Source organism: Phyllobates terribilis, unplaced genomic scaffold (assembly GCF_046119375.1).
Source record: "Phyllobates terribilis strain yellow unplaced genomic scaffold, ASM4611937v1 Scaffold_29__1_contigs__length_15306474, whole genome shotgun sequence".
Classification (NCBI taxonomy): domain Eukaryota; kingdom Metazoa; phylum Chordata; class Amphibia; order Anura; family Dendrobatidae; genus Phyllobates; species Phyllobates terribilis.
The window spans coordinates 6,494,014-6,638,192 of NW_027362789.1; positions in this window are offsets into that span (position 1 = coordinate 6,494,014).

The following is a 144,179-nucleotide window of genomic DNA, read 5'->3' on the forward strand; positions in this document are numbered from 1 at the left end:
GGAAGGAACGGCAGTGTCCATAATAGATTTGTCAATTTTTGTTTCAAGAAAATTAGGTGGCATGTCGTGGTATTTTCCATGAATATTATGAATATTATTGTCTCCAGGTCCAGATGAATTACACCCCAGAGTACTGAAGGAGATCGTAGAAGAAATTTTAGAGCCACTCTCCATAATCTTTGAAAATTCTTGGAGAACAGGAGAAGTCCCAGAAGACTGGAGAAGAGCAAATGTTGTTCCTATCTTCAAAAAGGGGAAGAAGATGGACCCAGGGAACTATAGGCCGGTGAGTCTGACTTCTATACCAGGAAAGATCTTTGAACAAATTATTAAACAACATGTATGTAAGTACATGGATAAGAATGAAGTGATTAACCAGAGTCAGCATGGGTTTGTAACTAACAAGTCATGTCAGACTAACTTAATTTCCTTCTATGACAGAATCACTGACTGGGTGGATCAGGGAAATGCTGTAGATATAGTATATCTTGACTTCAGCAAAGCATTTGACAAAGTATCTCACACCATCCTTATTGAAAAAATGACCAAGTATGCAATGGACCAGGCAACTGTTAGGTGGATTCATAACTGGCTTAGTGATCGGACTCAAAGGGTGGTTGTAAATGGCTTCACATCCAGCTGGATGAATGTCTCAAGTGGGGTACCACAGGGCTCCGTCCTGGGACCTGTATTGTTCAACATCTTTATCAATGATTTAGATGAAGGAATTGAGGGTAAACTGATTAAATTTGCTGATGACACAAAGCTAGGAGGAATAGCTAATACTAGAGAAGAGAGAGAGAGGATTCAAAAAGACCTAAATAAACTGGAGCAGTGGGCAGCAACCAACAGAATGGTTTTTAACAGGGAAAAATGCAAAGTACTACATCTGGGCAATAAAAATGAAAAAAGCATATACAGAATGGGAGGAATAGAGCTAAGCAACAGTACATGTGAAAAAGACTTAGGTATACTAATAGATCATAGACTGAACATGAGTCAACAGTGTGATGCAGCAGCAAAAAAGGCAAATACAATTCTGGGATGTATTAACAGAAGCATACAGTCTAGATCACGTGAAGTCATTATCGGTCTTTACTCCTCTTTGGTCAGACCTCATCTGGAATACTGTGTACAGTTTTGGGCACCACATTTTAAAAAAGACATAGACAAACTGGAGCAAGTTCAGAGAAGAGCGACCAGAATGGTGACTGGTCTGCAAACCATGTCCTATGAGGAACGGTTGCAGGATTTGGGAATGTTTAGCTTGCAAAAAAGAAGACTGAGAGGAGACTTAATAGCTGTCTACAAATATGTCAAGGGCTGTCACATTGTAGAAGGATCATCTTTATTCTCATTTGCACAAGGAAAGACTAGAAGCAATGGGATGAAACTAAATGGGAGGAGACACAGATTAGATATTAGAAAAAACTTTTTGACAGTTAGGGTGATTAATGAGTGGAACAGGCTGCCACGAGAGGTGGTGAGTTCCCCTTCAATGGATGTCTTCAAACAGAGGCTGGACAGACATCTGTCTGAGATGATCTAGTGAATCCTGCTTTGAGCAGGGGGTTGGACCAGATGACCCAGGAGGTCCCTTCCAACTCTACCATTCTATGATTCTATGAAGTGAGCTATAACAGCAATGAAATGCGTCAGCTATGTCGGTGGGGTTATGAATTTATAGCAGTGGGGCTCCTTTTGTTTTGGATACATACAGCTCTGGCAAAAATGAAGAGACCACTGCAAAATTTTCAGTTTCTCTGATTTTTCTCTTTATAGGTATATTATAGAGTAAAATGTACATTGTTGTTTTAGTCTATAAACTACTGACAACACGTCTCCGAAATTCAAAGCTAAAAATTTGTATTTATTTGCAGCAAATGATAAAGCGTCAAAATACTAAAAAATAAACAAGTGTTTTCAGACCTCAAATTACTCATGTTTTAAGTGTGAAATCAATATTTGGTGGACTAACCATGATTTTTAATCACAGCTTTCATTCCTCTTGCCATGCTTTCCACCAGTCTTTCCAATAGAAAACTGTTCAGTGGTCTCTTAATCTTTGCCGGAGCTGTATGTCCTTTGCATCCGTGGATGTAACTTCCTTGTCAATGAGTGACCACATTTATCTGTGAATTCATACGAGTACCTTCACATGTGATCTTGATATTTTGTATACGTTTGATCTAGTAAAGACCTTCCCTCCTTTCTTTTTCTCAATCAGATTATTTTTATTTAACAAAACAAAGAATTACCAATATTTTGGTGTTTTTTTAAATAAACTTTGTTACAAAAAAAAAATAAAAAGAAAGAAAAACCAGTAAACGATACAAGAACCGGTTTACAATGATATAAATCCCAATATCGCTCTATAGTACAATGGTTTGGAATAGTAATTATACATCTGTACATAAATATCTGAATACTTCCTGACGGCTTTTTTTTCCCTATTGGGACATCAAAAGAAAAAGAATATCTCTAAGAAGGGGCAATTGTGTGGACTGAGACAATTATTATTTGCTGACACCTTAGGTTTAAGGATTAGTGTTGATCGAGCACTAAAATGCTCTGGTGCTTGAAGCTCTGGCCGAGCTCACTGTGATACTCGGGTGCAGGGTCGGTCTGGCCTGGCGGGAAATCGGGAAATTTCCCGGTGGGCCCCGATATGAGAGTGAGAAAATTGGTGGCGGGGGCCCTTTAAAAGTGTGAGTCCTTTAAAAGCGCGGCTGAATCAAATGTAGCGTCGCGCGCACGGCACATTCATTGGTGACAGCGGGCTGGCAGTGACGTGCATGCAGCATACTTACCACGTGAGTCTCTGACACTGAGAGGACGGATTCTTTCTGGGCGGTGACACGCACTGCGCTCTGCTTTCCCGCTGGCTGGCAGACTGTGGTGACGCTGACGCCGCTCTCTCCTGGCCTCTGATACGCCGCGGCCGTGCTCTGCAGTGCTCTCTCTGCTCCGGGGCCGTCGTATGAAACGCCGGCGCCACCGAAGCTGATGTCTCGCTCTGCTCTCTCTGCTCCCGGGCTTCTCATACGGTCCCATCCCGGCTCCATATCTGCTCTGGCCTGCTCCCCTGTAGTAATACTGGCTCCCGGGTGGTGGCACCGCCCCCTTCTCTCCTGCTCTGACTCTGGGCTTTTTAATACCGGCTCCGGGGCTGGATATGTGGAATGTGGCCTGGCCTGGAATTGGAAACAAGGCTGCAGTCCTACAGCTGTCACTGCTTCAATTTCATGTCAAGAGCACCGTGCCAAATAGTCAATAACGTTTTTATGGGTGAGTTATATGGCTGTGTGTGTGTGTGTGTGTGTGTACAGTGTGTGTATATGCCTGTGTGTGTGTGTGTGTGTGTATATATGTGTGTGTGTGTATATGCCTGCATGTGTGTGTGTGTGTATATGCCTGCATGTGTGTGTGTATATGCGTGTGTGTGTGTGTGTATATATGTGTGTGTGTGTGTATATGCCTGCGTGTGTGTGTGTGTGTGTGTATATGCCTGCATGTGTGTGTGTGTGTATATGCCTGCATGTGTGTGTGTGTATATGGCTGTGTGTGTGTATATGCCTGCCTGCATGTGTGTGTGTGTGTGTGTGTATATGGCTGTGTGTGTGTATGTATATGCCTGTGTGTATATGCCTGCATGTGTGTGTGTGTGTGTATATGGCTGTGTGTGTGTATGTATATGCCTGTGTGTATATGCCTGCATGTGTGTGTGTGTGTGTATATGCCTGCATGTTTGTGTGTGTGTATATGCCTGCATGTGTGTGTGTGTGTATATGCCTGCATGTGTGTATATATGCCTGCCTGTGTGTATATATGCCTGCCTGTGTGTGTGTGTATATGCCTGTGTGTGTATATGCCTGTGTGTGTACAGTGTGTGTGTATATGCCTGCTTGCGTGTGTGTACTGTATATGCCTGCATGTGTTTGTGTGTATGTATTTGAGTGCCTGCATGTCTACGTGTGTATATATGTGTCTTCACACGTGTGTGCGTACTTCCCTGCGTGTCTGCATTTTTGTGTGCGATTGTCTGAGTGTGTCTGTGCATGACTGTGTGTGCATTTCTGTGTGTGCTTGCCTGCGTGTGTACGTGTCCCCATTTCTGTGAGTATGTGTATTTGTGTGTGCATATTAGGGCTCTTTCACATGTCCTGATATTTACGGGACTGGAGATATCCGTGTCCACGTGTGTCATCCGTGTGACACGTACCGGCGCTTGGGAATCAGTGTACAGTTAGCGCTGTTCCCAAGAGCTGGGTGCTGAGCGCTGCCCTCATCATAGATCCCTGCCGGTGCTGCGATCAGCAGCAGCAGGGTCAATGATGAGAGTAGTAGTCTACTCCCTCTGTGTCCAACTGTAAAAATAGGAATAAAATAAAAGAATCCTTATACTCACCTCTCCTAAGCGTCACCCGCTGTGATCCGTGTGAGCGCTCATGCCGAGGAGAATGACTCCTGCAGCGAGCAGGCCCCGGAGCTGCGCTCAGTGATTGACAGTGCACCCCTTGTTGAGCGCAGCTCCGGGGCCCACTCGCTGCAGGAGTCGTTCTCCTCGGCGTGAGCACTTGCACGGATTACAGCGGGTGACGCTTAGGAGAGGTGAGTATAAGGATTTTTTTTATTTTATTCCTATTTTTACAGTTCTACACGGCGGGAGTAGACTACTACTCTCATCATTGACTCTGCTGCTGCTGATCGTAGCGCCGGCAGGGATCTATGATGAGAGCAGCGTTCAGCACCTGGTGCTTAGGAAGAGCGCTGTCATCAGTGTGCGGGATGTTTTGTGGGAGGTGCAGCAGGTAAAAACATTCATTTGAATGGGTCTACGTGTACCAATGTCTCTGGTACGTGTGGAAACTGTCACCGCATGTACTGATGTGTGAAAGAGCCCTTAGTATGTGTCTGTGTGCGCTTGTTTTCGTGTGTGTAAGCGCGTTTCTGCATGTCTGTGTGGTCTTCCGAAGATTTATTATATTTGGGGAGAGATGGGAGAGAAATTTTAGGAGACAGAATGGGGAGATGTGTGAAGAAACAGTATGGTGAACCAGAGGAGGGGTGGGAATGAGTGCAGGAACAGAATGGGGAAGGGGGATGTATGAGGAAACAGTATGGAGAGTGGGGGAATAGTGTGAGGAGACAGTATGGAGGGAGAAAAGTGTGAGGTGACAGCACAGAGACTAGGTAGTGTTGGGGAAGGTATAGAGATGCGGCAGTATGGGGGAAACAGTGTGAGGGCACAGAAAGGGGGGAACAGTATGCTGAGGAGGGGGAGTGTGATGAAGGGGCACAGTATAGAGACTGGACAGTATAGGGGGGACACAGTGTGAGAGGACAATGTGAACAGGGGGCCCAGTATGGTAAGTAGAGGACAGTGTGGAGAGGGGGCCCAGTATGGAAAGGAGAGGACAGTGTGGAGAGGGGGCCCAGTATGGAAAGGAGAGGACAGTGTGGAGAGCAGGTACCATAAGAGGGGTACAGTGTATGTCATGTTTTGTGCAGGGAGCATTGTAAGAGTTAGGTTTATTCAGGGGCTCAGTGTAGATATTTTTATTCAGGAGCATTATAATGACTCTGCTATCTTTAAGGGCATCGTGTGGGGATGTGCTGCAGAAGACCGGAGAAGATGGAAGTCTGCAGAGATGAGCTGTGGATGAGAAAAGTCATCATGGAGTCTGGACAAGATGGAGAAAAGAAAGAGAACAACTCTAATCAGAGAAGCCGTCTCAGGTAAGATACCTGGATGTAAATGTTCATTTGTGATCCTGCCTGTGTCTCATCAGTAATGTGGTTCCTGTATGGTCTGCAGTCTGATGACGACTGATAACAACTCCCAGTATCTCTATTGTTAATTACATACTGGGAGTTGTAGGTTTATGCGATACAAAGATATATGGGGCTGACCTGACATTACAAATGATGGTGGTTCAGATGATGCTTTCATGTACTGATGTGTTTGTTCGCGTCTGCGTGTTTGTGCGTGTCGACGTATCTGGAATAATATGTATTTTTGTAAGATGCGTGTATGTAACTGTGCATTGTGGTGTGTAATAACATTCATATGCTTGGGGCACCTTTACTAAATCTATTAGGTCTCTTTCACATGTGTTAAGGAATTCCATTTGTCTTTCCACATTTAGGAACAGACAAATGAAATTTGCTAACCTTGTCATAACTGTCACCATTGGGATGTGCTTGTATGGAGCGGGTTCAGGAGCTGAGCCTGCTCCATACCGGGCAGATGTCGGCTGTGTTACATAGCCGGCGTCTGCCTGTAACAGCAGTGATCAGAGCTCGCCTTGATTGCTGCTGTTTTGAGTATTTAAGTGCACTTGTCAATCACTGACAGCGGCATTTAGATAGCACAATGGCCGGTGCATGCAGTCACCTGCTCCCTTCAGCCCCCTGTGACGCAGTTGCAGGTTGCTGATGGGTTGCCAGTAGTGCTGAGTGAGCGTGGTCGGATAAGAGACATAACAGTCACCGCGAACTACAAAGTGAGCGTGCTGCAATAACGTCCGGCACCTTGATTGTGACACTTCCATGGAGCCCAACCTCAGGCTGAGCTTCATTGAATGACTAACATGGCAGCAGCACCTGGCAACTAGTGCTGAGCGAGCGTGGTCGGATAAGGTGTGATCCCAGCATGCTCGGGTGTTATCCGAGTATCTTGTAGTGCTCTGCTAATATGCTCTAGTCCCTGTGGTAACATGTTTTGCGGCGGTAGACAGAAGCAACACATGCAGGGATTACCTAACAAACAGGCAATTCCTGCATGTGTTGCGTCTGTCTACCGCCCCAAAACATGCTACCCTGGGGATTCGAGAATAGTAGCAGAGCACTACAAGATACTCAGATAACACCCGAGCATGCTGGGATCACACCTTATCCGACCACGCTAGCTCAGCACTAGTTGCCAGGTGCTGCTGCCATGTTAGTCATTCAATGAAGCTCAGCCTGAGGTTGGGCTCCATGGAAGATGTCACAATCAAGGTGCCGGACGTTATTGCAGCACCCTCACTTTGTAGTTCGCGGTGACTGTAATGTCTCCCTCCTTGCACCGATCCTATGACAGGAAGCGAGTGGCGGCAGGGAGAATAAAATGTAATTTTCTCCGTGTAGCCAACGCTTTTCCAATAAGCCGTCTAACCAGGCTTTAAACCCTATTTACCTGCAGATTAACCCCATATCTGCAGATAAATAGCGTTTTTCAAGGTGACAAGTTACCATTAAAGGGACTCTGGCAGTACGGAATGACTGTCCGAAGAAAGTCCTGCCGCTCAGTGCTTCACAGCGCGGCCAATCATGTAACTATAGTGCATTATAGAAAAGCATAACAAGTAATAAAACCGTTTATGGTGGGCTGTAGTGTGGGCCCCTAGCGTCAGTTCTCCTGGTGGGCCCTAGGCACCCCAGTCCGACCCTGAGTGAGAATGTAGTTTAGGGTCACAGTGCGGAGACATTCTGTTGGCTGCTGCAAAGTGATACCAAGAGGTAAACAGTGTAAAACTGTAAAGGGCAGGTAGGATCCAGCATTAATTAAAAGCCTTAGGCACCTTCATAAATTCATATAAAACCGTTACTGGAAAAACACCATCTATAATATAACACTGCAAGCGTGTCTCTGTCTGAAGCCTAGATAGACTGCGCATGCGCGACGCGCAGTCTGGCTCCAGACAGAATCACCCATCCAGCCTTTACAGGTAAGAGGAGTGTATGGCGCCGGAGATCGCGGTATGCGTAGGCACTGAACGCATACCGCGATCTCCGACGCCATACTTACATACTTACCTGACCGGGAGAAGCGTTGCCGCAGCACCTCTCTTCGCCGGAGACCGGGGCAGGAGTGGGGTGCCGGATCGGCGCATACACATAGCGCTATCTTGCGCCATTTTACTGAAGACACATTTGCAGTGTGTCTTCAGCAAAATGGCGCCGAACAGCGCGGTGCTCCGTCGCCACACTCCTCCCCCGGCCTCCAACAGAACAGGACGCAGCAGCGCTGGAGCACAGAGAAGAAAGGTGAGTATAACTGTTTATTTTTTTGTATGTGTGTACAGTGTGAAAGGGATGAGGGGGCCACACATACCAGAATTGTGGGGTGAGGGGACCATGCATTCCAGGATTGTGGGGTGAGGGGATCAAGCATACCAGGATGAGGGGTACCACGCATACCAGGATTGGGGGGTGAGGAGACCATGCATACCAGGATTGGGGGTTGAGGGGTACCACACATAACAGGATTGGAGGGTGAGGGGTACCACACATGCCAGGATTGGGGGGTGAGGGGACCATGCATACCAGGATTGGGGGGTGAGGGGACCATGCATACCAGGATGAGGGGCACCACACATACCATTATTGGGGGGTGAGGGGACCACGCATACCAGGATTGGGGGTTGAGGGGACCATGTATACCAGCATTGGGGGAATGAGGAGACCATGCATATCAGGACTGGGGGTGAGGGGATGATGCATACCAGGATTAGGGGGTGGGGGGACCATGCATACCAGGGTTAAGGGGTGAGGGGACCATGCATACTAGGATTGGGGGGTGAGGGGACCGTGCATACCAGGATTGGGGGGTGAGGGGACCATGCATACCAGGATTGGGGGGTGAGGGGACCATGCATACCAGGATTGGGGGGTGAGGGGACCATGCATACCAGGATTGGGGGGTGAGGGGACCATGCATACCAAGATTGGGGTGTGAGGGGTGCCATGTATAACAGAATAGGGATGTGAGGGGTGCCATGCATACCAGAATAGGGATGAGGGGTACCATACATACCAGGATAGGAATGCGGGGTACCATGCATACCAGGATGAGGGGTACCATACATACCATGATAGGGATGAGGGGTACCATGTATGCCAGGATTGGGGATGAGGGGTACTATGTATACCAGGATTGGGGATGAGGGACCCATGCATACCAGGATAGGGATGAGGAGTGCCATGCATACCAGGATGGGGATGAGGGGTGCCATGCATACCAGGATGAGGGTGAGCGGCCCATGCATACCAGGATCTGGGATACCATACATACCAGGATAGGGATGAGGGATGGGGTACCACACATACCAGGATTGGGGGTGAGGGGTGCCATGCATACCAAGATTGGGGGTGAGGGGTGCTATGCATACCAGGATTGGGGGTGAGGGGTGCCATGCATACCAGGATTGGGGGTGAGGGGTGCCATGCATACCAGGATTGGGGGTGAGGGGTGCCTTGTATACCAGGATTGGGGGTGAGAGGTGCCATGCATACCAGGATGGGATGGTGGGGACAGGATGGGGGCAGCACAAATACCAGGAGGGGGGCAGCACATACCAGCATGGGAGACCATATACCAATAAAAATGCTTGCCACCTGGGCGTAGAACGGGTTGAATAGCTAGTAGGTTATAATGGGCACGTGTGGTATCCATGAAAAAAACGGATGCCACACGTAACGCAGACACGTACATGTGAAGGGGGCCTTAGGCTGATCAGAGGAGTGCACAGTCAGAAAAGGAGGCTGTCACAACCTCCAAAAGTGAACTATAAAAAAAACTTGACCAGCTCCTCCGAACAGAATAAAGCAAGTGTGAACAGGTGCAAGCTGCCTTAAGCTACAAGACTGCAGTCACTTTATGTGACTGCAGACTTGTGAATCCTCACATTGCACGCCCTGCTCGCTGTGAGGATTTTCAGGTGTCGGGTGTGTGACCACAAGCATGTGATACGCATACTTCTACTTCTGGCCACATTCTGACTAGACTGTGTTCGGCTGCACTCAATTCACATCGGGCACCGACACCTGAGAATCCTCACAGCGCGCACAGAGAAATTGCAGGCTTGTAGCCTAAAGCTGGACAACCCCTTTAAGGTTGTTTTTCTTTTTCTTAAAACAAACCCTGTCCCCTGTAAAATTTTCAAGAAGGTTGGAAATTCTCTTTAAAGGAATTTTCCTTTAAATGTATGTTATTTACATACTTGCAGTCATGTGCGGACGAGACTCATCTTGCTCCACTCAATATAAGAGAATTGAAAGAATCTGGATAAGACTAGTCGGCATGTGACTGCAAGTATGTAAATTGCATACATGAGGTCAAGTGACCGCCCTCCCGCATTAAAATACAGGAAAATCGAGACAGTGTGCGCAAATCGTGACAGTGTGATAATTCAGCTGTCTGCAGTCAGAGTAACTGCAGACTTTTCTCTTGTGACCAGAAAACAACTATAAGAGAGTAAAGGATATTTCCGGGCATATGGGATTGATGACCTCTCTACATATACAGGATAGGTCATGAAAAGCAGATAGGTGGGGTCTGACAGCTGGTGCCCCCATCGGTCAGCTGTTACAAGCTCCGGAGCAAGTGCAGCTCTATCCAGAGTGTAGTGGCCTCTGCCAGTCGCTGCTGGTACTGTAGTCACTACTATTCAAATGAACAGGAGCTGAGCTGCAGAACCAGCAGCAGCCGCTCAGTAATGCCGCCTGAGCAAACAGCTGCTCTTGGGGGCGCCAGGTGTCGGACCCCCACTGATCTGCTATTGATGACCTATCCTGTAGATGTAGATAGGTCATCAATACTGTATGCCCGGACATCCCTTTATATCTTATAGGGTTTTCTGCTTGCAAAAGAAAAGTCTGCAGTCTCTCTCTGTGACAGCTGAATTATGACGCAGTGCGATATGGCAATACTGTATGCCCAGACATCCCTTTATATTTTGTCAAACTCAAATACCCGGAGGGCCAAAATGAAAAGCTTGGACAAAGTTGCAAGACAACCGTGATATTTATTTAAAAAATGTCTACAATTGAGGAAGTTTTCCCTTATCAAATATAACATTGAATAGTCCTCCATACAGTATAATGGCCCCGCATAGTCCTTCATACAGTATAATAGCCCCGCATAGTCCTCCATGCAGAATAATGGCCCACATAGTCATCCATACAGTATAATGGCCCCACATAGTCCTCCATACAGTATAATGTGTCCCACATAGACCTCCATGCAGAATAATGGCCCCACATAGTACTCCATACAGTATAATGGGTCCCACATAGTCCTCCATGCAGAATAATGGCCCCACATAGTCCTCCATGCATAACAATGGCCCCACATAGTCCTCCTTGCAGAATAATGGCCCCACATAGTCCTCCATACAATATAATGGGTCCAACATAGTCCTCCATGCAGAATAATGGCCCCACATAGTCCTCCATGCAGAATAATGGCCCCACATAGTCCTCCATACAGTATAATGGCCCCACATAGTCCTCCATACAGAATAATGGCCCCACATAGTCCTCCATACTGAATAATGGGCCCCACATAGCCCTCCATATCAGAATAATGGGTCCCACATAGTTCTCCATACAGTATAATGGGCCCCACATAGTGTTCCACACAGCATAGTGGGCCCCACATAGTGCTCCATACAGTATAATGGGCCCCACATAGTGCTCCATACAGTATACTGGCCCCACATAGTGCTCCTTCAGTATAATGGCCCCACATAATCCTCCATACAGTATAATGGGCCCCACACAGTGCTCCATACAGTATAATTGGCCCCACACAGTGCTCCATACAGTATAATGTGGCGCCCCTGAGGGTTCAGTCGCCACAGGGGTACTGCTCCTCAGACCGAGGTGTGGTATCTCCTCTCCAAGGTAAGGATGGAGTACTACACAGGACCCCTGCCACAGACTCAACACTACACCACTCCAGTTCAGGACGGGGATCTAAAGCCCTGGGTCTGAATGGAGGCATTCGGGGGAACCAAAGTAAGGGGGAACCAAGTAGTGAGTGAGGGTGGAGGAAGCACTTTATAACACACCTTAATAGAATCATATATAAACAGAGGCCATCTTTAGTACCGGGTCTTTGGTCGCAGTTCCCTGAAGTGGTTAGTCAGTACAAGCTGCAGCTGTTCTAGGATTCTGTGATTCCCGGTCTCAGGCCTCGAGACTGGGGATTGGGGCAGAGTTGAGTTATAGCCAGCTCTGTTCCTGGTCTTAGTCCACACAAGAAGGCAAAAGAGGGGAGCAGAGGAGATAGGCTCCACAGGCGAAAGGATCTCAGAGGGTGCGGACGGAGCGGAGTCGCCACCTGCATGCCTCATTCTGGCTTAGTCAGAGAGACCCTGCCGCAAGAGGGGGTACCGGTCCCCGATTATCTGACCTTGCACTTCACGTCTCTGTCAGAAAAGTCCGGAGGTTTATGTGGATCCCAGGGGGATACGGACGGAGCGGAGTCGCCACCTGTATCCTCTTATCTGCGTTTTTCCAGAGGGATCTGGCCTTACGCCAAGTTCTCCGCCACCTCCATCCCCGGGCGCTACCGTTTGGGAGCAGCTACTAATCCCGGACCGTGAGGCCCAAGCTGTCGCAGCCTCCGGAAGCCTGCTGCCTCTCACACTCCAGGAGCAGTCACCACCTGCCCTCGCCTGGGTGTACTCACACACCAACCCGGACTGGTCCGCCAAGATGGAGGACCAACAGCGGCCCCCGCTAACACCGTTACCAGCACCCCCGGTTACAAGCCCAAAGGGAAAGGAGTTTAGATGGGACAACCGAGGGGGGGATCTAATGAGGTTTCCCCGGGAGACCCAAGCTGAGGCTCAACAGCGGGAGGAGTATTGCCGGCATGAGCTCCTCCAGCTAGAGCGATAACGGCATGCACGGAGGGTCCGCTGCGAGCAGCTGGAGGTGCGGTCAAAAGCCGCTAAGGCCCAAGCCCACCAGGTGCAGGCCTCCCGCTTCAGCCCCCGGGAGGAAGGACTCATAGTCAGATTCCACCAGGAGGCGGGATGGGACTTTATCCGCAGCCCCCAGGTCGTTCAAGACGTGTTTGTAAATAGGCGGGACGTGGAGCCCCATCTGGAGGAAGGAGACCCTGACCGCAACCTATACCCGGGAGACTTGGTCTCCTACACCCGCCACCACGGGGTGCGCGGGTGGTACGCCCTGGAGGTACGCCGGGTGTTTAAGGAAGACGCCTCTCCGCGCGTTCCCACAAGTAACCGGTCAAGATCAGTGGGAAAGCATGAGCCGTACCCCCGGTGGGGATACCACCTGTAATGCGGCCCCTGCGGCTGAACTTCCTTGTTATTGTTTTTTTTTTTGTTCTCCTTGTTGCCGTTCATTTTGAAAAGACGTTATGCCAGCGGACGGTGAGCAGTCAACAGACTGGATTGTAAATAGTTTGCACCTATTCAGGTGCTCCCTATTGGTTTTATATGTGCAACAACAGACCTCAGAACAAAAACCTGTCTGGGTGGCACCATTGGAGGTCCAACTCAGGATCGCCATGCCCTGCGGCCACTCCAGGCCCTACGTGGAGGGTTTTCTTTGGACAGGTCCCTCATGCTGCTGAGCCTGCACTTGCACAAGAATTTCTACTGTTTTTCTATATTTATATAAGGTCTTAATATATATTTAATCAGAAACGTTTAAGAAAAATGCCTCCCATAATGGGAAGATTGTTTCTGTTGTTTACAAAAGCATTTAAAAATTTTTGAAGTCTGAAATATACCATGTATTTACTCTATTGCAGCCCGCGGACATGCTGTCTTTCACCGGAGGGGAATTTGGCGCCCCTGAGGGTTCAGTCGCCACAGGGGTACTGCACCTCAGACCGAGGTGTGGTATCTCCTCTCCAAGGTAAGGATGGAGTACTACACAGGACCCCTGCCACGCACTCAACACTACACCACTCCAGTTCAGGACGGGGATCTAAAGCACCATAGTGCAACCCTGGGTCTGAATGGAGGAGCTGGGGGGAACCAAAGTAAGGGGGAACCAAGTAGTGAGTGAGGGTGGAGGAAGCACTTTATAACACACCTTAATAGAATCATATATAAACAGATGCCATCTTTCATAACGGGTTTTTGTTTGCAGTTCCCTGGAGTGGTTAGTCAGTATAAGTGGCAGCTGTTCTAGGATTCTGTCTCAGGCTTCGAGACTGGGGATTGGGGCAGAGTTGAGTTATAGCCAGCTCTGTTCCCAGTCTTAGTCCACACAAGAAGGCCCAGGAGGGGAACAGAGGAGATAGGCTCCACAGGCGACAGGATCTCAGGGGGTCGCCACCTGCATGCCTCATTCTGGCCTAGTCAGAGAGACCCTGCCACAAGAGGGGGTACCGGTCCCCGATTATCTGACCTTGCACTTCACGTCTCTGTCAGAAAAGTCCGGAGGTTTATGTGGATCCCAGGGGGATACGGACGGAGCGGAGTCGCCACCTGTATCCTCTTATCTGCGTTTTTCCAGAGGGACCTGGCCTTACGCCAAGTTCTCACCACCAGTCACCAATAAGGGCACCCAGTCGGTCCGGGGGCTACACGAAACCCGTAAAGGACATCGCAGTACCCGTACGGAACTCAGTGGGGAACACAAGGAGGGAGAAGGAGAAGTAAGAGAAGAGAGGAACACACTAGAGCTTGGGGTCCTGTCAAGTGCACCTGAAGTACTTGGAGTGTGCTGAACCCCATCCTGGTGGCCGCAACACGCCGTGTGACAGCAGAGAGAAGCTCTGAGCTGAACCACTACACCTGTGAGTAAAGACTTGGATGACTTCAACCTTTGTCTCTGTCTGTTCCTTACTCTGCAGCTCTGAACGCGCCAACTCTCTATTCCACGCTCTCTCTCTCTCTCTATGCTGCCCTGAGGCCTTGCTCTACCTGTGGGGAGCCGTACCATCCGAGCTGTCTGAACACCGGCCTCAGAGGACTGCTGCAGTGCTGGTGACCCTCACCAAAAAACGCAGGTGGCGTAGTCGAACAACCACTCATCCAGAAGCCCATAATTTTTTATGTGACAGCCCTGGGCACGGACCGGGCCAAGGCCACGATGACATCCCCCACAACTACAGGCCCGCCGTCCGAGTTCACCTTCCCAGGGAGGGCTAGAGCGTCCCAATAACAGGGCCCTACATTGCTTATTATATACAGTATAATGGCCACACAGTGCTCCATACAGAATAATGAGCCCCACATAGTGCTCCATACAGTAAAATGGGCCCCACATAATCCTCCATACAGTATAATGGCCCCACATAATCCTCCATACAGTATAATGGGTCCCACATAATCCTCCATACAGTATAATGCCCCCACATAGTCCTCCATGCAGAATAATGGCCCCACATAGTCCTCCATACAGTATAATGGCCCCGCATATTCCTCCATACAGTATAATGGCCCCACACAGTCCTCCATACAGTATAGTGGCCCCACATAGTCCTCCATACAGTATAATGGCCCCACATAGTCCTACATACAGTATAATGGCCCCATATAATCCTCCATACAGTGTAATGGTCTCACATAGCCCTCCATACAGAATAATGGGCCCCACATAGTACTCCATACAGGATAATGGCCTTGCATAGTCCTCCATACCGTATAATGGCCCCACATAATCCTCCATACAGTATAATGGCTCCACACAGTGCTCCATAGAGTATAACAGGGCCCTACATTGCTTTCCATACAGTATAATGGCCCCACATAATGCTCCATACAGTATAATGGGCCCCACATAGTGCTCCATACAGTACAATGGGCCCCACATAGTGCTCCATACAGTATAATGGGCCCCACATAGTGCTCCATATAGTATACTGGCCCCACATAGTGCTCCATACAGTATAATGGCCCCACACAGTGCTCCATACAGTATAATGGGCCCCACACAGTGCTCCATACAGTATAACAGGGCCCTACATTGCTTTCCATACAGTATAATGGCCACACAGTGCTCCATACAGAATAATGAGCCCCACATAGTTCTCCATATAGTATAATGGGCCCCACATAATCCTCCATACAGTATATCGGGGCCCTACATTGCTTTTGTGGCGCCCCTGAGGGTTCAGTCGCCACAGGGGTACTCCACCTCAGAATGAGGTGTGGTATCTCCTCTCTTAGGTAAGGATGGAGTACTGCACAGGTCCCCAACCACACACTCAACACTACACCACTCCAGTTCTGAAGGGGGCCTAATGCACCATAGTGCTGCCCCGGGCCTGAATGGAGGAGTTGGGGGGAACCAAAGATTAGGGGGAACCAAGTAGTGAGTGAGGTTGGAGGAAGCATTAATCTACAGCACTTAACTAGAATCATATATAATCAGAGGCCATTTTAGCAACAAGGTCTTTGATCGTGGGTCTTTCGGTCGGCAAGTCAGCACAAGGCTGCGGCAGGCTGAGGGTCCACGGTTCCCAGTCTCAGGCCTCGAGACGGGGGGTCAGGGCAGAGTTATAACTGGCTCTGTCCCCGGTCAGGGTCCAACTAAGAAGGCCTAGGAGGGGAGCAGAGGAGACAAGCTCCACAGGCGAAAGGATCTAAGGGGGTGCGGACGGAGCGGAGTCGCCACCTGCATACCTCATTCTGGCCCAGCCAGAGAGACCCTGCCGCAAGAGGGGGTACCGGTCCCCGATTATCTGACTTTGCACTTCACGTCTCTGTCGGAAAAGTCTGGAGGCTTATGTGGATCCCAGGGGGATACGGACGGAGTCGCCACCTGTATTCCCTAATCTGAGTTTATCCAGAGGGACCCAGCCTTACACCACGTTCTCACCACAAGTCACCAAAAAGGGCACCCAGTCGGTCCGGGAGCTTCAAGTTACCCAAAAAGGACATTGCAGTACCCGTACGGGACTCAGTGGGGAGAAGGAGAGAGAAGGTGAAGTAGGAGAAGAGAGGGACACACTAGAGCGGGGGTCCTGTCAAGTGCTCCTGAACTACCTGGAGTGTGCTGAGCCCCACCCTGGCGGCCGCAGCTCGCCGTGTGACAGCAGAGAGAAGCTCTGAGCTGAACGATCAAATCTGTGAGTAAAAACTTGGATGACTGCAACTACTGTCTCTGTCTGCTCTTTCCTCCGCGGCCCTGCACCCGCCAACGCTTTACTTCACTCTCTCTTCTCTACGCTGCCCTGAGGCCCTGCTCCACCTGTGGGGAGCCGCACCAGCTAAGCTGCCTGAACACCGGCCTCAGAGGACTGCCGGAGGGCAGGTGATCCTCACCAGAAACTACAGGTGGCGTCACGAACATTCCCCTTTTTCCCACACAAACCCCCCCCCCCCTTCTTTTTCCCTTTTTAAAGAGTGACCCCAGGGTACGGGCCCGGGAGCCGACCACCACGACACCCCCCCCCCCAAGGTCAGGCAAACAACAACTAAGGCCCGCGCGCCGAGTCGTCCCTCCCCCAATCCCTTGGGCGCGTCATCTCCCATACAGTATAATGGCCCCACATAGTCCTCCATACAGTATAATGGCCCCACATAGTCCTCCATACAGTTTAATGGGCCCCGCATAGTCCTCCATACAGTATAATGGCCTCGCATAGTCCTCCATACAGTATAATGGCCTCGCATAGTCCTCCATACGGTATAATGGACCACACATAGTGCTCCATACAGTATAATGGTCTCACATAGTGCTCCATACTGTATAATGGGCCTCACATAGTCCTCCATACAGTATAATGGGCTCTGCATACTCCTCCATACAGTATAATGGCCCCACATAGTCCTCCATACAGTATAATGGCCCCATATAGTCCTCCATACAGTATAATGGTCTCACATAGTCCTCCATACAGTATAATGGGCCTCAGATAGTCCTCCATACAGTATAATGGGCCCCACATAGTCCTCCATACAGTATAATGGTCCCACATAGTCCTCCATACAGTATAATGGCCCCACATAGTCCTCCATACAGTATAATGGGCCCCGCATAGTCCTCCATACAGTATAATGGCCTCGCATAGTCCTCCATACAGTATAATGGCCTTGCATAGTGCTCCATACTGTATAATGGACCACACATAGTGCTCCATACGGAATAATGGTCTCGCATAGTGCTCCATACTGTATAATGGGCCTCACATAGTGCTCCATACTGTATAATGGCACAACACAGTGCTCCATTACAGACCTCCCTTGAAATCCTGACTATAGCCGTGCTTAAAAGGAGACCGTGATTTTCACTAACTGCAGCAATACTGTGGCATCGCTGTATATAGCATAAGCTATAAGTTATAAGCTATTTTAAAAAGTTTTAAAAGATATTTAAAAAAAAAAACATAAAAGTTCCAATCGCCCCCATTTTCCTGCATTAAAAATAAAGATATTAAAAAATTTAAAAAATACACATATGAGATATCGCTGCATTCAGAAAAGTCTGAGCTATCAAAATAAAACCACAAGCAACACGATTCGTAAACACCATAAAACAGAAAAATATTCAAAAACGCCAAAATGACATTATTTTCTGCAAAACCCCTAAAAATGCTGTAACAAGTGATCAAAATGTCATATCCATTCCAAAATGGTATCAATAAAAATATAGAAACATTACGGGTCTCGGAAAATGGCGACAACCCAAAAATGGTTTTATTTCAAACTTCTGATTTATTTTCACCGGTAAAATAATGAAAGAACTGGACTTGTTTGGTGTCGCTGTAATCGTACCGATGAGCAGAATCAGACTGCAAGGTCATTTTTACCACAAAATGTACACTGTAAAAATAATTTCCAAGAAACTATGTCAGATTGCGTGTATTTCTCAATTTCACCGAACTTGGAATTTTTGTTTCCTGTTTTCCAGTACAAAGTGGTAAAATCAATGGTGTCAATCAAAATTACAATTCGTCCCCCAAAAAACAGCCCTCATATGTCTATGTGGACAGAAAAGTACAAAAGTTATGGCTGTGGGAAGAAGGGGAGGAAAAAACTAAAGTTCAAAAACAGAAATTGGCCCTGTCAGGAATCATAGAATCATAGAATCATAGAATGGTAGAGTTGGAAGGGACCTCCTGGGTCATCTGGTCCAACCCCCTGCTCAAAGCAGGATTCACTAGATCATCTCAGACAGATGTCTGTCCAGCCTCTGTTTGAAGACGTCCATTGAAGGGGAACTCACCACCTCTCGTGGCAGCCTGTTCCACTCATTAATCACCCTAACTGTCAAAAAGTTTTTTCTAATATCTAATCTGTGTCTCCTCCCATTTAGTTTCATCCCATTGCTTCTAGTCTTTCCTTGTGCAAATGAGAATAAAGATGATCCTTCTACAATGTGACAGCCCTTGACATATTTGTAGACAGCTATTAAGTCTCCTCTCAGTCTTCTTTTTTGCAAGCTAAACATTCCCAAATCCTGCAACCGTTCCTCATAGGACATGGTTTGCAGACCAGTCACCATTCTGGTCGCTCTTCTCTGAACTTGCTCCAGTTTGTCTATGTCTTTTTTAAAATGTGGTGCCCAAAACTGTACACAGTATTCCAGATGAGGTCTGACCAAAGAGGAGTAAAGACCGATAATGACTTCACGTGATCTAGACTGTATGCTTCTGTTAATACATCCCAGAATTGTATTTGCCTTTTTTGCTGCTGCATCACACTGTTGACTCATGTTCAGTCTATGATCTATTAGTATACCTAAGTCTTTTTCACATGTACTGTTGCTTAGCTCTTTTCCTCCCATTCTGTATATGCTTTTTTCATTTTTATTGCCCAGATGTAGTACTTTGCATTTTTCCCTGTTAAAAACCATTCTGTTGGTTGCTGCCCACTGCTCCAGTTTATTTAGGTCTTTTTGAATCCTCTCTCTCTCTTCTCTAGTATTAGCTATCCCTCCTAGCTTTGTGTCATCAGCAAATTTAATCAGTTTACCCTCAATTCCTTCATCTAAATCATTGATAAAGATGTTGAACAATACAGGTCCCAGGACGGAGCCCTGTGGTACCCCACTTGAGACATTCATCCAGCTGGATGTGAAGCCATTTACAACCACCCTTTGAGTCCGATCACTAAGCCAGTTATGAATCCACCTAACAGTTGCCTGGTCCATTGCATACTTGGTCATTTTTTCAATAAGGATGGTGTGAGATACTTTGTCAAATGCTTTGCTGAAGTCAAGATATACTATATCTACAGCATTTCTCTGATCCACCCAGTCAGTGATTCTGTCATAGAAGGAAATTAAGTTAGTCTGACATGACTTGTTAGTTACAAACCCATGCTGACTCTGGTTAATCACTTCATTCTTATCCATGTACTTACATACATGTTGTTTAATAATTTGTTCAAAGATCTTTCCTGGTATAGAAGTCAGACTCACCGGCCTATAGTTCCCTGGGTCCACCTTCTTCCCCTTTTTGAAGATAGGAACAACATTTGCTCTTCTCCAGTCTTCTGGGACTTCTCCTGTTCTCCAAGAATTTTCAAAGATTATGGAGAGTGGTTCTAAAATTTCTTCTACGATCTCCTTCAGTACTCTGGGGTGTAATTCATCTGGACCTGGAGACTTGAACTCATTTATGTTAGCTAAATATTCCCTCACAATCTTTCTGTTTACAGATAACTTGGATTCCTCTATTCCTTTAAAAGGACAGTGAAGATCAGTTGATGTTACATTTTCTTTCTGAGAGAAAACAGATGCAAAATAGGAATTAAAAAGTTTGGCCTTCTCAACATCCTCTCTTACCATTTCTCCATTTTCATCCTGTAAAAATCCTATAGCATCTTTGACTTTTCTTTTACTTTTGACATACCCCCAAAATCCTTTTTTATTGCTTTTGACATCTCTTGCAAGCCTTAATTCATTGTCAGCTTTAGCTACCCTGATACGTGCCCTGCAGGAACTGCAGACTGCATTATAATCTTCTTTAGATATGCCTCCATCTTTCCATTTAATAAACATTTCTTTCTTTCTTTTTAGCATGTGTTTAAGTTCTGTGTTCATCCATCCTGGTTTCCTTAAATGCTTCCCATTCTTCCTACTTTTCGGGATTGTTAACGATTGTGCTTTGAGAATCTCATTTTTAAAAATTTCCCATCCTTCCTGGACATTTTTGTCCTTAAGGACATCCAGCCATTGGATCCCTCCTATTCTCTTTCTGAGTCTCTTAAAATCTGCCTTTCTAAAATCTAACCTTGAAGTTTGAGTCTTCACATGTCTTCCTCCTCTAGTTATCCAAAATTCTATAATAGCATGATCGCTGCCTCCTAGGGTCCCAGCCACCTTTACCTCCTCAACCATTTCCTCCCTGTTTATAAGGATTAGATCCAAAGTAGCAGATCCCCTTGTTTTCTCCCCTACCTTTTGGAAGATAAAGTTGTCAGCAAGAGAGGATAAGAATTTGCTTGACCTGTTAGTTTTACTTGAGAGAGATTCCCAACAAATGTCTGGATAGTTGAAATCTCCCATGACCACTACGTCATATTTTTTTGAGAACTTGGTCATTTGATACATAAAGAGTTCATCCATATCTTCAGCTTGCCCAGGTGGCCTGTAGTAAATGCCTACAATGGTGTCCTTTCCGTTGTTCTCTCCTTGTATTCTTACCCAAACAGTTTCCACAGAACTCCCAGTCTCTGAAGCTTCAATCTCTGTGCAGATATACGCTTTTCTAACATACAATGCGACACCTCCTCCTCGTTTATCAAGTCTGTTTCTTGCAAATAAGTTGTATCCTTTTAGCCTTTTATTCCAATCATGTGTATCGTCCCACCAAGTTTCAGTGATTCCAATGGGGTTAACTGCTTCTGCACTCTGGAGCCCGAGAGATTAGAGCTTTGGGTTTGGGCATATTTAAGTATTTGTTGCAGCATTTCCTTGTACCAACAAAGTGAATGAGATTCCTGAGGCCTCGTGCACACGCTGCTTCTTTTTTCCTTGCAGATTAGAAGCAGTTTTATATTTGCAGCCTGTCAATCCATTCAGCGATTTTCATCAGATGCATGGGGGGGGGGGAAATGCAAGTAAAAAATACGGTAAAAGTGTGCGAATTTATGTTATGTTGTGTTTTTCCTGCCACAAGACGCTTTTGGTGCAGAAATGTCTGCAGAAAGTACTTAACGTGTGCACATACAGTACAGACCAAAAGTTTGGACACACCTTCTCATTTAAAGATTTTTCTGTATTTTCATGACTATGAAAATTGTACATTCACACTGAAGGCATCAAAACTATGAATTACCACATGTGGAATTATATACTTAACAAAAAAGTGTGAAACAACTGAAAATATGTGAAATCGAAGAAGGAAAATTATATTATCCAAAAGATAATAGTCCTCTTAATATAGATGAGCCTGAACAATGTACGGCCATAGTCAAATTAGACATCCTTACAAAGGGTTTTACTCTAAACATGGGAGATGTCTCAGGTAAGGGTCATGAATGTGAATGTTTATGGTGTTATCAAAAGAATGGACCACTGGAAGGCGATGTGAAATATATCCATAAAATACACCCAGAATGTGCAAAGTATGGTGACAGATGGTAGAAAAGGTTTGGATTTGATGATAAACTTAGTTTGATGAAATGTGAAAATTTGGTGGAAGAAATAGGAAAGTGCAGTGAGAAATTCAAAAAGTCTGGACTTACAAGTGCAAATATATGGTTGTGTGAAGCCTGAAAGAGAGAAAATGGCAGACATGCAGAAAAATATTCTAAAGACAAAAAGAAGGATAAAAAGGGACTGGTGTTAGTAATACAGGATGGGTGTGATATTGTCCTCACACAGAAAGACTTGAATGAAGAACAGGGTTACAGAGGTAGGGGAGAGGTAGAGGAAGAGGTAGGGGAGTGGGCGACAAAACATCTTGTTGGCATTGCAGGAAGATTGGGCATTTTCTTCGAGAATGCCCTGACAGACAAAAAATAACCCAGATGGCACAAATGCCACAGAATATGCAGTAGTAACTCAGGATAAAGTCCTGATGGCCAAAGCACTCCGAAACACCTATCAGCACAAGCAGCCACCGCAACATACTGATGTGGCACCCCAGGGGTCTGGTTACCACAGTAATAGAAATATTATGTCTGAGAGAAAGTGGGAGGTTTCTCTGGTCAGGAGCCCTAAGCATGCAACACGGTCCACCCAGACCTGGAGGGGAGGAATCTGCCCTTATAAACTGGGTCTGGGGCGGGATTAGTTGAGACAGAGCCTGCAGAACAAGCAGAGCAGTCAGAGCCTGGAGTGTAGTTCCAGACACAGGGAGAGTGACAACAGGAGCTCTGTAGGAGCAGGAGCGAGTGCCAGAGGCTGGAAGCTAGAAAGCTCGCCTTGGCTGAAGACACTAAACCCGGACACGGAGTCCGAGGCTGTGGGGACATCCAGGTCCAGCAGCAGAATCCAACCGGAAGGGCATTCCATGTCATCTGGCCTTAGAAGCCCGGAGGCACGGTCACAAGCAAGGGACCAGCACCGCCATCGTGAAGCAGAGGCTAACGGAAGGCCCCAAGTCACCGGCCATACGGGTGAGCACCACACGGTATACTCAGGGACGTGGGCTACTTCTACCCGCATAGAGCAAGGTAGCCAGGAAAGAGTGCAGATAGTCGGGGAGGCCTACAACTCCACCTGGCCAGGGGAGATCCTACTTGCTTACAGACTGACCAGGCCCCTACTGCTAACCAGTACTCCTGGGAGGGTCTGTGTTATACCATCAGTAAAAACCCTGAACTGCACCACACGTCTCTGTGTTTCATCGCCGCACCAGCACCATTACTTCTGGGACGCTCACACCATCACTCCCATCATTCACTCTAGCTGCCCTGAGGCAATACTTCTCCCGTGGGGAGTTATCCCATACTCGGCTGCGCAAACAACATCAGCCTCAGCGGTCTGCAGCGCAGCGGCAGTCCCCACTGACCGCAATCCACGGGTGGCGTAGTCGGACAATTACAATACCAATAGACTGCCACTGGTTTGACCACCCTAGGCACGGAGCGGGTCGCCGCCACACGGAGACTACAACCCCCAGCATCTTACAGAAGGCCCGGCTCCGGGTATCCCCCTGCACAGCACAGGCCCAGGGGGCGCGTCAACTTTGGCGTAGTCGGCAGGATTTCGTGCCCGCAACCACCAGGTACTGCATGCCTGAAAAAGAGACTTTTATACTTACCTGTGGTGAAGTTTCCCGCTGTCCGGAGCCGTTTCCCGCCATCGGACGCCATCTTGGACCGTTTCCCGCCGTCTTCTGCCGTCTTCCCGCCATCCGCAGCTGCTTCCCGCCTTCGGACGCCATCTTCGGGACGCCGCGCGGGAAGAAGAGGGGCGTGGACGCCGAAAGCGCGCGAGATCCGAAGCTCCGCCCCACGCTCCGACGCTGCGTAAGGTCCTGGAAGGGAGGAAGAGCGACGCTGACGTCATCGGAGCGCGACGCCAGGTCCTCAACCCCGACGATCGACTGCGGAGCCGCGGCCTACGGAAGAAGAGCATCGCAAGGTAGGCCACGGTCCACTAGGGGGGAAGAAGGATGTCGGACACCGAGGGGAGCTCCACTGCCACAGCCACCGCCATCGCAACCGCTGCTGCGGTCATGCCATTCTCAATGCCCTATATCCCGGGGGCAACCTGGCTACGCCAGTACTCAGGGGAGTCACATACCCTGAGTGACTTTAGGGAAAGACTTGATAGCCTCTTCCAGGTATACCCCCTCACGGAAGAGCAAAAAGTGAGCATCCTGGTGGCCCAGCTAATCGGGGCAGCCCAAAGGGAGGTAAAGTCCTGGTCACCTGGGAAGAAGAGGACTGTCAGAGAGATACTAGCCCGGCTGAAAGACACATTTGATACCCGCACCTCAGCCGAAATAAAGCTCAGATTTTATGGGTGCAAACAACGGGCACATGAAAGTATAAGAGACTATGCTCTAAACCTACAAGAGGCCCTGAGAGCCATTAAACAGGCAGACCCTGACAGCGTGGGAAATGAAGACAAGCTGTTGACCGAACAATTTATTGAGGGTCTACTGTGCAATGCCCACCGAACCCAGTTGCGAGCAATGGCCTTACAGGACCCTGACCTGGACTTTGCACAGTTCAAGGACAGAGGCATCCGGGTGCTCCGAGAACCGGCACCAGGTGGCGCTGTGACCCACAGGCGCCCTGCTGTCACTTATCACCAGGACGCGGCGCCCTTGTCTGCAGGGCCTGTGGGAGCTGATGCGCAGGCTTTGAACGATAACCCGGCTACAGACCTGCACCATTAGGTCCAAGAGCTGTCTAAGAGCGTTGCCGCGCTAACCAGAACTGTGCAGTCTTTACAGGTCTCTTCTCCAGGAAAGATCCAGCTGGCATCCGGACCGGAGGACGTCCCGTGGCGCCGACTGAGGAGGACCCCACCGGCCAGAGGAAGACCCAGCGACAGATACAACGAGGACGGACGACCCATCTGCCGCCGCTGCAATCAACCCGGACATATGGCAAGGTACTGTCATTTAAACGGGCACAACCTGGGGTAGAGGGCCAACCCACAGGCATAAGATCATCAGGCCCATCGAACTGGCGTGACAAATACGTAGGGGGACATCCGGTCTTGCCTGTGGTACTGGACGGCATTCCTATGAGTGCCCTACTAGACACCGGGTCACAGGTCACCACCATCCCGTACGTGCTCTTCAAGCGGTACTGGAATGACTCAGACATAACCCGCTACCCAGATGATGACCTGAGGATTATCGCCAGCAATGGTCAGCCCGTGCCACAGATAGGATTTAAAGAGGTGACCATCAAGGTCGGTAAAGTTGAACTGCCGGCACAAGGACTGATCTTTGTGGACATTGACCGTCGCGAGAGTCACCCAAAAATAACCCTAGGTACTAATGTAATCGAAAACTGTCTTGCAGAGGTGATTCATATTTTGCAACAGGTTGCCAAGAACGCCAGTTCCAGCCAGCAGCGTGTCCTCCAAAAAGAGATCCGGGCACTGATGAAACGGCAACAGGTGGAACTATCTGGTGGTGAGATAGGTAGCGTGAGAATGTGTGACCCGTTCCCTATTGCCATGCCCCCGAAAAGTGAGATGATGATTTGGTGCCGGGCAGCTATTGGTCTAAGAGGTAGAGACTACCAAGCAATGGTAGAACCCGTCTACTCAGACAGTAGGCCCACCATTTTAACAGCACGGGGGGTGGTCGATGTACGCCATGGGAGGGTGCCCGTCCGCATCATAAATATCGGGGAGAGAGAAGTATACCTGCCCCGGTATGCCACGCTAGCCAAATTGTTCACCATCAACCAGAACTCTGTACAGGCCGTGGAACCCTTGCCTCCATCTCAACCAGAGGAAGGTAACGGCTCTAAGAAACCAATGGAGGACTGGTGTCAGCAACTGCATTTGGGTACTGACTCCACTCCCTCACACCAAAAACAGGGAGTCTATCGGGTGGTTCAAGAGTACGAGAGAGTGTTTAGCAAACACCCGCTAGACTTTGGGCGAGTAAAGGGGGTAGAACATCACATCCCCATGGGAGACCATCCTCCCATAAAGGAGAGATACCGACCCGTACCCCCTGCACACTATCAACACGCCAAGGGGATGTTAAAAGACATGAAGGAGGCTGGGGTAATTAGGGACAGCTGTAGCCCCTGGGCAGCTCTACTAGTCTTAGTGAAAAAGAAAGACAACACCATGAGAATGTGTGTAGACTACAGGAAGGTCAACCGTATCACACACAAAGATGCATACCCGTTACCAAGGATAGAAGAGTCCTTAGCTGCATTAAAATCTGCTAACTTCTTCTCTACTTTGGATCTCACTAGCGGGTACTGGCAGGTTCCTGAAGCAGAGGCGGACCGTGAGAAGACCGCATTCACCACCCCGATGGGACTCAGCGAATTTAACTGTATGCCGTTCGGACTCTGCAATGCACCAAGAACCTTTCAACGGTTGATGGAATGCTGTCTGGGACACAGGAACTTTGAGACGGTCCTATTATACCTGGACGACGTCATCGTCTATTCCAAGACCTATGAAGACCATCTGGAACACCTGGCAGAAGTGTTTGAAGCCCTGGCAAACTATGGCCTAAAGGTAAAACCCTCAAAGTGTCATCTACTGAAGCCAAAGGTACAGTACCTGGGACACGTGGTGAGTAGAGATGAGCGTTGTTCTACTCGAACTGTTCGCCAATCTCAAATTCGAGCTGTTTTGGGCGGTGTTCGAGCCGGTCGGCGAACACGAACAATTTGAGAAAAATTCGGCTGTTCGAGGTTATGTTCGATAACTGTTCGTGCACCAAAATCATAACTGGATTTTTTCTCAGTAATGATGAAAATTAATGTTAATACGCAGTTTGAGTGTACAGCGGGGCGGGGGGAGGGGCAGGGGATGGATCTCTGCAGGAACAATGAAGATCTCCATTTTTTTTTCTCTTTCCCGCATTTGCAGTGGGGAGGTGCAATCTGTCAGCCTATCAGCAGCGCACACACGGAGCGAAGTGCTTTTTTTCACACAAGCAAGGGCATGTGTGATTGGCAGTGTATGTCACATGTCCTTGCCCTATAAGACCAAGCCATTTTCCCCGTCGCCACCATTTTCTCACTGCTGCAGCTGCGTGTTAGACGGCACCGCTGTTGCTGTGTGCGCTATACCTTGTTAATTTCAAGCCAATTTTCGCACAAATATACAGATAGCTTGGGAGTAGGGAATAGTTGTGATTGCAGTCCTTTTAAGGACTAGGTTACAGCATTTCCTACGACTTTTATCAGGCAGGTTTGTGCTCTTAAATAGATAGATTGTGGGAGTAAAGACTAATTGTAATTGGAGTCCTTTTCAGGACTAGGTTACATCAGTTCCTATCAGTTTTTGCCAGGCAGGTCTGTGCCAGTGCTGTGCAAGTTTTTTTCACAGCATTTGGCTGAATCTAGCAAAGCTAATCCTTTTTGGCCTATTGCAGAGTGTGTTAGTCAGTGGAGTAGCCTATCTGTGTTGCAAGATATACCACCTGTGTATAGAATACCAATTTTTTTACTGCACCTAGTGAAGTAAAATCTTTTGGGCATAGCATCATTCTATTAGTCCATCTATACTGACCTCCATCAGGTTGCAAAATGAATATAATTTTTTTCTGCATCTAGCTCTGAAAAAATATTTGGGCTTCTAGCAGTGTGTGGGACTTGGTCTATTAGTCCATCTATACTGACCTCCATCAGGTTGCAAATTAAAAATAATTTTTTTCTTCATTTAGCTCTGAAAAAATATTTGGGCTTCTAGCAGTGTATGGGACTTGTTCTATTAGTCCTTCTATACTGACCTCCAGCAGGTTGCAAATTGAATATAATTTTTTTCTGCATCTAGCTCTGAAAAAATATTTGGGCTTCTAGCGGTGTGTGGGACTTGGTCTATTAGTCCATCTATACTGACCTCCATCAGGTTGCAAATTAAAAATAATTTTTTTCTGCATCTAGCTCTGAAAAAATATTTGGGCTTCTAGCAGTGTGTGGGACTTGGTCTATTAGTCCATCTATACTGACCTCCATCAGGTTGCAAATTAAAAATAATTTTTTTCTTCATTTATCTCTTGAAAAATATTTGGGCTTCTAGCAGCGTGTGGGACTTGTTCTATTAGTCCATCTATACTGACCTCCATCAGGTTGCAAATTAAAAATAATTTTTTTCTGCATCTAGCTCTGAAAAAATATTTGGGCTTCTAGCAGTGTGTGGGACTTGGTCTATTAGTCCATCTATACTGACCTCCATCAGGTTGCAAATTAAAAATAATTTTTTTCTGCATCTAGCTCTGAAAAAATATTTGGGCTTCTAGCAGTGTGTGGGACTTGGTCTATTAGTCCATCTATACTGACCTCCATCAGGTTGCAAATTGAATAAAAAAAAATTCTGCATCTAGCTCTGAAAAAATATTTGGGCTTCTAGCGGTGTGTGGGACTTGGTCTATTAGTCCATCTATACTGACCTCCATCAGGTTGCAAATTAAAAATATTTTTTTTCTGCATCTAACCCAGCCAATAGTTTTGGCCTAATACCACAGTTTGGCCACTCAGCTCTGCTCGGTTACCATCCATTGTTTTTTTGTGCAAACAACTCCAGAGTTGTGAATTAGTTAACCACCAAAATGAGTGGAAAAAGGCCTGCTGCTGGTGGAAAGGGGAATAGGCGTGTTGGGAAGGGGAAAAAAGGTTGTGTCCGTGGGGTAGGTGCAGAAGAAAGACCATCTTCCAGCCAAACTAAAATGTCTACTTCTTTTAGCGGACAATGTGATAAGATCCCTTTCTTACGGCCACGCCAATCGCTACAAATTCCAGATGAGGCACAAAAACAGCAGGTGCTTCAACGGATATCAAGTGCTCCTTTAAGTGGGCTCTCCTCCACATCAACTTCAACATCACAAATACTCCAGTCCTCAAAGGTGTCACCCAAATCGCACTTGCTTCCTCACAGCTCCCAAATCTCCAGCTGCCCGTCTGAGTATGAGGTAGAACAGATGGTTGAGTCTGCAGAGCTGTTTACTCATACTATAGCCTGGGAATCAGAGGTCGACTCCAGCGCTTCTGTGAATCCAGACGAGGAAATGATCTGCACTGATGCCCAGAATCTTTATGAGTCGGATCCAGGACCAGACGCAGAAGGTTCTGACCATAATGTAGACCCTCATTCCCAAACTGTAACTCCTGTTGGTGGAGACAATGAGGAAGACGATGATAAGACTCAAATACCTGATTGGAGCGGCAACTTTAGTTTTTTGTCAGGGCAGGAACAGGTTGGCTCTGAGGACGACGGGTGTGATAACGCACAGGGTGATGATGATGAGGTCGGAGATCCCACTTACTGTCAACCCACAGTCAGCCAAGAGATGAGGTCAGCAGGGGAGGTGGAGGAAGATGCTAGTGACGACGAGGTCAGGTTGCGCCTTCCTGGACAGAGACGTAGTACTGGAAGCACGTCAACAACTGCATCCTCAAACACAACTCTGCCTCTCACCACAAGTCGTGGTGGCTCTTCAGGTCGCATGGGTGCTAAGCCTTGCATAGCCTGGGCATTTTTTCAGATCGATAAAGATGACCCAACTCGTGTTATCTGTAACATTTGTCAGCAAAAGCTAAGTAGAGGCCAAAAAATACATAGTTTGAGTACTTCATGCATGAACCGGCACATGGACATGAAGCATAAGTTGCAGTGGGAAGCTCAGTGTGCTACAATGCGGTCTAGCCGGCCGGGCCAACCACCGTCTGCCATATCTTGTGCATCCGCGGCCTCTTCATCCTCTGTGACTGGGGGGACAGCAGTCACACCTGTTTTGGGGCGCAGACCTGCCACCTCTTTACCCGCAACAGCCAGCGTGATTGGCAGGTCATCATTTTCTTTGGAGGTGGTAACACCAGCTGGTCTTGAGCGCTGTCCGACATCGATAGCACCACCTTTGGATCAAGGCAACCTAACATGTCCGCCTGCATCTTCCTCACAGACCGGCAGTTTGCCGGGGACACCCTTATCAACCCCGTCTAAGCACAATAGCCAGCCCTCGGTCCCTCAGATGTGGACAAGTAAAAGACCATTTCCTCCTAGCCATGAGAAAGCTAAGAGGTTGAATTTCACCATCTGCAAGCTCTTGGCTACAGAAATGCTGCCTTTCCGCCTGGTGGACACAGAGGATTTTCGAGACCTTATGTCCGTCGCAGTGCCCCAGTACCAGATGCCCAGTCGGCACTACTTCTCAAAGAAAGGTGTGCCTGCGCTCCACCAGCATGTCGCACACAACATCACCGCTTCTTTGAGAAACTCTGTGTGTGACAGGGTGCATTTCACCACAGACACTTGGACGAGTAGGCATGGACAGGGGCGTTACATGTCGCTGACTGGGCACTGGGTAACTATGGTGACAGCAGGACAAGGGGCTGCTGTCCAAGTCTTGCCGTCCCCACGAGTTGTGCGTCAATCCTCTTTATGTCATTTTTCCTCCACTGCTTCTGCCTCCTCAACCTCCTCTCGGTCTTCCACCTGCACCCAAAGCCTGTCTGGTCATGCCACAAGCTTTCTAACTGCGCAGAAGGGATCCTGCACACCTCCTTACTATGCTGGCAGTAGGGCTCAACGTAATCAGGCGGTTTTTACATTGAAATGTCTGGGAAATGTGAGTCACACAGCTGAGGAGTTGTGGTCAGCTCTGGAGAACCAATTTCATGAATGGTTGTCTCCACTGGACCTGAAACCAGGGAAGGCCGTGTGCGACAATGCTGCAAACCTGGGTGCGGCCCTTCGCCGGGGCAATGTCACACACGTGCCTTGTATGGCTCACGTGTTGAACCTGGTTGTCCAGCAATTTTTAGCCCACTATCCCAGACTAGATGGCCTTCTGCAGAGGGCACGGTCGCTGTGTGCTCACTTCCGCCGTTCGCATCCCGCAGCTCAGCGACTTACATCTCTACAGAAGTCGTTGGGCCTGCCACTTCACCGGCTAAAATGCGATGTGCCTACCCGGTGGAATTCAACTCTGCACATGTTGCAGCGACTGTGGCAGCACCGACAAGCCCTGGTGCAATACGTTCTGACGTATAGCCTGGGCCAACGAGATTCAGAGGTGGGGCAAATCACGCTGGAGGAGTGGTCTCAGATCAGGGACCTATGCACCCTTCTGCACAGTTTTGAAATGGCGACGAAGATGTTTAGTGCTGACGATGCCATTATCAGCATGACTATTCCGGTGATTTACATGCTGGAGCACATGTTAAACAGAATTCGGAGTCAGGTGGTGGCACAAGAGGAGGTGGAGGAAGTAGAGGAGGAGGAGTTGTATGCGGAAGGGCTAACATCTGCAAGGTCCAGACGGTCGGCAGCACCAGGGCGGCAGGCATGTGAGGGTGGGGGAGATGATTTTACCAGGGCGCATGGTAGCAGCCAAACTAGTGAGGAAGGTGCAGGAGCCCAGGAAGAAGTGGAGGACGAACTGATGGAAGACTCATCAGATGAGGGAGACCTTGATCACATTTCTGTTGTGCGAGGTTGGGGGGAGAGGACAGAGGAAGGAAGCATGATTGTTACCTCGCCACCAACACAACAGGGACTTGGTGCTCCTGGATGCGCAACACACATGAGTGCCTTCTTGCTGCACTACCTGCAACATGACCCTCGAATTGTGAGAATTAGAAATAATCCTGACTACTGGGTTGCCACACTGTTAGATCCCCGGTACAAAAGTAAATTTGCAGAAATTATTCCTGCCATAGAAAGGGATGCACGCATGCAGGAGTATCAGCAGAGACTGTTGCAGAATCTTACATGTGCTTTTCCACAAAATACCAGTGGTGCACGTAGTGAATCTCACAGTTCCAACTTGCCAACCGTGGTCTGTATGGAATTGTTCAATAAAGGGCCCAAAATTAAGATAACATAGATGGGAGAGGTCTCTATGAATAGGAATTCCTAAGTATTTGATACCCTGTGAGGGCCAGGCAAAGGGAAAGTTGGACTGGATGGAATCCTATATGGATTTGGGGAGGGAGACATCGAGGGCCTCAGACTTCGCTGCATTGATTTTAAAATTTTACCATGTAACAAAGTGATCTATTTCAGCCATAACAGCAGGGATGGATATATGTGATTGAGTGATATATACTAGGACATCATCAGCAAATAGAGAGCACTTGTACTCGGTGCCTCCCACCTCAATCCACCTAATATTGGGGTTATGGCGAATTGATGAGAGCAGGTGCTCCGTCACTAGGATGTATAAGAGAGGGGACAGAGGACAGCCCTGCCTTGTCCCATTGGTGATTGTGAAAGGTGATGAAAATGTTCTGACGCACCCCCTGGGCCTTGGGACACCCGGAGCCGGACCCTTTTTGGTGGATGCTGGTGGTTGTAGTCTTTGTGGCGGCGATCCGGTTCCGTGGCTCAGGGCGGTCAAACCAGTGGCGGAACTATTTATGTGGTTTTGATGTTTAAATGTCCGACTACGCCACCCGTGGATTGCGGTCAGAGTGAACCGCCGCTACAGGGCAGACCGCTAAGGCTGGTGTTGTGGGTGCAGCAGAGCGTAGCATAACTCCCCACGGGAGGAGTATAGCCTCAGGGCAGTGTATGCGGAGGATGGGGGTGATGGTGCAGGGCAGCAGCAGTAACGACACGGAGTCAGTGATGCAGTTCAGGGCCTTTACTCACAGTTCTTATTATCCAGACCACGTCTGCAGGTAACGGCTGCCCACGTCGTACTGTGCTCACCAGGTGAGGGGCTCAGACAACTCCCAGATAACTTTGGAGCGCTTCACAGGACCCCCTTTGTGTGTCCTTTGTCTGGCCTTTCTTACCAACACTTCTGTCCGGCTGCCTCGGGCCTCCTCTTGGTAAACTTGGCGCCAGTTTCCCTGACCCTATGTGGTGCCTTCCTAGCGGGTGGAGCAAGGGGCTGCGCCACATAAAATGTCAGAGCCTTCGGTTTCTAGCTGAGGGTCGTTTCCTGCCTCCACTAGTTCGGGGACCGGTCTCCCCCTTTGGCCTAACCCCTCCACGCAGGTGGATTCGGGCGTGCGGTGGCGACTCGCCCGTCCGCACCCCTGGGATCCCTTCATTCCTCGTTCCTGGAGCCTTCTCCGCTCCTCTTCCTTCCTTCTCCCTCTTGCAGGCCTGGGCCTCTGTTACTAGGCCCGCTTCTGGAGCAGAGCTCATGCAGAGCCCCTGCTCCCTGCCACTTCTGCTCAGACTTCTCTGCACTGAACTAAGATGGTGCCCACCTTTTATACTCCCTTCTCAATGCACCCAGGAACTGCTTCCTCCCTGCTCCTGCACTGCAGGGTTCCCCTTCCTCAGTGTTCCCTCCCCCCACTCCAGCCAGGGACAGGGACTGTCGTGCCCATCTCAGGGGCATATTGGTCGCCCTGCCCCACGGCAATGTGGTGTAATGCATGCAGGTGTCGGGTCCTGATCCACACTCCATCCTTATCTGAGAGTGAGATATCACACCTCTGGGTGAGGTGCAATACGTCTGTAGCAACCGAGCCCTCGGTGCTACAGTTCCATTTATCTTCAGCCTAGGTGACGTATTGTGATACAGGGCCGTGATTTTGGCTATAAAAGGGTCCCCTAGACCCCTACCCCAAGCTTTTTAAGAGAATCATATATGGCGTGCCAGGAGACTCTATGGAATGCTTTCTCAGCATCCAACGAGAGTATCTACTTACAAATTTTTAACTGCATCTAGCCCAGGAAATACTTTGTGCCTAGTAGCAGTGTCTGCTAGTCAGCGGATTATCCCGGCTGTTAAGCAAGCTACACCACCTGTAGTTTGGACACTTAATTTTTTCAAAGGAAATGCTTCGGGACCACGGGATACTTAGTGAAGAGCATCAGGAGGCACCCCAAGGCATAGGGGCTGGGACTGGCACTAGGATGCCTTGCGGTGGACAGCCGAGCTCGATCCTTATAAAAGCTTTTTAACTGCAGCAGCTTTAGTGGACGCTACTGGAGCTGGAATTACGCAGCTGCTGGCATGAGACTTGCCCTCCAATAGATCCTTGTAAATGGATTTAAAGTGTATTCATTCAAATTAGAGGGACAATTTAAATTAAAAAGCTTAGAGCTGCCTCCACCACAGGGGGGCTCTCTCGACCCACCAGCGGACAGGCACCAGTATTGGGAGAGGGGGGCTGGCCGTCAGGGTTCACCGCGGCTCTGGCACAAACCCGGCGACACGGAGGTGGCACGGGCAGGAGCGGACTGGCCGTCTCGGCTTCTCACTTTTTGGATTTTAGAAGGGCATGACATGCCTATATCTGTGTCTCCCCCTCCTTTTACTCCTCCACCTCTTTTCTTTTCGCATGACTATATGTACTTGTCACTTTTCCATGTGTTAGTTGTGTCTTCTGAGCAGTTTGTCAGCTTTTGGACACCTTTGAAGGTGTTTTCTATGTGTTTCTATGTGTTTTTGTTTGCCTGCCATTGGTTTTAACGGTGTTCGAAGGTGTTCGACGAACAGTTCGACGAACAGTTCGGCGAACACACGGGTGTTCGACGAACCGAACCGAACTCGAACACTACGGGGGTGGCTCAACACTAGTGGTGAGTGCTGACGGAGTAGCCCCCGACCCTGACAAGATCACCGTGATTAAGCACTGGCCAAGACCATCCAGCATAAAGGAAGTGCGGCAGTTCCTCGGGTTGGTAGGCTACTACCGAAGATTCATTTCCGGTTTTACCAAGAAGGCAGCTCCTATGCAGGACCTCCTGATAGGCCAGTCCAGGAAGGCCAAAAACTAGAAGCCACCCTTCAAATGGGAAAAGCTGGAAGAGGAGTCCTTCCGCCAGCTGAAGATGGCCCTCACGGGGGATGAAATCCTGGCGTACCCTGATTACAGTCAGCCCTTTATCCTCCACACGGACGCAAGCAACATCGGGCTAGGAGCCGTACTGTCCCAGATCCAGCAGGGGAGAGAACGGGTAATTGCTTACGCCAGCCGAAAACTGCGACCCACGGAAAGAAACCCTGAGAATTACAGCTCGTTCAAGCTAGAGTTCCTGGCAGTGGTGTGGGCAGTAACCGAACGTTTCAAGCATTACCTTGCCTCTTCCAGGTTCACCGTGTACACGGACAACAACCCGTTGACACACCTGGACACTGCAAGACTGGGTGCCCTGGATCAGAGATGGATGGCCCGCCTGTCCAATTATGAGTTCACGATCAAATACCGGGCACGACGCTCCAATACCAATGCGGACGCCCTGTCCAGGATGCCAAACCTACCGGACGAAGGGGAGGATCCAGAAGAATTGGAAGAGGTCGAACTCCCTGCGTTTCACCGTCATGGGATTACCCAGTATTCCCACCGTGTGAGGGGCCAGCGATCCGCTACGTTCAACCCCTTACCCCATTACAACTGGGCGGAGACGCAAGACAGTGAACCCGCAGTCCGTCTGGTGAAGGAGATGCTGACCCAGGCTGACGCACGCCTGGACCCAGACGCTCCGGAAGAGACCAAGCAACTGTGGACGGAGAAAAGCAGACTGTTTCTCTACAAGGAGAAGTTGTGCCGCAGAATGGTCAATTCCCGGACGCATGAGCTGATCTGGCAGGTGCTGGTACCGAGACGGGACGCAGCTATGGTGCTGGAGGCCTACCACAATGGGGCAGGGCGCTTCGGATGGAAGAAGCTGGAGTTCCTGCTGCGTGAACGGTTCTACTGGATAGGCATGAGAGGATCCATTGAGAGGTGGTGTAGAGACTGTGGCCCGTGCAATCTAAGAAGAAGGGACCGTGCCAGCCAGAGGACTCCCCTGCAGCCCATCATCACCAGGCAGCCGCTGGAACTGGTCGCTCTGGACCATGTTAAACTGGCTCCAGGCAGAAGCGGGTATGTCTACGCCCTAACCATCGTGGATCACTACTCCCGGTTCCTGGTGGTGGTCCCTGTCAAAGACCTGACGGCTCAGACAGCAGCCAGAGCCTTCCACCTGCACTTCTGCTGCCCACACGGGTACCCGGACCAAGTGCTGACGGACCAAGGACCAGCCTTCGAAGCGGAGGTCTTCCAGGAGTTCTGCAACCTGTATGGCTGCAAGAAGATAAGAACAACGCCCTATCACCCCCAAACCAATGGACTCTGCGAGAAGATGAACCAGGTGGTGATAGATCTGCTAAAAACATTGCCCCTGGAAGAACGCAGTCTGTGGCCTGAGAAACTGCCCGATCTGGTGGACCTGTATAACCACATCCCGGTAGGTTCCACCAACTGTACCCCGGCTTACCTAATGCGAGCAAGACCTGGTAAGCTGCCCGTTGACCTGGATATGGGAGTCCTGACACCCGAGGACACCTCAGCAGAGGCAGACTGGGATACAGAACGGCAGCAGCAGTACCGGAAAGTACAGGAGAGCGTCGAGCGAAGTCTCTGTCAATCAAGAGAAAGGCAGGAGAGGGCTTATAACCAACATGCTCCCACTGTTCCCCTGGTACCTGGAGAGCAGGTCTTGAAAAGAAAAAGGCGGCTCCATAAGTTGGACGACCAGTGGGAAAAGGACCCGTACACCGTACTGCCCTCAAGCCACAATAATCCAAAGGTGTACGTCATCAGCAAGGATGAAGGAGAGACCACAGCCACTGTCTCCAGAGACCACCTGAAAAAGTGCCCCGAGAAGTTGCAAAGCACGGATGAAGATCAGGAAGACCCTCAACCCGTAGAGGAAAAGGAGGAAATGATCAGCACCGTACTCGGAGACTTTCCCCGGTCCTGGACACAAGTAAACAATGCTATCGTGGTGCCTGTCCTCACCTTTCTCCAGCCAGCCCCTCAAGTGCCTACAGAAGACCAGGTAGAGCTGGAAGAGCAGCCGCCCAGGAGGCAGAAGAATCCACACCAGCAGCGCAGGAGGGTCAACCCTCTGCTAGTAGTGAGCCTGCCGTGCCCCTAGTGAGCCAAAGAGTGCGCAGACAGCTGCCCAGCTTACCCATAACACCTCCTACACCCTGTAGTGCAGGACCAGTTAGTGAGCTCCGTAGGTCCACTAGAGTCACTAGAGGTCAGATGGCCGCTCGCTGGAAAATCTAGACTAATGCACTGTGAATTTATCTGTTTAACTGTTTATGGTTTATGTTTGTTGCCTGTTATTAATTATGTTTCTCAGTTACCCTGCAGATTTATTTGGACTAACAGGTTATGGACACTGGATAACCGGAACAATTCTTGTAGATAGTTGCACCTTGGTACCTCTTGTGAAGACGGCCGCGGAAGAGAAAACCTGTCTGGCGTGGCCTCCTTGCGGCCCAAAGTAGTTAGCTTCAGCCTTGCAGCCACGCTCAAGGCCAATGCAAGGGGTTTGCTTTGGACAGGTCCCCTACTTCGCTTAAAGCTTCACCTTGGGTGACATGGACGCCCTCTTGTTTCACAAACTTCACCTTGGGTGATATGGGCACCCGGTTGCGGACACGCCGTGACCTTTAAAGAACTAAAGATTCTTGTAAATATGTTATTGTGTTATTGTTATACCCTTGTATTTATGTTTCTTTAAAAATGTGTTTAGTCCCGGAGTACTAAAATTTACTAGGGGGGAATGTGGCACCCCTGAGGTCTGGTTGCCACAGTAATAGAAATATTATGTCTGAGAGCAAGTGGGAGGTTTCTCTGGTCAGGAGCCCTAAGCATGCAACACGGCCCACCCAGACCTGGGAGGGGAGGAATCTGCCCTTATAAACTGGGTCTGGGGCGGGATTAGTAGAGACAGAGCTTGCAGAACAAGCAGAGCAGTCAGAGTCAGAGTGAAGTCCCAGACAGAAACGCAGTCAGGTCTGGAGGACAACAAACAGAGGGAAAGATACAACAGGAGCTCTGAAGGAGCAGAAGCGAGTGCCAGAGGCTGGAAGCTAGAAAGCTCGCCTTGGCTGAAAACTCTAAACCCGGACACGGAGTCCGAGGCTGTGGGGACATCCAGGTCCAGCAGCAGAATCCAACCGGCAGGGGATTCCATGTCCTCTGGCCATAGAAGCCCGGAGGCACGGTCACAAGCAAAGGACCAGCACCGCCATCGTGAAGCGGAGGCTAACGGAAGGCCCCAAGTCACCGGCCATACGGGTGAGCACCACACGGTATACTCAGGGACGTGGGCTACTTCAACCCGCATAGAGCAAGGTAGCCAGGAAAGAGTGCAGATAGTCGGGGAGGCCTACAACTCCACCTGGCCAGGGGAGATCCTACTTGCTTACAGACTGACCAGGCCCCTACTGCTAACCAGTACTCCCGGGAGGGTCTGCGTTATACCATCAGTAAAGACCCTGAACTGCACCACACGTCTCTGTGTTTTATCGCCGCACCAGCACCATCAGTATTGGGACGCTCACACCATCACTCCCATCATCCACACTAGCTGCCCTGAGGCAATACTTCTCCCGTGGGGAGTTATCCCATACTCGGCTGCGCAAACAACATCAGCCTCAGCGGTCTGCAGCGCAGCGGCGGTCCCCACTGACCGCAATCCACGGGTGGCGTAGTCGGACATTGTTATTACCTAAGACTGCCACTGGTTTGACCGCCCTGGGCACGGACCGGGTCACCGCCACGGAAGACTACACCCCCCAGCGATCCGGCTCCGGGTACTCCCGCACACGTGCATCCACAACGCAGGCCCAGGGGGCGCGTCAGTAGCATCACCAATGCCCTTGATGGACTGACTGCCCTATCTAATAAACTGGCTGAGAATTCTGGATATGTTGACAATTTTTCTTCCTGGATTGAAGGATGGTTTGGGAAATGGTCTGGCCAGGTCACTTCCGCGCTGATATCTCTGGCCATTGTGGCCAGTGTACTCCCTGTTTGTGGCTGTTGTGCTATACTGTGCATTAGAGGACTCGCACAAAGACTTATTGACTCTGCCATAACAAAGACTATGTATCGAGGAATGGAGACTATGGAACCTGATGATAATGATTCTGAACATTATACCTTCCCCGAAAATAAACAAGACTCTGAAATCCGATGGGTCCTGTGAAAACCGTAATAAGAAAACAAAAGCCCTGATGTCTACAGAGATGTGATATTGAAATTTACAAAAGGGGGGAATGTTATAATCATTTTTGTAATAACTATATAATGTGTGTATATATATGTGTGTATATATACAGTACAGACCAAAAGTTTGGACACACCTTCTCATTTAAAGATTTTTCTGTATTTTCATGACTATGAAAATTGTACATTCACACTGAAGGCATCAAAACTATGAATTACCACATGTGGAATTATATACTTAACAAAAAAGTGTGAAACAACTGAAAATATGTCTTATATTCTAGGTTCTTCAAAGTAGCCACCTTTTGCTTTGATGACTGCTTTGCATACTCTTGGCATTCTCTTGATGAGCTTCAAGAGGTAGTCACCGGAAATGGTCTTCCAACAATCTTGAAGGAGTTCCCAGAGATGCTTAGCACTTGTTGGTCCTTTTGGCTTCACTCTGCGGTCCAGCTCACCCCAAACCATCTCGATTGGGTTCAGGTCTGGTGACTGTGGAGGTCAGGTCATCTGGCGTAGCCCCCCATCACTCTCCTTCTTGGTCAAATAGCCCTTACACAGCCTGGAGGTGTTTGGGGTCATTGTACTGTTGAAAAATAAATGATGGTCCAACTAAACGCAAACCGGATGGAATAGCATGCCGCTGCAAGATGCTGTGGTAGCCATGCTGGTTTAGTATGCCTTCAATTTTGAATAAATCCCCAACAGTGTCACCAGCAAAGCACCCCCACACCATCACACCTCCTCCTTCATGCTTCACGGTGGGAACCAGGCATGTAGAGTCCATCCGTTCACCTTTTCTGCATCGCACAAAGACACGGTGGTTGGAACCAAAGATCTCAAATTTGGACTCATGAGAGCAAAGCACAGATTTCCACTGGTCTAATGTCCATTCCTTGTGTTCTTTAGCCCAAACAAGTCTCTTCTGCTTGTTGCCTGTCCTTAGCAGAGGTTTCCTAGAAGCTATTTTACCATGAAGGCCTGCTGCACAAAGTCTCCTCTTAACAGTTGTTGTAGAGATGTGTCTGCTGCTAGAACTCTGTGTGGCATTGACCTGGTCTCTAATCTGAGCTGCTGTTAACCTGCGATTTCTGAGGCTGGTGACTCGGATAAACTTATCCTCAGATGCAGAGGTGACTCTTGGTCTTCCTTTCCTGGGGCGGTCCTCGTGATAGCCAGTTTCTTTGTAGCGCTGGATGGTTTTTGCAACTGCACTTGGGGACACTTTCAAAGTTTTCCCAATTTTTCAGACTGACAGACCTTCATTTCTTAAAGTAATGATGGCCACTCGTTTTTCTTTACTTAGCTGCTTTTTTCTTGCCATAATACAAATTCTAACAGTCTATTCAGTAGCACTATCAGCTGTGTATCCACCAGACTTCTGCACAACACAACTGATGGTCCCAACCCCATTTATAAGGCAAGAAATCCCACTTATTAAACCTGACAGGGCACACCTGTGAAGTGAAAACCATTTCCGGTGACTACCTCTTGAAGCTCATCAAGAGAATGCCAAGAGTGTGCAAAGCAGTCATCAAAGCAAAAGGTGGCTACTGTGAAGAACCTAGAATATAAGACATATTTTCAGTTGTTTCGCACTTTTTTGTTAAGTATATAATTCCACATGTGGTAATTCATAGTTTTGATGCCTTCAGTGTGAAAGTACAATGTTCATAGTCATGAAAATACAGAAAAATCTTTAAATGAGAAGGTGATAGTCCTCCTGAATAGACTGTTAGAATTTGTATTATGGCAAGAAAAAAGCAGCTAAGTAAAGAAAAACGAGAGGCCATTATTACTTTAAGAAATGAAGGTCAGTCAATGCGAAAAATTGGGAAAACCTTGAAAGTGTCCCCAAGTGCAGTTGCAAAAACCATAAATCGCTACAAACAAACTGGCTCACTTGAGGACCGCCCCAGGAAAAGACGACCAAGAGTCACCTCTGCTTCTGAGGATAAGATTATCCGAGTCACCAGCCTCAGAAATCGCAGGTTAAGCGCAGCTCAGATTAGAGACCAGGTCAATGTCACACAGAGTTCTAGCAGCAGACACATCTCTTCAACAACTGTTAAGAGGAGACTTTGTGCAGCAGGCCTTCATGGTAAAATAGCTGCTAGGAAACCACTGCTAAGGACAGGCAACAAGCAGAAGAGACTTGCTTGGGCTAAAGAACACAAGGAATGGACATTAGACCAGTGGAAATCTGTGCTTTGGTCTGATGAGTCCAAATTTGAGATCTTTGGTTTCAACCACCATGTCTTTGTGCGACGCAGAAAAGGTGAACGGATGGACTCTACATGCCTGGTTTCCACCGTGAAGCATGGAGGAGCAGGTGTGATGGTGTGGGGGTGCTTTGCTGGTGACACTGTTGGGGATTTATTCAAAATTGAAGGCATACTGAACCAGCATGGCTACCACAGCATCTTGCAGCGGCATGCTATTCCATCCGGTTTGCATTTAGTTGGACCATCATTTATTTTTCAACAGGACAATGACCCCAAACACACCTCCAGGCTGTGTAAGGGCTATTTGACCAAGAAGGAGAGTGATGGGGTGCTACGCCAAATTACCTGGCCTCCACAGTCACCAGACCGGAACCCAATTGAGATGGTTTGGGGTGAGCTGGACCTCAGAGGGAAGGCAAAAGGACCAACAAGTGCTAAGCATCTCTGGGAACTCATTCAAGATTGTTGGAAGACCATTTCCGGTGACTACCTCTTGAAGTTCATCAAGAGAATGCCAAGAGTGTGCAAAGCAGTCATCAAAGCAAAAGGTGGCTACTTTGAAGAACCTAGATTATAAGACATATTTTCAATTGTTTCACATTTTTTTGTTAACTATATAATTCCACATGTGTTAATTCATAGTTTTGCTGCCTTCAGTGTGAATGTACAATTTTCATAGTCATGAAAATACAGAAAAATCTTTAAATGAGAAGGTGCGTCCAAACTTTTGGTCTGTACGTGTATATTCCATGCATTATAATCAGAGGTGTATATACCATGGTTTTTTTTTCTATATAATATTATACATTATAACCTTTTCTTTTTCTTTTGTTATTTTAATCTCAATTTTTCAATATTATTTGTTTTTATTCTGTTATTTCGACAACCTATAATTTCTTTACTTTGAAAAATTGGGCGTGAGGAACTATCAACACGCCCATATGATGGGGCAGTCGAACATATAAATTGTAACTCCCTACATGCATTTGTATACTAGGATTAAGAAGTTTTGGTGTTCGATACGCGTAGGTTTCACAGTGTCTCTTTTTCGTTGAAAAGAAGGTGACTCCTACAGGATGAGATAGAAAAATGCAATGGGCCTAAGAACTATCAGGCAGGTAATTGCTTACTATCTGCCTGTTCTACCCTGTGGCGGCTCTGATCACACCTGAACTGCTCTTAACAGCGATTCTGCTGCTTCAAGTCAACAGAACAGCTCTTCCTCTTCCCGGCTGCTCTGTCAATGAGGCGAGACTGCCAACTTCATTCTCATTGACAGATGGCTCCCTGCAGTTAGGCAGCAGGGAGCTAGCTGTCAAGTCAGCATGACATCGGCAGTCACACCCCATCAACAGAGCAGAGAGGGAGCTGCAAAATCACTGGCAGGAGCGATCCATCATCTCTCTGAAATGGCAGAGATCGTCACCGGGCCCAACAGGCATATAGTTAGCAAATACTTACCTTTTAGTTCTTAGGCCCATGGTAAAAAAAAAATAAAATAGTCGCGGACAACCCCTTTTAATAATTAGGAGCAGGAATTCTCTGAATGATGCTGTAATCAAGAAAACATGAAATTCTCTCCTGCCCAGTCAGTCTGCCCGGTCTGTTACACCATGATTACCGAAACCTCGACTCAGTCCACCACCCATTTGCATTACCACATACCCGGCTCTGCTTGGCCTCTGTTACCAGGCCATTGGCTTGTCTGACTGCACTTACGTTTCGCCCTGGTACCACTTATCTGCATCTCCAGAAGTTTCCCATTTCTCTATTATACTTTTCAAATTACATTTTGAGACTTTCTCCTCCTGTTGTTGCACATATTTTTTTCCCTTCATCTGCACAGGTATCATTAATCTATCAACTATAATGGCCGTACCTGGTTCTGCAGGTCCTGTATCCCGTACACATGACGTGGGCAGTGCACGGCATGCCGCTAGTTTTTATTCTGAGTCCTCTTATATACGGTGTTAGTTTTACACAATGTTGAGTCTGTGATCTGCAGAGTGAAATGTCTGACTGCTAGAACAGAAGTATACGGCAGATTCTGCAGCATGGATACTTAAAGGACGTCCTGGGGGAATATACCTCCCTCCAACACTCGTCCAGTCCCTGCCTCACACTAGAGACATTTATAATAACTCCAGGACTATGGAGCTGGTCATTTTTTCATAATCTGTGGCCATTATTAGTGATCTCGCATTGTACGGTAATATCACCCTGGAGGTTGTGATGTATTTAGTGTAATAGCGCCATCTAGAATATACAGTATATATCAGGCGATACCATGCTTTCTATAGTTAGTTGTCTTATGTGCCCTCTATAGCTATCTATTATACTTTATATTTCTTTATAATAATTTATAATAAATTACTCGATAGTTTTACAGCTTTATGATGTTTATTAATCTGCTGTAATTATAAAAGAAAGTCCAACCTTACAGTGGACACAGGTGGAAGTGTCCTCCATGATGGTGTAGGCTGAGATGGAGCAAGTATATAGTCAGTGGGGGATCAAGATGACCAGTATTCCCCAGGGTTCCTTGTTATCAGGGAGGGACCCGGTGTATGCAATCAAAAGATCTTATCCTCTGACACCGGCTGTGTGCCATCAACAGGTAATGATCCTCTGTCCGGCTGTGTGCCATCAACAGGTAATGACCATCCGGCAGTGCGACATCAACTGGTCATCACCCTCCAGCTGTGTGCCATCAACAGGTAATGACCATCCGGCAGTGCGCCATCAACAGGTAATGACCCTCTGGCTATGGCCATCAATAGGTCATCACCCTCCGGCTGTGTGCCATCAACAGGTAATGACCATCCGGCAGTGCGCCATGAACAGGTAATGACCATCCGGCTGTGTGCCATCAACAGGTAATGATCCTCTGTCCGGCTGTGTGCCATCAACAGGTAATGACCCTCTGGCTATGGCCATCAATAGGTCATCACCCTCCGGCTGTGTGCCATCAAATGTTTTTATCTTCTGTCCAGTTTTGTGCCATCAAGAGGTAATGACCCTCCAGCTGTGGGCCATCAACAGGTCATCACCCTTCGGCATTTAGGCTTCTTGTCTTCTGTAAGATGCGATTCTTGAGTCTCCTGATGTTAAAAAATATTTAAAAAATCACCGATTAAACTAATAATCTATCTTGTACATAAGCATCACAATTTATAATCTATCTAGTGCATAAGTATGACAATTTAGCTCACAGAACATACACTATGCTAAAACATTAGACCCTACAAGCAGAAATTTGCTAAACTAACATAAATATAACTGACAAATCAGTAGAAAAATCGCTACCAATGGCACAGCTCTCTTCACATCAACCTGTAACCATAGTAGATAAGAAATAGAGGACAATGCTCATAGTCAGTTATCAACAATTCGGCATGGGGCATCCCACCAGAGACATTATAATATCTAGTAGATTATAGATGGCATTAGAATTTACCAACAAGCACATAGTACGCCAAACTCAAGTACATAGTATGCCAAACCTCGACACGTTTTCCTAAAATAGGTTCATCAGAAGCACATACTAGACAGTGATACTTAGCAAAGCGTTCATAGATATATGCGCCATATGATAAGGTGCTAAAGTGCAAGTGTGTGACAAAATATCCATTCGATTTCAGGTGCAATACTGCATTGTATGTAGTAAGATGGTGCCCATCAGATTGCATGTATAGGACTAACCTGTGATGAAAACACGAGCAATGGGAAAGTTCAAGCAGTTGCCTTCTCAATCTTCCTCGCCTCTAAGACATCTAAGGAAACATCTTCTCCTCTTGATTTTGGGTTGAGGTGTTGTAGGCATTTCAGGCTCTGGCATTCTAGGTTCTGACATACTAGGTTCTGACATGCTAGGTTCTGGTGTGCTAGGTTCTGGTGCTCTTGGCTCTGGAATTCTGGGTTGTTGGCTTCTCTGAAAAATCAGTAACCTTTATGCTCCGTGGAACTTCGAGCTCTTCTTCCTATATTGTTGTGAGGGATCGTTCTGACCCAGACAATATCACTGAACGCCACTTTATAGTTGCAGCTAGGAACCTTTTTCGCATCCTGCGGTGCAGGAGCCATGGATGGAGTAGAACATTTGCCATTGGGCAGGACAGGTGTTCTCCTGGAGTCTTGCTCCTGAATCTGAGGGATGCAAATCGGCTCCTTACAAGCACTTTGTTCCTTCAGAATGGTTTTGTTCTCAGGAGTTTTCTGATTGTTTCACCAGGTTCAGACATTGCCCACTTGCTCAGGACAAGACTTAAGGCCAAATACTCTAGTATTGTCAGTAGTGTCATCACCGCAACAAAAACTGCGTCACGGAAGAGCCAAAGAGGAAGACTGATGGAAGCTTGATAGGTGCTTCTCCTGAGATCCACGGGTAGTGGGTCATCCTATAATAAAGAAAAAAAACATAATAAAGTCCTGTATATTTATACCCAATCCAGTCAAACAGAGAGCCCTTGTTATTATACAGTGATGGATACATTATCAAGCAACTTTCAGAAATATCCCATTGAGAAGATCAGGAAGAAGTTTGGGATTCACCTCCAGGGTCCATGGAATATTATTTACAGTTGGACTTTCATATGACGGACGGTCACGTGTCCAGTATGAGAAGTTCTGCAAGAGGCGTTATTCTCATTAGCTGATCCTTGTGACCTCCATATTGATGAGAACATACTCGCCCTCAGTGTACTGTAATGTGGGGGGTAGAGCAACGTAAAGCACAGAAATGATAGGATGATACTCATCATCTCCAGAGGTCTCTCAGCACCAAGGTATGGTCAACGAGATACAAGCTGCAGATGGGCCGAGGCTTCTAATATACCCAGGGGTGACATCACAAAGCCCTCTGTGACATCATTGCACAGTTCTATCCATCATGTCACTGATACTTTGGACCTAACTAAATGTCTAAAAGAGAACCCTTCCACATGATTTCCAATCACGGAGCAGCTTCAGTTTTTCAAGAAAAGTTTAAAAAATATAATCTGTGCTGTGATTGGTCACAATGGCACATGAAGCAGAACGTCTTTAGATCTTTTAAAGGGAAAGTGTCAGCAATTTTTTTACAATTGTAAAATTGTAAAGTATTTATATTTATATATAAATACACATATATATTTAAAAAGGTTTTAATGGTATAAAATCTGAAAAAAATATTTTAACTGTTTTGATGTTTTCATCTTGTAAACACTAGGGGGAGCAGCTGCTGACATTTCCCATGAAAACAGAATGCAGCTAGCTTGCATTACGACTGCAGTAAAAGTGGGCGGGATCTGCTCACATGGGTGTGATGTCACTCCTCCCCTTCTGGGCGTTTGCAAAAAGGTAAATGAGACTGTAGTTTGGGATCACAGTGCGGAGCGATCACTGGTGACTGCAAAGTGATATATAAGGGACAACACCAAAGTCATTAATCACTACAAGGACAAAGCAGGAATGTGGAGTCAGACGGGTCACCCCACACTTATATCCCCTCTGACTGTCACTTCCTAAGCTCCTTTCCCTGCCATAACCTCTTATTCCCACAGGTAAATTCTTACAGGACCCCCCTCCCCATCCCCTTCCCCTGCCGCAGCTGATTCTAAACGTCCTCCATATGTAATAATAGACAGGTACTCACCGGCAGCCTATGGTAATTCACAGGGTAGAACAGGGTACAGCACAGAAACAATATGGCGATCCTCATTGTCTCCAGGGGGTATCTCAGCACCAAGATATGGCCAATGAGATATGAGCTCCAGGTGGATGGAGCCCCCTTATATACCCCAAGGGTGACATCACAACGCCCTCTGTGACATCATCACCCACAACATTCCGTCACATGACATCACCCAGCACCAGCATCATGTGACCCAGCATAAATAGAAAGTCCTTGTTGCCTATAGCAACTATTCAAAACTAAGTTTAAACTTTTCCAACAGCTAAAGGCGGCTCTGTGATGGCAGTTTCTTCTTGTGGACGGTTGTGATAAATCTGCAGAACATCTACATAACGCGACATGTAGAAAATCCTGTCTTTTCCCCTCTGTTCTTCCTCTGGTGCTACAGAGACCGATAGAAGGAGCTTTTCCAGACCTTACAGTGCACAATATGGGACCTAATCACTGATATCCCAGATCTCCTCAGTACAAGCATACCGCCAACCTATGAGGACTAGAAAGAGGACGAAACCATGCGGCACGCGTAGTCTGACCACGCCCCTAACCAAACCCCAAGCTACGCCCATTTACCATGTCTTTCTCCCCCGGCAGGAAGAGTTATCAGAGGGGCGGTGGCAGTGAGGGACATTCAGCAGAAACTCGGGACTGCAGGGCATAGACCTAAATCCGGGACTGTCTGCTGTATCCAGGACGGCTGGGACTAGAGATGAGAGGATCGACTCATGGGACTCAGGTCCAGCATCCAGGTCAGTGGTAATTGGTGGCTGGACGGGAGGCCCTGTCGCAGCTTTAGATTAGCCCGGGCTGCTGCAATATCATCTGTGCGTCCTGCTCTTCTCTAGTTGGGACCTGTGGATTATTTTTTGTTCCCTCATTCACAGTCAGACCCTTCAGAACTTTCTCATCTCTGTGTAGTTTCACTATATGACATCTGGCTTTTTTGTGTCTGTAAGGCCGTGTTTACACGTAGCATAAATACTGTGCACCAATCTACACAATAACAATCTCCTCTGGTTATTGCATCTTTGGTGCACTATTTTAGGCTTTTTCCCCCTTATTTGATGCATTTTGGAGCAGATGTGAAACCGCGTTTTTAATTGTTTTTTACAGTACAGAAAAGCTTTGATTCTGCACTTAAAAAAGTATCTGCAGTTTCTTACAGACGTTTTTTTATGCTCCACATAGAAGTCTATAGAGGAAAAAAATCACCAAAACCGCACAGGGTGGGGGCAGGGTGAGGGACACTGAGGGCAGAATGGAGGCATGGGGGGGTCGAATGGGAAACATGGAGGCAGAATGGGAGACATTGGGTTCAGAATGGAGTCACATTGGGGGAGAATGGAGTCATATTGGAGGCAGAATGGAAACGCATTGAGGGCAGAATGGAGACATGGGGTACAGAATGGAGACGGGGCAGAATGGAGACAAGGGGGAAGAATGGAGACATGGGGGTGTTGAATGGGAAACATGGAGGCAGAATGGGAGACATTGGGGTCAGAATGGAGTCACATTGGGGGAGAATGGAGTCATATTGGAGGCAGAATGGAAACACATTGAGGACAGAATGGAGACATGGGGGGAAGAATGGAGACGGGGCAGAATGGAGACAGGGGGGAAGAATGGAGACAGGGGGGCAGAATGGAGACGGGGCAGAATGGAGACAGGGGGCAGAATGGAGACAGGTGGGCAGAATGGAGACGGGGCAGAATGGAGACAGGGGGGAAGAATGGAGTCACATTGGGGGAGAATGGAGTCATATTGGAGGCAGAATGGAAACACATTGAGGGCAGAATGGAGACATGGGGGGAAGAATGGAGACGGGGCAGAATGGAGACAGGGGAGAAGAATGGAGACAGGGGTTCAGAATGGCGACGGGGCAGAATAGAGACCTGGGGGCAGAATGGAGATAGGGGGCAGAATGGAGACAGGGGGCAGTATGCAGACAGGGGGCAGGATGGAGACGGGGCAGAATAGAGACCGGGGGGCAGAATGGAGATAGGGGACAGAATAGAGACATGAGGACAGTATGGAGACATTGGGGGCAGAATAGAAACCAAAGGGCAGTATGGATGGAGACAAGGGTGGGCAGAATAGAAACATGGGGGAAGAATGGAGACAGGGGGGCAGAATGGAGACGGGGCAGAATAGAGACCGGGGGGCAGAATGGAGATAGGGGGGCAGAATGGAGACGGGGCAGAATAGAGACCGGGGGGGCAGAATGGAGACAGGGGGCAGAATGGAGACAGGTGGGCAGAATGGAGACGGGGCAGAATGGAGACAGGGGGGAAGAATGGAGTCACATTGGGGGAGAATGGAGTCATATTGGAGGCAGAATGGAAACACATTGAGGGCAGAATGGAGACATGGGGGGAAGAATGGAGACGGGGCAGAATGGAGACAGGGGAGAAGAATGGAGACAGGGGGGCAGAATGGCGACGGGGCAGAATAGAGACCTGGGGGCAGAATGGAGATAGGGGGCAGAATGGAGACAGGGGGCAGTATGCAGACAGGTGGCAGGATGGAGACGGGGCAGAATAGAGACCGGGGGGCAGAATGGAGATAAGGGGGCAGAATAGAGACATGAGGACAGTATGGAGACATTGGGGGCAGAATAGAAACCAAAGGGCAGTATGGATGGAGACAAGGGTGGGCAGAATAGAAACATGGGGGAAGAATGGAGACAGGGGGGCAGAATGGAGACGGGGCAGAATAGAGACCGGGGGGCAGAATGGAGATAGGGGGCAGAATGGAGACAGGGGGCAGAATGTAGATAGGGGGCAGAATGGAGACGGGGCAGAATAGAGACCAGGGGGGGCAGAATGGAGATAGGGGGCAGAATGGAGACATGGGGACAGTATGGAGACATTGGGGGCAGAATAGAAACCAGAGGGCAGTATGGATGGAGACAAGGGTGGCAGAATAGAAACATGGGGGAAGAATGGAGACAGGGGGGCAGAATGGAGACGGGGCAGAATAGAGACCGGGGGGCAGAATGAAGATAGGGGGCAGAATGGAGATAGGGGGCAGAATGGAGATAGGGGGCAGAATAGAGACCGGGGGGCTGAATGGAGATAGGGGGCAGAATGGAGACATGGGGACAGTATGGAGACATTGGGGGCAGAATAGAAACCAGAGGGCAGTATGGATGGAGACAAGTGTGGCAGAATAGAAACATGGGGGCAGAATGGAGACAAGGGGGACAGAATGGAGACATCGAGGGAAGAATAGAAACATGGGGGGCAGAATGGAGACGGGGGCAGAATGGAGACATTGGGGGCAGAATAGAAACCAGGGAGTATTATGGAGACAAGGGGGGCAGTATGGAGACAGGGGGGCAGAATGGAGACAGGGAGGGCAGAATGGAGACAAGGGGGGCAGAATGGAGACATTGGGGCAGAATAGAAACATTAGGGCAGAATGGAGGCAAGGGGGGCAGAATGGAGAAAGGGGAGCAGAATGGAGACATTGGGTGCATAATAGAAACATGGAGGCAGAATAGAAACATGGTGGCAGAATGGAGACGGGGCAGAATGGAGACATCGGAGGCAGAATGGAGAGACATTGGTGGCAGAATGGAGACGGGGCAGAATTGAGACGGGGCAGAATGGAGACATTGGAGGCAGAATGGAGAGACATTGGGGGCAGAATGGAGACATGGGGCAAAATAGACACATGGAGTTAGAATGGAGACGTGGGCAGAATGGAGAGACATTGGCAGAATGGAAAGAAATGGGGGCAGAATGGAGAGACATTGGGGCAGAATGGAAAGACATTGGGGCAGAATGGAGAGACATTGGGGGCAGGATGGAGAGACATTGGGGGCAGAATGGACAAACATTGAGGGCAGAATGGAGACATGGGGCAAAATAGACACATGGAGGCAGAATGGAGACGTGGGCAGAATGGAGAGAGATTGGCAGAATGGAAAGAAATGGGGGCAGAATGGAGAGACATTGGGGCAGAATGGAATGACATTGGGGCAGAATGGAGAGACATTGGGGGCAGGATGGAGAGACATTGGGGACAGGATGGAGACAAATGGAAACATGGGGGCAGGATGGAGACATTGGGGGCAAGATGGAAACAATGGGGGCAGGATGAAGACAATGGGAGCAGGATGTGGGACATTATTACTGTAGGGGCTAATTAAAGGATATTATTACTGCTGTAATGTATTTTATTTTTGAGGATACTGTTTTCTGTGGGGGGTTCATGTTACTGTGCAGGGCGGCACTATATCACTTTTTTTCTTCATCTGGTGTAGTGTAGAAGTTGGGGAAATATTGGGGAATGTGCTCTGTAAGCTGCTCTAGATAACTGTGTTATTTTATGCAGAGACGAGTCCTGGCGAGAAGAAGTGATGGCGGTCTGCGATGGATGAAGAGGAAAAGTGGAGATGAAGGACTTCAACTAGAGACATCACTAGTGAGTCAGTGTGTTATCTGTACACTGACACTATACACTGTATACTATACACAGAGCTCCTGTGAATAATGGCACTATTAGTAATGGTAATATTAGTATTCTGTTTTTATATTAATGCTCAGTATGGTAGTATTCGGTCACTATGTGGTGGTAATATGTGATCTGGTCATGGTGTGGCAGGATTTGTCCCTTGTCCACTACAGGATATTTTCCCCTCATGCCTTCCACATGGAGTTTGTTTCCGTCCTCTTGAGACTGTGCTGCGAGATATAGCAAACCTTCTTGTGACGGCACGTATGGATGCCGTCCTGGCAGAGCCAGACCACCTGTACAAGCTGAATGGGCCGCCTCATGTTACCCACAATTACCAATACACAACAGAAATGGAAAACTAGAGAAGTCAGGGAGGAGGAAGAGAGAGGAATTGTCTGTGGCAATGTCATGCTCCAGGATTTGATCCCTTCAGTTTGTGTTCTGTGGTCGGCTTCTCTTTCTGCCGAGCCACAGGACACACACCTTTTCACTGGGTGTTTGGGCTCTGCTTTTCTGGCTGCAGCCTGCTTAGCTTTACACATTTGTATTTTTATTTGGATGCCTATCACATTTTGGGTGCAGCTATATAGTCTGCGTTTCCTGCTGGTGATAGATTCATTTGGATATTCTGACATTCTGTTGATATTTGGAGCTAGGGTTTTTCGCTTTGCTGTTTATTTGCTATACTTTGCACTTTTCTTCTTTTTATCATTTGAAAATAGGCAGTATATTTGTTAACAGTACTTGCTGTATTCTTTGTTTGGTATTTTGTTTCTTACTTTACTTGCTTTGGGATTATTCCTTTGTTCAGCACACTTCTCTTCTTTTAGATAATTCACACTATGCTCTGCCCTCTGGTTCTTTAGGAGGAACGTGAAGCAACTTGTCTGCCTTTTAGGCAGTTTAGGCCATAGTTGCCATCTCCTAGTCTGTGGTTAGGTCTATCTCTTCACCCGCAGGTACCACTGGGGACTGTGTAGTCAAGGTATCTAGTCTGTACAGGAGCAAGCAGGGTCAGTTGTAGTTTTTAGTGTTTAACCTATTTTCCCAAGTAAGTTGCTACACAAGCATAGATAAACTAGGAGTTGTTAGGAGCATTCAGGGTGAGCCACTATTGATAGGGGGCGCCATTGCGTTATCTTAGGGTGCCAACCTCCACCATCATGTAGGGACAGACCAGGGTCAGAGTAGTGCTTCTACCAGTCTGAATTGGGATCTGCCAGGTTTTTAATGTAATTTCTCCCATCAGAGCTGTAGTAGATTGGACAACTGGGTAAGGAAGACTTAATAGTCAGCTGGCCCTATAGATGAGAGGAGTGTTTGGAAGTAAGAAGAGAGTTTCTTCCTGCTTAGAGAAGTCAGCACTGGAATGAGTAGTGAGGTGATGGCAAATACAGAGAGTGTGACAGATGAGGCCGCATAGTGAGGAGTGTGAGACTGGAAGGAAGCAGAACAGAGATAGCAAGATTCTGTAACTGGATCCAGTGGCAGAGTAATATGGCCAGAGCAGCCTGTACCCTGTGTGGTGAAGTGGACTGTAGACAGAAAGAGGTCAGCTGCACTGGATACGGCCAGGAGCTTAAGGAGGTAGAGCTGTGGGTTAGCGGGTAACCCTGAGACAGCACAGGTAAAGTAACATAGTAACATAGTTTTTAAGGTTGAAAGAAGACTAAGTCCATCTAGTTCAACCCATAGCCTAACATGTTGATCCAGAGGAAGGCAAAAAAAAACCATGTGGCAAACACTAAGCTCCTCATTGGGGAAAAAAATTCCTTCCCGACTCCATACGACAATCAGACTAGTTCCCTGGATCAATGCCCTATCAAGGAATCTAGTATATATAACCTGTAATATTATACTTTTCAAGAAAGGAATCCATGCCCTTCTTAAATTTTATTAGTGAATCACTTATTACATCATCATGTGGCAGAGAGCTCCATAGTCTCACTGCTCTTACAGTAAAGAATCCCCGTCTGTGATTATGATTAAACCTTCTTTCCTCCAGACGTAGAAGATGCCCCTTTGTCCCCGTCTCAGGCCTCAGGGTAAAAAGATCAGTAGACAGGTCTTTGTACTGTCCCCTCATATACAGTACAGACCAAAAGTTTGGACACACCTTCTCATTTAAAGATTTTTCTGTATTTTCATGACTATGAAAATTGTACATTCACACTGAAGGCATCAAAACTATGAATTAACACATGTGGAATTATATACTTAACAAAAAAGTGTGAAACAACTGAAAATATGTCTTATATTCTAGGTTCTTCAAAGTAGCCACCTTTTGCTTTGATGACTGCTTTGCACACTCTTGGCATTCTCTTGATGAGCTTCAAGAGGTAGTCACCGGAAATGGTTTTCCCACAATCTTGAAGGAGTTCCCAGAAATGCTTAGCACTTGTTGGCCCTTTTGCCTTCACTCTGCGGTCCAGCTCACCCCAAACCATCTCGATTGGGTTCAGGTCTGGTGACTGTGGAGGCCAGGTCATCTGGCGTAGCCCCCCATCAATCTCCTTCTTGGTCAAATAGCCCTTACACAGCCTGGAGGTGTGTTTGGGGTCATTGTCCTGTTGAAAAATAAATGATGGTCCAACTAAACGCAAACCGGATGGAATAGCATGCAGCTGCAAGATGCTTTGTTAGCCATGCTGGTTCACTATGCCTTCAATTTTGAATAAATCCCCAACAGTGTCACCAGCAAAGCCCCCCCCCACACCATCACACCTCCTCCTCCATGCTTCCCAGTGGGAACCAGGCATGTAGAGTCCATCCGTTCACCTTTTCTGCGTCGCACAAAGACACGGTGGTTGGAACTAAAAATCTCAAATTTGGACTCATCAGACCATAGCACAGATTTCCACTGGTCTAATGTCCATTCCTTGTATTCTTTAGCCCAAACAAGTCTCTTCTGCTTGTTGCCTGTCCTTAGCAGTGGTTTCCTAGCAGCTATTTTACCATGAAGGCCTGCTGCACAAAGTCTCCTCTTAACAGTTGTTGCAGAGATGTGTCTGCTGCTAGAACTCTGTGTGGCATTGACCTGGTCTCTAATCTGAGCTGCTGTTAACCTGCGATTTCTGAGGCTGGTGACTCGGATAATCTTATCCTCAGAAGCAGAGGTGACTCTTGGTCTTCCTTTCCTGGGGCGGTCCTCATGTGAGCCAGTTTCTTTGTAGCGCTTGATGGTTTTTGCAACTGCACTTGGGGAAACTTTCAAAGTTTTCCCAATTTTTCATACTGACTGACCTTCATATCTTAAAGTGATGATGGCCACTCGTTTTTCTTTACTTAGCTGTTTTTTTCCTGCCATAATACAAATTCTAACAGTCTATTCAGTAGGACTATCAGCTGTGTAACCACCAGACTTCTGCACAACACAACTGATGGCCCATACCCCATTTATAAGGCAAGAAATCCCACTTATTAAACCTGACAGGGCACACCTGTGAAGTGAAGACCATTTCCTGTGACTACGTCTTGAAGCTCATCAAGAGAATGCCAAGAGTGTGCAAAGCAGTCATCAAAGAAAAAGGTGGCTACTTTGAAGAACCTAGAATATAAGAGATATTTTCAGTTGTTTCACACTTTTTTGTTAAGTTTATAATTCCACATGTGTTAATTCATAGTTTTGATGCCTTCAGTGTGAATGTACAATTTTCATAGTCATGAAAATACAGAAAAATCTTTAAGTGAGTAGGTGTGTCCAAATTTTTGGTCTGTACTGTACTTGAACATGGTAATAAGATCACCCCTAAGCCTTCGTTTTTCCACAGTAAATAACCCCAAGTGTAATAACCTGTCTTGGTATTGCAGACCCCCCAGTTCTCTAATAAGCTTCGTCGCTCTTCTCTGCACCCTCTCTAGTTCAGCTATGTCTTTCTTATACGCCGGAGACCAGAACTGAACACAGTATTCTAAGTGTGGTTGCACTAGTGACTAGTATAGAGGTAAAATTATGTTCTCCTCATGAGCATCTATGCTTCTTTTAATGCATCCCATTATTTTATTTGCCTTTGCAGCAGCTGCCTGACACTGGCGACTAAACGTGAGCTTGTCGTCCACCAATACACCCAGGTCTTTTTCAGTTACAGTTTTGCCCAGTGTTTTACAATTAAGCATATAATTATACATTTTATTTCCTCTGCCCAAGTGCATTACCTTACATTTATCCCCATTAAAGTTCATTTGCCATTTATCAGCCCAAGCTTCTAGTTTACATAGATCCTCCTGTAATATAAAATTGTCCTCCTCTGTATTGATTACCCTGCAGAGTTTAGTGTCATCTGCAAATATTGAAATATTACTCTGTATGCCCCCTACAAGGTCATTGATAAATATGTTAAAAAGAAGGGGGCCCAATACTGACCCCTGTGGTACTCCACTGTTAACTGAGACCCAGTCTGAGTGTTTTCCATTAATAACCACCCTTTGTTTCCTATCACTGAGCCAATTCTTAACCCACATACATATATTTTCCCCTATCCCCATTGTTCTCATTTTATGTATCAACTTTTTGTGTGGAACTGTATCAAAAGCTTTTGAAAAGTCCATATACACAACATCCACTACATTTCCTCGGTCCAGTCCGGAACTTGCCTCCTCATAAAAGCTGATCAGATTAGTTTGACAGAAACGGTCCCTCGTAAACCCATGTTGATATTGGGTCATGAGGTTATTCTTCTTCAGATACTCTAGTATAGCATCTCTTAGGAAACCCTCCAGGATTTTACCCAGAGTAGAGGTTAAGCTTACTGGCCTATAATTTCCAAGTTCAGTTTTTGTCCCCTTTTTGAATATTGGCACCACATTTGCTATACGCCAGTCCTATGGTACAGACCCTGTTATTATGGAATCTTTAAGGATTAAAAATAATGGTCTATCTATGACGTTACTTAATTCCTGCAGTACTCGCGGGTGTATCCCATTCGGGCCCGGGGATTTGTCAACTTTAGTGATTTTTAGACGCCGCCGTACTTCCTGCTGGGTTAAGCAAGTGACATTTAATGGAGAATTTTTGTTATCACTGATTATGTTTTCTGTCAAGCGATTTTCTTGTGTAAATACGGTTGAAAAAAAATCATTTAGCATATTGGCTTTTTTCTCATCCTCATCCACCATTTCCCCCAGACTATTTTTAAGGGGGCCAACACTATCATTTTTTAGTTTTTTACTATTTATGTAGCTAAAGAATATTTGGGGGTTATTTTTACTTTCTCTGGCAATAATTCTCTCTGCCTCAATCTTTGCTGCTTTGATTTGGTTTTTACAGAATGTATTTAATTTTCTATATTTATTTAATGCCTCATCACTACCTACTTGCTTTAGTTCTCTAAATGCTTTCTTTTTGTCACATATTGCACCCCTTACAGCTCTATTTAGCCATAGTGGTTTCCTCCTATTTCTAGCATGTTTATTCCCATAGGGTATATATTGTGCACAGGTCCTATTCAGGATGCTAATAAATGTCTCCCATTTGCTTTGTGTAGCTTTATGTCTCAGAATATCGTCCCAGTTTATTGCACTAAGATCATCTCTCAACCGTTGGAAATTTGCCTTCCTGAAGTTTAGTGTCCTTGAAACCTCTCTACTACACATCTTATTAACCCCTTAAGCCCCGTGGATGGTTTGCACGTTAATGACCAGGCCAATTTTTACAATTCTGACCACTGTCACTTTATGAGGTAATTACTCTGGAACGCTTCAACGGATCCCCCTGATTCTGAGACTGTTTTTTCGTGACATATTGTACTTCATGATTGTGGTAAAATTTCTTCGATATCACTTGCGTTTATTTGTGAAAAAAGCTGAAATTTGGCAAAAATTTTGAAAATGTTGCAATTTTTAAAATTTGAATTTTTATGCCCTTAAATCAGAGAGATATGTCACACAAAAGAGTTAATAAATAATATTTCCCACATGTCTACTTTACATCAGCACAATTTTGGAACCAAAATTTTTTTTTGTTAGGGAGCTATAAGGGTTAAAAGTTGACCAGCGATTTCTCATTTTTCCAACAAAATTTACAAAACCATTTTTTTAGGGACCACATCACATTTGAAGTCACTTTGAGAGGTCTTTATGATAGAAAATACCCAAAAGTGACACCATTCTAAAATCTTCACCCCTCAAGGTGCTCAAAACCACATTCAATACCTTTATTAACCCTTCAGGTGCTTCACAGGAATTTTTTGAATGTGGAAGAAAAAAATGAACATTTAACTTTTTTCACAAAAATGTTACTTTAGACCCAATTTTTTTTATTTTCACAGAGGTAACAAGAAAAAATGGACCCCAAAATTTGTTGTGCGATTTCCCCTGGGCACGCAGATACCCAATATGTGGGGAAAAAACACTGTTTGGGCGCACGGCAGGGCTCGGAAGGGAAGGAGCGCCATTTGACTTTTTGATTGTAAAATTTGCTTGAATAATTAGCGGACGCCATGTTGTGTTTGGAGAGCCCCTGTGTGCCCAAACATTGGAGCTCCCCCACAAGTGACCCCATTTTGGAAACTAGACCCCCCAAGGCACCTATCTAGATGCATAGTAAGCACTTGGAACCCCCAGGTGCTTCACAAATTGATTCGTAAAAATGAAAAAGTGAAAAAAAAAACACTTTTTCATATTTATGAATCAATTTGTGAAACACCTGGGGGTTCCAAGTGCTCACTATGCATCTAGATAGGTGCCTTGGGGGGTCTAGTTTCCAAAATGGGGTCACTTGTGGGAGAGCTCCAATGTTTGGGCACACAGGGACTCTCCAAATGCAACATGGTATTCGCTAACAAATTGAATGGAAAATCGGCTCAAATTGTTAGCGGACACCAAGTTGCGTTGGGAGAGCCCCTGTGTGCCCAAACTTTGGAGCTCCCCCACAACTGACCCCATTTTGGAAACTAGACACCCCAAGGCACCTATCTAGATGCATAGTGAGCACTTGGAACCCCCAGGTGCTTCACAAATTGATTCGTAAAAATGAAAAAGTGAAAAAAAAAACACTTTTTCATTTTTACGAATCAATTTGTGAAGCACCTGGGGGTTCCAAGTGCTCACTATGCATCTAGATAGGTGCCTTGGGGTGTCTAGTTTCCAAAATGGGGTCACTTGTGGGGGAGCTCGAATGTTTGGGCAAACAGGGGCTCTCCAAACGCAACATGATGTCCGCTAACAATTTGAGCCGACAATTTGTTAGCGGATACCATGTTGCATTTGGAGAGTCCCTGTGTGCCCAAACATTGGAGCTCCCCCACAAGTGACCCCATTTTGGAAACTAGACCCCCCAAGGCACCTATCTAGATGCATAGTGAGCACTTGGAACTCCCAGGTGTTTCACAAATTGATTCATAAATATGAAAAAGTGTTTTTTTTCACTTTTTCATTTTTACGAATCAATTTGTGAAGCACCTGGGGGTTCCAAGTGCTCACTATGCATCTAGATAGTTGCCTTGGGGGATCTAGTTTCCAAAATGGGGTCACTTGTGGGGGAGCTCCAATGTTTGTGCACGCAGTAGCTCTCCAAACGCAACATGGCGTCCGCTAACAATTTGAGCCGATTTTCCATTCAATTTGTTAGCGGACACCATGTCGCGTTTGGAGAGCCCGTGATGTGCCTAAACAGTGGAGCTCCCCCACAAGTGACCCCATTTTGGAAACTATACCCCTCAAGGATTTTATTAAGGTGTATAGTTAACATTTTGAACCCAGAGGTACGACACAGAATTTGTTTACATTACGTCATCATATTGAATAAGTTGTCATTAGTCTTGAGCGCAAGTGCTCGCTACTTGAGTTTGCATCGGGTACTGAGGTATGCACCATGTCCAGCGTTTGCTCGAGTGACATGCTCGAGTCCCTGCTCTGCATGTTTCACGGTTATTAGACACCCAAAAAAAACATGCAGGGATCGCTCGTGCATGGTAGGCAATCCCCGTAAAGTTTTTTTGGCCGCGAAGCATATGGGGCAGAGACTCGAGCATGTCACTCAAATACCCACGATACTCAATGCATACCAGAGCACCCGATGCAAACTCAAGTAGCGAGCACTTGCGCTCAACACTAGTCGCCATATCGTCATCTTTTTTCTTACTTTTGAAAAAAATCCCAACCCCATCACAACCCTAACCCAAGCCCTAACCGTAGCACAACCCTAACCGTAGCACAGCCCTAACCGTAGCACAACCCTAACCGTAGCACAACCCTAACCCTAGCACAACTCTAACCCTAGCACAACCCTAACCCTAGCACAACCCTAACCCTAGCACAACCCTAACCCTAGCACAACCCTAACCCCAAACCCAGCCCTAACCCTAGCCCAATCCTAACCCAAGAGTTTATTTTTGACGCCGTTCCTCGTGCGGTATAAGTGATTAGACGACTTTATTCTTCGGGTCGGTGTGATTACAGCAATACCAGAATCATATGGGGTTTTTTTGACTGACAGCTGTCACACACAAAAAGACGCATTTTTTTAAAATCTAGTTTTTGCATCGCCATATTTTGAGAGCTATAATTTTTCCAGATTTTGGCAGACAATCATGTGACGGCTCGTTTTTTGCGGGATGAGTTGACGTTGTTATTGGTGCCATTTTCAGGCACGTGACATTTTTTGATCGCTTTCTATTCCGATTTTTGGGAGGCAGAATAAACAAAAACCAACAATTCAGGAATTGTTTTTTTTTTATTATTCTGTTCCGCGTGTGGTAAAAGTGAGAAGGCAGCTTTATTCTTCGGGTCAGTACGTTTACAGCGGTACCACATTTATATCGTTTTTCTATGTTTTGCACTTTTACATAATAAAAGCAATTTTATAGAAAAAAATATTTTTTAGCATAGCTTTATTCTGAGAGCTATAACTTTTTTATTTTTCGGCTGATGGAGCTGTATGTTGGCTTGTTTTTTGCGGGACGAGATGACGTTTTCAGCGGTACCATTTTTACTTATATTTGTCTTTTTGATCGCGTGTTATTCCATTTTTTGTTTGGCGGTATGGTGATAAAGCATGGTTTTTTGCTTTGTTTTTTTTTTTTTTTTTTTTAACCGTGTTCACTGAAGGGGTTATCTAGTGGGACAGTTTTATAGATCAGGTTGTTCCGGACGCGGCGATACCAAATATGTGTACTTTTATTTATTTTTTTTTTTTTATAATAATATTTATTGATGGGTACATTATATTTTTATTTTTGGTGGATTATTTTATTTATTTATTTTTTTATATTTTTGCAAATTTTTTTTTTTTTTTTTTTCACTTACTGACAGTTTTTATACTTTATTACTTTGTCCCACTATGGGACTTTCACTTTTTTTTCTCTGATCGCCTGCATGGCACAGGAATGCAGCACCATCCCTGTGTCATACAGGCTATCAGCACTGCACAGTGAGAAGATTGTTTGGAGATGCACTGCGCATGTCCAAACAATCTTCCTGCTGTCTGGTGACCCGGATGTTGTCATGACGACATCGGGTCGTCATGGCAACACCCAGGAAGCCTTTGCAGACAGAGCTGGAAGCCGGAAGAGGAGGTGAGTATCTGCGATCACCTCCCCTTGCCCCCGCAATGCTGCGATCGGCTGCGATCGACTTCGATCGCAGCATCGCAGGGGTTAATGTGCTGAGAGCGGTGCAGGACCGCTCCTTGCACATAGTACCGGGTGTCAGCTGTGACAATCAGCTGACACCCGGCGGCGATCGCGCCCGCACAGCCTGTGTGCGCGCGCGATTGCGATGACGTACTAATACGGGTCTGGCTCTTAAGTCCCAGGGCACAGACGCGTATTAGTACGTCACATGTTATTAAGGGGTTAAAGGTTACATGAAAATGTATTATTTTGTGATCACTATTACCCAAGTGACCCCCAACTCGTATACAGTACACACCAAAAGTTTGGACACACCTTCTCATTTAAAGATTTTTCTGTATTTTCTTGACTATGAAAATTGTACATTCACACTGAAGGCATCAAAACTATGAATTAACACATGTGGAATTATATACTTAACAAAAAAGTGTGAAACAACTGAAAATATGTCTTATATTCTAGGTTCTTCAAAGTAGCCACCTTTTGCTTTGATGACTGCTTTGCACACTCTTGGCATTCTCTTGATGAGCTGAACTGCTCCTAACAGCAATTCTGGTGTTTCACGTCAACAGGACAGCTCTTCCTTTTCCTATCTGCTCTGTCATGGAGGCATGACTGCCAACTTCATGCTGATTGGCAGCCAGCTCCCTGCTGTTAGGCAGCGGGGAGCCAGCTGTCAGTCAGCATGACAGCAGCAGTCATGCCCCATCAACAGAGCAGAGCGGGAGCTGGAGAATCACCAGCAGGAGCGGGCTGTGACCACTGTTAGCAGGCAAAGATCGGCCTGTAAGTTCTTAGGTCCACGGTAAAAAAAAAAAAATAGTCCCGGACAACCCCTTTAAATATTAAGGAGCAGGAATTCTCCGAATGATTCTATAATCAAAAGAACATAAAATTCTCTCCTGCCCAGTCAGTCTGCCCGGTCTGTTACACCATGATTACCAAAACTTCGACTCATTTCCCTGCCCATTTATTATTACCACATACCCGGCTCTGCTTGACCCGTTTCCAGGTCATTGTGTTGTCTGACTACACTTACGTTTCTCCCTGGTACCACATATCTGCATCTCATACTCTTCAAATTACATTTTGAGACTTTCTCCTCCTGTTGTTGCACATATTTTTTTCCCTTCATCTGCACAGGTATCATTAATCTATCAACTATAATGGCCGTACCAGGTCCTGCAGGTCCTGTATCCCGTACACATGACGTGGGCAGTGCACGGCATGCTTCTAGTTTTTATTCTGAGTGCTCTTATATACGGTGTTAGTTTTACACAATGTTGAGCCTGTGATTTGCAGAGTGAAATGTCTGACTGCTAGAACAGAAGTATACGGCAGATTCTACAGCATGGATACATAAAGGACGTCCTGGGGGAATATACCTCCCTCCAACACTCGTCCAGTCCCTGCCTCACACTAGAGACATTTATAATAACTCCAGGACTATGGAGCTGGTCATTTTCTCATAATCTGTGGCCATTATTAGTGATCTCGCATTGTACGGTAATATCACCCTGGAGGTTGTGATGTATTTAGTGTAATAGCGCCATCTAGAATATACAGTATATATCAGGCGATACTATGCTTTCTATAGTTAGTCGTCTTATGTGCCCTCTATAGATATATATTATACTTTATATTTATTAATAATAAAATTACTCGACACTTTTTCAGCTTTATGATATTTATTAATCTGCTGTAATTATAAAAGAAAGTCCAACCTTACAGTGGACACAGGTGGAAGTGTCCTCCATGATGGTATAGGGTGAGGTGGAGCAAGTATATAGTCAGTGGGGGTTCAGAATGATCAGTATTCACTAGGGTCCCTTGTAATCAGGGAGGAACCTGGATGTGTCCCATCAAAAGTTATTGACCCACTGTCCAGCTGTGTACCATTAACAGGTAATGAACCTCTGGCTGTGGGCCATCAATAGGTCATCACCCTCTAGCATTTAGCCACCCAGATATCTGAACTTCAAGTTTATCGTCATCTGTAGGATGTGAACCACAGATGGTTACGATGCTGATGACATCAGGAGGTATCCCTCAAATCAGTGATGGATCGGGAATAGGTGAGATGCAAGCGATGGAAACTACAGGCAGATGTTTTCTCAATCTTTTTTGCCTCTTAGACATCTACAGAAAAATCTTCTCCTCTCGATTCTGTGTTGCAGTATTGTGGGCTTTCTAGGCTCCAGCATTCAAGGTTCTGAATCTCTAGGCTCTGGTATTCTTGGTACTGGTGTGCTCAACTCTGGCGTTCTCGGCTCTGAAATTCTAGGTTATTGGTTATTGGTTTCATTCAAAGATCAGAAACCTCTTTTTGCTCTGTAGAACTTCGAGCTCTTCTTCTGCTGTAATATGGTACAGTATGGACCCAGACAATATCACTGAAACCCTCTTTATAGTTGCGTCTAGGAACTTTATTCGCATCCTATGGTGCAGGAGCCATGGATGGACCAGAACATTTGCCATTTGGCAGAACAGTTATTCTCCTGGAAACTTGCTCCTGAATCTGAGGGATACAAATTGGTTCCTTACAAGTACTTTGTTCTTCCAGAATGTTTTTGTTCTTAGGAGTGGGTTTTAAAATTGTTTCACCAGGATTAGACTTTGCCTTCTTGCTCAGGACAAGCCTTAAAGCGCACATGTGAGCAGGACTGTGCTTAGTAAACCACATACACTGACCGGTGGGCGCCATGACACTGAGTAAAATGATAGCTTTGTTGATGAAATCCGTCCAGAGGTTCTTTTATAATCTTTAGTTTCAGTTTTGCCATAATGAGATACTCGTGCTCTGGGGCGGGACTTTAGGGAGGTGCTGTAGCTGGTGCTCTCATTATGTATGCCTATCTCTGACAGGTCACTGTGCTTTCAGTCGCCGGCCTAATATTTTAAATATTGCCTTTGTAATTTCTCTGCCAATTTGAAATTTACATCCCCAAAATGGCTGTAAAGGCCCGCGCATGCGCAGTAGCATCTTTCAGGGAGCAGCTGCAGACATTTCCCATGAATTTAGTGTAGTGTTAGATTGCATTAAGACTGCAGTAAAAGTGGGTGGGATGTGCTCATGACGCGCCCCCTGGGCCATGTTGTTAGGGATACCCGGATCAGATGGGGGTTGTAGTCTCCGAGTGGCTGTGACCCGGTCCGTGCCCAGGGTGTCAAACTCTGTGTGCGGCAGTCTTTGCAGATGTTGTTAGATGTTCTTAGTGTCGACTACGCCACCCGTTGATTTGCGGTCAAAAGGGCCGCCGCTGCAGAAGGGTCCGCTGAGGCTGGTGGTATGTGTGCAGCTGTGGTAGTATAACCCCCAACGGGAGGGGTATAGCCTCAGGGGGTCAGATGTAGAGGATGGTGGTTGTGAAGGTGCAGGAGAGTTAAGCAAGAAGACTCAGAGTCGGGCTGTGCAGTTCAGGGGTTTTTACTTACTGATGTTCTTTTGGTCACTCTGGCCTTGAGTGACCACCCGAGCCGTGCTGCGTCCACCAGGTCCTGGACTCGGCCAACCCCCAAGCAATTCTGGAGCGTGGTCCTGAGCTCCTCTCTGACTTTCCCTTTTTACTGGCCGTTCCCACCAGGGATCCACTTATGTCCGGCTCCCTCGGGCCTCTTGTTGGTTGGACCCCTTCTGGGTCCCCTGACCCTATGCTCGGTGTGCCTTCCTAGTGGATTTGGTGAGGGTCGTGGCAGATCCTGCCCACGACCTCCGGTCTCTGGCTGAGGATTAGTGGCCTCCACCAGTTCGGGTTCCGGTACCCTTGTCCGCCAACCCCTCACCCTTCTGTACTTATTCTGGGCTCTTGGGGTTCCTTCTTATTTCCTCTCTGGGTCCTTCTGACTCCTCTCTCTCTCTCAGCAGGCTCTGTTCTGGAGCTGGGCCCAGCCGGAGTCACAGCTCCCTGTCAGCCCTCCTAGCTGAGCTTCTCTGCTCTGCTCCTCTGACTCTACAAAGACCCTGTCTCTAGATGGTGCCCACCTTATATACTCCCTCTATGTGTGAGCTCAGGTGACCAGCACCCAATGAGCTCCTAGCCTTACCCAGACTGCTCCCCCTATCTGCCCCTACACTACTGGGATGTTCCACCCCCCCCTCCCACTCCAGCCAGGGACAGACTCTGTCGTACCTGCACATTAACTGGTGGGAGTACCGTCGTTCTGTCCCCCGGAAATGGGATGTATGTAGTGTATGCAGCTAACTGAGCTCAGTTCCACACTCCATCCTTACCCGGGAGTGGAATACTACACCTCTGGCTTGAGGTGCAATACCCCTGTAGCAGCCGAATCCTCAGGGTGCTACACTCACATGGTGGGATGTCTCCTCCCCTCTTTTTCTGGTCCTTTGCAAAAAGATAAGTGAGAATGTAGCTTAGGGTCACAGTGCGGAGACATTCTGTTGGCTGCTGCAAAGTGATACCAAGAGGTAAACAGTGTCACCAAGGACGGATAGCAGCGGGGGCGTTGTTAGGGTCTTAAAAGATCAGGTCCCAAACACCAAGGCATGTCCACCCTCTCCTCAGTATAGATAGATACAGGAGAATACAGCCGCCCCTGTAAGTGCTGCAAACATTGAATATATGACATTTGAACCGCATTACTGCTATATAGAATTTACTTATAAAAATTACAGTATTTAGCACATAAATTGGCAAATTCAGGAGAGCCCACTAGCCGTGACAAGGTGACCTTTCTTTGATGGGATCCTAATCCTAATATTTATCAGTCATGCCTCTCCCGGGCTATAAGCGCAAAAATTTAAAGGGCAGGTAGGATCCAGCATTAATTAAAAGCCTTAGGCACCTTCATAAATTCATATAAAACCGTTACCGGAAAAACACCATCTATAATATAACACTGCAAGCGTGTCTCTGTCTGCAGCCTCGATAGACTGCGCATGCGCGACGCGCAGTCTGGCTCCAGACAGAATCACCCATCCAGCCGTTACAGGTAAGAGGAGTGTATGGCGCCGGAGATCGCGGTATGCGTAGGCACTGAACGCATACCGCAATCTCCGACGCCATACTTACCTGACCGGGAGGAGCGTTGCCGCAACGCCTCTCTTCGCCGGAGACCGGGGCAGGAGTGGGGCGCCGGATCGGCGCATGCACATAGCGCTATCTTGCGCCATTTTACTGAAGACACATTTGCAGTGTGTCTTCAGCAAAATGGAGCCGGACAGCGCGGTGCTCCGTCGCCACACTCCTCCCCCGGCCTCCGGCAGAACAGGACGCAGCAGCGCTGGAGCACAGAGAAGAAAGGTGAGTATAACTGTTTATTTTTTTGTATGTGTGTACAGTGTGAAAGGGATGAGGGGGCCACACATACCAGAATTGTGGGGTGAGGGGACCATGCATACCAGGATTGTGGGGTGAGGGGATCAAGCATACCAGGATGAGGGGTACCACGCATACCAGGAGTGGGGGGTGAGGGGACCATGCATATCAGGATTGGGGGGTGAGGGGTACCACACATAACAGGATTGGGGGGTGAGGGGTACCACACATGCCAGGATTGGGGGGTGAGGGGATCATGCATACCAGGATTGGGGGGTGAGGGGACCATGCATACCAGGGTTAAGGGGTGAGGGGACCATGCATACTAGGATTGGGGGGTGAGGGGACCATGCATACCAGGATTGGGGGGTGAGGGGACCATGCATACCAGGATTGGGGTGTGAGGGGTGCCATGTATAACAGAATAGGGATGTGAGGGGTGCCATGCATACCAGAATAGGGATGAGGGGTACCATACATACCAGGATAGGAATGCGGGGTACCATGCATACCAGGATGAGGGGTACCATACATACCATGATAGGGATGAGGGGTAACATGTATGCCAGGATTGGGGATGAGGGGTACTATGTATACCAGGATTGGGGATGAGGGGCCCATGCATACCAGGATAGGGATGAGGAGTGCCATGCATACCAGGATGAGGGTGAGCAGCCCATGCATACCAGGATCTGGGATACCATACATACCAGGATAGGGATGAGGGATGGGGTACCACACATACCAGGATTTGGGGTGAGGGGTGCCATGTATACCAAGATTGGGGGTGAGGGGTGCCATGCATACCAGGATTGGGGGTGAGGGGTGCCATGCATACCAGGATTGGGGGTGAGGGGTGCCTTGCATACCAGGATTGGGGGTGAGTGGTGCCATGCATACCAGGATGGGATGGTGGGGACAGGACAGGGGCAGCACAAATACCAGGAGGGGGGCAGCACATACCAGCATGGGAGACCATATACCAATAAAAATGCTTGCCATCCGGGTGTAGAACGGGTTGAATAGCTAGTAGGTTATAATGGGCACGTGTGGTATCCATGAAAAAAACGGATGCCACACGTAACGCAGACACGTACATGTGAAGGGGGCCTTAGGCTGATCAGAGGAGTGCACAGTCAGAAAAGGAGGCTGTCACAACCTCCAAAAGTAAACTATAAAAAAAACTTGACCAGCACCTCCGAACAGAATAAAGCAAGTGTGAACAGGTGCAAGCTGCCTTAAGCTACAAGACTGCAGTCACTTTATGTGACTGCAGACTTGTGAATCCTCACATTGCACGCCCTGCTCTCTGTGAGGATTTTCAGGTGTCGGGTGTGTGACCACAAGCATGTGATACGCATACTTCTACTTCTGGCCACATTCTGACTAGACTGTGTTCGGCTGCACTCAATTCACATCGGGCACCGACACCTGAGAATCCTCACAGCGCGCACAGAGAAATTGCAGGCTTGTAGCCTAAAGCTGGACAACCCCTTTAAGGTTGTTTTTCTTTTTCTTAAAAGTAACCCTGTCCCCTGAAAAATTTTCAAGAAGGTTGGAAATTCTCTTTAAAGGAATTTTCCTTTAAATGTATGTTATTTACATACTTGCAGTCATGTGCGGACGAGACTCATCTTGCTCCACTCAATATAAGAGAATTGAAAGAATCTGGATGAGACTAGTCGGCATGTGACTGCAAGTATGTAAATTGCATACATGAGGTCAAGTGACTGCCCTCCTGCATTAAAATACAGGAAAATCGAGACAGTGTGCGCAAATCGTGACAGTGTGATAATTCAGCTGTCTGCAGTCAGAGTAACTGCAGACTTTTCTCTTGTGACCAGAAAACAACTATAAGAGAGTAAAGGATATTTCCGGGCATATGGGATTGATGACCTCTCTACATATACAGGATAGGTCATGAAAAGCAGATAGGTGGGGTCTGACAGCTGGTGCCCCCATCGGTCAGCTGTTACAAGCTCCGGAGCAAGCGCAGCTCTATCCAGAGTGTAGTGGCCTCTGCCAGTCGCTGCTGGTACTGTAGTCACTACTATTCAAATGAACAGGAGCTGAGCTGCAGAACCAGCAGTAATGCCGCCTGAGCAAACAGCTGCTCTTGGGGGGCGCCAGGTGTCGGACCCCCACTGATCTGCTATTGATGACCTATCCTGTAGATGTAGATAGGTCATCAATACTGTATGCCCGGACATCCCTTTATATCTTATAGGGTTTTCTGCTTGCAAAAGAAAAGTCTGCAGTCTCTCTCTGTGACAGCTGAATTATGACGCAGTGCGATATGGCAATACTGTATGCCCAGACATCCCTTTATATTTTGTCAAACTCAAATACCCGGAGGGCCAAAATGAAAAGCTTGGACAAAGTTGCAAGACAACCGTGATATTTATTTAAAAAATGTCTACAATTGAGGAAGTTTTCCCTTATCAAATATAACATTGAATAGTCCTCCATACAGTATAATGGCCCCGCATAGTCCTTCATACAGTATAATGGCCCCGCATAGTCCTCCATGCAGAATAATGGCCCACATAGTCATCCATACAGTATAATGGCCCTACATAGTCCTCCATACAGTATAATGGCCCCACATAGTCCTCCATACAGTATAATGTGTCCCACATAGACCTCCATGCAGAATAATGGCCCTACATAGTACTCCATACAGTATAATGGGTCCCACATAGTCCTCCATGCAGAATAATGGCCCCACATTGTCCTCCATGCATAATAATGTCCCCACATAGTCCTCCATGCAGAATAATGGCCCCACATAGTCCTCCATACAATATAATGGGTCCAACATAGTCCTCCATGCAGAATAATGGCCCCACATAGTCCTCCATGCAGAATAATGGCCTCACATAGTCCTCCATACAGTATAATGGCCCCACATAGTCCTCCATACAGAATAATGGCCCCACATAGTCCTCCATACTGAATAATGGGCCCCACATAGCCCTCCATATCAGAATAATGAGTCCCACATAGTTCTCCATACAGTATAATGGGCCCCACATAGTGTTCCACACAGTATAGTGGGCCCCACATAGTGCTCCATACAGTATAATGGGCCCCACATAGTACTTCATACAGTATACTGGCCCCACATAGTGCTCCTTCAGTATAATGGCCAAACATAATCCTCCATACAGTATAATGGGCCCCACACAGTGCTCCATACAGCATAATTGGCCCCACACAGTGCTCCATACAGTATAATGTGGTGCCCCTGAGGGTTCAGTCGCCACAGGGGTACTGCACCTCAGACCGAGGTGTGGTATCTCCTCTCCAAGGTAAGGATGGAGTACTACACAGAACCCCTGCCACGGACTCAACACTACACCACTCCAGTTCAGGATGGGGATCTAAAGCACCATAGTGCAACCCTGGGTCTGAATGGAGGAGTTGGGGGGAACCAAAGTAAGGGGGAACCAAGTAGTGAGTGAGGGTGGAGGAAGCACTTTATAACACACCTTAATAGAATCATATATAAACAGAGGCCATCTTTAATACCGGGTCTTTGGTCGCAGTTCCCTGGAGTGGTTAGTCAGTACAAGCGGCAGCTGTTCTAGGATTCTGTGATTCCCGGTCTTAGGCTTCGAGACTGGGGATTGGGGCAGAGTTGAGTTATAGCCAGCTCTGTTCCCAGTCTTAGTCCACACAAGAAGACCCAGGAGGGGAACAGAGGAGATAGGCTCCACAGGTGAAAGGATCTCAGGGGGTGCGGACAGAGAGGAGTCGCCACCTGCATGCCTCATTCTGGCCTAGTCAGAGAGACCCTGCCGCAAGAGGGGGTACCGGTACCCGATTATCTGACATTGCACTTCACATCTCTGTCAGAAAAGTCCGGAGGTTTATGTGGATCCCAGGGGGATACGGACGGAGCGGAGTCGCCACCTGTATCCTCTAATTTGCGTTTTTCCAGAGGGACCTGGCCTTACACCAAGTTCTCACCACCGGTCACCAATAAGGGCACCCAGTCGGTCCGGGGGCTACACGAAAACCCGTAAAGGACATCGCAGTACCCGTACGGAACTCAGTGGGGAACACAAGGAGGGAGAAGGAGAAGTAAGAGAAGAGATGAACACACTAGAGCTTGGGGTCCTGTCAAGTGCACCTGAAGTACTTGGAGTGTGCTGAACCCCATCCTGGTGGCCGCAACACGCCGTGTGACAGCAGAGAGAACCTCTGAGCTGAACCACTACACCTGTGAGTAAAGACTTGGATGACTTCAACCTTTGTCTCTGTCTGTTCCTTACTCCGCAGCTCTGAACCCGCCAACGCTCTATTCCACGCTCTCTCTCTCTCTCTATGCTGCCCTGAGGCCTTGCTCCACCTGTGGGGAGCCGTACCATCCGAGCTGTCTGAACACCGGCCTCAGAGGACTGCTGCAGCGCTGGTGACCCTCACCAAAAACCGCAGGTGGCGTAGTCGAACAACCACTTATCCAGAAGCCCATAATTTTTTATGTGACAGCCATGGGCACGGACCGGGCCAAGGCCACGATGACATCCCCCCACAACTACAGGCCCGCCGTCCGAGTTCACCTTCCCAGGGAGGGCTAGAGCGTCACAATAACAGGGCCCTACATTGCTTATTATATACAGTATAATGGCCACACAGTGCTCCTTACAGAATAATGAGCCCCACATAGTGCTCCATACAGTAAAATGGGCCCCACATAATCCTCCATACAGTATAATGGCCCCACATAATCCTCCATACAGTATAATGGGTCCCACATAATCCTCCATACAGTATAATGGCCTCACATAGTCCTCCATGCAGAATAATGGCCCCACATAGTCCTCCATACAGTATAATGGCCCCGCATAGTCCTCCATACAGTATAATGGCCCCACATAGTCCTCCATACAGTATAATGGCCCCACATAGTCCTACATACAGTATAATGGCCCCATATAATCCTCTATACAATGTAATGGTCTCACATAGCCCTCCATACAGAATAATGGGCCCCACATAGTACTCCATACAGGATAATGGCCTCGCATAGTCCTCCATACAGTATAATGGCCCCACATAATCCTCCATAGAGTATAATGGCCCCACACAGTGCTCCATAGAGTATAACAGGGCCCTACATTGCTTTCCATACAGTATAATGGCCCCACATAGTGCTCCATACAGTATAATGGCCCCACATAGTGCTCCATACAGTATAAGGGGCCCCACATAGTGCTCCATACAGTATAATGGGCCCCACATAGTGCTCTCTACAGTATAATGGGCCCCACATAGTGCTCCATACAGTATAATGGGCCCCACATAGTGCTCCATACAGTATAATGGGCCCCACATAGTGCTCCATACAGTATACTGGCCCCACACAGTGCTCCATACAGTATAATGGGCCCCACACAGTGCTCCATACAGTATAACAGGGCCCTACATTGCTTTCCATTCAGTATAATGGCCATACAGTGACAGTGCTCCATACAGAATAATGAGCCCCACATAGTTCTCCATATAGTATAATAGGCCCCACTTAATCCTCCATACAGTATAACAGGGCCCTACATTGCTTTTATGGCGCCCCTGAGGGTTTAGTCGCCACAGGGGTACTGCACCTCAGAATGAGGTGTGGTATCTCCTCTCTTAGGTAAGGATGGAGTACTGCACAGGACCCCAACCACACACTCAGCACTACACCACTCCAGTTCTGAAGGGGGCCTAATGCACCATAGTGCTGCCCCGGGCCTGAATGGAGGAGTTGGGGGCAACCAAAGATTAGGGGGAACCAAGTAGTGAGTGAGGGTGGAGGAAGCATTAATCTACAGCACTTAACTAGAATCATATATAATCAGAGGCCATTTTAGCAACAAGGTCTTTGGTCGTGGGTCTTTCGGTCGGCAAGTCAGCACAAGGCTGCGGCTGGCTGAGGGTCCACGGTTCCCAGTCTCAGGCCTCGAGACGGGGGGTAGGGGCAGAGTTATAACTGGCTCTGTCCCCGGTCAGGGTCCAACTAAGAAGGCCTAGGAGGGGAGCAGAGGAGACAAGCTCCACAGGCGAAAGGATCTCAGGGGGTGCGGACGGAGCGGAGTCGCCACCTGCATACCTCATTCTGGCCCAGCCAGAGAGACCCTGCCGCAAGAGGGGGTACCGGTCCCCGATTATCTGACTTTGCACTTCACGTCTCTGTCGGAAAAGTCTGGAGGCTTATGTGGTTCCCAGGGGGATACGGACGGAGTCTCCACCTGTATTCCCTAGTCTGAGTTTATCCAGAGGGACCCGGCCTTACACCACGTTCTCACCACAAGTCACCAAAAAGGGCACCCAGTCGGTTCGGGAGCTTCAAGTTACGCAAAAAGGACATTGCAGTACCCGTATGGGACTCAGTGGGAGAAGGAGAGAGAAGGAGAAGAGAGGGACACACTAGAGCGGGGGTCCTGTCAAGTGCTCCTGAACTACCTGGAGTGTGCTGAGCCCCACCCTGGCGGCCGCAGCTCGCCGTGTGACAGCAGAGAGAAGCTCTGAGCTGAACGATCAAATCTGTGAGTAAAGACTTGGATGACTGCAACTACTGTCTCTGTCTGCTCTTTCCTCCGCGGCCCTGCACCCGCCAACGCTTTACTTCACTCTCTCTTCTCTACGCTGCCCTGAGGCCCTGCTCCACCTGTAGGGAGCCGCACCAGCTAAGCTGCCTGAACACCGGCCTCAGAGGACTGCCGGAGCGCTGGTGATCCTCACCAGAAACTACAGGTGGCGTCACGAACATTCCCCTTTTTTCCACACAAACCCCCCCACCTTCTTTTTCCCTTTTCAAAGAGTGACCCCAGGGTACGGGCCCGGGAGCCGACCACCGCGACATCCCCCTCCCCAAGGTCAGGGAAACAACAACTAAGGCCGGGGCGCTGAGTCGTCCCTCCCCCAATCCCCTGGTCGCGTCATCTCCCATACAGTATAATGGCCCCACATAGTCCTCCATACAGTATAATGGCCCCACATAGTCCTCCATACAGTTTAATGGGCCCCGCATAGTCCTCCATACAGTATAATGGCCTCGCATAGTCCTCCATACAGTATAATGGCCTCGCATAGTCCTCCATACAGTATAATGGACCACACATAGTCCTCCATACAGTATAATTGTCTCACATAGTGCTCCATACTGTATAATGGGCTCCGCATAGTCCTCCATACAGTATAATGGCCCCATATAGTCCTCCATACAGTATAATGGTCTCACATAGTGCTCCATACTGTATAATGGGCCTCACATAGTCCTCCATAGAGTGTAATGGGCCCCGCATAGTCCTCCATACAGTATAATGGCCCCACATAATCCTCCATACAGTATAATGGCCCCACATAGTCCTCCTACAGTATAATGGCCCCACATAGTCCTTCATACAGTATAATGGGCCCCGCATAGTCCTCCATACAGTATAATGGCCTCGCATAGTCTTCCATACAGTATAATGGCCTCGCATAGTGCTCCATACTGTATAATGGACCACACATAGTGCTCCATACAGAATATTGGTCTCAAGTAGTCCTCCATACAGTATAATGGGCCCCACATAGTCCTCCATACAGTATAATGGCCCCACATAGTCCTCCATACAGTATAATGGGCCTCAGATAGTCCTCCATACAGTATAATGGCCCCACATAGTCCTCCATACAGTATAATGGGCCCCGCATAGTCCTCCATACAGTATAATGGCCTCGCATAGTCCTCCATACAGTATAATGGCCTCGCATAGTGCTCCATACTGTATAATGGACCACACATAGTGCTCCATACAGAATAATGGTCTCACATAGTCCTCCATACAGTATAATGGGCCCTACATAGTCCTCCATACAGTATTATGGCCCCACATAGTCCTCCATACAGTATAATGGGCCTCAGATAGTCCTCCATACAGTATAATGGCCCCACATAGTCCTCCATACAGTATAATGACCTTGCATAGTCCTCCATACAGTATAATGGCCTTGCATAGTGCTCCATACTGTATAATGGACCACACATAGTGCTCCATACAGAATAATGGGCCCCACATAGTCCTCCATACAGTATAATGGCCCCACATAGTCGTCCATACAGTATAATGGGCCTCACATAGTCCTCCATACAGTATAATGGCCCCACATAGTCCTCCATACAGTATAATGGGCCCTGCATAGTTCTCCATACAGTATAATGGCCTCGCATAGTCCTCCATACAGTATAATGGCCTCGCATAGTGCTCCATACTGTATAATGGACCACACATAGTGCTCCATACAGAATAATGGTCTCGCATAGTGCTCCATACTGTATAATGGGCCTCACATAGTGCTCCATACTGTATAATGGCACAACACAGTGCTCCATTACGGACCTCCCTTGAAATCCTGACTATAGCCGTGCTTCAAAGGAGACTGTGATTTTCACTAACTGCAGCAATACTGTGGCATCGCTGTATATAGCACAAGCTATAAGTTAAAAGCTATTTTAAAAAGTTTTAAAAGATATTTAAAAAAAAAAACATAAAAGTTCCAATCGCCCCCATTTTCCTGCATTAAAAATAAAGATATTAAAAAATTTAAAAAATACACATATGCGATATCGCTGCATTCAGAAAAGTCTGATCTATCAAAATAAAACCACAAGCAACACGATTCGTAAACACCATAAAACAGAAAAATATTCAAAAACGCCAAAATGACATTATTTTCTGCAATACCCCTAAAAATGCTGTAACAAGTGATCAAAATGTCATATCCATTCCAAAATGGTATCAATAAAAATATAGAAACGTTACGGGTCTCGGAAAATGGCGACAACCCAAAAAAGGTTTTATTTCAAACTTCTGATTTATTTTCACCGGTAAAATAATGAAAGAACTGGACTTGTTTGGTATCGCTGTAATCGTACCGATGAGCAGAATCACACTGCAAGGTCATTTTTACCACAAAATGTACACTGTAAAAATAATTTCCAAGAAACTATGTCAGATTGCGTGTATTTCTCAATTTCACCGAACTTGGAATTTTTGTTTCCTGTTTTCCAGTACAAAGTGGTAAAATCAATGGTGTCAATCAAAATTACAATTCGTCCCCCAAAAAACAAGCCCTCATATGTCTATGTGGACAGAAAAATAAAAAAGTTATGGCTGTGGGAAGAAGGGGAGGAAACAACTAAAGCTCAAAAACAGAAATTGGCCCTGTCAGGAAGGGGTTAACTGCTTCTGCACTCTGGAGCCCGAGAGATTAGAGCTTTGGGTTTGGGCATATTTAAGTATTTGTTGCAGCATTTCCTCCTACCAACAAAGTGAATGAGATTCCTGAGGCCTCGTTCACACGCTGCTTCTTTTTTCCTTGCAGATTAGAAGCAGTTTTATATTTGCAGCCTGTCAATCCATTCAGCGATTTTCATCAGATGCATGGGGGGGGAATGCAAGTAAAAAATACGGTAAAAGTGTGCGAATTTATGTTATGTTGTGTTTTTCCTGCCACTAGACGTTTTTGGTGCAGAAATGTCTGCAGAAAGTACTTAACGTCTGCACATACAGTACAGACCAAAAGTTTGGACACACCTTCTCATTTAAAGATTTTTCTGTATTTTCATGACTATGAAAATTGTACATTCACACTGAAGGCATCAAAACTATGAATTAACACATGTGGAATTATATACTTAACAAAAAAGTGTGAAACAACTGAAAATATGTGAAATCGAAGAAGGAAAATTATATTATCCAAAAGATAATAGTCCTCTTAATATAGATCAGCCTGAACAATGTACGGCCATAGTCAAATTAGACGTCCTTACAAAGGGTTTTACTCTAAACATGGGAGATGTCTCAGGTAAGGGTCATGAATGTGAATGTCTATGGTGTTATCAAAAGAATGGAGCACTGGAAGGCGATGTGAAGTATATCCATAAAATACACCCAGAATGTGCAAAGTATGGGGACAGATGGTAGAAAAGGTTTGGATTTGATGATAAACTTAGTTTGATGAAATGTGAAAATTTGGTGGAAGAAATAGGAAAGTGCAGTGAGAAATTAAAAAAGTCTGGACTTATAAGTGCAAATATATGGTTGTGTGAAGCCTGAAAGAGAGAAAATGGCAGACATGCCAAAAAATATTATAAAGACAAAAAGAAGGATAAAAAGGGACTGGTGTTAGTAATACAGGATGGGTGTGATATTGTCCTCACACAGAAAGACTTGAATGAAGACCAGGGTTACAGAGGTAGGGGAGAGGTAGAGGAAAAGAGGTAGGGGAGTGGGCGACAAAACATCTTGTTGGCATTGCAGGAAGATTGGGCATTTTCTTCGAGAATGCCCTGACAGCCAAAAAATAACCCAGATGGCACAAATGCCACAGAATATGCAGTAGTAACTCAGGATAAAGTCCTGATGGCCAAAGCACTCCGAAACACCTATCAACACAAGCAGCCACCGCAACATACTGACATTACATGAGACTAGTCTTATTGACCTACAAATCCTCAAAGAGATGCAACAAGCATCCCCAAAATCTGAACAAACTGCATGGGTAATAAAAGGTGCTATCTTCAAAGATGGCATATACGTATCTGCAGAAAACAAATATATATTGCCCAGTAACCTCTTTAGATATGCTGCAGTATTGAGCCATAGCACAGGAGAGATGGTAAAGATCATAAAGTATTTACAGCATGCGACTTTACTAACTACTCAAAGTTTTGTCTCACCTGCTTTCTTGTCCATTATTGGAAACATTGTCTGTCGTAAGTGTTGAAGTAGAATACACCTGAGTGTCATTGTCACCTGGCATGTTATATCTTATACCAAATCTCTTAAGATGCCTGATTGACTCATTTCACAAGTTATTATATAATATTGGCTAAGTGTCTGTATGTCAGTGTTCATGATAGATATTGATTTTTATAGTTGTTGGCTATATGTGTGATAGGCACCGGAGCGCAGGGCCTAGACCCTCCAGTATGCCGGGCATGGGTCGGATACTCTCTGCGGTCCCCTGGTCGCAAGGACGGTGGTGGCTGTGCCCGACGCCTGGAGCTGCGGAGTCACATTTGTAGGGAGACATGGCTGCGGGGGTTAAACGTCGTTCTCCTGTGCCTTCACAGTGGTGTACGATGTGGTTTACATTCCCTATGGTGTTTTGGTGATGGAGGGAGACAGGGTTGAGGGAGAGAAGTAGGCGAGAGGTATTGAAGCCAGGAGACTTTGGCAACGGTAAAACAGATGGTAACTTTACTCGTTCACAGCCCGAGGGGTTAAACAGCCAAAGAAGAGTATAGTACAGGCAAGCACGTGCTGGTGGTAAAACAGTTCTTTATTACAGATAAACATCCGACAATGGAGACAGAGCAATGGGAAAACAAATGAGTAGCTTACAAGTAAGTCCCTCTATGTGTCTAATGTCTGGTGTCCAGTACTGACGCTATAGAGGTTCCCTGCCGATTCTCTATCCATATTAGGCCTCACTGTCCCATCCCCACTATCCATCATATCACATGAAGTGCAAATACAGAATGACGTTATCCCCACAGTCCTCTGTGTGTAACCACCAAAGGCCAAATGTAGCTCCTGCGTCCTGGGCACACCTGCAATAGCAGTAGACAAATGTGTGCTCTAGAGGACCAGGCAATCACTCACCCCGATTGGCAGACGTTTTGCTCCCTCATGTTTGGTCCTCAAGTTAGCTGCTCCGTTTGAAGGTTGATAGGAACAAGGGAAAGAATCCCCTACATGCTTGGCTGTGTAGTGATGCTCGCTGAGCTTCTCTTAACTCCCATTATAGACTCTGTCTTCCCCCTCTCCTCCTCTGTAGTCTACATCTTCTTCTCTCAGACCACCACTGTTCACTTGGCAACCTGCCTTGGTGAAGAGGATATTAACTGTTTCTGTACAAACTAGTGTTAAAAGTGCTAAATCCCTATGACATTAATATACATTTAACGTATACAGAGTTTTCTAGGAATAATAATAATTTTTATTTATATAGCGCCAACATATTCTGCAGCACTTTACAATTAAGCGGGGACATGTACAGACAATAAATTCAATACAAGGTGAGACAGTTTAAACAGTTACATTAGGAGTGAGGTCCCTGCTCGCAAGCTTACATTCTACAAGGAAATGGGGGGGACACAATAGGTGGAAAGCGCTTGTTATTTCAGGTCTGGCAATTATAATAAGTCAGGATTGTCATATAAAGCTGTATGATCCGGTCATCAGCACGTATGTTCAAGTGCAAAACTCAATTACCGAGTGCTGTTATCGTGTGTATGGAGGGTGTGGAGACAGATGAAGTGAAGGGAACAGATTCTGAATAGTATTTAGGAGGGGAAAGTTAGTTTACTGAGTATTTGAGGTGGTAGGCTTGTTTAAAGAGATGGGTTTTTAAGGCGCGCTTGAAGACATCAGGGCTAGGCATCAATCGGATCATCTGGGGTAGAGCATTCCAGAGAACTGGCGCAGCACGAGAGAAGTCTTGGAGACGGAGGTGCGAGGTTCGGATTATGGGGGATGTTAGTTTTAGGTCATTTGTGGAACGGAGAGCACGTGTAGGACGATAGACTGAGATGAGAGAGTTGATATAAGGTGGTGCAGAACTGTGGAGAGCTTTGTGGGTGAATGCAATGAGTTTATAGTGGACCCTGTAGCGAATGGGTAACCAGTGTAATGACTGGCACAAGGTGGAGGCATCAGTGAAGCGGCTGGACAGAAATACGACCCTGGCTGCCGCATTCAGGACAGATTGGAGAGGGGAAATTTTGGTAAGAGGGAGACCGATCAGAAGAGAGTTGCAGTAGTCCAGACGAGAGTGAATAAGAGCGACAGTAAGAGTTTTAACAGTTTCAAAAGTGAGAAAAGATCGGATTCTGGAGATGTTTTTAAGATGCAGGTGACAAGAGCGAGTGAGTGATCGGATATAGGGAGTAAAGGAGAGGTTAGTGTCGAATATGACCCCAAGGCAGCGGGCGTGCTGCTTGAGAGTTATGGTTGAACCCTCCAAGGTAATTTCGATGTTAGGTAGAGTTAGGTTAGTAGAGGGGGAAAACACCAGAAGTTCAGTTTTGGAGAGATTCAGTTTAAGATAGAGGGAGGACATTATGTTAGACACAGCAGACAAACAATCCTTGGTATTTTGTATTAGGGTAGGGGTGATGTCAGGGGAAGAAGTATAATTGGGTGTCGTCAGCATAGAGATGATACTGGAACCCAAATCACCTAACTCTGGGTTAAGTTGTCTCTCTGTTTCCGGATAAATAGACCCCATGTCATGATACACTCAGATGGGACAATGTTGACTGTACTGAAGGTTTTGCTCCGATCCTACACCTATTCCAACACATTTGGTTACCTTACTTTCTGTTACCTCAGCGAAAACCCTTCAAGAGAATAGATGTGAAATCAGACTGTACATTAGCAGAATAATTGGCTAAGATAACAACACTCAAATAAGTCTCTACCCCTAATTTTTTCTCAGGAGAACTGCTACCGAAACCTGAGGTTGTGAAACGTGCTGACTGGGTCCTTGTGAACGTGATAAAGAAGAAACACTGGCACCAGCCTAAGTGGGAAGGTCCTTACCAAGTCCTATTGACCACTCCCACTGCTGTCAAAATTGCTGAACGTACATCACGGATACATCTGTCCCACTATTAAAAGGGTTGACGGAAGTCTAGGGAAAGTTAGGCAGGGAACAAACCCAGTCTCCTGAAGCATAAACCCGGTTACAAAGGGGGGTTCTCCAAAAGGGAGAATTCATCTCAAACCGGTGAAGACACCCACTTCCCTTTTGCCGGTGGACGGAGACAGGGTAGGCAGTAAAAGAAAAAAAAGATGTACTAGGGACAGTTATTTTGGGAATCCTACACATGGTTATGGGAAATTGGAAGGTAATAGATCCAGCAGGGTGGGAAAGTCCAGAGGGTTGGAGAGGTTTTGGATTTAATAATTTAAATCTCACTTTTGAAGTAGGGCAGACGGTCACCTTTTTGATGGACTTCTGCCTGTTATATAAAGGACGTGAAGATGGAGAACAAGCTGCCAAACTAACTGGGTCAGAAAAATATGTTTGTGTTATAAACCAAAATAACAGGGGAGTCCGAATGTTTACTAGTTGGTCCCTTGCTGGATGGACAACCAAGACTATGGGTATAAAATTTATGGCCACACAGATTTGAAATCCAGGTTCCTCATTAGGAAAAAATAAACTTCCCGTTGCACCAAAAAGGATGATTGTAGCAAAATTAGTATTAATCTTAAAAAAAACCTAAGATGAGAGACCAAAGGTTATATGGTATTGGATCTGATGCATCAGGAACAGACCCAATAGGACATTTCTACATAGAAGTTCAGAATAATACCAAAACACACCCCAAGGAAAGTATGTCAGAAAGAACCATAATGGAGTCCATGGGTCCCACAGTTGGGTTCACTAACTTAATCTATGAAGATAAACTAGCTCTAGAGACAATCTATGAGGAGAAAAATGAATGGTTAGAATTGCTTAGATATACTGCAAAAAGCCTTAACAAACTAAACTGTGTAGCTTGAGCAACAGCCAGACCACAGCTAGGTACTGTCCCTTTTCCCCTACATGATCAGGAGGACCCAGAAGGGTTACAGTACATAATTAAACTATATGGAAAACTTCCTGTCCCCTCAGATAAGGAAAGAAAATGCAAAACATTATCACTTTTATTTCCCCCACTTAAAAAAAACAGATATCCAACAACAGGTGATTGCTTATCCTGGTAACTATACTTGTTTCAGTCTTCCTGGGAATGGACATGACGAAATCCAGGACGACTTTTGTAGAGAACTAATCACTGTTTTCCACAACACCAACTACTCAGTCATATGGTCAAAACGGACCACCCTGAGAGAAGACATATGGTGGTCATGTGGTGACAAAAGAATACCAGCCAGATTGCCGTATGGTTCTAAAAGGGATTGTGCGGTTATCCAGCTAGTCATGCCCTTCCACCTATTGTCAACAGGAACATGGTCAAAGGTATGTGGTGGGAGTAGACAGAAGCGTGACACCCCCCCGAGAATCCTTAGATTTTAGTGTATATGTGGCACCCGAGGGGTCTGGTTTCCACAGTAACGGCAATGTTATGTCTGAGAGCAGGTGGGAGGTCTCTTGGTCAGGGATCCTGTGCATGTCACACCTCCTGCCCAGTCCTGGGAGGGGAAGAACTTCCCCTATATAAACCTAGGGCTGAGGCAGGGTGAGTGAGTAGAGAAGAAGTAGAGACAGAGAAGAGAAGCAGCATAGGAAGAAACAACAGGAGCTCTGTGGGAGCAGTACTACAAAGAGTCAGGGGCTGGCAGCTGCAGAGCTCGCCCTGACTGAGAAGCTATCACCGGACCCGGAGTCCGAGGCTGTGGGGACTAACTCCTATCCAGCAGCAGAAACCGACCGGCAGGGGATTTCAGGTCCTCTGGCCAAGAAACCCGAAGGCACGGTCACACGCGTGGAACCAGCACCGCCGTCGTGGAGCGGAAGCTACTAGAAGGCCCCGAGTCACCGGCCATACGGGTGAGCACCACACGGTACACTCAGGGACGTGAGCTACTTATACCCGCCTCTAGCAAGGTAGCCAGAAGAGGACAGTTAGTTTGGGAGGCCTACAACTCCGCCTGGCCAGGGGAGATCCCATCTGCTCAAGGACTGACCAGGCCCCAATCGCTAGCCAGTACTCCGGGAGGGTCTATCTTTGTCACCAGTAAAGACCCTGAACTACACCGTACCGTCTCCGAGTGGTTCCTGCTACCCCCATCATCCACGTCGGCTGCCCTGAGGCCATACCCCTCCCGTTGGGGGTGATACTATCACGCTGCACAATCCTACCACCGGCCTCAGCGGTCTGCCCTGCAGCGGCAGCTCCTTCGCTGCATTCAACGGGTGGCGTAGTCGTACAACATCTACCACTAATACAGCGCCACTTAGTCTGACTCCCTGGGCACGGACCGGGTCACCGCCACGAGACTACAACCCTCAACAGATCCGGCTCCGGGTAAGCTCCCGCGTGCGCAACGCTGCGCGACACAGGCCCAGGGGTGCGTCAACTTTTGGCGTAGTCGGCAGGATTTCGTGCCCGCAACCACCGGGTACTGCGTGCCTGAAAAAGACTGTTCAAACTTAACAGTGGTGAAGATTCCCGCCATCCGGCGCCATCTTCAGCCTTCTTCCCGCCATCGGTGTAGATTCCCGCCATCCGGCGCCATTTTCAGCCTTCTTCCCGCCTTCCGTGGAGTTTTCCCGCCGTTGGACGCCATCTTGAAGACGCCGCGTGGGAAGAAGAGGGGCGTGGACTCCAAAAGCGCGCGAGAACTGAAGCCCCGCCTCACGTCCGGACGTTGCGTAAGGTCCTGGAAGGAGCCCAGCAGACGCCGACGTCACAGGAGCGCGACGGAAGGTCCTCAACCCTGACGATCCACTGCGGAGCCGCGGCCTACGGAAGAGGATCATCGCAAGGTAAGCCACGGTCCACTAGGGGGGAGAAGGATGTCGGATACGGAGGAGAGCTTCACCGCTTCAACCCCCGCCAGCGCCACCGCTGTTGCGGTCATGCCTTTCACCATGCCCTATATCCCGGGGGCAGCCTGGCTACCCCAGTACTCAGGGGAGTCACATACCCTGCATGACTTTAGAGAAAAGCTGGATAGCCTCTTCCAGGTGTATCCCCTCACAGAGGAACAAAAAGTGAGCATCCTGGTGGCCCAATTAACCGGGGCAGCCCAAAGGGAGGTAAAGTCCTGGCCACCTGGGAGGAGGACTGTCGCAGAGATACTAACCCAGCTGAGGGACACCTTTGATACCCGCACCTCAGCCGAGATCAAGCTTAGATTCTACGGGTGCAAACAGCGGGCACATGAGAGTATAAGGGACTATGCCCTGAACCTACAAGAGGCCCTGAGAGCCATTAAGCAGACCGACCCTGACGGCGTGGGAGACGAGGACAGGCTGTTGACTGAACAATTTATAGAGGGTTTATATTGCAATGCCCACCGAACCCAGTTGCGGGCAATGGCCTTACAGGACCCTCATCTGGGATTTGCACAGTTCAAGGACAGAGCCATCCGGGTGCTCCGAGAACCAGCACCAGGTGGCGTTGTGACCCACAGACGCCCCACTACCACTTACCACCAGGAGGCGGCGCCCTTGTCGGCAGGGCCTGTGGGAGCTGATGCGCAGGCTTTGAACAATGACCCGGCTCCAGACCTGCACCATCAGGTCCAAGAGCTAGCTAAAAGCGTTGCTGCGCTAACCCGAACTGTGCAGTCTTTACAGGTTTCCACTCCAGGGAAGATCCAGCTGGCATCCGGACCGGAGGACATCCCGTGGCGTCGACCAAGGAGGACCCCACCGGCCAGAGGAAGACCCAGCGACCGATACAACGAGGACGGACAACCCATCTGCCGCCGCTGCAATCAACCCGGACATATGGCAAGGTACTGTCCTTTAAACTGGCACAACCTGGGGTAGAGGGCCAACCCCCAGGAAAAAGATCATCAGGCCCATCGAACTGGCGCGACAGATATGTGGGAGGACGTCCAGTCTTGCCTGTGGTACTGGATGGCATCCCTATGAGTGCCCTATTGGACACCGGGTCACAGGTCACCACTATCCCGTACGTGCTCTTCAAGCAGTACTGGAATGACTCGGATATCACCCGCTACCCTGACGACGACTTGAGTATCATCGCCAGCAATGGTCAGCCCGTGCCACAGATTGGATTTAAAGAGGTGACCATTAAAATCGGTAGAGTCGAACTGGCAGCACAGGGACTGATCATTGTAGACATTGACAAACACGAGAGTCACCCAAAGATAACTCTAGGAACTAATGTAATTGAAAATTGTCTTGCAGAGGTGATTTTCCTTTTACAACAGGTTGCCAAGAACGCCAGCTCCGGCCAGCAGCGAGTGCTCCAGAAAGAGATCCGGGCACTGATGCGACGGCAACAGATAGAACTCTCCGGTGGTGAGATTGGTAGCGTAAGAATGTGTGACCCTTTCCCTATTGCCATGCCCCCAAAAAGTGAAATGATGATTTGGTGCCGGGCAGCTATTGGTCTGAGAGGTAGAGATTACCAGGCAATGGTAGAACCAGTTTACTCAGACAGTAGGCCCACCATTTTGACAGCACGGGGGGTGGTCAATGTACGCCATGGGAGGGTGCCCGTTCGCATAATAAATATCGGGAAGAGGGAAGTGTACCTGCCCCGGTATGCCACGCTAGCCAAATTGTATACCATCAATCAAAATTCCATACAGTCCGTAGAACCCTTGCCTCCATCTTCCCCGGAGGAAGGTAACGGCTCTAAGGAAACAATGGAGGACTGGTGTCAGCAACTACATCTGGGTACTGACTCCACTCCCTCACACCAGAAACAGGGAGTCTATCGGGTGGTTCAAGAGTACGAGAGAGTGTTTAGTAAACACCCGTTAGACTTCGGGCGAGTCAAAGGGGTAGAACACCACATCCCCACGGGAGACCATCTTCCCATAAAAGAGAGGTATCGACCCGTACCCCCTGCACACTACCAACACGCCAAGGGGATGCTTAGGGACATGAAGGAGGCTGGGGTGATCAGGGATAGCTGTAGCCCCTGGGCAGCTCCACTAGTCTTAGTCAAAAAGAAAGACAACACCATGAGGATGTGTGTAGATTACCGGAAAATTAACCGTATCACACACAAGGATGCGTACCCCTTACCAAGTATAGAGGAGTCTTTGGCTGCTTTAAGATCTGCTAACTTCTTCTCTACCTTGGATCTCACTAGCGGGTACTGGCAGGTTCCTGTAGCAGAGGCGGACCGGGAGAAGACCGCATTCACCACCCCGATGGGACTTAGCGAGTTTACCTGCATGCCGTTCGGACTCTGCAACGCAACGGGAACCTTCCAACGATTAATGGAGTGCTGTCTGGGCCACAGAAACTTCGAGACGGTCCTGTTGTACCTGGACGATGTCATCGTATATTCCAAGACTTATGAGGACCACCTGAAACACCTGGCGGAAGTGTTCGAAGCTCTGGCAAGCTGCGGCTTAAAGGTAAAACCCTCCAAGTGTCACCTCTTGAAACCAAAGGTGAAGTACCTGGGACACGTGGTGAGCGCTGACGGAGTGGCTCCCGACCCTGATAAGATCACCGCAATTAAGGAATGGCCAAGTCCCTCCAGTGTAAAGGAAGAGCGGCAGTTCCTCGGGTTGGTAGGCTATTACCGCAGATTCATCCCCGGTTTCACCAAAAAGGCAGCTCCTATGCAGGACCTCCTGATAGGCCAGTCCCGGAAGGCCAAGAACCAGAAGCCGCCCTTCAAATGGGAGAAGTTAGAAGAAGAGTCCTTCCGCCAGCTGAAGATGGCCCTCACGGGGGATGAAATCCTGGCGTACCCTGATTACAGCCAGCCCTTTATCCTCTACACCGACGCAAGTAACATCGGGCTAGGAGCCGTACTGTCCCAGATCCAGCAGGGGAAAGAACGAGTAATCGCTTACGCTAGCCGAAAACTGCGACCCACCGAAAGAAACCCTGAGAATTACAGCTCATTTAAGCTAGAGTTCCTGGCAGTGGTGTGGGCAGTCACCGAACGCTTTAAGCACTACCTCGCTTCTTCCCGGTTCACCGTGTACACGGATAACAACCCGTTGACACACCTGGACACGGCAAGACTCGGTGCCCTAGAGCAGAGATGGATGGCCCGTCTGTCCAACTACGAGTTCACAATCAAATACCGGGCAGGACGCTCCAATACCAACGCGGACACCCTGTCCAGGATGCCAAACCTAACGGACGTAGGAGAAGATCCAGAGGGACTGGAAGAAGTCGAACTCCCCGCGTTCCACCGTCATGGGACTATCCAGTATTCCCATCGGGTAAGGAGTAAGCAAGCCGCTACGTTTAACCCCTTGCCTCACTACAACTGGGAGGAAACGCAAGACAGTGACCCTGCCGTCCGGCTGGTAAAGGAGATGCTGACTCGGCCAGAGGCTCGCCTTGACCCAGACGCTCCGGAGGAAGCCAAGCAACTGTGGGCTGAGAAGAGTCGACTGTTCCTTTACAAGGGGAAGTTGTGCCGCAGAATGGTTAACTCCCGGACGCATGAACTAATCTGGCAAGTAGTGGTGCCACGGAGAGACGCAGCCATGGTGATGGAGGCATACCACGACGGGGCTGGACACTTCGGATGGAAGAAGCTGGAGTTCCTGCTGCGTGGGCGGTTCCACTGGGTAGGCATGAGGGGAACCATCGAGAGGTGGTGCAGAGACTGTGGCCCGTGCAACCTAAGAAGGAAGGACCGTGCCAGCCAGAAGACTCCCCTGCAGTCCATCGTCACCCGGCAGCCGTTGGAACTGGTAGCCTTGGATCATATAAAACTGACCCCAAGCAGAAGTGGCTACGTCTACGCGTTAACCATTGTGGATCATTACTCCCGGTTCTTGGTTGTCGTCCCCGTTAAGGACTTAACGGCTCAAACAGCAGCTAGAGCCTTCCAGCAGCACTTCTGCCGTCCACACGGGTACCCGGACCAAGTGCTGACGGACCAGGGACCTGCCTTTGAAGCGGAGGTCTTCCAGGAATTCTGCAATCTGTATGGCTGCCGGAAGATAAGGACGACACCCTATCATCCGCAAACTAATGGACTTTGTGAGAAAATGAACCAGGTGGTAATGGATCTCCTGAAAACGTTGCCCCTGGAAGAACGCAGTCTGTGGCCTGAGAAGCTGCCCGATCTGGTGGACCTATACAACCACATCCCGGTAGGTTCCACCAACTGCACCCCAGCTTACCTAATGAGGGCGGGACCTGGTAAGTTACCTGTTGACCTGGAAATGGGAGTCCTGACACCCGAGGACACTTCCCCAGAAGCAGACTGGGACACAGAGAGGCAGCAGCAGTACCGGAAAGTACAGGAGAGCGTGGAGCGAAGTCTCTGTCAGGCTAGGGAAAGACAAGAGAAAACTTACAACCAGTATGCTCCCGCTGTTCCCCTGGTACCCGGAGAGCAGGTCTTGAAGAGGAAAAGACGGCTCCACAAGTTGGACGACCAGTGGGAGAAGGACCCGTACACCGTACTGCCCTCAAGCCACGAGAACCCGAAAGTCTGTACCATCAGTAAAGACGGAGGGGAGACCATAGCCATTGTATCCCGGGATCACCTGAAGAAGTGTCCTGAACAGCTACGGAACCCTGAAGAGGAACAAGAAGACCATCGACCCGTAGAGGAAAGGGAGGATATGGTTAGTACTGTGCTCGGAGACTTCCCTCGGTCCTGGACTCAAGTCAATGGTGCAGTTGTGGTACCCGTCCTCACGTTCCTCCAACCAGCATCCCAAGTGCCTACGGAGCAACAGGTAGAGCTGGAAGAGCAGCCGGTCCAGGAGGCAGAAGACTCCACACAAGCAGAACAGGAGGATCAACCCTCTGCTTATAGTGAGCCTGCCGTACCCCTAGTGAGCCAAAGAGCCGGTAGACAGCTGCCCAGTTTACCCTTGACAGCTCCTACACCCTGTAGTTCAGGGCTAGACAGTCAGCTCCGTAGGTCCACTAGGGCCACTAGAGGCCAGTTACCCGCACGTTGGAGGATTTGAAGTGTATAAATTGTTTTATTTGTGGTTACCTGTTTTTCTTGTTGCTTGTGTATAATTATGTGTTTCTAGTTATTTATAGGAGTCCTTGGTGGATTTACCGGGAATCCTTGTACATGGTTGGAGCGTAACCTAGGAATGGACTAAAGACTATTAAGGACTCGGGGCAGGACAGACCCCTACCTGGTTACGTCTCCCTGTTTTGGTGAAATGGACACCTTGCTTTTCTTCAAAGACTGCACCCGGTTGCGGACACGCCGTAACCATCTTTATGTGTTTTTCTTATTGTATTATTATTGTTTATACCTTGTTATGTTTTTCTAAAAATATGTTTAGTCCCGGAGTACTAAATTTCACTAGGGGGGAATGTGGCACCCCAGGGGTCTGGTTTCCACAGTAACGGCAATGTTATGTCTGAGAGCAGGTGGGAGGTCTCTTGGTCAGGGATCCTGTGCATGCCACACCTCCTGCCCAGTCCTGGGAGGGGAAGAACTTCCCCTATATAAACCTAGGGCTGAGGCAGGGTGAGTGAGTAGAGAAGAAGTAGAGACAGAGAAGAGAAGCAGCATAGGAAGAAACAACAGGAGCTCTGTGGGAGCAGTACTACAAAGAGTCAGGGGCTGGCAGCTGCAGAGCTCGCCCTGACTGAGAAGCTATCACCGGAGTCCGAGGCTGTGGGGACTAACTCCTATCCAGCAGCAGAAACCGACCGGCAGGGTATTTCAGGTCCTCTGGCCAAGAAACCCGAAGGCACGGTCACACGCGTGGGACCAGCACCGCCGTCGTGGAGCGGAAGCTACTAGAAGGCCCCGAGTCACCGGCAATACGGGTGAGCACCACACGGTACACTCAGGGACGTGGGCTACTTATACCCGCCTCTAGCAAGGTAGCCAGAAGAGGACAGTTAGTTTGGGAGGCCTACAACTCCGCCTGGCCAGGGGAGATCCCATCTGCTCAAGGACTGACCAGGCCCCAATCGCTAGCCAGTACTCCGGGAGGGTCTATCTTTGTCACCAGTAAAGACCCTGAACTACACCGTACCGTCTCCGAGTGGTTCCTGCTACCCCCATCATCCACGTCGGCTGCCCTGAGGCCATACCCCTCCCGTTGGGGGTGATACTATCACGCTGCACAATCCTACCACCGGCCCCAGCGGTCTGCCCTGCAGCGGCAGCTCCTTCGCTGCATTCAACGGGTGGCGTAGTCGTACAACATCTACCACTAATACAGCGCCACTTAGTCTGACTCCCTGGGCACGGACCGGGTCACCGCCACGAGACTACAACCCTCAACAGATCCGGCTCCGGGTAAGCTCCCGCGTGCGCAACGCTGCGCGACACAGGCCCAGGGGTGCGTCATATACATAGATGACATTGGAGTTCCCAGAGGAGTGCCCAACGAATACAAGGCTAGGAACCAGGTAGAAGCTGGGTGGGAGTCCATCATATGGTGGGTGACAATAAATAAAAATGTAGACTGGATAAACTACATATACTACAACCATAATAACATAATACAAGGATGCCTAAAGAGATGTGCTTCTGGAGGTGTTAGATAGAAATATATATATATATATATATATATATATATATATATATATACAGTACAGACCAAAAGTTTGGACACACCTTCTCATTTAAAGATTTTTCTGAATTTTCATGACTATGAAAATTGTACATTCACACTGAAGGCATCAAAACTATGAATTACCACATGTGGAATTATATACTTAACAAAAAAGTGTGAAACAACTGAAAATATGTCTTATATTCTTGGTTCTTCAAAGTAGCCACCTTTTGCTTTGATGACTGCTTTGCACACTCTTGGCATTCTCTTGATGAGCTTCAAGAGGTAGTCACTGGAAATGGTCTTCCAACAATCTTGAAGGAGTTCCCAGAGATGCTTAGCACTTGTTGGCCCTTTTGCCTTCACTCTGCGGTCCAGCTCGCCCCAAACCATCTCGATTGGGTTCAGGTCTGGTGACTGTGGAGGTCAGGTAATCTGGCGTAGCACCCCATCACTCTCCTTCTTGGTCAAATAGCCCTTACACAGCCTGGAGGTGTGTTTGGGGTCATTGTCCTGTTGAAAAATAAATGATGGTCCAACTAAACGCAAACCGGATGGAGTAGCATGCCGCTGCAAGATGCTGTGGTAGCCATGCTGCTTCAGTATGCCTTCAATTTTGAATAAATCCCCAACAGTGTCACCAGCAAAGCCCCCACACCATCACACCTCCTCCTCCATGCTTCACGGTGGGAACCAGACATGTAGAGTCCATCCGTTCACCTTTTCTGTGTCGCACAAAGACACGGTGGTTGGAACCCAAGATCTCAAATTTGGACTCATCAGACCAAAGCACAGATTTCCACTGGTCTAATGTCCATTCCTTGTGTTCTTTAGCCCAAACAAGTCTCTTCTGCTTGTTGCCTGTCCTTAGCAGTGGTTTCCTAGCAGCTATTTTACCATGAAGGCCTGCTGCACAAAGTCTCCTCTTAACAGTTGTTGAAGAGATGTGTCTGCAGCTAGAACTCTGTGTGGCATTGACCTGGTCTCTAATCTGAGCGGCTGTTAACCTACGATTTCTGAGGCTGGTGACTCGGATAAACTTATCCTCAGAAGCAGAGGTGACTCTTGGTCTTCCTTTCCTGGGGTGGTCCTCATGTGAGCCAGTTTCTTTGTAGAGCTTCATGGTTTTTGCAACTGCACTTGGGGACACTTTCAAAGTTTGCCCAATTTTTCGGACTGACTGACCTTCATTTCTTAAAGTAATGATGGACACTCATTTTTCTTTACTTAGCTGCTTTTTTTTGCCATAATACAAATTCTAACAGTCTATTCAGTAGGACTATCAGCTGTGTATCCGCCAAACTTCTGCACAACACAACTGATGGTCCCAACCCCATTTATAAGGCAAGAAATCCCACTTATTAAACCTGACAGGGCACACCTGTGAAGTGAAAACTATTTCCGGTGACTACCTCTTGAAGCTCATCAAGAGAATGCCAAGAGTGTGCAAAGCAGTCATCAAAGCAAAAGGTGGCTACTTTGAAGAACCTAGAATATAAGACATATTTTCAGTTGTTTCACACTTTTTTGTTAAGTATATAATTCCACATGTGTTAATTCATAGTTTTGATGCCTTCAGTGTGAATGTACAATTTTCATAGTCATGAAAATACAGAAAAATCTTTAAATGAGAAGGTGTGTCCAAACTTTTGATCTGTACTGTATATATAAATATAAATTATTGTATCAACCAGAATAAAGGACCAGTATAAGCGAAAAGGACAGTCGGAAAAGCATAACGAGAAACAAGGGGAAAAAGAGGAACCGACCATAAAGTCCAAAATACCAGATGTAATGAATAATATATTTATTGGTAACAGGTGACAATAATGTATAGCAGATCAAATACAATAATTAAAAACATCTAAAAGACAGGGGCGCGTATCCGGATGGTGTGCAAAATTCATGTGGGAAAATATTAATATACATAAAGTGCACAGTATTGCAGTATATATAAATATAATAAATAGTACATGTAAGTGCTAGTGCTTTAAAGGTTCCCCTAAATTATGTGTAAAATATATAATATAAAGTCAGTATCTTCGCATATGTGCGATGACACAATATGTATTGCACATGAATATGTTAAAGGGGGGGAAGAAAAAACCTGCAATAATCAATAACTGCAAAAAAATTCATCTGCACTGGAGCCAAAGCAAGTCAATGTGCATATAAGATATACAGGTATATAGACATAATTGGCATGTATCAAAAGTAAAAATTACTTACAAATAGTATGCTAAATTGCTCCCACAGACCGGACCGCGTCCACCCCGACGCGCGTTACGGCAAGCGCCTTTGTCAGGGGGTCATGGTCAAAGGTATGTGGTGGGAGTAGACAGAAGCGTGACACCCCCCCGAGAATCCTTAGATTTTAGTGTATACATAGATGACATTGGAGTTCCCAGAGGAGTGCCCAACGAATACAAGGCTAGGAACCAGGTAGCAGCTGGGTGGGAGTCCATCATATGGTGGGTGACAATAAATAAAAATGTAGACTGGATAAACTACATATACTACAACCAACAGAGATTTGTTAATTACACTTGAGATGCAGCTAAAGGGATAGCTGAGCAGCTAGGACCAACTTCCCTCATGGCTTGGCAGAACAGAATGGCATTAGGCATCCTCTTAGCAGAAAGAGAAGATGTATGTAGTATGTTGGAGGATTATGTTGCAATTTCATCCCTAATAATACTACAGCTCCTGATGGTAGCATCACCAATGCCCTTGATGGACTGACTGCCCTATCTAATAAACTGGCTGAGAACTCTGGATATGGTGACAATTTTTCTTCCTGGATTGAAGGATGGTTTGGGAAATGGTCTGGCCAGGTCACTTCCGCGCTGATATCTCTGGCCATTGTGGCCAGTGTCCTCCCTGTTTGTGGCTGTTGTGCTATACTGTGCATTAGAGGACTCGCACAAAGACTTATTGACTCTGCCATAACAAAGACTATGTATGGAGGAATGGAGACTATGGAACCTGATGATAATGATTCTGAACATTATACCTTCCCCGAAAATAACCAAGACTCTGAAATCCGATGGGTCCTGTGAAAACCGTAATAAGAGAACAAAAGCCCTGATGGGTACAGAGATGTGATATTGACATTTACAAAAGGGGGAATGTTATAATCATTTTTGTAATAACTATATAATGTGTGTATATATATGTGTGTGTATATATATATATATATACAGTATATATACAGTATATATAGTATTACTGAAAGGTCCTAGAATGAGTGGAAAGTAGACAGATGTTCTCTTTGCGGTCAGAAACAACTGACTCTGAGATGTGTAGAGACACTAATCATTTCTTTGGAGAAACAGGACGCTTAGAATATAATCTATAGTCGGCTGCAAGAATTCATTTCCGTTGCCTCTTATCTGATTTTGCATTATATATATACTAGAAATAGGCCGGATGCTATTGCATGGGGAGTGCGGTGAAATGAACCTCTGTGTGCCCTTAGTGGTGCTAACAGGAGCAGTGGCATGTGTCACACCATTTGCGCTTTCCATCATCCCTGTTCTATATCATCCTTCCGCATTTGTGTCTTGTATTTGTTGCATCATTTGACGTCGTTCACACCTGTGCACTGTCTCTTCCTTGTTGTGTGCTGTAGTTTGGTGTCTGGTGTTGTGTTTCTTGAGTGATGGTCACTATGTGGTGTCTCCTGTGTGCGGGTTTACACTATATGGTCTCTTGGAAGCTGTTGTGACTATAATTGGATGTGGTCCATTGTTTTGTGTAGTTTGATGTGTGTGTGATTGTCCGTTTCCAAGGTGGAGCAAAAAAACAGAAAGGAAGTGAAAGGAAACAATTTATTACCATGTCACAAATAATGGCAAAGCTTCATACTTTACATAATAGGAACAGAAAGACAATCCATAGAAATGTTATTAGATTCTATTTTTATGTATTAGATAGATAGATGGAACTATGAAACCTGAAAGACATACTGATAGGATGTTTAGATTGTGAGCCCCAATGGGGACAGTGCTGCAAATGTATGTAAAGCACTATGGAATTAATAGTGCTATATAAATGAATCAATATTATTATATTATATAAATATATTATTTATGTATATATGGTGAAACTATGTAAGTATGTATCTATAATGTCTCCTCAATCTATATATATATATATATATATATATGATATGTCTAAGGGGTAGCGTTTCTCCTTATGGAGAGTGACACACCGGCTCTGGCACGTCAAGGTAAGGAGGCTTATTCGCCATGCAATGCTTCTCTGGGAAATTGAATATGCAAATTGCCTCTTCAGAGAAAAAGACCTCAGTCCAGAGCCTCTCACCAGCCCAATCAGTTCTCATACTTTGCACTGACGAGGGCCAACAGCCCGAAACGCCGTGTCTGCAAATTGAGATTCTGATTTGGCTTTTATCCTAAGTCATATTGCAGGACTCGTTAAAGGGTTGATTGTGACTTGTAGGATTGCTGCTTCCAATAGGTGGCGCTATAGAGTACAAGTCCTCTTTTTCTCTGAAGAGGCAATTTGCATATATATATATAACAACATTAACAAACATATATATGTATGTGTTTAGCTATGATGTATGTGACGCGCCCCTGGGCCTGTGTCGCGCTGCGTTGCGCACGCGGGAGCTTACCCGGAGCCGGATCTCTTGAGGGTTGTAGTCTCGTGGCGGTGACCCGGTCCGTGCCCAGGGAGTCAAACTGAGCGGCGATGTAACAGCGGTAGATGTAGGACGACTACGCCACCCGTTGAATGCAGCTATGGAGCTGCCGCTGCAGGACAGTCCGCTGAGGCCGGTGGATGGATGGTGCAGCGTAGATGGTATAACCCCCAACGGGAGGGGTATGGCCTCAGGGCAGCAGATGTGGATGATGGGGGTAGCAGGAACCACTCAGAGACGGTGCGGTGTAATTCAGGGTCTTTACTGGTAACAACGATAGACCCTCCCGGAGTACTTGCTAGTGAACGGGGCCTGGTCAGTCCTTGAGCAGATGGGATCTCCCCTGGCCAGGCGGAGTTGTAGGCCTCCCAAACTGACTGTACTCTTCTGGCTACCTTGCTAGAAGCGGATATAAGTAGCCCACGTCCCTGAGTGTACCGTGTGGTGCTCACCCGTATGGCCGGTGACTCGGGGCCTTCTAATGGCTTCCGCTCCACGATGGCGGTGCTGGTCCCACGCGTGTGACCGTGCCTTCGGGTTTCTGGGCCTGAGGACCTGAAATCCCCTGCCGGTCGGCTTCTGCTGCTGGGTAAGAGTTAGTCCCCACAGCCTCGGACGCCGGGTCCGGTAAGAAAGCTTCTCAGTCAGGGCGAGCTCTGCAGCTGCCAGCCCCTGACTCGTAGTAGTATTGCTCCCACTGAGCTCCAGCTGTTTCTTCCTATGACTGTCTCTTGTCTCTACTCTCCTTGACTCCTAACCCTGCTTCAGCCCCGGGTTTATATAGGGGAAGTTCTTCCCCTCCCAAGACTGGGCAGGAGGTGTGGCATGCACAGGATCCCTGACCAAAGGACCTCCCACCTGCTCTCAGACATAATATCTCTATCACTGTGGCAACCAGACCCCTGGGGTGTCACATTCCCCCCTAGTGAAATTTAGTACTCCGGGACTAAACATATTTTAGAAAAACATAACAAGATATAACAATAACAATACAATAAGAAACACATAAAGGTGGTCACGGCATGTCCGTAACCGGGTGCAGTCTTTGAAGAAAGCAAGGTGTCCATTTCACCAAAACAGGGAGACGTAACCAGGTAGGGGTCTGTCCTACCCCGAGTCCTTAACAGTCTCTAGTCCATCCTGGGTTACGCTCCAACTATGTACAAGGATTCCCGGTAAATCCACCAAGGATTCCTAAAAATAACTGGAAACACAAAATTATACACAAGCAACAATACACAGATAAACATAAATAAAACAATTTATACACTTCAAATCCTCCAGCGTGCGGGTAACTGGCCTCTAGTGGCCCTAGTGGACCTACGGAGCTGACTGTCTGGCCCTGAACTACAGGGTGTAGGAGCTGTCAAGGGTAAACTGGGCAGCTGTCTACCGGCTCTTTGTCTCACTAGGGGTACGGCAGGCTCACTATAAGCAGAGGGTTGATCCTCCTGTTCTGCTTGTGTGGAGTCTTCTGCCTCCTGGACCGGCTGTTCTTCCAGCTCTACCTGTTGCTCCGTAGGTGCTTGGGATGCTGGTTGGAGGAAGGTGAGTACGGGTACCACAGCTGCACCATTGACTTGAGTCCAAGACCGAGGGAAGTCCCCGAGCACAGTACTAACCATATCTTCCCTTTCCTCTACGGGTCGATGGTCTTCTTGTTCCTCTTCAGGGTTCCTCAGTTGTTCAGGACACTTCTTCAGGTGGTCCCGGGATACAATGGCGGTGGTTTCCCCTCCGTCTTTACTGATGGTACAAACCTTCGGGTTCTCGTGGCTTGAGGGCAGTACGGTGTACGGGTCCTTCTCCCACTGGTCATCCAACTTGTGGAGCCGTCTCTTCCTCTTCAAGACCTGCTCTCCGGGTACCAGGGGAACAGCGGGAGCATACTGGTTGTAAGTTTTCTCTTGTCTTTCCCTAGCCTGACAGAGACTTCGCTCCACGCTCTTCTGTACTCTCCGGTACTGCTGCTGCCTCTCTGTGTCCCAGTCTGTTTCTGGTGAAGTGTCCTCGGGTGTCAGGACTCCCATTTCCAGGTCAACAGGTAACTTACCAGGTCTTGCCCTCATTAGGTAAGCCGGGGTACAGTTGGTGGAACCTACCGGGATGTGGTTGTATAGGTCCACCAGATCGGGCAACTTCTCAGGCCACAGACTGCGTTCTTCCAGGGGCAACGTTTTTAGAAGATCCATTACCACCTGGTTCATTTTCTCACAAAGTCCATTAGTTTGCGGATGGTAGGGTGTCGTCCTTATCTTCCGGCAGCCATACAGATTGCAGAATTCCTGGAAGACCTCCGCTTCAAAGGCAGGTCCCTGGTCCGTCAGCACTTGGTCCGGGTACCCGTGTGGACGGCAAAAGTGCTGCTGGAAGGCTCTAGCTGCTGTTTGAGCCGTTAAGTCCTTGACGGGGACGACAACCAGAAACCGGGAGTAATGATCCACGATGGTTAACGCGTAGACGTAGCCACTTCTGCTTGGGGTCAGTTTTACATGATCCAAGGCTACCAGTTCCAACGGTTGCCGGGTGACGATGGACTGCAGGGGAGTCTTCTGGCTGGCACGGTCCTTCCTTCTCAGGTTGCACGGGCCACAGTCTCTGCACCACTTCTCAATGGTTCCCCTCATGCCTACCCAGTGGAACCGCTCGCGCAGCAGGAACTCCAGCTTCTTCCACCCGAAGTGCCCAGCTCCGTCGTGGTATGCCTCCATCACCATGGCTGCGTCCCTTCGTGGCACCACTACTTGCCAGAGTAAATCATGCGTCCGGGAGTTAACCATTCTGCGGCACAACTTCCCTTTGTAAAGGAACAGTCGACTCTTCTCTGCCCATAGTTCTTTGGCTTCCTCCGGAGCGTCTGGTTCAAGGCGAGCCTCCGGCCGAGTCAGCATCTCCTTCACCAGTCGGACGGCAGGGTCGCTGTCTTGCGTTTCCGCCCAGTTGTAGTGAGGCAAGGGGTTAAACGTAGCAGTCTGCTTACTCCTTACCTGGTGGGAATACTGAATAGTCCCATGACGGTGGAACGCAGGGAGTTCAACTTCTTCCAGTCCCTCCGGATCTTCTCCTCCGTCCGGCAGGTTGGGCATCCTGGACAGGGCGTCCGCGTTGGTATTGGAGCGTCCTGCCCGGTATTTGATTGTGAACTCGTAGTTGGACAGACGGGCCATCCACCTCTGCTCCAGGGCACCGAGTCTTGCCGTGTCCAGGTGTGTCAACGGGTTGTTATCCGTGTACACGGTGAACCGGGAAGAAGCGAGGTAATGCTTAAAGCGCTCGGTGACTGCCCATACTACGGCCAGGAACTCTAGCTTAAATGAGCTGTAATTCTCGGGGTTCCTTTCGGTGGGTCGCAGTTTTCGGCTGGCGTAGGCGATTACTCGTTCCTTCCCCTGCTGGATCTGGGACAGTACGGCTCCTAGCCCGATGTTACTGGCGTCGGTGTAGAGGATAAAGGGCTGGCTATAATCCGGGTACGCCAGGATTTCGTCCCCCATGAGGGCCATCTTCAGCTGGCGGAAGGACTCTTCTTCCAGCTCCTCCCATTTGAAGGGCGGCTTCTGGTTCTTGGCCTTCCGGGACTGGCCTATCAGGAGGTCCTGCATAGGTGCTGCCTTTTTGGTGAAACCGGGAATAAACCTTCGGTAGTAGCCTACCAACCCGAGGAACTGCCGCACTTCTTTTACGCTGGAGGGGCTTGGCCATTCCTTAATTGCGGTGATCTTATCAGGGTCGGGAGCCACTCCGTCAGCGCTCACCACGTGTCCCAGGTACTGCACCTTTGGTTTCAGGAGGTGACACTTGGAGGGTTTCACCTTTAGGCCGTAACTTGCCAGAGCTTCGAACACTTCCGCCAGGTGTTTCAGGTGGTCCTCATACGTCTTGGAATATACGATGACATCGTCCAGGTACAACAGGACCGTCTCGAAGTTTCTGTGGCCCAGACAACACTCCATTAGTCGTTGGAAGGTTCCCGGTGCGTTGCAGAGTCCGAACGGCATGCAGGTGAACTCGCTAAGTCCCATCGGGGTGGTGAATGCGGTCTTCTCCCGGTCCGCCTCTGCTACAGGAACCTGCCAGTACCCGCTAGTGAGATCCAAGGTAGAGAAGAAGTTAGCAGATCTTAAAGCAGCCAATGACTCCTCTATCCTTGGTAAGGGGTACGCATCCTTGTGTGTGATACGATTGATTTTCCGGTAATCTACACACATCCTCATGGTGTTGTCTTTCTTTCGGACTAAGGCTAGTGGAGCTGCCCAGGGGCTACAGCTATCCCTGATCACCCCAGCCTCCTTCATGTCTCTAAGCATCCCCTTGGCGTGTTGGTAGTGTGCAGGGGGTACGGGTCGATACCTCTCTTTTATGGGAGGATGGTCTCCCGTGGGGATGTGGTGTTCTACCCCCTTGACTCGCCCGAAGTCTAACGGGTGTTTACTAAACACTCTCTCGTACTCTTGAACCACCCGATAGACTCCCTGTTTCTGATGTGAGGGAGTGGAGTCAGTACCCAAATGTAGTTGCTGACACCAGTCCTCCTTTGTTTTCTTAGAGCCGTTACCTTCCTCCGGGTGAGATGGAGGCAAGGGTTCCACAGATTGTATAGCATTTTGGTTAATGGTATATAATTTGGCTAGCGTGGCATACCGGGGCAGGTACACTTCCCTCTCCCCGATATTGATTATGCGAACGGGCACCCTCCCATGGCGTACATTGACCACCCCCCGTGCTGTCAAAATGGTGGGCCTACTGTCTGAGTAAACTGGTTCTACCATTGCCTGGTAATCTCTACCTCTCAGACCAATAGCTGCCCGGCACCAAATCATCATTTCACTTTTTGGGGGCATGGCAATAGGAAAAGGGTCACACATTCTTACGCTACCAATCTCACCGCCGGAGAGTTCCACCTGTTGCCGTCGCATCAGTGCCCGGATCTCTTTCTGGAGCACCCGCTGCTCGCCGGAGCTGGCGTTCTTGGCAACCTGCTGTAAAAGGAAAATCACCTCTGCAAGACAATTTTCAATTACATTAGTTCCTAGAGTTATTTTTGGGTGACTCTCATGTTTGTCAATATCTACAATGATCAGTCCCTGTGCTGCCAGTTCGACTCTACCGATTTTGATGGTCACCTCTTTAAATCCGATCTGTGGCACGGGCTGGCCATTGCTGGCGATGATACTCAAGTCGTCGTCAGGGTAGCGGGTAATATCCGAGTCATTCCAGTACTGCTTAAAGAGCACGTACGGGATGGTGGTGACCTGTGACCCGGTGTCCAGTAGGGCACTCATGGGAATGCCATCCAGTACCACAGGCAAGACTGGACGTCCTCCCACATATCTGTCGCGCCAGTTCGATGGGCCTGGTGATCTTTTTCCTGGGGGTTGGCCCTCTACCCCAGGTTGTGCCCGTTTAAAGAACAGTACCTTGCCATATGTCCAGGTTGATTGCAGCGGCGGCAGATGGGTCGTCCGTCCTCGCTGTATCGGTCACTGGGTCTTCCTCTGGCCGGTGGGGTCCTCCTTGGTCGACGCCACGGGATGTCCTCCGGTCCGGATGCCAGCTGGATCTTCCCTGGGGTGGAAGCCTGTAAAGACTGCACAGTTCGGGTTAGCGCAGCAACGCTCTTAGCTAGCTCTTGGACCTGATGGTGTAGGTCTGGAGCCGGGTCATTGTCCAAAGCCTGCGCATCAGCTCCCACAGGCCCTGCCGACAAGGGCGCCGCCTCCTGGTGGTAAGTGATAGCAGGGCGCTTGTGGGTCACAACGCCACCCGGTGCCGGTTCTCGGAGCACCCGGATGGCTCTGTCCTTGAACTGTGCAAAGCCCAGATGGGGATCCTGTAAGGCCATTGCCCGCAACTGGGTTCGGTGGGTATTACAATACAGTCCCTCTATAAACTGTTCGGTCAACAGCCTGTCCTCGTTTCCCACTCCATCAGGGTCGGTCTGCTTAATGGCCCTCAGGGCCTCTTGTAGGTTTAGTGCATAGTCCCTTATACTCTCATGCGCTCGCTGCTTGCACCCGTAGAATCTAAGCTTAATCTCGGCTGAGGTGCGGGTATCAAAGGTGTCCTTCAGCCGGGTTAGTATCCCTGCGACAGTCTTCCTCCCAGGTGGCCAGGATTTTACTTCCCTTTTGGCTGCCCCGGTTAGTTGGGCCACCAGGATGCTCACTTTTTGCTCTTCTGTGAGGGGGTACACCTGGAAGAGGCTATCCAGCTTTTCTCTAAAGTCATGCAGGGTATGTGACTCCCCTGAGTACTGGGGTAGCCAAGCTGCTCCCGGGATATAGGGCATGGTGAAGGGCATAACTGCAGCAGCGGTAGCGCTGGCGGGGGTTGAGGCAGTGAAGCTCTCCTCCGTATCCGACATCTTCCTCCCCCCTAGTGGACCGTGGCCTACCTTGCGATGATCCTCTTCCGTAGGCCGCGGCTCCGCAGTGGATCGTCAGGGTTGAGGACCTTCCGTCGCGCTCCTGTGACGTCGGCGTCTGCTGGGCTCCTTCCAGGACCTTACGCAACGTCCGGACGTGAGGCGGGGCTTCAGTTCTCGCGCGCTTTCGGAGTCCACGCCCCTCTTCTTCCCGCGCGGCGTCCTCAAGATGGCGTCCAATGGCGGGAAAACTCCACGGATGGCGGAAAGAAGGCAGAAGATGGCGCCGGATGGCGAGAAACTTCACCGATGGCGGGAAGAAGGCTGAAGATGGCGCCGGATGGCGGGAATCTTCACCACAGGTAAGTTTGAAAAGTCTCTTTTTCAGGCACGCAGTACCCGGTGGTTGCGGGCACGAAATCCTGCCGACTACGCCAAAGTTGACGCGCCCCTGGGCCTGTGTCGCGCTGTGTTGCGCACGCGGGAGCTTACCCGGAGCCGGATCTCTTGAGGGTTGTAGTCTCGTGGCGGTGACCCGGTCCGTGCCCAGGGAGTCAAACTGAGCGGCGATGTAACAGCGGTAGATGTAGGACGACTACGCCACCCGTTGAATGCAGCTATGGAGCTGCCGCTGCAGGACAGTCCGCTGAGGCCGGTGGATGGATGGTGCAGCGTAGATGGTATAACCCCCAACGGGAGGGGTATGGCCTCAGGGCAGCAGATGTGGATGATGGGGGTAGCAGGAACCACTCAGAGACGGTGCGGTGTAATTCAGGGTCTTTACTGGTAACAACGATAGACCCTCCCGGAGTACTTGCTAGTGAACGGGGCCTGGTCAGTCCTTGAGCAGATGGGATCTCCCCTGGCCAGGCGGAGTTGTAGGCCTCCCAAACTGACTGTACTCTTCTGGCTACCTTGCTAGAAGCGGATATAAGTAGCCCACGTCCCTGAGTGTACCGTGTGGTGCTCACCCGTATGGCCGGTGACTCGGGGCCTTCTAATGGCTTCCGCTCCACGATGGCGGTGCTGGTCCCACGCGTGTGACCGTGCCTTCGGGTTTCTGGGCCTGAGGACCTGAAATCCCCTGCCGGTCAGCTTCTGCTGCTGGGTAAGAGTTAGTCCCCACAGCCTCGGACGCCGGGTCCGGTAAGAAAGCTTCTCAGTCAGGGCGAGCTCTGCAGCTGCCAGCCCCTGACTCATAGTAGTATTGCTCCCACTGAGCTCCAGCTGTTTCTTCCTATGACTGTCTCTTGTCTCTACTCTCCTTGACTCCTAACCCTGCTTCAGCCCCGGGTTTATATAGGGGAAGTTCTTCCCCTCCCAAGACTGGGCAGGAGGTGTGGCATGCACAGGATCCCTGACCAAAGGACCTCCCACCTGCTCTCAGACATAATATCTCTATCACTGTGGCAACCAGACCCCTGGGGTGTCACATATGTACTGTATGTACTAAAAATATAGAATTATTTAAAGTATATAATATCTATCATATATCTATGTATAATATATGTCTAAAATCTACAATTTTTTAAGATATAAATAGAGATATATATGAATATATATCTATGTAGCGATGTCTCTATCCACATGAATTAGAGCCAGAGGAGGAGATATGGTGAACAGCCGTCCCACCCATCTCTTCAGCTGTTCACAAAAAACCCAGCCCAGTGAAAAGACAAAGAAGTCTCTCAGCATCTTTGACACTGTAGTTACAAATATGGGTTTCCATCACCAACTGTTTAAAAGTTGATGATACATATCTCCTCAGTGATGACCTTAAATACTTCTATATATATATATGTATTTACAACAAAATTAATGGTGCAAAATATATACAGACCAAAAGTTTGTTAAGTATATAATTCCACATGTGTTAATTCATAGTTTTGATGCCTTCAGTGTGAATGTACAATTTTCTAAGTCATGAAAATACAGAAAAATCTTTAAATGAGAAGGTGTGTCCAAACTTTTGGTCTGTACTGTACGTATTAGTACGCCCTGGGCTGTAAAGGAGTTAAGACCCATAGTGGTGGGGATTGGTTCCCATGGTGAAAAATTAAGTGCCTGGATGGATTTTTACCTACAGCCTCTGGTTCAGGAAACTCCGAGTTACATTAGGGATTCAAAATTCATAGTGACCATTTCTGATAAATTTGAATGGCCAAAAAACTTTGGATGATTGTCCTGTGATGTGGTGGCATTATACCCCCTCAATTCCACACCATATTGCTTTAGCATGTTTAACCTACCACCTTGACACATACAGTTCGTACACGTTTCCCTTGTCTGGCTACACTTACGTTTCGCCCTGGTACCACTTATCTGCATCTCCAGAAGTTTCCCATTTCTCTATTATACTCTTCAAATTACATTTTGAGACTTTCTCCTCCTGTTGTTGCACATATTTTTTTTCCCTTCATCTGCACAGGTATCATTAATCTATCAACTATAATGGCCGTACCAGGTCCTGCAGGTCCTGTATCCCGTACACATGACGTGGGCAGTGCACGGCATGCCGCTAGTTTATATTCTGAGTGCTCTTATATACGGTGGTAGTTTTACACAATGTTGAGCCTGTGATTTGCAGAGTGAAATGTCTGACTGCTAGAACAGAAGTATACGGCAGATTCTACAGCATGGATACATAAAGGACGTCCTGGGGGAATATACCTCCCTCCAACACTCGTCCAGTCCCTGCCTCACACTAGAGACATTTATAATAACTCCAGGACTATGGAGCTGGTCATTTTCTCATAATCTGTGGCCATTATTAGTGATCTCGCATTGTACGGTAATATCACCCTGGAGGTTGTGATGTATTTAGTGTAATAGCGCCATCTAGAATATACAGTATATATCAGGCGATGCCATGCTCTCTATAGTTAGTCATCTTATGTGCCCTCTATAGATATATATTATACTTTATATTTATTAATAATAAAATTACTCGACACTTTTTCAGCTTTATGATATTTATTAATCTGCTGTAATTATAAAAGAAAGTCCAACCTTACAGTGGACACAGGTGGAAGTGTCCTCCATGATGGTATAGGGTGAGGTGGAGCAAGTATATAGTCAGTGGGGGTTCAGAATGATCAGTATTCACTAGGGTCCCTTGTAATCAGGGAGGAACCTGGATGTGTCCCATCAAAAGTTATTGACCCACTGTCCAGCTGTGTACCATCAACAGGTAATGAACCTCTGGCTGTGGGCCATCAATAGGTCATCACCCTCCAGCATTTAGCCACCCAGAAATCTGAACTTCAAGTTTATCGTCATCTGTAGGATGTGAACCACAGATGGTTACGATGCTGATGACATCAGGAGGTATCCCTCAAATCTGTGATGGATCGGGAATAGGTGAGATGCAAGCGATGGAAACTACAGGCAGATGTTTTCTCAATCTTTTTTGCCTCTTAGACATCTACAGAAAAATCTTCTCCTCTCGATTCTGTGTTGCAGTATTGTGGGCTTTCTAGGCTCCAGCATTCAAGGTTCTGAATCTCTAGGCTCTGGTATTCTTGGTACTGGTGTGCTCAACTCTGGCGTTCTCGGCTCTGAAATTCTAGGTTATTGGTTATTGGTTTCATTCAGTGATCAGAAACCTCTTTTTGCTCTGTAGAACTTCGAGCTCTTCTTCTGCTGTAATATGGTACAGTATGGACCCAGACAATATCACTGAAACCCTCTTTATAGTTGCGTCTAGGAACTTTATTCGCATCCTATGGTGCAGGAGCCATGGATGGACCAGAACATTTGCCATTTGGCAGAACAGTTATTCTCCTGGAAACTTGCTCCTGAATCTGAGGGATACAAATTGGTTCCTTACAAGTACTTTGTTCTTCCAGAATGTTTTTGTTCTTAGGAGTGGGTTTTATAGTTGTTTCACCAGGTTTAGACTTTGCCTTCTTGCTCAGGACAAGCCTTAAAGCGCACATGTGAGCAGGACTGTGCTTAGCAAACTACATACACTGACCGGTGGGCGCCATTACACTGAGTAAAATGATACCTTTGTTGATGAAATCTGTCCAGAGGTTCTTTTGTAATCTTTATTTTCAGTTCTGCCATAATGATATGCTCTTGCTCTGGGGTTGGACTTTAGGGAGGGGCTGTAAGTGGTGCTCTCATTATGTATTCCTATCTCTGGCCTCTGACTGGTCACTGTGCTTCTGCTTCTATTTTAAATATTGCCTTTGTAATTTCTCTGTCAATTTGAAATTTACATCCCCCAAAATGGCCGCCGGGGCCCGCGCATGCGCAGTAGCATCTTTCGGTTGCTGGGTGCCATATTGCTGCATGGAAGTTTCTTTTTCCTTTAGCAAAATGGCGACCGCGCGTGTGCAGTAGCATCTTTCGGCAACCGAAATATGCTACTGCGCATGTGCGGGCCTTTGCGGCCATTTTGGGGATGTAAATTTCAAATTGGCAGAGAAATTACAAAGGCAATATTTAAAATATTAGGCCGGCGACTGAAAGCACAGTGACCTGTCAGAGATAGGCATACATAATGAGAGCACCAGCTACAGCACCTCCCTAAAGTCCCGCCCCAGAGCACGAGTATCTCATTATGGCAAAACTGAAACTAAAGATTATAAAAGAACCTCTGGACGGATTTCATCAACAAAGCTATCATTTTACTCAGTGTCATGGCGCCCACCGGTCAGTGTATGTGGTTTACTAAGCACAATCCTGCTGACAGGTGCGCTTTAAAGCCAAGTTCTCTAGTATTGTCACAAGTGTCATCAGCGCAACAAAAACTGTGGCACAGAAGATCCAAAGAGGAAGCTTGATGGAATCTTCAGAGGAATTTTTCCAGGGAACCACACGTAGTGGGTCATCCTGTAATAAAAAAAAAACATTTAGAAATTCTCTTATACATAATCTAATCAACCAGAGAGCCCTTGTTATTATACAGTCATGGATAAAATATAAAACAGCTTCATGAATATCCCATAGAGAAGATCAGGGAGAAGTTTGGGATTTACCTTGAGGGTCCATGGAATATTGTTTATGGTTGGACTTTCATATGATGGATGGTGATGTATCCAGTATGAAAAGCCCTGCAAAAGGCGATAACATTAGCTGAACCTTTGTGACCCCATATGGATGAGACCATACTCAACGTCAGTGTACTGTGAAGAAGGGAGTAAAGCAACGTAAAGCTCAGAAATGGATAGTATAATACTCATCATCTTCAGAGGTCTCGCAGCAACAATTGAAAAAATGTAAAGCACTAAAGTTTTAATTAAAAAAAAAATCTTTTAATGGTAAAAAAATATAAAAATTGTAAAAGTTTTGATATTTTCAACTTTTAAACACTAGGGGGAGCAGCTGCAGACATTTCCCATGAATCTAGTGTAGTGTTAGATTGCATTAAGACTGCAGTAAAAGTGGGCGGGATGTGCTCACATGGTGGGATGTCTCCTCCCCTCTTTTTCTGGTCCTTTGCAAAAAGATAAGTGAGAATGTAGTTTAGGGTCACAGTGCGGAGACATTCTGTTGGCTGCTGCAAAGTGACACCAAGAGGTAAACAGTGTCACCAAGGACGGATAGCAGCGGGGGCGTTGTTAGGGTCTTAAAAGATCAGGTCCCAAACACCAAGGCATGTCCACCCTCTCCTCAGTATAGATAGATACAGGAGAATACAGCCGCCCCTGTAAGTGCTGCAAACATTGAATATATGACATTTGAACCGCATTACTGCTATATAGAATTTACTTATAAAAATTACAGTATTTAGCACATAAATTGGCAAATTCAGGAGAGCCCACTAGCCGTGACAAGGTGACCTTTCTTTGATGGGATCCTAATCCTAATATTTATCAGTCATGCCTCTCCCGGGCTATAAGCGTAAAAATGTAAAGGGCAGGTAGGATCCAGCATTAATTAAAAGCCTTAGGCACCTTCATAAATTCATATAAAACCGTTACCGGAAAAACACCATCTATAATATAACACTGCAAGCCTGTCTCTGTCTGAAGCCTCGATAGACTGCGCATGCGCGACGCGCAGTCTGGCTCCAGACAGAATCACCCATCCAGCCGTTACAGGTAAGAGGAGTGTATGGCGCCGGAGATCGCGGTATGCGTAGGCACTGAATGCATACCGCGATCTCCGACGCCATACTTATATACTTACCTGACCGGGAGGAGCGTTGCCGCAGCGCCTCTCTTCGCCGGAGACTGGGGCAGGAGTGGGGCGCCGGATCGGCGCATGCACATAGCGCTATCTTGCGCCATTTTACTGAAGACACATTTGCAGTGTGTCTTCAGCAAAATGGCGCCGGACAGCGCGGTGCTCCGTCGCCACACTCATCCCCCGGCCTCCGCCAGAACAGGACGCAGCAGCGCTGGAGCACAGAGAAGAAAGGTGAGTATAACTGTTTATTTTTTTGTATGTGTGTACAGTGTGAAAGGGATGAGGGGGCCACACATACCAGAATTGTGGGGTGAGGGGACCATGCATACCAGGATTGTGGGGTGAGGGGATCAAGCATACCAGGATGAGGGATACCACGCATACCAGGATTGGGGGGTGAGGGGACCATGCATACCAGGATTGTGGGGTGAGGGGATCAAGCATACCAGGATGAGGGGTACCACGCATACCAGGTTTGGGGGCTGAGGGGACCATGCATACCAGGTTTGGGGGGTGAGGGAACCATGCATACCAGGATTGGGGGGTGAGGGGACCATGCATACCAGGGTTAAGGGGTGAGGGGACCATGCATACTAGGATTGGGGGGTGAGGGGACCATGCATACCAGGATTGGGGGGTGAGGGGACCATGCATACCAGGATTGGGGGGTGAGGGGACCATGCATACCAGGATTGGGGTGTGAGGGGTGCCATGTATAACAGAATAGGGATGTGAGGGGTGCCATGCATACCAGAATAGGGATGAGGGGTACCATACATACCAGGATAGGAATGCGGGGTACCATGCATACCAGGATGAGGGGTACCATACACACCATGACAGGGATGAGGGGTACCATGTATGCCAGGATTGGGGATGAGGGGTACTATGTATACCAGGATTGGGGATGAGGGGCCTATGCATACCAGGATAGGGATGAGGAGTGCCATGCATACCAGGATGGGGATGAGGGGTGCCATGCATACCAGGATGAGGGTGAGTGGCCCATGCATACCAGGATCTGGGATACCATACATACCAGGATAGGGATGAGGGATGGGGTACCACACATACCAGGATTGGGGGTGAGGGGTGCCATGCATACCAAGATTGGGGGTGCCATGCATACCAGGATTGGGGGTGAGGGTGCCTTGCATACCAGGATGGTGGGGACAGGATGGGGGCAGCACAAATACCAGGAGGGGGGCAGCACATACCAGCATGGGAGACCATATACCAATAAAAATGCTTGCCACCCGGGCGTAGAACGGGTTGAATAGCTAGTAGGTTATAATGGGCACGTGTGGTATCCATGGAAAAAACGGATGCCACACGTAACGCAGACACGTACATGTGAAGGGGGCCTTAGGCTGATCAGAGGAGTGCACAGTCAGAAAAGGAGGCTGTCACAACCTCCAAAAGTAAACTATAAAAAAAACTTGACCAGCACCTCCGAACAGAATAAAGCAAGTGTGAACAGGTGCAAGCTGCCTTAAGCTACAAGACTGCAGTCACTTTATGTGACTGCAGACTTGTGAATCCTCACATTGCACGCCCTACTCTCTGTGAGGATTTTCAGGTGCCGGGTGTGTGACCACAAGCATGTGATACGCATACTTCTACTTCTGGCCACATTCTGACTAGACTGTGTTCGGCTGCACTCAATTCACATCGGGCACCGACACCTGAGAACCCTCACAGCGCGCACAGAGAAATTGCAGGCTTGTAGCCTAAAGCTGGACAACCCCTTTAAGGTTGTTTTTCTTTTTCTTAAAACAAACCCTGTCCCCTGTAAAATTTTCAAGAAGGTTGGAAATTCTCTTTAAAGGAATTTTCCTTTAAATGTATGTTATTTACATACTTGCAGTCATGTGCGGACGAGACTCATCTTGCTCCACTCAATATAAGAGAATTGAAAGAATCTGGATGAGACTAGTCGGCATGTGACTGCAAGTATGTAAATCGCATACATGAGGTCAAGTGACCGCCCTCCCGCATTAAAATACAGGAAAATCGAGACAGTGTGCGCAAATCGTGACAGTGTGATAATTCAGCTGTCTGCAGTCAGAGTAACTGCAGACTTTTCTCTTGTGACCAGAAAACAACTATAAGAGAGTAAAGGATATTTCCGGGCATATGGGATTGATGACCTCTCTACATATACAGGATAGGTCATGAAAAGCAGATAGGTGGGGTCTGACAGCTGGTGCCCCCATCGGTCAGCTGTTACAAGCTCCGGAGCAAGCGCAGCTCTATCCAGAGTGTAGTGGCCTCTGCCAGTCGCTGCTGGTACTGTAGTCACTACTATTCAAATGAACAGGAGCTGAGCTGCAGAACCAGCAGCAGCCGCTCAGTAATGCCGCCTGAGCAAACAGCTGCTCTTGGGTGCGCCAGGTGTCGGACCCCCACTGATCTGCTATTGATGACCTATCCTGTAGATGTAGATAGGTCATCAATACTGTATGCCCGGACATCCCTTTATATCTTATAGGGTTCTCTGCTTGCAAGAGAAAAGTCTGCAGTCTCTCTCTGTGACAGCTGAATTATGACGCAGTGCGATATGGCAATACTGTATGCCCAGACATCCCTTTATATTTTGTCAAACTCAAATACCCGGAGGGCCAAAATGAAAAGCTTGGACAAAGTTGCAAGACAACCGTGATATTTATTTAAAAAATGTCTACAATTGAGGAAGTTTTCCCTTATCAAATATAACATTGAATAGTCCTCCATACAGTATAATGGCCCCGCATAGTCCTTCATACAGTATAATGGCCCTACATAGTCCTCCATACAGTACAATGGCCCCACATAGTCCTCCATACAATATAATGTGTCCCACATAGACCTCCATGCAGAATTATGGCCCCACATGGTCCTCCATGCTTAATAATGGCCCCACATAGTCCTCCATGCAGAATAATGGCCCCACATAGTCCTCCATACAATATAATGGGTCCAACATAGTCCTCCATGCAGAATAATGGCCCCACATAGTCCTCCATGCAGAATAATGGCCTCACATAGTCCTCCATACAGTATAATGGCCCCACATAGTCCTCCATACAGAATAATGGCCCCACATAGTCCTCCATACTGAATAATGGGCCACACATAGCCCTCCATATCAGAATAATGGGTCCCACATAGTTCTCCATACAGTATAATGGGTCCCACATAGTGTTCCATACAGTATAGTGGGCCCCACATAGTGCTCCATACAGTATAATGGGCCCCACATAGTACTCCATACAGTATACTGGCGCCACATAGTGCTCCTTCAGTATAATGGCCACACATAATCCTCCATACAGTATAATGGGCCCCACACAGTGCTCCATACAGTATAATTGGCCCCACACAGTGCTCCATACAGTATAATGTGGCGCCCCTGAGGGTTCAGTCGCCACAGGGGTACTGCACCTCAGACCGAGGTGTGGTATCTCCTCTCCAAGGTAAGGATGGAGTACTACACAGGACCCCTGCCACGGACTCAACACTACACCACTCCAGTTCAGGACGGGGATCTAAAGCACCATAGTGCAGCCCTGGGTCTGAATGGAGGAGTTGGGGGGAACCAAAGTAAGGGGGAACCAAGTAGTGAGTGAGGGTGGAGGAAGCACTTTATAACACACCTTAATAGAATCATATATAAACAGAGGCCATCTTTAGTACCGGGTCTTTGGTCGCAGTTCCCTGGAGTGGTTAGTCAGTACAAGCTGCAGCTGTTCTAGGATTCTGTTATTCCCGGTCTCAGGCCTCGAGACTGGGGATTGGGGCAGAGTTGAGTTATAGCCAGCTCTGTTCCTGGTCTTAATCCACACAAGAAGGCAAAAGAGGGGAGAAGAGGAGATAGGCTCCACAGGCGAAAGGATCTCAGGGGGTGCGGACGGAGCAGAGTCGCCACCTGCATGCCTCATTCTGGCTTAGTCAGAGAGACCCTGCCGCAAGAGGGGGTACCGGTCCCCGATTATCTGACCTTGCACTTCACGTCTCTGTCAGAAAAGTCCGGAGGCTTATGTGGATCCCAGGGGGATACGGACGGAGCGGAGTCGCCACCTGTATCCTCTAATCTGCGTTTATCCAGAAGGACCCGGCCTTACACCAAGTTCTCACCACCAGTCACCAATAAGGGCACCCAGTCGGTCCGGGGGCTACACGTCATCCGTAAAGGGCATTGCGGTACCCGTACGGGACTCACTGGGGAACACAAGGAGGGAGAAGGAGAATTAAGAGAAGAGAGGAACACACTAGAGCTTGGAGTCCTGTCAAGTGCACCTGAAGTACTTGGAGTGTGCTGAACCCTGTGGCGCCCAGGGGATGGGGACTACTCGGCGCCCGGGCCTTAATGCCTATTCTTGGGGGATGTTGCGGTGGTCGGCTCCCGGGCCCGTACACTGAGGTCTCTCTTAAAAAGGGGAAAATGAAATGTCAAAGTTCATGACGCCACCTATGGTGTCTGGTGAGGATCACCAGCGCTGCGACCGTCCACTGAGGCCGGTGTTGTGGCAGCTTAGATGGAATCACTCCCCACAGGCGGATCGGGGCTTCAGGGCAGCGTAGGAGTTGGGAATGCAGGACAGAGGGGACCCAGCCAGGTCAGAGCAAGAAGGGGAAGCACACACAAAAGTCACTTCTGTACCTTTACTGGAAATAGTTCAGGAACACTCCGGAGCGCTGTAGGGTGAGGGGTGCACGTCCGGATTCTCCCCAGTGAGCGGGTGTACGGCCTCCTGTTTCTTGCCTCTCTGTAGTAAGTTTCTGACCTGCCTGGAGCTAGGCCTAACTTATTTTCTGTCCTGCATCGGCTGATCCTGTGGTAGGGCCTTCTGTTAGAGTACACACCCCCTGGTATATGGGGCCTAGGTAACTCCTGACCCTGGTATAACAGTCAGCGTTTGGTATTCCTGAGACATGTAGTTCACCAGGGGTTCTGGTTGTCCTCTGCTGGGTGTAAAGAATCCCTGCAGACTCGGACCCGTTGTCCGGTATATGGTTTCTGGGGTGAGCTGGTAAAGCCCCTCTGCCCCCAATGCTACTCGCTCCTCTAGCCTTCGGCCTACTCGGGCCCTCACTAGGCTATACACACTGGCAGTTAGCTGGCTGCCTCTTCTGCTGCTCTCTGAGTGTCAGCAACACTTCTAGCTCACTTAACTCGAGATGCTTGAGTCTGACTGAGCTCCACTGCAGACTGATCTGTTTCTCTGTGTCTCACTCTGCAGGAACTGGCTGTGGACTCCAGACTGTTCTGTCTCCACTCACTTCCTGAGGAGAACTAACTCACAGACCGCCTCTGCCTAGCTCCACCCTCCTTATTTATATCCCTATCCGGACTCCCTCTGGTGGACTGAGGTAGGGTGGAGGTGTGTGTATGCTCCGAGGGCCTCTTGTGGAGAAATCCTTTAATACACCCCTCCAGGATCTGTGGCTCCATGCACAGCAGGGCGTCACATTCCCCCCTAGTTGAACTCAGCACTCCTGGGCTGAAGCACATTTTATAACAACAATAACAAGCTTCCCTTTATGGGAGGTTAGGACACTTGAACGTTGCATAACCAGAACATGGATAAATATACATATATAGTTCAATAAACAGTAGGCAATGAGCAACCAGAAAGTCCAAGTCACTTCCGGAGAGGTTGCGCAAAGGGGCACTCAGGGAGTGCAAATATGTACAAATAAAGTCTTTGGGCTGCATATAGTCCTCAGCCACAGAGTTCTTAGATACCCAAGCGGGTAATTGGAAGCAAATAAGTAAAGTGTCCGTTTCACTTGGATTGTCCATTAGAGGGGCAAAATATAAGTTAAAGGCCTGTAAAAGGCAATAAATACATAGCAATACATACACAGGATAATGCAATAATATACAGTATTATACAATACAATACCATACCCCAGGGATAACTATCTACATCTGTCGGGGTTTAACTATTTTACTTAGTGTACCTGACAGGGAGTTGACCTTTCATGCTACGTGTAGGTCTGCATAGTGCGGTGGTCTGTGTAGTGTCAGTGTTTCTCTCAGCTACCCTGTTTGTTCTACTAGTGATGGTATTGAAAAACTGCGTTAACATCGCTAATGGGTTGGCAAGTTCACCATTGGCTGGGCCTTCTTGCTCTGTTTCTGCTGGGGATCCTTCTTCCGGGGATTCTTCCTGAGCAGGCTTTTCTGTGGCACTAGGCTCTTCTGCAGCACTTACAGGTTCAACTTGCTGTGGAGGGTCTTCTGGCTGTTGAAAGAATAGGAGTACTGGAATTATGACTGCTCCTCCGATTTGAGGCCAATCTGCCGGGAAGTCTCCTAAATCAGTATGTATTACTGCTTCATCAGGTTCCTCCGGGAAATTGAGAGGCACTTCTTCTTGGGGTTTTAGCAGATCTGGACACAACTTCAGGTGGTCCCGAGATACTGTTGCAGTTGTTCTTCCTCCATCTTTGCTGATCAGACATGTCTTCCTGTTGTCAAACCTTGAATTCAACACAGTGTAGGGTTCTCTCTCCCACTGGTCATCAAGCTTGTGGTTCCTCCGCTTCCTTTTCAATACCACTTCTCCTGGTGTGAATGGTTCTGCTGGTGCACTTCTTTTGTATTGTGCTTCTTGTTTATCCCTTACCCGAGTGAGACTGTCTTCGACACATGCTTGTACTCTTCTGTACTGCTCCTGTCTGGTCGTGTCCCAGTCTTCAGTGGTCACATCTGCTTCTGGTTCTACAACACCAAGCTCCAGGTCCATGGGCTGCTTTCCTGGTCTTGCCCGCATGAGATATGCCGGAGTGCAATTGGTGGAACTTACTGGTATGTGATTATACAGATCCACTAGGTCAGGTAGTAGTTCTGGCCACTGGTTTCTTTCTTCTAGTGGTATAGTCTTCAGTAGATCGATGATGATGTTATTCATCTTTTCAAAGAGACCGTTAGCTTGGGGGTGGTACGGTGTAGTCCTGATCTTTTTACACCCGTACAGATGGCAGATCTCTTTGAACAATTCAGCCTCAAAGGCCGGGCCTTGGTCAATCAGTACCTGCTCAGGGTATCCATGGGGTCTGCAGAAGTACGCTTGGAACGTCTTTGCTGCTGTCTCTGCTGTCAGGTCTTTGACAGGGGCGACCACCAAGAACCTGGAGTAGTGATACACCATGGTCAGGGCATAGGCATATCCTGACCGGCTGGGTGACAACTTGACATGGTCCAGGGCCACGATCTCCAGGGGTCGAGTCGTCTTGATGGGCTGCAGGGGTGCCTTCTGGCTGCTGTAATCTTTTCTTCTGAGGCTACAGGGTCCACAGTCTCTGCACCACCTCTCAATGGAGCTGCGCATTCCCACCCAGTAGAATCGACACTTCAACAGGGTCTCTAGCTTTTTCCAGCCAAAGTGCCCCGCCTGATTGTGGTAGGCCTCCAACACCATCTGGATGTCCGTCTTGGGGACCACTATCTGCCATACCATCTCATGGGTTTTGGGATTGACGTACCTCCGGCACAACTTCTCACGGTAGATAAACAGCCGGCTTCTCTCATTCCACAGCTGTTTTGCTTGGAGAGACGCATCCTTCTCCAGGGAGGAACCTTCTTGGGTTATCAGCTCTTTGATACGGCTGACAACCGGGTCACTGTCCTGGGTCTCTTTCCAGCTGTGGTGAGGCAAAGAGTTTAATGTCTTACCACGCTGCCTCCTGGAGGCTCGTTGCTCGTGGATCATCCCATTCCGATGAAAGGCAGGTAGCTCAATCTCTTCCAGGTCATCCACTTCTTCTTCTGTGTCTGACTGGTGAGGCATCCAGGACAAGGCATCGGCGTTGGCGTTCTTGCGGCCCGCCCAGTACTTTATTGTGAATTGGTAGTTTGACAGCCGAGCCATTCATCGTTGTTCCATGGCTAAGTAGTGCTTGAACCTTTCTGTGATGGCCCAGACCAAGGCCAGGAACTCTAACTTAAAGCTGCTATAGTTCTCTGGGTTCCTCTCAGTCGAGCGGTGCTTCCTGCTTGCATATGCGATGACTTTCTCCTGGCCATTCTGCTTCTGACTTAGGACAGCTCCCAATCCTTCATTGCTGGCATCAGTATACAGCAGGAACGGTTGGCTGTAGTCAGGGTAGGCTAGGATCTCATCACCTGTCAGGATCTCCTTCATTACTTGAAATGATTCAGCCTGTTCTTTACTCCAGTGGAATGGGGGATTTCTGCCCTTGGTGGACTGTCCTACCAGGAGGTCTTGCAGAGGCGCTGCTTTCTTAGTGTAGTCTTGTACAAACCTCCGGTAGTATCCTATCAGTCCCAAGAACTGACGCACCTCTTTGAGGTTCTTCGGCTCCGGCCATTTCTGTATGGCAGTGACCTTCTCCGGGTCTGGTGCTACCCCTTCTGGGCTGACAATGTGCCCCAGTTATTGTACCTTTCTCTTGAGCAGGTGGCACTTTGAGGGTTTCAACTTCATCCCATACTGGGACAGTGACTCAGATACCTCTGCCAGGTGCTTCAAGTGGTCCTCATACGTCTTGGAGTACACTATCACGTCATCCAGGTATAGCAACACAGTCTCGAAGTTGCGGTGTCCCAGGCCGCTCTCCATCAATCTCTGGAACGTTCCAGGGGCATTGCAGAGTCCAAACGGCATACTGTTGAACTCGCAGAGTTCCATTGGGGTGGTGAAGGCAGTCTTCTCCCGATCCTCCTCAGCCACAGCTACTAGCCAGTACCCACTAGTAAGGTCAAGGGTGGAAAAGTAATTTGCAGACTTTAAGGCAGCCAGGGATTCCTCAATACGGGGTAAAGGGTATGCATCTTTATGTGTAATGCGATTTACTTGTCTTTAATCTACACACATTCTCATGCTTCCATCCTTCTTCCTGACTAGAACTAGGGGAGCTGCCCAGGGACTACAACTATCCCTTACTACCCCTGCCTTCTTCATGTCATGCAACATCTCCTTGGCTCTCTGGTAGTGTGCTGGAGGTATAGGCCTGTACCGTTCCTTGATGGGGGGATGGTTGCCTGTGGGGATGTGATGTTGTACCCCCTTAATCCTCCCAAAGTCAAGTGGGTGTTTGCTGAATACCTGCGCGTATTCCTGAACCACCCGGTGTACTCCCTGTTTCTGGTGGGCAGGAGTGGTGTCTGTCCCAACGTGGAGCTGTTGAGACCAATCCTCAACCTGTGTTGTAGGATCGTTATCCTCCACTTGGTCTGGGGAGGTTAAGGACTCCGCCTTGTGAATAGAGTTATTGTTTACAGTGTAAAGTTTGGCAACAGTGGCATAACGTGGTAATCTGACCTCGTCTTCCCCATAGTTGAGAAGACGGACGGGCACCCTCCCATTGCGTACATCTGCTACCCCCCTGGCAGTTAAGAGTGTAGGTCTGTGTTCTGAGCTAAGGGGTTCTACTACCGCCTGGTAGCTATGTCCTTTAAGACCTATTGCTGCTCTACACCAGATAAGTATTTCACTCATTGGGGGAATCACAATGGGTACGGGGTCTGTTACCCGCACCACTGGTTAGCTTTACTTGCTGCTGGTACATCAGGGCTCGAATCTCCCTCTGGAGTGCTCTCCGCTGCCCCGGTCTGGCGGTGTCAGCAAGCTGTTGGAGTAAAAACACAACCTCCTCCAAACAGTTACCCACAATGTTAGTGCCTAGTACTACATTCAGTCCATTTTCCTCATTGACAGTCTTCACTACAATGAGCCCCTGGTCCTTTAACTCCACTCTCCCCACTTTTACTGCTACATTCTTAACCCCAAGTAGGTCAAGAGGCAGGCCGTTAGAGGCATATACTGAAAAGTCTGGGTTTGGGGGTTGGAGACTGTCCATGGACCAGTATTTGCTATAGAGGATATCATGTATGATTGTTAGCCGGGATCCGGTGTCCAGCAGGGCAGGTATCGCAATGCCGTCCAGTATGATGGATAAGAAAGGTCTTCCTCCCACGAACCTGTGGTGCCAGTCTGAGGGGCCTGCTGAGTCTATTCCTGGGAGTTGGCCCTCGGACCCAGGGTTTGCTTGTTTAAAGGACACTGGTGCACTGTGTGACCTACCTTCTGGCAGCACTGGCAGACGAACTCTTGGTGAGGATGGCGCTGCTTGTTGGTCCTTCCTGGGGGCGGCGTTGTCCTCCTCCGGGTTGGCGATGTCCTCCTCCGGGGTGGCGATGTCCTCCTCCGGGGTGGCGACGTTCTCCTTCTCCTCCGGTTCATCCAGGGGACATCCTCAGGGCAGTCGGTTAGCAGGATATTTCCCTCCGTCTCTGGCTCCGTCCGTAGTTGCAGGGCACTCATTACAGTGGCCAGGTTTTTGGTCAGCTGGCACACTTCTGAGCACAGACAGTCCAGCTCAGTAGGGGGCGCTGCCTGCACTTTGGCTTCAGCAGCCAGCGGGGAAAAAGTGGGTGCTGCTGGCGTTGGAGTGGCCCCACCCTGGTAATGTTGAATTGCAGTATCTGCCGTCTCCAGGGGTTGCAGTCCCTTTATAGCCATATCCTTAAGGGTGTCAAAGGTAGCATCTGGATGATCCAAGGACCACCAACGCACAGTCCTGCTCTCCGCTTGGGACCTCAGCCCCCGGACAAATTGTTCTTTTAGCATTTTACTCTCATTTGTTATGCTAATTGGACTAACCTGTTTTAGAGCTCGCAGGGCCCCTTGTAAACGGCAGGCATAGTCCCGAACGCTGTCCTCCGGTTTCTGAGAGCATTGATAGAACCTCATCTGGAGGTCTGCTTCAGTGCGGTCCTCAAAGGCAGTCTGTAATTTTTTGAAAATTGCGGACACTGACTGCTGGTCTGCGGCCGACCAGGTCTCTACTTCTCTCTCCGCTGCATAAGTCAATTGTCCCATAACAACTGCAGCTCTTTGTTTGCCCGTCATAGAATACATGTCCAGGATACTGCATATTTTGCACCTGAATCCAGACAGGGTGTCTGGCTTGCCGCTGTACTGGGGGAGCCACTTTGCTCCAGGCATGTATGGTAAAGTCAATGGTACGATAGGGGCTACAGGCCCTGGTGATGGAGCGTCTGCTCCGTCTTGCGCAGCGGCGACCGCGGGTGCATCATCGGGGCTGTCAGCCTGGGCCGCGACGTTGGGTTGTTGCTGCAACATCTTGGCACCCCCCTAGTGAACCGTGGCCTACCTTCCTTCTGTAGGCCACAGCTCCGCAGGTGATGTTCTTCTGGTAGGACCTTGCGTCGCTTGCGTCCGACGTCAGGGCGTCCTCTGGCTCCTTCCAGGACCTGACGCTTCCTGATTCGACGTCAGGGGCGGGGCGTGTCCTCGACTTCGCGCGCTTCCAGCGGTTATGCCCTTCTTCTTCCCGCGTGGCGACCGGAAAGATGGCAGCCAGTGGCGGGAAACTCCAGAAAATGGCGGGAAAAGCTTCACCACTGTGAGTTTTACAGTTTCTTAAGGCGCACAGTACCCGGTGGCAACGGGCACGCAATCCTGTTCGTGACGCCAGTTAGAGAGATGTGGCGCCCAGGGGATGGGGACTACTCGGTGCCCGGGCCTTAATGCCTGTTCTTGGGGGATGTTGCGGTGGTCGGCTCCCGGGCCCGTACCCTGGGGTCTCTCTTAAAAAGGGGAAAATGAAATGTCAAAGTTCGTGACGCCACCTGTGGTGTCTGGTGAGGATCACCAGCGCTGCGGCCGTCCACTGAGGCCGGTGTTGTGGCAGCTTAGATGGAATCGCTCCCCACAGGCGGACGAAGGCCTCAGGGCAGCGTAGGAGTTGGGGATGCAGGACAGAGGGGACCCAGCCAGGTCAGAGCAAGAAGGGGAAGCACACACAAAAGTCACTTCTGTACCTTTACTGGAAATAGTTCAGGAACACCCCAGAGCGCTGTAGGGTGAGGGTTGCACATCCGGATTCTCCCGAGTGAGCGGGTGTACAGCCTCCTGTCTCTTGCCTCTCTCTGTAGTAAGTTTCTGACCTGTATGGAGCTAGGCCTAACTTGGTTTCTGTCCTGCACTGGCTGATCCTGTGGTAGGGCCTTCTGTTGGAGTACACACCCCCTGGTATATGGGGCCTCGGTAACTCCTGACCCTGGTATAACAGTCAGCGTTTGGTATTCCTGGGACATGTAGTTCGCCAGGGGTTCTGGTTGTCCTCTGCTGGGTGTAAAGAATCCCTGCAGACTCGGACCCGTTGTCCGGCATGTGGTTTCTGGGGTGAGCTGGTAAAGTCCCTCTGCCCCCAATGCTACTCGCTCCTCTAGCCTTCGGCCTACTCGGGCCCTCACTAGGCTATACACACTGGAAGTTAGCTGCTGCCTCTTCTGCTGCTCTCTGAGCGTCAGCAATGCTCCTAGCTCATTTAACTCGAGCTGCTTGAGTCTGACTGAGCTCCACTGCAGACTGACCTGTTTTTCTGTGTCTCACTCTGCAGGAACTGGCTGTGGACTCCAGACTGTTCTGTCTCCACTCACTTCCTGAGGAGAACAAACTCACAGACCGCCTCTGCCTAGCTCCACCCTCCGTATTTATATCCCTATCCGGGCTCCCTCTGGTGGACTGAGGTAGGGTGGAGGTGTGTGTATGCTCCAAGGGCATCTTGTGGAGACATCCTTTAATACACCCCTCCAGGATCTGTGGCTCCATGCACAGCAGGGCGCCACAAACCCCATCCTGGTGGCCGCAACACGCCGTGTGACAGCAGAGAGAAGCTCTGAGCTGAACCACTACACCTGTGAGTAAAGACTTGGATGAGTTTAACCTTTGTCTCTGTCTGTTCCTTACTCCGCGGCTCTGAACCCGCCAACGTTCTATTCCACGCTCTCTCTCTCTTTATGCTGCCCTGAGGCCTTGCTCCACCTGTGGGGAGCCGTACCATCCGAGCTGTCTGAACACCTGCCTCAGAGGACTGCTGCAGCGCTGGTGACCGTCACCAAAAACCGCAGGTGGCGTAGTCGAAGAACCACTCATCCAGAAGCCCATAATTTTTTATGTGACAGCCCTGGGCACGGACCGGGCCAAGGACACGATGACATCTACAACTACAGGCCCGCCGTCCGAGTTCACCTTCCCAGGGAGGGCTAGAGCGTCACAATAACAGGGCCCTTCATTGCTTATTATATACAGTATAATGGCCACACAGTGCTCCATACAGAATAATGAGCCCCACATAGTGCTCCATACAGTAAAATGGGCCCCACATAATCCTCCATACAGTATAATGGCCCCACATAATCCTCCATACAGTATAATGGGTCCCACATAATCCTCTATACAGTATAATGGCCCCACATAGTCCTCCATGCAGAATAATGGCCCCACATAGTCCTCCATACAGTATAATGGCCCCGCATAGTCCTCCATACAGTATAATGGCCCCACATAGTCCTCCATACAGTATAATGGCCCCACATAGTCCTCCATACAGCATAATGGCCCCACATAGTCCTACATACAGTATAATGGCCCCATATAATCCTCCATACAGTGCAATGGTCTCACATAGCCCTCCATACAGAATAATGGGCCCCACACAGTGTTCCATACAGTTTAATGGGCCCCACATAGTCCTCCATACAGTATAATGAGCCCCACATAGTGCTCCATACAGTATAATGGGCCCCACATAGTGCTCCATACAGTATAATGGGCCCCACATAGTGCTCTCTACAGTATAATGGGCCCAACATAGTGCTCCATACAGTATAATGGGCCCCACATAGTGCTCCATACAGTATAATGGGCCCCACATAGTGCTCCATACAGTATACTGGCCCCACATAGTGCTCCATACAGTATAATGGCCCCACACAGTGCTCCATACAGTATAATGGGCCCCACACAGTGCTCCATACAGTATAACAGGGCCCTACATTGCTTTCCATACAGTATAATGGCCATACAGTGACCGTGCTCCATACAGAATAATGAGCCCCACATAGTTCTCCATACAGTATAATGGGCCCCACATAATCATCCATACAGTATAGCAGGGCCCTACTTTGCTTTTGTGGCGCCCCCGAGGGTTCAGTCGCCACAGGGGTACTGCACCTCAGAATGAGGTGTGGTATCTCCTCTCTTAGGTAAGGATGGAGTTCTGCACAGGACCCCAACCACACACTCAGCACTACACCACTCCAGTTCTGAAGGGGGCCTAATGCACCATAGTGCTGCCCCGGGCCTGAATGGAGGAGTTGAGGGGAACCAAAGATTAGGGGGAACCAAGTAGTGAGTGAGGGTGGAGGAAGCATTAATCTACAGCACTTAACTAGAATCATATATAATCAGAGGCCATTTTAGCAACAAGGTCTTTTGTCGTGGGTCTTTCGGTCGGCATGTCAGCACAAGGCTGCGGCTGGCTGAGGGTCCACGGTTCCCAGTCTCAGGCCTCGAGACGGGGGGTCGGGGCAGAGTTATAACTGGCTCTGTCCTCGGTCAGGGTCCAACTAAGAAGGCATAGGAGGGGAGCAGAGGAGACAAGCTCCACAGGCGAAAGGATCTCACTGGGTGCGGACGGAGCGGAGTCGCCACCTGCATACCTCATTCTGGCCCAGCCAGAGAGACCCTGCCGCAAGAGGGGGTACCGGTCCCCGATTATCTGACTTTGCACTTCACGTCTCTGTCGGAAAAGTCTGGAGGCTTATGTGGATCCCAGGGGGATACGGACGGAGTCGCCACCTGTATTCCCTAATCTGAGTTTATCCAGAGGGACCCGGCCTTACACCACGTTCTCACCACAAGTCACCAAAAAGGGCACCCAGTCGGTCCGGGAGCTTCAAGTTACCCAAAAAAGACAATGCAGTACCCGTACGGGACTCAGTGGGGAGAAGGAGAGAGAAGGAGAAGTTGGAGAAGAGAGGGACACACTAGAGCGGGGGTCCTGTCAAGGGCTCCTGAACTACCTGGAGTGTGCTGAGCCCCACCCTGGCGGCCGCAGCTCGCCGTGTGACAGCAGAGAGAAGCTCTGAACTGAACGATCAAATCTGTGAGTAAAGACTTGGATGACTGCAACTACTGTCTCTGTCTGCTCTTTCCTCCGCGGCCCTGCACCCGCCAACGCTTTACTTCACTCTCTCTTCTCTACGCTGCCCTGAGGCCCTGCTCCACCTGTGGGGAGCCGCACCAGCTAAGCTGCCTGAACACCGGCCTCAGAGGACTGCCGGAGCACTGGTGATCAGGGCCGGCTCCAGGTTTTTCTGGGCCCCGGGCGAAAGAGTCTCAGTGGGCCCCTTTAATACACACCACGATTCATGATGCACAGATACTGCAGAGCAATATATATATATATATATATATATATATATATATTACAATGCAAAGATTTCACTTCTTTCATTACATGAGCGATATCTATTGTAAATTCTACAAAAGCTCAGAAACGGGCGAATCGCTCCACACAGAATACTGGCCCCCATATAAGGCCCCATACGGAATACTGGCCCCCATATAAGGCCCCATACAGAATACTGGGCCCCATATAAGGCCCCATACGGAATACTGGGCCCCATATAAGGCTCCATACGGAATACTGGCCCCCATATAAGGCCCCATACGGAATACTGGCCCCCATATAAGGCCCCATACGGAATACTGGCCCCCATATAAGGCCCCATACGGAATACTGGCCCCCATATAAGGCTCCATACGGAATACTGGCCCCCATATAAGGCTCCATACGGAACACTGGCCCCCATATAAGGCTCCATACGGAATACTGGCCCCCATATAAGACTCCATACAGAATACTGGCCCCCATATAACGCTCCATAAAGGATACTGGCCCCCTTATAAAGCTCCATACAGGATACTGGCCCCCATATAACGCTCCATACAGGATACTGGCCCCCATATAATGCTGCATGCAGGCTGTTACCCGCCACATAATGCCCCATACAGGCTGCCCCCCCCTTATAATGCTCCATGCAGGCTGTTACCCCCCACATAATGCCCCATACAGGCTGCCCCCCCCCTTATAATGCTCCATGCAGGCTGTTCCCCCCACATAATGCACTATGCAGGCTGTCCCCCCCCCTTATAATGCCCCATGCAGGCTGTCACCCCCTCTCTCCATAATGCCCCATGCAGGCTGTCACCCCCTCTCTCCATAATGTCCCATGCAGGCTGTCACCCCATCTCTCCATAATGCCCCATGCAGGCTGTCAACCCCCCTTTCTCTATTATGCCCCATGCAGGCTGTCACCCCCTCTCTCCATAATGCCCCATGCAGGCTGTCACCCCCTCTCTCCATAATGCCCCATGCAGGCTGTCACCCCATCTCTCCATAATGCCCCATGCAGGCTGTCAACCCCCCTTTCTCTATTATGCCCCATGCAGGCTGTCACCCCCTCTCTCCATAATGCCCCATGCAGTCTATCACCCCCTCTCTCCATAATGCCCCATGCAGGCTGTCACCCCCTCTCTCCATAATGCCCCATGCAGGCTGTCACCCCCTCTCTCCATAATGCCCCTTGCAGGCTGTCACCCCCTCTCTCCATAATGCCCCATGCAGGCTGTCACCCACCCTCTCCATAATGCCCCATGCAGGCTGTCACCCCCTCTCTCCATAATGCCCCATGCAGGCTGTCACCCCCTCTCTCCATAATGCCCCATGCAGGCTGTCATCCCCTCTCTCCATAATGCCCCATGCAGGCTGTCACCCCCCCCCCATATAATGCCCCATGCCTCCATACATTAAGAAAAAAAATCAAATACTCACCTCCCTCCTCCTCACCTGCTGCAGCTGCTCGGGTCCGGACTCCAGCGTTGTCGGTGTCTTCCCGCTCTGCGCTCCCTGTGACGGCTCAGGGGGACGGCGCGGTGGAAAGACATCACCGCGCCCTCTGACCTGAGACGTCACAGGGAGCGCAGAGCAGGAAGACAGCGGATCTGCGGAGGCACGGGGAGAGATAAGTATCCGGCTGCCGGGGCCCTGAGCAAGCGGGGGAGAAGGGCGGGCGCAGACACCGCTCTCCTCCGCCCATAGCCCAGCGGGGTGCGCGACTGCCAGTGGGCCCCTCTGCCTGCTCAGGGCCTCGGCATTTGCCCAGGTGCGCCGGGTGCTGACGCCGGCCCTGCTGGTGATCCTCACCAGAAACTACAGGTGGCGTCACGAACATTCCCCTTTTTCCCACACAACCCCCCCCCCCTTCTTTTTCCCTTTTTAAAGAGTGACCCCAGGGTACGGGCCCGGGAGCCGACCACCGCGACATCCCCCACCCCACAAGGTCAGGCAAATAACAACTAAGGCCCGGGCGCTGAGTCGTCCCTCCCCAAATCCCCTGGTCGCGTCATCTCCCATACAGTATAATGGCCCCACATAGTCCTCCATACAGTATAATGGCCCCACATAGTCCTCCATACAGTTTAATGGGCCCCGCATAGTCCTCCATACGTTATAATGGCTTCACATAGTCCTCCATACAGTATAATGGCCTCGCATAGTCTTCCATACAGTATAATGGACCACACATAGTCCTCCATACAGTATAATGGTCTCACATAGTGAACTATACTGTATTATGGGCTCCGCATAGTCCTCCATACAGTATAATGGCTCCACATAGTCCTCCATATAGTATAATGGCCCCATATAGTCCTCCATACAGTATAATGGTCTCACATAGTGCTCCATACTGTATAATGGGCCTCACATAGTCCTCCATAGAGTATAATGGGCCCCGCATAGTCCTCCATACAATATAATGGCCCCACACAATCCTCCATACAGTATAATGGCCCCACATAGTCCTCCTACAGTATAATGGCCCCACATAGTCCTCCATACAGTATAATGGGCCCCGCATAGTCCTCCATACAGTATAATGGCCTTGCATAGTCTTCCATACAGTATAATGGGCCCCGCATAGTCCTCCATACAATATAATGGCCTCGCATAGTCCTCCATACAGTATAATGGCCTCGCATAGTGCTCCATACTGTATAATGGACCACACATAGTGCTCCATACAGAATAATGGTCTCGCATAGTGCTCCATACTGTATAATGGGCCTCACATAGTGCTCCATACTGTATAATGGCACAACACAGTGCTCCATTACGGACCTCCCTTGAAATCCTGCCTATAGCCGTGCTTCAAAGAAGACCGTGATTTTCACTAACTGCAGCAGTACTGTGGCATCGCTGTATATAGCACAAGCTATAAGTTAAAAGCTATTTTAAAAAGTTTTAAAAGATATTTAAAAAAAAAAAACATAAAAGTTCCAATCGCCCCCATTTTCCTGCATTAAAAATAAAGATATTAAAAAATGTAAAAAATACACATATGCGATATCGCTGCATTCAGAAAAGTCTGATCTATCAAAATAAAACCACAAGCAACACGATTCGTAAACACCATAAAACAGAAAAATATAAGTGGACAGTTTGATTTCACAGAAGTTTGATTTACTTGGAGTTATATTCTGTTGTTTTAAGTGTTCCCTTTATTTTTGGAGCAGTGTATATAGATACATACAGTGAGTACGGAAAGTATTCAGACCCCTTTAAATTTTTCACTCTTTGTTTCATTGCAGCCATTTGGTAAATTCTAAAAAGTTCATTTTTTTCTCATTAAAGTCCACTCTGCACCCCATCTTGACTGAAAAAAAAACAGAAATGTAGAAATTTTTGCAAATTTAATAAAAAAGAAAAACTGAAATATCACACGGGCATAAGTATTCAGACCCTTTGCTCAGTATTGAGTAGAAGCACCCTTTTGGGCTAGTACAGCCATGAGTCTTCTTGGAAATGATGCAACAAGTTTTTCACACCTGCATTTTGGGATCCTCTGCCATTCTTCCTTGCAGATCCTCTCCAGTTCCGTCAGGATGAATGGTAAACGTTGGTGGACAGCCATTTTCAGGTCTCTCCAAAGATACTCAATTGGGTTTAGGTCAGGGCTCTGGCTGGGCCAGTCAAGAATGGTCACATAGTTGTTCTGAAGCCACTCCTTTGTTATTTTAGCTGTGTGCTTAGGGTCATTGTCTTGTTGAAAGGTGAACCTTTGGCCAAGTCTGAGGTGCAGAGCACTCTGGAAGAGGTTTTCATCCAGGATATCTCTGTACTTGGCCGCATTCATGTTTCCTTCAATTGCAACCAGTCGTCCTGTCCCTGCAGCTGAAAAACACACCCATAGCATGATACTGCTGTTATGATCTGCTACAAGAACTAAGGAAAGAGAGGAAATCTGTCCATACAATAGGACTAAGCTGATTCCCTACGATGCAGCGGGCAACCTGTTCCTTGTGAACAGACCCGCCTTCGTCCGCGGCTAGTCTGAACGCAGACCTATAGATTAAAGGGAGGGGTCCCTAAAAGAACTAAGGACTGGGACAAAATTGGACACCTCCTGGCAGAAGTAGTAGCAGAAGAAGACAAACAGACAAAAGTACTTAGTGGTCCAAGGACCAAACAAACTAGAGAGATACAGTAGGTACAAAGCACCTGGCTAGATTAAGAGTCAAAGTAACACTGAAGTCCAGCAAAGCCTGAAGGGCGGAGCTGGAATAAATAGGCCGATGGTCATGTGACCACAAAATAGAAAAAACTAACAGGAGGGTTCTAACAACTGCCACCACCATGTTTCACTGTTGGGATTGTATTAGGCAGGTGATGAGCAGTGCCTGGTTTTCTCCACACATACCACTTAGAATTATCACCAAAAAGTTCTATCTTTGTCTCATCAGACCAGAGAATCTTATTTCTCATAGTCTGGGAGTCCTTCATGTGTTTTTGAGCAAACTCTATGCGGGCTTTCATATGAGGAGAGGCTTCCGTCTGGCCACTCTGCCATAAAGTCCCAACTGGTGGTTGATAGTTGACTTTGTGGAACTTTCTCCCATCTCCCTACTGCATCTCTGGAGCTCAGCCACAGTGATCTTGGGGTTCTTCTTTACCTCTCTCACCAAGGCTCTTCTCCCACGATTGCTCAGTTTGGCTGGACGGCCAGGTCTAGGAAGACTTCTGGTGGTCCCAAACTTCTTCCATTTAAGGATTATGGAGGCCACTGTGCTGTTATGAACCTTGAGTAATGCGGAAATTCTTTTATAACCTTGGCTAGATGTGTGCCTTGCCACAATTCTGTCTCTGAGCTCCTGGGGCAGTTCCTTTGAGCTCATGATTCTCATTTGGTCTGACATGCACTGTGAGCTGTGGGGTCTTATATAGACAGGTGTGTGCCTTTCCAAATCAAGTCCTATCAGTTTAATTAAACACATTTGGACTCCATTGAAGGAGTAGAACCATCTCAAGGAGGATCACAAGGAAATGGACAGCATGTGACTTAAATATGAGTGTCTGAGCAAAGGATCTGAATACTTATGACCATGTGATATTTCAGTTTTTCTTTTTTAATAAATTTGCAAAAAAATTCTACATTGCTGTTTTTTTCAGTCAAGATGGGGTGCAGAGTGTATTTAACCCCTTAAGCCCCGAGGGTGGTTTGCACGTTAATGACCTGGCCAATTTTTAAAATTCTGACCACTGTCACTTTATGAGGTAATTACTCTGGAACGCTTCAACGGATCCCCCTGATTCTGAGATTGTTTTTTCGTGACATATTGTACTTCATGATTGTGGTAAAATTTCTTCGATATCACTTGCGTTTATTTGTGAAAAAAACGGAAATTTGGCGAAAATTTTGAAAATTTAGCAATTTTCAAAATTTGAATTTGTATGGCCTTAAATCAGAGAGATATGTCACACAAAATAGTTAATAAATAACATTTCCCACATGTCTACTTTACATCAGCACAATTTTGGAATCAAAATTTTTTTTGGTTAGGGAGCTATAAGGGTTGAAAGTTGACCAGCGATTTCTCATTTTTCCAACAAAATTTACAAAACCATTTTTTTAGGGACCACATCACATTTGAAGTCACTTTGAGAGGTCTTTATGACAGAAAATACCCAAAAGTGACAACATTCTAAAAACTGCACCCCTCAAGGTGCTCAAAACCACATTCAAGAACTTTATTAACCCTTCAGGTGCTTCACAGGAATTTTTTGAATGTGGAAGAAAAAAATGAACATTTAACTTTTTTCACAAAAATGTTACTTTAGACCCAATTTTTTTTATTTTCACAGAGGTAACAAGAAAATATGGACCCCAAAATTTGTTGTGCAATTTCCCCTGGGCACGCAGATACCCAATATGTGGGGAAAAAACACTGTTTGGGCGCACGGCAGGGCTCGGAAGGGAAGGAGCGCCATTTGACTTTTTGATTGTAAAATTTGCTTGAATAATTAGCGGACGCCATGTTGTGTTTGGAGAGCCCCTGTGTGCCCAAACATTGGAGCTCCCCCACAAGTGACCCCATTTTGGAAACTAGACCCCCCAAGGCACCTATCTAGATGCATAGTAAGCACTTGGAACCCCCAGGTGCTTCACAAATTGATTCGTAAAAATGAATAAGTGAAAAAAAAACACTTTTTCATTTTTATGAATCAATTTGTGAAGCACCTGGGGTTCCAAGTGCTCACTATGCATCTAGATAGGTGCCTTGGGGGGTCTAATTTCCAAAATGGGATCACTTGTGGGGGAGCTCCAATGTTTGGGCACACAGGGACTCTCCAAATGCAACATGGTATCCGCTAGCAAATTGTCGGCGCATTGTTAGCGGACATCATGTTGCGTTTGGAGAGCCCCTGTGTGCCCAAACATTGGAGCTCCCCCACAAGTGACCCCATTTTGGAAACTAGACACCCCAAGGCACCTATCTAGATGCATAGTGAGCACTTGGAACCCCCAGGTGCTTCACAAATTGATTCGTAATAATGAAAAAGTGAAAAAAAAACACTTTTTCATATTTATGAATCAGTTTGTGAAACACCTGGGGGTTCCAAGTGCTCACTATGAATCTAGATAGGTGCCTTGGGGGGTCTAGTTTCCAAAATGGGGTCACTTGTGGGGGAGCTCCAATGTTTGGGCACACAGGGGCTCTCCAAACGCAACATGATGTCCGCTAACAATTTGAGCCGACAATTTGTTAGCGGATACCATGTTGCATTTGGAGAGTCCCTGTGTGCCCAAACATTGGAGCTCCCCCACAAGTGACCCCATTTTGGAAACTAGACCCCCCAAGGCACCTATCTAGATGCATAGTGAGCACTTGGAACCCCCAGGTGTTTCACAAATTGATTCATAAATATGAAAAAGTGTTTTTTTTCACTTTTTCATTTTTACGAATCAATTTGTGAAGCACCTGGGGGTTCCAAGTGCTCACTATGCATCTAGATAGGTGCCTTGGGGGGTCTAGTTTCCAAAATGGGGTCACTTGTGGGGGAGCTCCAATGTTTGTGCACGCAGTAGCTCTCCAAACGCAACATGGCGTCCGCTAACAATTTGAGCCGATTTTCCATTCAATTTGTTAGCGGACACCATGTCGCGTTTGGAGAGCCCATGATGTGCCTAAACAGTGGAGCTCCCCCACAAGTGACCCCATTTTGGAAACTATACCCCTCAAGGATTTTATTAAGGTGTATAGTGAACATTTTGAACCCAGAGGTACGACACAGAATTTGTTTACATTAGGTCATCATATTGAATAAGTTGTCATTAGTCTTGAGCGCAAGTGCTCGCTACTTGAGTTTGCATTGGGTACTCAGGTATGCACCATGTACAGCGTGTGCTCGAGTGACATGCTCGAGTCCCTGCTCCGCATGTTTCACGGTTATTAGACACCCAAAAAAAACCATGCGGGGATCGCTCGTGCATGGCAGGCAATCCCCGTAAAGTTTTTTTGGCCGCGAAGCATATGGGGCAGAGACTCGAGCATGTCACTCAAATACCCACGATACTCAATGCATACCAGAGCACCCGATGCAAACTCAAGTAGCGAGCACTTGCGCTCAACACTAGTCGCCATATCATCAACTTTTTTCTTACTTTTGAAAAAAATCACAGCCCCATCACAACCCTAACCCCAACCCTAACCCCAACCCCAGCCCTAACCGTAGCACAACCCTAACCGTAGCACAACCCTAACCCTAGCACAACCCTAACCCCAAACCCAGCCCTAACCCTAGCCCAATCCTAACCCAAGAGTTTATTCTTGACGCCTTTCCTCGTGCGGTATAAGTGATTAGACAACTTTATTCTTCGGGTCGGTGTGATTACAGCAATACCAGAATCATATGGGGTTTTTATGACTGACAGCTGTCACACACAAAAAGACGCATTTTTTGTAAAATCTAGTTTTTGCATCGCCATATTTTGAGAGCTATAATTTTTCCAGATTTTGGCAGACAGTCATGTGACGGCTCGTTTTTTGCGGGATGAGTTGACGTTGTTATTGGTGCCATTTTCAGGCACGTGACATTTTTTGATCGCTTTCTATTCCGATTTTTGGGAGGCAGAATAAACAAAAACCAACAATTCAGGAATTGTTTTTTTTTTTTTTTTTTTTTATTCTGCTCCGCGTGTGGTAAAAGTGATAAGGCAGCTTTATTCTTCAGGTCAGTACGTTTACAGCGGTACCACACTTATATCGTATTTCTATGTTTTGCACTTTTACATAATAAAAGCAATTTTATAGAAAAAATTATTTTTTAGCATAGCTTTATTCTGAGAGCTGTAACTTTTTTATTTTTCGGCTGATGGAGCTGTATGTCAGCTTGTTTTTTGCGGGACGAGATGACGTTTTCAGCGGTACCATTTTTATTTATATTCGTCTTTTTGATCGCGTGTTATTCAATTTTTTATTTGGCAGTATGGTGATAAAGCATTGTTTTTTGCTTCGTTTTTTTTTTTTTTTTACCGTGTTCACTGAAGGGGTTAACTTGTGGGACAGTTTTATAGGTCAGGTTGTTCCGGACGCGGCGATACTAAATATGTGTACTTTTATTGTTTTTTTTTTGTTTTTTTTTATAATAATATTTATTGATGGGTACATTATATTTTTATTTTTGGTGGATTATTTTATTTATTTTTTTTATATATTTTTGCAATTTTTTTTTTTTATTTTTTTTTCACTTACTGACAGTTTTTATACTTTATTACTTTGTCCCACTCTGGGACTTTCACTTTTTTTTCTCTGATCGCCTGCATGGCACAGGAATGCAGCACCATCCCTGTGTCATACAGGCTATCAGCGCTGCACAGTGAGAAGATTGTTTTCAGATGCACTGCGCATGTCCAAACAATCTTCCTGCTGTCTGGTGACCCGGATGTTGTCATGACGACATCGGGTCGTCATGGCAACACCCGGGAAGCCTTTGCAGACAGCGCTGGAAGCCGGAAGAGGAGGTGAGTATCTGCGATCACCTCCCCTTGGCCCCGCAATGCTGCGATCGACTTCGATCGCAGCATCGCAGGGGTTAATGTGCTGGGAGCGGTGCAGGACCGCTCCCTGCACATAGTATCGGGTGTCAGCTGTGACAATCAGCTGACACCCGGCGGCGATCGCGCCCGCACAGCCTGTGTGCGCGCGCGATCGCGATGACGTACTAATACGGGTCTTGCTCTTAAGTCCCAGGGCACAGACGCGTATTAGTACGTCAGATGTTATTAAGGGGTTAATGAGAAAAAAAATGAACTTTTTAGAATTTATCAAATGGCTGCAATGAAACAAAGAGTGAAAAATGTAAAGGAGTCTGAATACTTTCCGTACTCACTGTATGTATCTATATACACTGCTCCAAAAATAAAGGGAACACTTAAAACAACAGAATATAACACCAAGTAAATCAAACTTCTGTGAAATCAAACTGTCCACTTAGGAAGCAACACTGATTGACAATCAATTTCACATGCTGATGTGCAAATGGAATAGACGATAGATGGAAATTATTGACAATTATCAAGACACCCTCAATAAAGGAGTGGTTCTGCAGGTGGGGACCACAGACCACATCTCAGTACCAATGCTTTCTGGCTGATGCTTTGGTCACTTTCGAATGTTGGTTGTGCTTTCACACTCGTGGTAGCATGAGACAGACTCTACAACCCACAGAAGTTGCTCAGATAGTGCAGTTCATCCAGGATGGCACATCAATGCGAGCTGTGGCAAGAAGGTTGGCTGTGTCCAGAGGCTGGAGGCACTACCAGGAGACAGGCCAGTACACCAGGAGATGTGGAGGGGGCCGTAGGAGGGCAACAACCCAGCAGCAGGACCGCTACCTCCGCCTTTGTGCAAGGAGGAACAGGAGGAGCACTGCCAGAGCCCTGCAAAATGACCTCCAGCAGGCCACAAATGTGCATGTGTCTGCACAAACGGTTAGATACCGACTCCATGAGGGTGGTATGAGGGCCCGACGTCCACAGATAGGGGTTGTGCTCACAGCCCAACACCATGCAGGATGCTTGGCATTTGCCACAGAACACCAGGATTGGCAAAGTCGCCACTCGCGCCCTGTGCTCTTCACAGATGAAAGCAGGTTCACACTGAGCACATGTGACAGACGTGACAGAGTCTGGAGACGCCGTGGAGAGCGAAATCCTTCAGCATGACCGGTTTGGCAGTGGGTGAGTAATGGTGTGGGGTAGCATTTCTTTGGAGGGCTCGCCATGTGCTCGCCAGAGGTAGCCTGACTTCCATTAGGTACCGAGATGAGATCCTCAGACCCCTTGTGAGACCATATGCTGCTGCGGTTGGCCCTGGGTTCCTCCTAATGCAGGACAATGCCAGACCTCATGTGGCTGGAGTGTGTCAGCAGTTCCTGCAAGATGAAGGCATTGAAGCTAAGGACTGGCCCGCCCGTTCCCCAGACCTGAATCCGATTGAGCACATCTGGGACATCATGTCTCGCTCCATCCGCCAACGTCACGTTGCACCACAGACTGTCCAGGAGTTGGCGGATGCTTTAGTCCAGGTCTGGGAGGAGATCCCACAGGAGACCATCCGCAACCTCATCAGGAGCATGCCCAGGCATTGTAGGGAGGTCATACAGGCACGTGGATTTATATATATATATATATATATATATATTTATATATATATATGCCTTTTTGTCATTCTAGTTGTAGGGCCATAATTAAGACATGATTTGTTGAAACGCGTAGGTCTGTAAGCTATGATAGTTGCACATTTGCTGTATTCTTTGTGGAGCAGTGTTTTATATGGCTAATAAAAGCTAAGTTTTAATATTTTTTCTACTAAACAAACCTTTACGCTGGATCATTTGCACTTTTCCCTTGTCTGACTGCACTTACGTTTCGCCCTGGTACCACTTATCTGCATCTCCAGAAGTTTCCCATTTCTCTATTATACTCTTCAAATTACATTTTGAGACTTTCTCCTCCTGTTGTTGCACATATTTTTTTTCCCTTCATCTGCACAGGTATCATTAATCTATCAACTATAATGGCCGTACCAGGTCCTGCAGGTCCTGTATCCCGTACACATGACGTGGGCAGTGCACGGCATGCCGCTAGTTTTTATTCTGAGTGCTCTTATATACGGTGGTAGTTTTACACAATGTTGAGCCTGTGATCTGCAGAGTGAAATGTCTGACTGCTAGAACAGAAGTATACGGCAGATTCTACAGCATGGATACTTAAAGGACGTCCTGGGGGAATATACCTCCCTCCAACACTCGTCCAGTCCCTGCCTCACACTAGAGACATTTATAATAACGCCAGGACTATGGAGCTGGTCATTTTCTCATAATCTGTGGCCATTATTAGTATCTCGCATTGTACGGTAATATCACCCTGGAGGTTGTGATGTATTTAGTGTAATAGCGCCATCTAGAATATACAGTATATATCAGGCGATACCATGCTTTCTATAGTTAGTCGTCTTATGTGCCCTCTATAGCTATCTATTATACTTTATAATTCTTTATAATAATTTATAAAAAAATTACTCTATAATTTTACAGCTTTATGATGTTTATTAATCTGCTGTAATTATAAAAGAAAGTCCAACCTTACAGTGGACACAGGTGGAAGTGTCCTCCATGATGGTGTAGGCTGAGGTGGAGCAAGTATATAGTCAGTGGAGGATCAAGATGACCAGTATTCCCCAGGGTTCTTTGTTATCAGGGAGGGACCCGGTGTATGCAATCAAAAGATCTTATCCTCTGTCCGGCTGTGTGCCATCAACAGGTAATGACCATCCGGCAGTGCGACATCAACTGGTCATCACCCTCCAGCTGTGTGCCATCAACAGGTAATGACCATCCGGCAGTGCGCCATCAACAGGTAACGACCCTCTGGCTATGGCCATCAATAGGTCATCACCCTCCGGCTGTGCGCCATCAACAGGTAATGACCATCCGGCAGTGCGCCATGAACAGGTAATGACCATCCGGCTGTGTGCCATCAACAGGTAATGATCCTCTGTCCGGCTGTGTGCCATCAACAGGTAATGACCCTCTGGCTATGGCCATCAATAGGTCATCACCCTCCGGCTGTGTGCCATCAAATGTTTTTATCTTCTGTCCAGTTTTGTGCCATCAAGAGGTAATGACCCTCCAGCTGTGGGCCATCAACAGGTCATCACCCTTCGGCATTTAGGCTTCTTGTCTTCTGTAAGATGCGATTCTTGAGTCTCCTGATGTTAAAAAATATTTAAAAAATCATCGATTAAACTAATCATCTATCTAGTACATAAGCATCACAATTTATAATCTATCTAGTGCATAAGTATGACAATTTAGCTCACAGAACATACACTATGCTAAAACATTAGACCCTACAAGCAGAAATTTGCTAAACTAACATAAATATAACTGACAAATCAGTAGAATAATCGCTACCAATGGCACAGCTCTCTTCACATCAACCTGTAACCATAGTAGATAAGAAATAGAGGACAATGCTCATAGTCAGTTATCAACAATTCGGCATGGGGCATCCCACCAGAGACATTATAATATCTAGTAGATTATAGATGGAATTGAATTTACCAACAAGCACATAGTACGCCAAACTCAAGTACATAGTATGCCAAACCTCGACACGTTTTCCTAAAATAGGTTCATCAGAAGCACATACTAGACAGTGATACTTAGCAAAGCGTTCATAGATATATGCGCCATATGATAAGGTGCTAAAGTGCAAGTGTGTGACAAAATATCCATTCGATTTCAGGTGCAATGCTGCCTTGTATGTAGTAAGATGGTGCCCATCAGACAGCATGTATAGGACTAACCTGTGATGAAAACACGAGCAATGAGAAAGTTCAAGCAGTTGCCTTCTCAATCTTCCTCGCCTCTAAGACATCTAAGGAAACATCTTCTCCTCTTGATTTTGGGTTGAGGTGTTGTAGGCATTTCAGGCTCTGGCATTCTAGGTTCTGACATACTAGGTTCTGACATGGTAGGTTCTGGTGTTCTAGGTTCTGGTGCTCGTGGCTCTGGAATTCTGGGTTGTTGGTTTCTCTGAAAAATCAGTAACCTCTCTTTATGCTCCGTGGAACTTCGAGCTCTTCTTCCTATATTGTTGTGAGGGATCGTTCTGACCCAGACAATATCACTGAACGCTACTTTATAGTTGCAACTAGGAACCTTTTTCGCATCCTGCGGTGAAGGAGCCATGGATGGAGTAGAACATTTGCCATTGGGCAGGACAGGTGTTCTCCTGGAGTCTTGCTCCTGATGCAAATCGGCTCCTTACAAGCACTTTGTTCCTTCAGAATGGTTTTGTTCTCAGGAGTTTTCTGATTGTTTCACCAGGTTCAGACATTGCCCACTTGCTCAGGACAAGACTTAAGGCCAAATACTCTAGTATTGTCAGTATTGTCATCACCGCAACAAAAACTGCGTCACGGAAGAGCCAAAGAGGAAGATTGATGGAAGCTTGATAGGTGCTTCTCCTGAGATCCACGGGTAGTGGGTCATCCTATAATAAAGAAAAAAAACATAATAAAGTCCTGTATATTTATACCCAATCCAGTCAAACAGAGAGCCCTTGTTATTATACAGTGATGGATACATTATCAAGCAACTTTCAGAAATATCCCATTGAGAAGATCAGGAAGAAGTTTGGGATTCTCCTCCTGGGTCCATGGAATATTATTTACAGTTGGACTTTCATATGACGGACGGTCACGTGTCCAGTATGAGAAGTCCTGCAAGAGGCGATATTCTCATTAGCTGATCCTTGTGACCTCCATATTGATGAGAACATACTCGCCCTCAGTGTACTGTAATGTGGGGGGTAGAGCAACGTAAAGCACAGAAATGATAGGATGATACTCATCATCTCCAGAGGTCTCTCAGCACCAAGGTATGGTCAATGAGATACAAGCTGCAGATGGGCCGAGGCTTCTAATATACCCAGGGGTGACATCACAAAGCCCTCTGTGACATCATTGCACAGTTCTATCCATCATGTCACTGATACTTTGGACCTAACTAAATGTCTAAAAGAGAACCCTTCCACATGATTTCCAATCACGGAGCAGCTTCAGTTTTTCAAGAAAAGTTTAAAAAATATAATCTGTGCTGTGATTGGTCACAATGGCACATGAAGCAGAACGTCTTTAGATCTTTTAAAGGGAAAGTGGCAGCAATTTTTTTACAATTGTAAAATTGTAAAGTATTTATATTTATATATAATTACACATATATATTTAAAAAGGTTTTAATGGTATAAAATCTGAAAAAAATATTTTAACTGTTTTGATGTTTTCATCTTGTAAACACTAGGGGGATCAGCTGCTGACATTTCCATGAAAACAGAATGCAGCTAGCTCGCATTACGACTGCAGTAAAAGTTGGCGGGATCTGCTCACATGGGTGTGATGTCACTCCTCCCCTTCTGGGCGTTTGCAAAAAGGTAAATGAGACTGTAGTTTAGGATCACAGTGCGGAGCGATCACTGGTGACTGCAAAGTGATATATAAGGGACAACACCAAAGTCATTAATCACTACAAGGACAAGGCAGGAATGTGGGAGTCAGAGGGGTCACCCCACACTTATATCCCCTCTGACTGTCACCTCCTAAGCTCCTTTCCCTGCCATAACCTCTTATTCCCGCTGGTAAATTCTTACAGGACCCCCCTCCCCATCCCCTTCCCCTGCCGCAGCTGATTCTAAACGTCCTCCATATGTAATAATAGACAGGTACTCACCGGCAGCCTATGGTAATTCACAGGGTAGAACAGGGTACAGCACAGAAACAATATGGCGATCCTCATTGTCTCCAGGGGGTATCTCAGCACCAAGATATGGCCAATGAGATATGAGCTCCAGGTGGTTGGAGCCCCCTTATATACCCCAAGGGTGACATCACAACGCCCTCTGTGACATCATCACCCACAACATTCCGTCACATGACATCACCCAGCACCAGCATCATGTGACCCAGCATAAATAGAAAGTCCTTGTTGCCTATACCAACCATTCAAAACTAAGTTTAAACTTTTCCAACAGCTAAAGGCGGCTCTGTGATGGCAGTTTCTTCTTGTGGACGGTTGTGATAAATCTGCAGAACATCTACATAACGCGACATGTAGAAAATCCTGTCTTTTCCCCTCTGTTCTTCCTCTGGTGCTACAGAGACCGATAGAAGGAGCTTTTCCAGACCTTACAGTGCACAATATGGGACAAATCACTGATATCCCAGATCTCCTCAGTACAAGCATACCGCCAACCTATGAGGACTAGAAAGAGGGCGAAACCATGCGGCACTCGTAGTCTGACCACGCCCCTATCCACACCCCAAGCCACGCCCATTTTATACCTTGGCAGGAGGAGATGTCTGTACAAAGCACAAGTTATCAAAAGGCTGAAGGAACACTTTATCAACATGATTTCGGAATGTATGACTATACGGCCTACTATACACAGCCCACTGAACCCCCCCACTTACTATAAATAAAAACCACCACACTGTGACATTGGATATAATGGCCACAGCAGCCTCATTTATTATATAACAGCATGTAAACATAAATAACATTAATTAACCTTAAATTAACTCTGAAAAGGAGGAGGGGGAATTGAAGGCTCCACCATTTTTTGGAGAAAAACTGCAACAAACAGCTCCACCATGCCAACCCCCAGCCGCACCACAACCGGCCCAGGGGGACCCAGCTGACTGTTGCCCATACATTTTGAAAACTGCAACAAACGGCTCCACCATGCCACCCCTAGCCGCACCGCAACCGGCCCAGGGGGACCCAGCTGACTGTTGCCCATCCAGAAATGTCCCGCTGAGACCTCGCTCAGTAGGGACCCGTTTTAAATTTTTAACACCCGCTTAACACCGATGGGAGTCACCCATCCCTGCAGTGGGCTCCCCCGTCCTCCTTTGATGTAAGCAACCGCCTTCAAAACCCCCCTCCTTTTCCGCCATAGCGAGCAGGCATGACACCTTATGCCTGAGAGTCCCGCCATACCAAAAGTGCCTTTTCAACTCCCTCCATCAATGCTAATGCCCACATATCTATGCTAATATCATTCAAATGGACCCCATCAGACCGCAGAAATTCCCTAGACGGAACTTCCAGATCCCAATGACGAACCACAACCCCCCCATGCAGAGCAATGAATCGGGAAACCTCTGTATTCACCTTGCTCCGAGCTTTATTTATCATTCCGACTGACCTGGCGTGTCGCCATACCAGGCGTGCGACGATGTCCGACCATACGAGCACTAATCCCGGATAGGTTTCCAAAAGCCTCAGGCAGTCAAACTTGACGTCACGGATCAAGTCTCTAGACGTCCTGGAGCCCAAGTCATTCCCACCCGCATGCAAAACGAGTATATCCGGAGGCCTATCCAAATTATCATAAAAATGAAATTCGGGCATTACCCGGCTCCACAGCAAACCCCTGATACCGATCCACTGAACCGTCGCAACCTCCTTCGTTATGCCCAACTGGCGCCCCGCCGGTCTTGCGTCGGTCCGAATGGAACCCCAATATACATACGAGTGACCTAGCACCCAGATCAACCGAGGGGGTCCTGAAACATAAAACAAGGAGGGGGGGGGGGAATGTAAAGAAGAAAAGAAACTCGTTACCACATAATAACACTATCAAAAAATTGGGGAAAAATCTTATAACATATGAGGCCGGACATAAGACCGATACCTCGCCGACTCCCAGCGACCAATCTTTTTCACAGCTTTAACCCCCAAACCCCAGCGAGCAGCCTCAGTGGCGGCCCCAATCCGAAACGAATGAGAACCAAACTCAAAACCATTCTGACCACAACTAGCTAAACCCCGCCCGAAGATGGTAATAAACTGATACAGCGATAATGCAGATCCATCTTGATGTAACAAAAAGGCACCCGATGATGGACCTCTCACCTCCAGAAATGCAGAAACCCATCTCACCGGGCATTCAAACAAACCGTCCACAGCCCACAATTCCACCAAACAACCCTTACCAGCTGTATTGGTTTTTGACCGCCTCAAATAACACCGTACTGCATCCTTCGAGCACACTACTTCCTTCGATAACAGCCCGCCATGACACTTAACATTCTTGCTCACCAATTCGCTTATCCTAAATGCCCCAAAAAATGCCAGAACAAAGGCCGCCCCAAATGGCCGACATTCATATTCAGAACTACACACACTGCTAAGGCAATGCAAAAGCTGACCCAGTATTTCAAACGATACCGGGCGCCGCAAATCACGTACCGGATAGCTCCTCCGAAATGCCTTCATCGCCTGTCGAACCAAGAAATCCTTGGTAAAGTCCCTCCAACCACTTAACTTAAAGAAGAAGGCCAAACCTGCTAACCTACCAGCTACAGCTGAGCCCGATAAACCCTCCTGAAATGCCCTGCCGATCATGTACAACAATAAATAGGGACGGTCCGCTTCCGTCACCTGTTCACCTGCCGACTCCTCTAGCTCCTGCCAAAGACGCCACGCAGAAACATATCGAGACCAAGTACTGGGGTTAACAGAACACCTCACCAAATTCAACGCTGCACGGACACTAGATCCCACAACCACCGGGGCCAATCGGTTTCCAACTGCTCCGCGTCCGGCGCCAGTTCCCGAAAACGATCCCACTGGAAGCAAGACAATGCATCAGCTATTGAATTCTGAACACCCGGTACATGAACAGCACAAAACCAGACATTAAAATCCAAACACCTGAGCACTAGATGGCGCAAAAGAGACAGAACCGGCAATGAAACAGCTGACAAGTTGTTAATACAATGCACTACACTCAAGTTGTCACAGAAGAAACGCACTTTCTTGTTCCTCAGCTCAGAGCCCCAAACCTCCAAAGCCACCACAATAGGAAACATTTCCAGCAATGCCATGTTTCTTGTCAATCCTGCATCCTTCCATGATTCCAGCCACTCTCCCACACACCATTTTCCACCGAAATAGGCCCCAAAACCATAAGAACCTGACGCGTCTGTAAACAAAACCAGATCCACATTAGAAACGACTTGATTCATCCAAACCGACCTGCCATTATAAGATTGAAGAAAATCCGCCCAAATGGACAAATCCGCCTTGTGTTCCAAATTCAATCTTACAAAATGCAACGGATGTTTAATGCCTGCTGTTGCCTGAGCCAACCTACGTGAAAAAACTCTTCCCATAGGTAAAATCCTGCACGCAAAATTTAACTTACCCAAAAGAGATTGCAGTTGGCGCAGGTGCAATTTGTTTGCCCGCAAAGCCTTTTGGACACAAGACTTCAGATTTAACAACTTGTCCTCTGGCAAGCGGCATTCCATCCTGACGGAATCCAATTCAATGCCCAAAAACTTCAAAACCGTGGAGGGGCCCTCCGTTTTCTCCGGGGCCAACGGAATGCCAAAGCGAGATGCTACCTGTTCAACCGTCCTAAGCAGCAAAGAACAAACTGAGGACCCAGCTGGCCCAATACACAAAAAGTCATCTAAATAGTGCAATACGGAGTCCAAGCCAGATTCCTCCCTAACTACCCATTCAAGAAAACAACTGAACTTTTCAAAGTAGGAACACGAGATCGAACATCCCATCGGTAGACAACAATCCACGTAATAATGACCGTCCCAAAAACAACCAAGTAAATTAAAACTGTCTGGGTGTACCGGAAGCAGACGAAAAGCAGACTCAATGTCAGTTTTTGCCATGAGAGATCCTTTTCCCAGCCTCCGCACCCAGTCCACGGCCTTGTCAAAAGAAACATACGATACAGATGCCAAATCTGGATCAATACCATCATTAACTGAACTACCATGAGGATACGACAAGTGATGGATTAACCGAAACTTGTTGGGCTCCTTTTTGGGCACAGCGCCCAGAGGAGAAACACATAAACACGGCAACGGAGGTTCCAAAAAAAGGACCAGCCATGCGACCTAACTTAATTTCCTTATCCAATTTTTCCTTAACAACTGATGCATGCATCCGAGCCAAAATCAAATTCTTAGGCCGCACCGTACGTGGCACAACTGCAGACGGAATCCTGAAGCCAAAATTAAAACCATCCCTCAACAACACAGCTGCTTCCTTATCTGAATACCTACTTAGAAACGGAAGCATCCGATCTATTCTCACTGCTGTCCTCCCTTTTTGAAAAAGAGTCGCTTGATTTTTTCTTTCCTTTCTTAAAGCACTTGGAATGGCTGTGGGACCCTCCGCAGCCTGAACATTTGTGCTTAAACTTACAGTCTGTGCCAAAACGGCATTCCCGCTCGTTAAACTGCCAGCACAGCCCCTTCCTGGAGCCTGACGAGGATGCCGCCGAATTGGCAGAACCCCCGCTACTCCCAGGAAAGGACTGCGAGGCCGACCTTGGTGCTGCCATCAATCGCAACCACAAACTAATCTCCTTGTGGTCCCACCGTAAACTCGGATGGACTGCCTTTCTTTGCCTAAACTGTTCATCATCCCTCAGCCAGGCCGTCCCGCCATAAACACGGTATGCTTCACTAATCGAATCTAAATAACAAAATAAAGCAGAACAGTTCTCCGGAGCTTTCTCCCCAATGACACTCGCTAGTGTGGTAAACGCCTGCAGCCAATTTTGAAAAGTGCGAGGAATCAGATGATAACGCCTGCGCTCCTCCTCATCCTTCTTACTCTCATCTGGCTTTACCCTGTCCAAATTAAACTTCTCCAACGGTAACAAAGAAAAAATTTCCACGTACTCATCCTTCCATATTTTTTCTCGCACCTCCTGCTTTAAATGAGCTCCCAAGGGGCCATCAAAGCACACATAAACCTCGCCACTTTCTCTGTCATCGAACCGCACTGTATCCACTGGAGTCGCCGCAGCCGCTGGTGCCGCATCCGTCTCTTTATCTGCAACTGGCGCGGGAATACCTCCACTCACAACTGCCGGGGTCTCCGCAACTGGCCCTGAACCTCCAGCACCACCCTGCTAAACTCCGCTAGGACCTGCCGCAGGTGACAAAAAACCCCGCACCATGCTAAGAAATTCCGACACAACATCACTACCCGTCACCCTGTCAGCCGCCAAGCTCCTCTTAAAATACCGCTCCCTCTGATCTACATCATCCGCATTCCCCCGAGGTGCATTTAAACCATGTGACTTACCAGGCCGACTACGAGGAAGCCTCGGAACAGCCGTTTCGTGTCCTTCGCGGCGATCGTCCCCACTCTCTTCACTGCGAGATGAAATCTGGCCCTCTTCTTCAGAGGCAGAGTCAGGCTCGGGGACATCGCCAGGTAAACCCGACGGGTCAACCCACCGCTAGACCTGGACCTCCTATCCACAATAGCGTGCTGTCTGGGAGGAGGAGAGACTTCAGCTGCACGCCTGCAGCCCGCATCCCTAGCAGCAATCTGCCCTCTCCCATGGACATTGCACCGGTCCTGGGTGCTACCGACATCCCGGGTGGTTCGTCTCCTGGCCCCCCGCACTGGTCTTCCCGATCTCCGCCGCCGGGGTCCTGCTGATCCTGACGCCTGGGCCTGGTGCAGTTGCACCTGCCGTTCTTCTGGGTCAGCTCCAACTGACCGGTACTGCTTTGCTTTCCCCGCTGCATGGGCCCGGCACGGCTGTGACTGCCGCTCATCTGGAATAGCTCTGGCTGACCTATTCACCCTCCTGCCTCCTTCTGCTCCCTGGGTCCGGCATCCTTCAGGCTCAGTTCTCCTTCCCCTGGCTGCTCGCTGGGCCCGAAGTGGATGCCCCGGCCGTTCATATAATGTATCTCTCCCTCCTTCAGCAGCAGAAGCCCTGCTCTCCTGAGCAGCCCGCACTTCCTGGATAGTGGTGCCACATGACCGGGATGACCTCACAGGGGGGGCGGAGCCAACGACGTCACTCACCCCGGCCTCTGGATGATGCCGACGCTGAGAGATTCTTCCAGAGCGGCGTGCGGCAGATGGGGGCTGGGGTTGTGCCTGTGATCCGGAGGAGTCCCTGGAGGGGCTTTGCAACCGGCGCCTGGTCCGGGGAGTCCCTTCCGGGCTGAGTCTCTCCGGCGGCCTGGACCTCCTTGCACCTCTCTGAGGTGCTGCGGGTGCAGCCACCTCTCCGGCCGTCTCTTCAGTGTTCCATCGCTGCAGCTGATCCTGGAGCAACAGCTGTCCCCTGCTCTCAGCCAAGGAACGGATCTCCTGGAAAAGAGCCTCCATTCCTCAGGACCCGACGTAGATTCAGGTATGTTAAACTTTTCCCGAATGGACTACCCCCACCACCCCTCACCTTATATACCCCCCCACAGAGATACCCCCCACTAGCCAATCAGATAACCCTGTACTATCCCCCTGCCCCTATACTCCTCCCCTACAAATTTGCGCCCAAAACCCTATTCCTTACATTAACCCCTTACCACCCCAAATTACGGCCTAGCAGACCTCCTGAGTCATGCGGCCCTCCCCTTAAGCCCCCTATGAAGGGATGCAGTCCGGGCCATACTTGAATGAAGGTTTTGAAGGGCATCCACTGTCCCGGCACTACCGGAAGTTCCACAACCAATCTTATAAGGGCACTAAGTTTTGTGGGATCCGATTAGTCCCCAGAAAATGGAGGGGAGGTGATTACCTGAGATTAATGTCGCGAATAGAATCCAAATGGATCTTCACATTAAATAGCTTGGCTCTGAAGGGCCTTAATCACGAGAGGCAGCTGTATGCCTTCAACTCGCAGCGGTATATACTGTATGTATTTTTTATCCCAGTACCAATTGAACATTTACATTGCACTTTTATGAACCTCCTTATATTTTATCAATATAATATGTCTTTTGGATATATTCCTTTGAATCCACCTATTTTATATATGTATTTGTTTCTATACATTGATACCCCTATTGGAGATACAATATAGTGTTTTTATTTTTCTCCTTCATTTTTTCCTTTTTATCTCTGGATGGTACTAAGTGCCGAATTTATACTATCCTGGTAATATACACTGATTAACAGACTGTTTTTTATAGCCATCAGAAATATAAGTATATCATTTTTATTCATTTTTAACTAATTGTGAAAGTTTGAACAAAGTCTTTTTTATTATTATTTTTTTCACACACAGTCTATTCTTATTGGAATTCTATCTTAGTTCTATTGCACCTCCATATGTCCTTTTGCACCGTCTTGATAGTATTGGATCTTCCTCCATTTCTTTGGTTGT